This window comes from Oncorhynchus masou, chromosome 23 (assembly GCF_036934945.1).
Source record: "Oncorhynchus masou masou isolate Uvic2021 chromosome 23, UVic_Omas_1.1, whole genome shotgun sequence".
Classification (NCBI taxonomy): domain Eukaryota; kingdom Metazoa; phylum Chordata; class Actinopteri; order Salmoniformes; family Salmonidae; genus Oncorhynchus; species Oncorhynchus masou.
This window is the reverse complement of record NC_088234.1, coordinates 20,821,623-20,928,513: the sequence shown is the minus strand read 5'-3', so window position 1 is coordinate 20,928,513 and position 106,891 is coordinate 20,821,623. Positions and strand designations below refer to the sequence as shown.

Here is a 106,891-nt window from a genome sequence, read left to right as displayed (position 1 = left end):
GCGCATGTGACTAATAAAATTTGATTTAATTTAGTGGAGACCACTGTGCTCTTGGAAACTTTCAACACTAGAAATAGTTTTATACCCTTCCTCAGAAATATATTGTAGATCTAAGGACAATTCTTTGGGTAAATGTTGCAAAATCCAGGTGTGGAAAGTTCTTTAGACTTACCCAGAAAGGTTCACAGCAGTTATCACTGCCAAATGTGATTTTAACATGTATAGATAAATATTAAACCCTCTGAGACTAATCAAGAGATTAGGGTTTTCTTTTTCAAATGTTAAAATATTCTGTCCAAGTGGAAGAAAATTCTAAGTAGAATGACAAAAAATGTAATTCATTTCAATCCCAAATTGTTACATCAAAAAGAGGAAAAAGTACAAGGGTGTGAATACTTTCTGAAGGCACTGGATGCCAAGACTTCTTTGATCATCTGCAAACTTCCCAGCATAGGGAAGTTGGCTTCCACAAAAGGAACAGCCACACCCAAATGACCTCAATCACCAGTCATATGATGGCTTATAGAGTTAATCTACCCCCCCCAAACAGAATTTATACGTGATCTGTAGTCTCACTTGCACGGCCGGCACCAAGCATAATCAGTCACTTTGGGGCCCCAGCAACTGTCTCAATTTACTGATGAGCGTTAGTATACACAAGGTGTAAATTCAAAAAAAATTATGCATCAGTCACTCAATTAGATAGCCATGTCTGCTAACTATCTAGTGATCTTCACTTGTAATCATGGCCAAAATACTGGATGGGGCACTGACCTCCAGGGGACCCCTCATTGATTATTAGTTGCCCTCACTCTGATATCAACATTGCAAAATGTGTAGTACTGCAGAAAACTTTCTTTAAAAGTAACATTTTCTCTACGCCCCATGCCAAAATGTGTAGTTTAATGCTATGCTTTATCTTGGCCAGGTAGCAGTTGTAAATGAGAACTTCTCAACTGGCCTACCTGGTTAAATAAAGGTGAAATAAAATATAAAATTAACTTTATGTTTTTAAATCACCACCCCAAAGAAAGAGGGCCACCAGGTGCTCCCCCCCAACCAAATCTGTTACAACGCTCAAAAGCTAGAGCCAGCCTTCCAACATTACATGTACAAATACCTTGTTTGGAGAGGACACTATCAACCCAGAGTGAACAAACAAGATCAGTTTAAATATTTTATTAGGAAATGACAAAGACATTCAGGGGACTCTTATAAAACCATGTAATTCAGTAGTACAGCTATACAAACCAATACAACCATTTACAGTATAGGTTACAATACATATGAATGTTTAATGAATTCTACTTTTCTAACTTACCAGGGGCCTAGAACTTCAAACATAGGGGTGCATTCAATAGGAACCAAAAGGGCCAAAACAGAGGGGGACTCAGTAGCATTAACGTGTCCATTAAGAAATGCTTGTTTTCACAGCAAAATGTTTTGCTTGTGCACACTAAATGAATAAGCCCCACAACAATATGTATCTGCTGACCTTAAGACTGTCCCGACTTGCTTATGGACGGAATTATCTATAAAATAAATCTGCACCCGACAATGATACCTAACATTTCCACAACCAAGATCATGGTTATATTTAAAAGGGCAATCTGGTATTCAAACAAAGACCCAGCCACGTGTTTGGTTAAGAGCTGAGGCTGGAGAACTATAGATGACTAACCACTCTGAAATTCATAGACTGAGCCTTTGATAGATGGACTGACCATCTATGAGCTCAAAATGATCATTGACCATGTTTTAAAGCTATAGTGTTTTCACAATTAGATTACTTAAACAATGGAGTAATAGGTTTATATTTGGAGCTCTGATGAACTTGTGTTTTTAGGTGGGAGTTAAAGGTCATCAGGCATTTAAGTTATATTCTTCGAGATTCAGTGGTTTAGCCTACATCTCAATTTTAAAATCCTAAAATGTTGCAGAATTCGAGACTGCCCCTTTAAAAAGACATTAGGCTGCATTTATACAGGCAGCACAATTTTCTTTTACACTGTCATTCAACTTTGAAAAATACCTAAAAAATGGTTTGTTTTTTTAAATTGTCAAATGACCAATTAGTGGAGGGGAAAAAATAAGAATTGGGCTGCCTCTCTAAACACAGACACACAGATTTTTAGTATGGAAAGGATTAGCATTTATATTACCTGTCCATGCCAAGCAGACGTCGTGTCATTTTCCTGATTCCTGTGCACCTAAAATCTTTAACCCCAAGTTTCACACAACTGTTCCCAGCTCCCATCTTACCTGGTTAGGTTCCTGCAGGCGGTGCCAAGAACATCTCTCCAGAGATGCTCCCAGAGTGAGTGTATTATGGTGAGAACTGGGGATATGGCAATAAAGCTCTATCAAACCCATGACACCGAAATAAATTGATGGGCAGTGAAGGGGCAGATCGGCATAGTTCAATTGTGATTGAGCGCTTGAAGCCGAGGGGACACAGAACGTTATTTAACATTTGATCATTGTCAAGCATTTATCCCCCTTCAAAATGGTTAAAGTATATTGAGAAGCAACTGATCATTCACCATTGAATCATAAGATTAAGAATCTGCGATATGATTTAAAAATTTCTACACAATTCAGTTTTATTAAAATCATGTCCTGATTACAAATAAGAACGTTATCCACCTTAGTGTAACTCGCAACCATCAGCAAATATTTGTCCAACTAACAAATTTAAAAAACTAGTCCATCGTAGTGGTTTATTATGCTGTTGTACATTGTCGCAGAGCGCTACCTTTCCATAATCCATAACTTGGCATAATTTCAGACGATAGATTTAAATTTAAACTAGCATGGTTGTTCAAAGGAAACACGTGTTCATATTCAATCACGATTATTAACATCCTTTTCGTAATAACGTGTTGCAGCTTTCAATCATTAAATTTCAGAAATTAGATTTTAGAGCAAAAAGTTTGTATCATGACACGTTACAGTATATCAAGAGGACAAAATCATGTTAACGTAAAATAAAAACGCACAACTAAATGGCTCGTGGGAGCTTGAGACTAAAAACATAGCTAAAGCACAATACTAAAACAATGCAAAAAATATAAGGAAACAATACAAGTGTAATAAAAGGGTTTTAAATGACGAGGTCATGCATTACAATTCCTCCTGAGAACGAAACGCGCTCAGCCACAGACGAGGGGGGTAAATTGCTGTGTGCATCAGGAGACGACGACGCAGATCTTGTTGAAATATTTAAACCTGGAAAGAGAGCAAACCACACACACGTCAACCGCCCGTTACACCCGCAGCGAACACGTGTTTCATTTATAAACAATCTACATTCGTCTTTCTATTCTCATCAGCAACTTCAATCTGAATGGTCAAATTAATACTCTATATCAGTTCCTCACTTTTACCAATGCATGATTTATGTTTAGCTCAATCATTGCCTACAAACCAGCAGTGCCAACGAGAGGATTAAGAATTACGATTTTTCGCAGAGCTCTCTTACACATGCTTTTTCTCCCAGTTCAAGCATTTCACAGTTACTCTGAAGGTTTAGCGAAGAGCGACTGTCAGACCATTCCTCTCAGAACTGAGGCATGAAGCCCGTCTAAAGAGCGCATCAAGTGACCTTGGACCCTCCATATAGAGGATAGGTACTACTTCACCTCCCATTAGAATGTTTGTAGCGCAGGCCTATTCTCACCTTGAGTCAAACGCCGGTGTACGCTGCTTAGTAATAGCGAGCCGCAGGCGGTGGCGGCAACCTGTCGGCGTAGGGGTCTCTGGTACGGGGTAGGTTGTACATCGCGGGCCGAGAGATGGGAGAGAGTCGGGAACGCTCATAGGAGTAACCGTTACCGGCGGGGGGCATAGGGGGAGGAGGGGCCCTCCGAATGGGACTGCGGTCCCTGGCGTAGTACGCAGAGGGGGGAGGAGGGAGGGGGCGACGCTCATATGGATCGAGGCCAGAGGTCATGAAACGCTCCCTGACCATGGAAGAGGGGGGCGGGGGAGGAGGGGGTAAGGAGCCTACACGCCTCTCATCATAGGACATTATGCCGTAAGAGGCAGGACGAGCCCTGTATTTCTCATAGTAATCCACCACGGCATAGCTCTGCCTCTCGCGCTCATAAGCACGCTCTGGGTAAGGGGCTCGTCGAGGGGGAGGGGGTGGTGGAGGGGGGGCAGGGTACCCGTGATGAGGGGGTGGCTGTCGACCTCTTAGATAGCTAGGGGGTGGAGGATCATGCCTCTCCCCGGGGTAGCCACGGGGGGGCCAGTATCCCCCCCTCTCAGGTGGGGGAGGGGGGTAGTCGTCTTCCTCCTCGTACCTGGGACGGCTCTTTGATATCTGAACATGGATACGTTTCCCTATTAGGGAAAGAAATGCCAAAGAACATGATTAGGTGTAAGACCAGCAGTTAACACATTTCTAAAATGTGTAACTTTCTCAAAGAGCATAACACTTAAAAAAATCTTACCCTGGAATTCAATGTTGTCTAATCCCTTGATGGCATCCATAGCCTCGTCGGAGTTGTCCATGTGTACAAACGCAAAGTTTTTGACAATAGCACATTCAGAGACTGTGCCATACTCCTCGAACAAAGTGCGGAGCTCATCATCGTTGCCTTTCTCCACGTTTGTCACGTGGAGTTTGACGGCTCCCTGGTTCTTCCCGCGACTAGCCTCGACATTTATCGCCGTGCCATGCAGCTTGTAGAGGTGCAGGCTGCGGATGGCTTTGGTGGCAGATTTACGGTCATCCATGTGGACGAAAGCAAAATTCTTGACGATGGCGCATTCTGTGACGGCACCGTACTGGGAGAACAACACCTGAATTTCATCCTTGTCTGCCTCCCTAGGGAGGTTCCCAATGAAGATCTTGACCATACTTGAAGCAGTGTTGTAGAAAGCCTGATGTGAGGGGGGGAAAGCTTAATGAGACTGCGAACCAGCGAGATTGTCATTTAAACTAAGTACAGTGGTGCACTCGTTATCGGCATCAAGCATGGGTGCTAGTAATCTAGTAGAATGTTAGCTAACCACTTTCGACAGAAACCGATCGTTCTAAAATCTCGATAGGTTTATTATTTCAGTAATATTATCATGTCCAAATTTTATAGAAGCAAAAATGAAAATTCATAGAAAACGGCGTCGAATATTGTAAATCTCGTTGTCTTGCTACATTACCTAGCTAAAGTAGCTAATTTAGCTAGCTTGCCACCCCAATACGCACGTACCCGTTCAAGAAACGGTACTCCAAAATATTTTATTGGAAAACAGAATATTCCTCAATGCGGGTAGACAGAGGTCATATCTCGAGTCAATTTCAAATATTTTAGCAGTAGCTATTTATTTTCTATTGACCAAGAAAGATTGAATGGAACGCTTACCTCAAACAGTTAGCTGCTTCACGGTCGTGAAAAAAATGGCTACACCGGCGTGCTAAAGAAGCCCGCCTACAGAGATGCGTCAACACAGCTGATTGGTTAGACAAACGTTGTTCATTGATTAGCCTGGGAATGGACCAATGGAACAACATCTACGTTTATTCGAGTAATTCAGACCACCAATGACACTTCAAGTTGTTACAATGTAGCCAACACACGAGTTGGCCAGCGATACGGACCACCTCTGTCTGTGACATGAATTCGTTAGCTATAAATGTATAATACTAAATAGCTTGTAGGGTTGTTTATTATCCTAGTTAGGTACATATGAATATACTACTATTCGAACCAATTAATTCAAATGGTATTACATATATATTAGCTTGCCTGTTATCCGTATTTTATTTAACAAACGTTTTTCTGTTAAAAAAAAACAACTTTATTACCGCCATTATCTGTCGGGCTATGTGTTGAATGCAACCATCAGTTTCACTGCTTCTGATTTTTTGGGCATTCTGATGATATGGCAGTCAATTGAAGTAAACTCTCCTTTCCCAAAACAGATTATTTGACACGCAACTGAATCAGATTTATTTGGTTGAATTGATACTGCATCTTTTAAGACTGTACTCACACGGTCATAAAATAGATATATGGGCCCGTCTGTTACTGAAAAGCGTAAGGAAGTTGCATGGAGCCTTCAAAAGTGAACGCATAAAACAGACGTTCCCTAAGCATCTCATGCTATTTGGAAATTACATAATTTCCCATCACAGGATCAAGGCAGGCAGCAGTCACTGCCACTTGGGGTGCTGTTTCGGGTGCTGCTGACGTAACGATCGTCCTCTTGCCGTTTTTTGCTGTCCAGTTCCCTCCAATACTCGTTATAGTAGGCACACAACTTGGCGTGTCAGTAGACAATTCGCTGTACCCGTTCAAGTAGACAAAGCAAGTCAATCGTTGGACACAGTTTTACTGGAGCCTGTCCTTTTGAGACGCTTCGGGCAAAACAACTATTCTTACCACCGAGATAAAGACCATTTCAAGTTGGATATTCACGCTTTCAAACCTCAATCCACTTGAGCCACAGACACCAAGTAAGTGTCATGATTTTGGAAAAACTGCGCACAACATTGCACATTTCTTATTTTCACAATTTGGACATTAATTTGTTAATTAACCAACGCGAATAAACATGTGGAAATGTGAGCAGCATTTTCTATTCCTAGTTGAATTAGTTAAGAGTGTAAACGAAAGGACACTTTTTATATTAACATTTCAATTGCTCCTTGGTCATGTGACCTACTGACTTCAAACAAGGTTCAGAATGTCCATTGACTACCCTTATATTGCACACCCTTTAGTTTGTCGATGTTCATCGCACATGATTTTTCTAACTTTTAAATTTCAGAATGTCCATAGTCTGTCAGAGATGAGCAGTAATGTGAATGATCTCGGAGCAGCTGGCGGGAGCCCCGGGGAGAGTTCTCTTTTCTTTGTGAAGGGCAGGGCACCCTGGAATGGGTTCACCTTGAGAGAGGGGCCCTGGAAATCATTGCGGTTTCAGCATCTTCCGGTGAGCGCTCCCTGGCCCTTAAATCCGGGGGAGAGGGTGTAAATCTCATGCCGGGTCATACCCATAGCAGCAGCAGGTATCCCACAATAAACAGCCTCTGGCACATAATGTAGGTAAGGGAAGTTGGCAAATAAGATACTTAACTTCGGGATAAGGATTGGCTCGAATGGCAGGGTCGGTCGGGCCGGAGAATTTGTCTGAGGAGGGAGGCCAACATCTGCTGTGGGTAGTGCCATCCATGCCCATTGATTTGCTGCGGAACCATAAAACGGACAGAAGAAGCCTAGGTTCCCACTGGGCACGGATCACTGAATGTCAACTTGATAAAATTCAAAAAGGAGCGTACCCACCTGTCGCGGTCACACTCAAATCACCCGTGGTGTGACTGTGACCCCCTTATGTCAAAGTGAGGAAAATCAATGAAGCGCTAGTAAAGGTGGTTCCTATGACTCTGTCCCGGAGGGCTGACTGGGAAAGCAAATGATTGAAAGGGGATGATTATTTTGTTGCTTCTTCCGATACCCAGGCAATTGTGCAGATAGATACTGCGAGGGGTATTTGGGTTTAAGCCAATAAGTATTGCACTGGCTTTTGGATTGGGTGTAAAAACCCAGTTAAATTCCGCTGAAGGTTCGTAGCGGCGACTGATGTCCAGTTAGTAAGACAAAAGCCTCTGATACCACCGGGCATGACTCGAATGGATGTCAATTTGATGATATGACTGTAGCATGCTACCCTTCGCGGTCGCACTCAAACCACCTTCGGGGTGGCTGTGACCCCCTCATGTCAAAGTGAGAATTCGATTGAAGCGGGGGTAAACGGCGGGGCATATTTAAGAGTCTCGAGGTAGCCAAATGCCTCGTCATCTAATTAGTGACGCGCATGAATGGATGAACGAGATTCCCACAGTCCCTAGCTACTATCTAGTGAAACCACAGCCAAGGGAACGGGCTTGACAGAATCAGCAGGGGGCACTCAGACTGAGCAGGGGCGGCCAGACTCGGGCTGGAGGTTGGATACTTAGTTTGAGCGGATAAAAGCGGGCGGGTCACCAGGTGCACAGAGCTTGTTTCAGGTGCAGAAGGACGCTTCCGAGGCGGGGGGCACTCCGAGCCCAAGCAGGGGAGGCCGGACTCGGGGGCAGCACTCAGGTTGGAGTGGGGACTTAGTCCGAGAGCAGAAAAAAAGCAGGCGGGTTACCAAGTGCACAGAGCCTGTTTCGAATTAGAAGTCTACAGTCCCGCTGTCAGGAACCACATGCCACTGGTACCCATTACAGGCTCTGTGCACCTGGTTCCTGACAGCGGGACTGTAGACATCTTAGTAATTCCAGGAGCTACACTCTAAGACCAAGTAAGAGGGGTGTTGACCGGGGAGGGAAAGTAGATGTGGAGGCCTGTAGTTCCAGGGAGTAGGCAAGCAGGGAGTGTAGGCCTAGAGGCCAGGAGTCAGAGGTCACCAGGTCAATGGGTGCCTGCCTAGAGGTCAGGAAGGCCAAGGGAGAAGGCCCAAGTTAATGTGTGAGTGACCAAAGAGCTATTGAAATTAGAATGTTTACAAAATTCATAGGAGTAATGGTTAAAGAGCTATTGAAATGAGAAAATGTTGATTTGTCACTGTTGACGGTCCCTAATTGCTGTTGGTGGACGTAAGGAAAACTACAGGTGAATATCCGTCAAATATCCAACCTGAATCTGTCTTTACCTCGATCAGCTTACCCAACTTTACCGGATAGATATAGAAACTTTGGAAGTGAACATTCAGAATGGTTTAGTTATCAGTAAAATCTAATTAAGATAGTCTTGTTAGTGCTTACGACATTTGCAGATTATGATATGTAACATGAACACCTCTATGAAAAAGGTTACATTCAAAGCACAGCGGAATGACTCAACCAATGGACGTTTGAGGAAATGCTGACTGAGGTGGAGTGTGAATATTGAATATTCCTGTTTTTCTCTTAGACCAAGTTAACCAGAAAGTGAAAGACAACATCCCTTCAATTGCATCAGCCATCATAAGATCCATCATGGAGGTGTCACATAACGTGGAAACAGAGGAGCTGATGACATGCCTCCAGATCTACACTGCATATTGCCCCTGGACACAAGTACCAGGCTGAGGACCCAGTGAGGCAATTGTGCATTGAGTTTCTTTCATAGATTACTTTTACTACAATAACAGCCATATTGTATTATTTTCTCTTTAAATAGAAGCAGTTTTCTTAAAATGCTTAACATTCTGAAAGCTTAAATCAATATGTTGACTGTGGCAACAAGCTATCAGTACCTCAAATGTTTTTATATTCTACCTTATAACCCACTCCAAGTATTATTCAGACTTACATTATTTTATAAAATGTGACACTAAAGAATATGAATATTACCCTTTTTCATGATACACAAATAAGAGCAAGTATCAGAATTCAATGAAGGACGATGTTAGGGTGGGGGAAGGATATTGTTACTTCACCGTTTTGGAAATGTTGATTATAACAATTCAACAGTTTGATGATCCAGAGAGTGGGAGCTGTTCTTCTGGAGAAGGTCCAGCTGGGTTAGAGGCAGTGCATCTCATTCCCAGTATACAGGGCTGTGGGCAGGGAGGTCATTAGAAAGAATATAAAAGATATTAGAACCACTGCTGCAATGTAGTAACATTGTTAGACTGGTAGTTGGATCTGAAATATCCCGTTATACTTTGATAACACACATGAATCATCCATTATAAATGCATAAATGTGTCGACTGATTGGTGTGTAGTAGGTGGCTTATTGCAAGCTTAAAGAGCCCCTGAAGTGGAAATGGGCATCAGCTCACCTGTACACAGAGACAGAGGGACACTGTAGCACAGTGTCCAAGGAGGCTGTGATGTCAACAGGCTTCAGGAGTGACCGATGGAGGATCTGCGGAGTGGGAATGTCATCCTAGTCATGCAGACAAGAGGTTGTACAGTCCTGGCAACATGTTTCTATGATGACCTCTTGGCCCAGGACAATGGAGAAACCTTGTATTTTCTCTAGTCGTCTCTGAACCACCCCAGACCGAAGGGCCGCACCCGGGATCTCCTCTCTTGTGCTCACATTGAGGACCTGTGCATAGCACAACCTAAGTAGAACAAAGGAAGTTAGGAAACAGCACTTCTAGTGGCTGTAATGACACCACACCTCTCACTGTTACAGATAGAGAAACTTAAACCTGTAGTAGTCTGCTGTTCTTGCCTCTGAGGCAAATCTACTCACACAGGTCAAACTTTCACTTTGTCATGCATTGATGGCAGGCAATGGGACACAGTGTGAAAATGTTGCTTAAATATAAGTAAGGATATGTCTCCAATGTAACTACACTCACCCAATCCTCTTCCTCTCTCCAAGTTCCCCACAGCAATTTCAACCCTGCCACGCACCCCATACTGTGAACACCTCCCCCAGCCACACTTAAGTTTTCCCTTTGGCAATTGCCCATGGTGGGATGCGTGTGATATCTGCACTTAACTAAACATCCTGCACCTCAAACTGAGCCAGGGTCACATCCCGCACCTGGCAGGTATAGAGTCCAGACCCAGGTGTCAGTGAAGACAAGGTTATGCTCTCCACCTCTGAGGCGTGACTGGAGGTCATTATCAGTCAAACCGTGCCAGATAGTCGCTGGTCTGATGTGGTCAGAGGTTAAGGGTTGCGCATGTGCAGAAAGAGGCAGGAGGTTCACTCGCGAGCATGCTGAGTTTAGATGTGAGGTAAGTCCTGTGTCTCAAAGGAGGAGGCAGGAACCTGAGGGCGAGTCTGGCTGGCCACCATAAGGGATGATTGAAAAACCTGTACACCCCCTGGTTCTATCCTGACCAGAGCTCTGTATTGGATATTGGAGTATAGTCACAGAGCTCTCCATAGATTGATGTTCCTACTTGCCTGCTTGGAGCTCTCTGCAGATCCAAGCCAAACTTTTGCCTGTTGGTTTCGGAGTGCTCCAAGTCCACAGCAGGTAACACTAGGGGAGATTCACTCTTTCACAGTTGGTGATGTCAGCCTTCAGCAGACTGGTGGGGGCTCTACTGGTCTGGATCACTAATGGAGATGAGCTGTAGCCTGTGTCCAAGATTCCCTGGATGGTCCACTTGATCAAAGGGTGTAGGGAGGAACCAGGGCAGACCAGAGTGGCAGGTTTAAGGCTGAGTAGGGCCACAGTACAAGTCTTCCCAGTGCCACACTCAACCAATGTGGCTTCAGAAGGAGAAACACTATGCCACACCCCAGACAGGAGCATGACCAATAAGCTCACAACAGCACAATCCATGGTCTCCCAAGTATTTCTATGATATGTAGTTGAAGTTGAAGTCAGAAGTTTACATACACCTTAGCCAAATACATTTAAACTCAGTTTCACTATTCCTGACATTTAATCCTAGTAAACAAAAATCCCTGTTTTAGGTCAGCTAGGATCACCATTTTACTTTAAGAATGTGAAATGTCAGATTAATAGTTGAGAGAATGATATATTTCAGCTTTTACTTCCTTCATCACATTCCCAGTGGGTCAGAAGTTTACATACACTCAATTAGTATTTGGTAGCATTGCCTTGAAATTGGCCTAGATGGGAAGAGATGTGAGAAATAGGATGGAGACAAGTTTAATTATAAAGGGTCTACTAAGCAGGGGAAAATGTGTCCATACAATTAAAAATAAATCAGACAATTAGTATAAACGACCAGACTTAATCTATTATTTTCATTATCGACACCGACATAATTTCACAATTCCACTTAAAATTATTTCACAATAGCTTTGAGCAGAATTCCACTTCCGTACCAACCTCCTGTGCAAGGAAAGAACACGAGGCCTAGAGGACGGTAGAAACAAGACGGGGATCAGTTGGATTGAAAAGGATACAAAAAAAATATACTAAGCATGGTCAAAGTATGTCAAATGGGATTTAAAGTAGGTGAGGGGGATTGGCAGAATCTTCTTAAAACATGTAATCCACTGTTTCATTTGATAAATGATACTTCTGTATAAATTATCAATTAATGTAACATTACCTCCATATATCCTCATTGGACAGTATAAGACACCCAGGCTTACTTACCTCAGAACAGCAGGTCTCCTACAGTACAGTATGTCCACAACACCTATCCACAGATCATGGTTCTAACAACCTACAAAACGCAGGTGCTAAGAACACCAGGGCTAATATTGTCATAAATGCGAGAGCAAAAGCCAAAACATGAAATATATTTAAGAGTGTAACGGTGAGGAACATGGTAGGGTATATATTGGTTGAGTGATGGGAAGCGTCATTGAGCAATTAAGCGCTTTGAGATCACAAGAGATGACATTTTGAACTTTGCGATGGCAAATGTATAAAGTGGGTAATTTCCCCCATTACTTTGAAAATAACTAAACACTAAAACGTATTTTCAGTAGAATGGACTGAAATGGCATAGATTAAGTTAGTGCTGATGCATATTGGCTTCCCATGACGACCAAGAGTATTGTCATGAAGGGTCTACAATAACGAGGAAAGATGGGGGAAATTCAAAGTGACGATATAGTTCAAATCAGTTTATTAAAATGCTCTGAAATCAAAACTTCATCTGTAAAGAAAAGAAAATCATACATAAACGCAGCTTTGGGGTATATTGGTATAAAAATCGGCATATCATTTAACAAAAAATGTCTAACAAATCAAATATACATTGGTAGTTAAATTACGTCGCAAAACGTCTTGAATACGGGTAAGTACCACCTACAGCCAAGACCAAACCAATTAAAGCGAAGTTATACTTAAAACGTTATTGTGTGGTTTATTTCTCAAACTGTAGCTAGATACATGTCTTAAGTTTCTGAAAGACATCTCCACAATCTTCGCAACATTCAGGTTTACCAAAATTACATAAATTGCTCTTTAACTATTATTAAAATATTCCATTCATAAATGTCACAGTTTAGGTTTTCATCCATTAACATTACTTTTTTTAAAGTATGGAGTGACCCCAAGCAATACAGAGTATTCCAGTAAATCGCAGGTGAACGCAACGCAATCCGCCACAGGCGAAGTGGGGTATAGTGCCACGTGCATCAGGAGACAACGACAATCTTGGCAGATAATTTAAACCTGGAAAGAGAGCAAACCACACAAGTCAAAGCGCATTGTACTCATTGATGAACGCGCCCAGGTTCAGAAAAATGCCCTGCATTCTTTATAAAGGTATATTACGATTTGACATTGTTCAGTTGAAGCAGATGTGGAGAGTTTATAAAGGCTAAGGAGATGGAGAAACAATGTCCTTGGACATTAAGCGTCAACGTGAGGTTATCCCCAATTCGATATGTAAAAAATAAAAAAATTGAGCTAGATAGGGAGTGGACTTGCATAGTATAATACCCTGTCTCTGATATCTCACCTTGATTCAAACACCAGTGTGCGTTCAGTAAGAGTAGCGTGCAGGAGGCAGTGGAGGGACCCTGTCAGCGTAGGAGTCCCTGGAACGTGGTAGGTTGTACATTGCAGGCCTGGAGAGAGCTGGAAGCGCTCATAGGAGTAGCCGTTACACATGCGGGGCATGGAGGGAGGAGAGGGTCTCCTGGTGGGACTGCGGTCACGGGAGTAGTAGGAGGACAGAGGTGGGAGGGGGTGACGCTCATACCAGGCGAGAGAGGAGGCCGCAAGGCGCGCCCTAACCATGGCAGAAGGGGGTGGGAGTATGGAGTCAACTCGCCTCTCATCTCCATAGCCTGAGAATCAACCGTAAAGGGAGGGCGAGCTCTGTACTTCTCATAGTAATCTACCAACGCGTAGCTTTCCCTCTCGCGCTCATAAATACGCTCTGGGGGTATGGGGCTCGTCTAGGGGGAGGGGGTGAAGGGAGGCCAGGGTACCCCCCTGACATGCAACCTCTGTAATGGGGGGATTCCGGCTCCCCCCTGTCCACAGGGTAGCCGTGAGGTGCTGGCCAGTATGCGCCATTATTTGGTGGGGGGCCGTAATCCTCTTCCTCCCGTCTTGGACGTCTTTTTGATATCTGAACATGAAGATATCTGCCTAAAGAGGAAAACCATGATTACCAGTCGGGCAGTGACACACAAAACTAAAGTCCATATTTAACATTTGGGACTTCCCAACAGTTTAATAGTGAATATTAAATGAGCGTCTTTGCTTCTTACCTTGGTAGTCAGAGTTGTCTAATCCCTCTATGTCATCCATGGCCTCATCAGAGTTGAACATGTCGACAAAAGCAAAGTTTTTGACAACAGCACATTCTGTGACTGTGCCATACTCCTCAAACAAGGTGCGGAGTGCTTCTTCTTCGTCTTTCTCCACGTTAGCCACGTGAAGTTTCACCGGACCCTGGTTCTTTCCCCTGCTTGGCTCCACATTGATTGGCGTGCCATGAAGCTTTAAGAGGTGCAGGCTGCGGATGGCTTTGATGGCAGACTTACGGTCATCCATGTGGACGAAGGCATAGTTTTTGGACTTTGCACATTCTGTCACTGCACCATGTTGAGTAAACAGAGCCTCGAGCTCATCCTTCTCGACCTCGTTAGGGAGGTTTCCAATAAAGATCTTCACCATATTTGTGTCAACGCAAAGCCTGTGAGAGGAGAGGCATGTCAATATACCAGTTAGCTGAAAATGAAGTTGTGATGGTGACAGTGGGCAGAAGTGAAAGGAAATGATTAACGTTAGACGTTACCTGAAGTTAGCAATCTAACAGTTTTTATTTATTTATGTATTAACACAAAATACAAAAAAAAAATGAAATAAACAATCAAGAGTACATAAACCTAACAGACTTACATATCAAGATTCATTTTCAATTTGTTAAATACTTTTATGGTGCGCATTGCTTTTACTGATTATTTCAAAATAATATTTCAATTCCATCTTAAATAATGTGAAGAGGGGTTTGTTCTCTGCCCACTTCCTTTTATGGACAAAGAATCTTCCATGAAAAATAAACAAATTAACAATGAAAGTTAAATCAGGGTCCATATAATTTGGTTCAAAATAAAACAATATCAGTCTATCAAATGAATATTGATAGTTGTTTCTTTTCAAATAAAATCTTCTAACTCACACCAAAATCTTCTGACAAGAGCAGTCCCTAAAATAAATGGTGAAGAGTCTCTGGGTCACAATCACAAAACACACATTTGTTATCAATAGCTATTTTAAATCAGTGGTAGATTCTATGAATGAGTTGGTATGATACCTCTTTCACCTTATTAGATATACAATATTTACCAGATAACGAAACTTTTTTCCAGTTCACTTGTCCTAGGGCTGCATTCCAGTACATTTTAGCAGAGGAAATAGTAACATAGTTTCCTTATATACATGTTATTACATTTATAGTTTAAAATGTCAATACCTTTAAATTGTATTGAGGCTACAAAATCCTCAACAGTTGCACTTGGAGTATTGTTATATTCTCCTAAAAGAAGAATAGCACCTTTAGGGACAGCGCTAACAATCATTTGAAACTCCTTGGGAGTGAATGTAGCATTGTGTGTTCTATTAAATTCTGGATGATCATAGAGTTGTCCATCAATACTCAATAAATTGTTTAACCCCAATAATGTTGTCAAACCAGTTCTGGAAAACCAAAGACTTGTTTTTGTATGTCTTTATTATTCCAGATTGTATACCTATGAGGGGAAAAATTGTGTTTGAACATCAGGTTCCAAGTTAGAAGTACTTGTTTATAAAAGTTTGCAAGCTTAATATGGATTTTACCCATATCAAAGTTGCATTCGAGTAAGAATTCTAGACCACAAATCTGTTGGAATATTAAATTAGGGATGATATTCCAGATGCAACCCTTATTTCTTAAATAGTTTTGTATCCATTTAATCTTAAAATATTATATTAGAGGTTTTAAAATCCAGAGCATTCAACCCTCCCTCACCTTGGGTGCTACATATTACCGCTTTTCTTAAATAATAAGGTTCATTCCTCCATATGAAGTTAAATAATTTAGTATCAACCATTTGAGTTACTGACAGAGGAACATCCAAGGCAAGGGAAGTATAAACTAATCTGGACAGACCTTCAGATTGTGATAAAAGTACATGTCCAGATAAAGATCTCTTAACAACCAGGGGTTAAATCTCTTTCAAATTCTCTCTACAATAGAAGAGACATTTAAGCTGGCCCTTTCTTTCGGATCTTTGCTAACTGTAATACCAAGATATGTGATCACATCGTTTACAAGGATATTACATACTGAGTTAAAGTCACATCTTTTCAATGCAAATAATTCACATTTCCTAATATTCGGAGATGATACATGTGTGAAGGCATTAATACACTCAATAGCTTTGACTTCATTATGATCTTTCAAAAAAATGGTGTCGTCAGCCAATTGTGAAAATTTTCTCTTTGTCTTGTATTTTTATTTTATTTCACCTTTATTTAACCAGGTAGGCTAGTTGAGAACAAGTTCTCGTTTGCAACTGTATCTGAATACCGCTAAAACAATCCTTATTTATATGAAGTGCCATAACTTGTGTGACCAATAAAATAAGTGGAAATTGGGCATCCTTGTTTAGTTCCACATCTAATCTTTGTGAAGTTCCATGGGACAATTTAACAGAGCTGTTAATATTATTGTAGTGTCTTAATTACACTTTGAAAATAATGACCAAAACCAACATATCGAAGTCTCAAAAAGAAAATGTTAAACTGTATCAAATGCCTTGTAAATGTCTACACATAAAATAAAGCCATGTTCCATAATGTGCTCATTGTCAAGTCCAATACTAGTAGAATATTATTATATATATGTCTGCCCTTCATAAAACCAGACTGGGTATCGTCAATGATTTGGTCAAGACCTTTTTTAAGTCTTTCTGGATAGATGAATGCAAGTCGCTTTCCATCATTTTTAATTAATGTGATTGGTCTCCAATTTTCTAAAATCATACAATCTTTGTTTGGTTATTACAGAAATTAGGCCTTATGTCATAGAAACAGGCAGGACCCCTAAATAAATTGTCTCCTTAAAAACAAATTCAATAATATCCTCCTGAAAATATTTATAGATTTCACTGATAATGCCATGATTCCCTGGAGATTTGTTCTCTTTTAACTTGCTGATACATTTTTTTTTCATTGATAGCAATCATTTCCTCACAAGACTTTTGGAAATCTTCATCTATGAATTTTGCACAGTCTTTGACAGAGTCTAGAAAGGCAGATATGTCACTAGTAGGAAAGGCATTACTGGTATAAAGGTTATCATAGAATTCTGAAACATATTTTGAAATATTTTTGGGGTTTTCATTTTCTTTGCTATCTAAATTGAGCTTATGAAGACTTACATTCAGAATTTCTTTCTAATTGTAAAAGTATTTTATATTTTTCTTCCACCTTCCACCAACCATCCCCTTCTTGATCTGACAAATGCCCCATTTTCTCTCTCTTCATACAGTCAGTCCATTTCTAGTTGTAAAGAGAATAACTGACTCTTTCCTTCTTCATCAAGGTTTTCCATAGAGATGAGAAAATATTTCTTTAAGTTTATCTTCCCTCAATCTTTTAAGTTCAGCAATTTCTTTACCTCTCTACATGGCTGTTTGTCTTATTTCATACTTCATTAATTCCCAATATTTCCCATAAGACTTAAATAGTTGGGCTTTCATCCAATTGTCTTGTATAATATCTTTGGCATCCATCTTGAAATTATCTTCCTCCAACAGTCTACTGTTGATTTTCCAATAACTTCGATTCGGTTTAACTTCAGATCTATTCATATTTAAAGATAAGAATATAACTTTATGATCAGTAAGAATAGATGGTTCAATTGATACCTTGACTACAGAATTATCTAATGAATTATAAATCAACCAGAAGTCAATTCTTGACTGTCTGGACATGTCCTTGTTACTCCAAGTGAAGTCCTTTTTATCAGGATATTTAGATCTCCAAATATCGACTAATCCTAGACATAGATTAATAAACTCAGGATTAACTATGCTGGATATGTTGGGAGGGGGATATCTGTCAATCATCACATTAGATACAGAATTAAAATTGCCACCTAAGATAATTTTGATATCCTGAAATACTGTTAAAATAACTATTCATTTCTTAATTCTTGAAATAACTTCCTGTTTTGTTTGTTGTTGGATGCATAAATATTCCCTAATAAAAACATTTCACTGTGGAAATGTACTGTTAAAATGAACCAACGTCCAGAGTGGTGAGTCTTACGACTGATGACCTTCCCTTTAAATGCATTTCTTAAAATTGCTACACCGGCAGAGTGGATGTTGCCATATGATAACCAGATATCATTAGTCTATTGATTTTTCCAAAATGATAGATCGGAAGAACAAGCATGATTCTCTTGTAAAAAAGTAAAAGTCTGCATTAAACCGTTTCCAATACAGGAAAATAGCCTTACACTTGAGTAAATTAAAAACACCCCTGACATTAACTGAACAAAGAGATAGACAAACTTCAACCAACTACCTTGTTATGCTAATATAAGCTTTTCCTAAGGATATGTAACTCAAAAGGATTTCCATCCCATTATTAAACTCTCAAAAAAATATATATACAGTGCCTTGCGAAAGTATTCCGCCCCCTTGAACTTTGCAACCTTTTGCCACATTTCAGGCTTCAAACATAAAGATATTAAACTGTATTTTTTTGTGAAGAATCAACAACAAGTGGGACACAATCATGAAGTGGAACGACATTTATTGGATATTTCAAACTTTTTTAACAAATCAAAAACTGAAAAATTGGGCGTGCAAAATTATTCAGCCCCTTTACTTTCAGTGCAGCAAACTCTCTCCAGAAGTTCAGTGAGGATCTCTGAATGATCCAATGTTGACCTAAATGACTAATGATGATAAATACAATCCACCTGTGTGTAATCAAGTCTCCGTATAAATGCACCTGCACTGTGATAGTCTCAGAGGTCCGTTAGAAGCGCAGAGAGCATCATGAAGAACAAGGAACACACCAGGCAGGTCCGAGATACTGTTGTGAAGAAGTTTAAAGCCGGATTTGGATACAAAAAGATTTCCCAAGCTTTAAACATCCCAAGGAGCACTATGCAAGCGATAATATTGAAATGGAAGGAGTATCAGACCACTGCAAATCTACCAAGACCTGGCCGTCCCTCTAAACTTTCAGCTCATACAAGGAGAAGACTGATCAGAGATGCAGCCAAGAGGCCCATGATCACTCTGGATGAACTGCAGAGATCTACAGCTGAGTCCATAGGACAACAATCAGTTGTATATTGCACAAATCTGGCCTTTATGGAAGAGTGGCAAGAAGAAAGCCATTTCTTAAAGATATCCATAAAAAGTGTCGTTTAAAGTTTGCCACAAGCCACCTGGGAGACACACCAAACATGTGGAAGAAGGTGCTCTGGTCAGATGAAACCAAAACTGAACTTTTTGGCAACAATGCAAAACGTTATGTTTGGCGTAAAAGCAACACATCTCATAACCCTGAACACACCATCCCCACTGTCAAACATGGTGGTGGCAGCATCATGGTTTGGGCCTGCTTTTCTTCAGCAGGGACAGGGAAGATGGTTAAAATTGATGGGAAGATGGATGGAGCCAAATACAGGACCATTCTGGAAGAAAACCTGATGGAGTCTGCAAAAGACCTGAGACTGGGACGGAGATTTCTCTTCCAACAAGACAATGATCCAAAACATAAATCAAAATCTACAATGGAATGGTTCAAAAATAAACATATCCAGGTGTTAGAATGGCCAAGTCAAAGTCCAGACCTGAATCCAATCGAGAATCTGCGGAAAGAACTGAAAACTGCTGTTCACAAATGCTCCCCATCCAACCTCACTGAGCTCGAGCTGTTTTGCAAGGAGGAATGGGAAAAAATTTCAGTCTCTCGATGTGCAAAACTGATAGAGACATACCCCAAGCGACTTACAGCTGTAATCACAGCAAAAGGTGGCGCTACAAAGTATTAACTTAAGGGGGCTGAATAATTTTGCACGCCCAATTTTTCATGTTTTTGATTTGTTAAAAAAGTTTGAAATATCCAATAAATGTCGTTCCACTTCATGATTGTGTCCCACTTGTTGTTGATTCTTCACAAAAAAATACAGTTTTATATCTTTATGTTTGAAGCCTAAAATGTGGCAAAAGGTTGCAAAGTTCAAGGGGGCCGAATACTTTCGCAAGGCACTGTATATGGGACATACAACCATCTCAGCTCTGTAGATATTGTTGCGAAGAGACAGAATCAATAGATCACTTATTCTGGTATTTCCCCAATATAGCTTGTTTCTGGTCACAGGTTCAGGAATTTGTGAAAGGCCGTATCTATTCACTGAAGAAATCCTAGGCGGGACAGCACGAAATGAGACTCAGAGACGTGACTTCAACAAAAATAAGGAAGCTGTATTGGGAGTTGTTCTTTCAACTCTCTCAGGAACTGTACAAAAAAAGGCCAGGGTAATGGCTATCCAAAAAAAAAAAAACTAACAGTTTTTACCCAACGCCACTCCAACAACTTGAGCGGAACCTATAACAGGGCAGCCTGTTGTCCTGGAATTAGTCTCCAACTCATAATCACTCTCTCCCTTCTGCCCCTTCAGTCAGGTCCTTTAAAACTTCTTGATGCACCAATCCCTTTAGCGGGATCATTTTCATAAACACCCGCTGAATTGCAGCGAGCCAAATTCAAATTAAATTACTAAATTTTTTTAATTTTCATGAAATCACAAGTGCAATATAGCAAAATACATCTTAGTTGTTAATCCACCTGGTCTGTCAGATTTCAATACAGCTTTTCGGCGAAAGCATAGCAAGCGTTTATATAAGAACATCTCTCTCAGTAGACAAGATATTACAAACACTAGCAGCCAAGTAGATTGGTCACGAAAGTCAGAAAAGCAATAGATTAAAATGCTTACCTTTGATGATCTTCAGATTTTTGCACTCACGAGATTCCCAGTTACATCATCATTCCTTTTGTTCTATAAAGATTATTTTTATATCCTAAATACCTCCATTTGTTTGGCGCGTTATGTTCAGAAATCCACAGGCTCGAGCGGTCACGACATTGCAGACAAAAATTCCAAATAGTATCCGTAATGTCCACAGAAACATGTCAAACATTTTTTATAATTAATACTCAGGTTGTTTTTAAAATATATAATAGATAATATATCAACCAGGACTGTCGCTTTTTCAATAGGAGAGGGAGAGACAATGGCTGCCCCACTCTGTTGCGCAAGCAAAACTCTGCAAACACCCAGCTATCCACTGACGCGATGTTATCTTTCTCGCCCATTTTCTCATAATAAAAGCCTGAATATATGTCTAAAGACTGTTGACACCTTGAGGAAGCCATAGGAAAGGGAATCTGTTTGATATCCCTTTAAATGGAGGTAGGGCATCCAATGGAACAGTGAGCTTTCAGGAAAAACAGCACTTCCTGGTTTGATTTTCCTCAGGTTTTCAGCTGCAATATCAGTGCTGTTATACTCACAGACAATATTTTGACAGTTTTGGAAACTCTAGAGTGTTTGCTATCCTAATCTGACAATTATATGCATATTCTAGTTTCTGGGCCTGAGAAATAGGCAGTTTCAAACGGGTACGTTTTTTTGCCAAAAACAAAAATTCTGCTCCCTACACTCAAGAATTAATAAGAGAACACAACCAATAATCAGTCAATTGACCTCAGGTGAGCTCATCAGTAGTGGCTGTACTGCGGAGCAGCTCCAGGAGAGGGCGCAGTCGGACCACTTGAAAAATCACAACGTGCACTTAAAATTAACCTTACAAATAGCAGTGTTGGGCGATCTGAAAAGCCATAGCCAGTCAATAAATAATATAATAATACTCGTTGGAAAGGTTTTCATCTTTAGCTCACAATCTGTTAATAATATACGATTACAAAGATTCAAGCATTTTGCAAAACATCACAGCACAATTGAAAAACATATGGCACATGGAAACCAAACAAGGGCGGTCTATGGAGACAGGTGGGATGGGCTGAGAGTGGCTGCGTGTTGGGATTAAAGAGTTTGTTTGGCAATGTATTGTTGTTATATATAAAAGTACCATGTATGTCAAATGTATATGTTAAATGTGTATGTAAAATGTACAGGTAAAATGTATGCAAAAAAACGAAGATATTTGTCCTCCGAAGAGAGGGGCTGTTGGTGGGGTTAAAGAAAAAAAAAGAAAAAAAAGAAAAAACAAGTTAACAGATTCAACATCATCACTACTGGCCTTTCAACTTCGGAGGTCACAAAAAATACATCTAATTTCACTACTGCCAGAGGGACTAGGTCAGTAGCTTATACCACAGTGTTAATATGTTGCTATCACAAGTCCCATCTGAAACTCTAGTAGCAGGCTGGTTTTTATATGTCTGCTAGGATCAGAGGGGCTGGTCTGGTCTTTTCACAGTAAATCTCTTCCTCTTTGATTCATCTCTAGGTTACTGGTAGTCTCCCTCGGCAGACATGTTGCCTCCCACATGAGCAATGTGTCAACACACACAAGTGATGTTGCTTATGTGTTGCTTTAAGTCTGGGATTAAAGAGACAAGAGAACTGAGCTCTTAGGGCACGCAAAACACTGAAGTTGTGGTTCAATTGTGTTTTGATTGGTGAACGGGTTTAGGTACTTACAGAATGGGTCAACGATGGTTCATGTTCCGATCTGTTGTAACTGTTGTATGAAATTCATGTCAGTAACATTTTCTGCTACGATAACTTTGGCAGTTACTTAGATGTATTATTATATGAAATGACAGCTTTTATTCTCTTATTAATAACTTATCATCTGCTCTCGAGCTGAATATAAAGCTATTATTTAAAAAGCAAGCACACAATTCATGATTTATTTCACATACAAATTCCAGGATGCACTGTATTGATTGTGATATAAAAGCATTAATGGTAATGAAAGTGCTTTTAACCCACGCAATGTTTAGAACTTGTTGCGCCTTAACTGCTTGAACGGTTCCACATAACCATTTTAATTTTCAGTTTCCGGGTATGACATAAAAATAGCATACAGCATAAAAAAGAATGACTTCTCATCGAAGAACCACAAAAAAACATCTCAAAGTCTTCCTGCTTCTGAAGGTGAAGGTGATGGTCAGGTCTACTCCGTGTCTCGAAGGGGTGGAGATGCAGAAAACAAGACTGGATACACAGAGTCAAATTCACACACGGGTGGATGGGTCGACACAGCTAATGAGAGTGTGTACTGTAGGTTCTCTCTGGCAACCAAATGTGTCTGTGTGGAGGGAAGAACCTGTGTGTGTGTGTGTGTGTGTGCGCGTGCGTGTGTGAGTGCGTGTCACTCATGACATTGTTTACTGCCATAGAGTGACCTGGATCTGAGGCATCTCCCTAAACTCCTGCCTGCAGCCCACTGGGCACCTTGGATATAATATCATTGGTGTGTGTGTGTTTGTGTTTGTGTGTACGCGCTTGTCAATGCATTAATGTATGTGTGTGTGGAAATAATATCATTGGTCACAGCTGTGGTGTGTGTGTGTGTCACTGTCACTCATGACATTGTCATTGTATACTTCATAGAGTGACCTGGATCTCGGTAAACTTCTGCCTGCAGCCCTCTGGGCATCGTGTGTGTATGATGGATGAAATGAGACACTTGAAAATAAGTTGTTCATATCATTGCAGAGTTTTGATGAGCCAGAGGACTATTATATGTTGTATTGTTTGTTGACAGAGAGTTTTATATATACAGTGCATTCGGAAAGTATTCAAACCCCTTGACTTTTTCCACATTTTGTTACATTATTCTAAAATTGATTCAATGTATTGTTTTCTTATCAATCTACACACAATACCCCATAATGACAAATTGAAACCAGATTTTTAGAAATTTTAGCAATTGTATTAAAAATAATATTTACATAAATATTCAGGCCCTTTGCTATGAGACTTGAAATTGAGCTTAGGTGCATCCTGTTTCCATTGATCATCCTTGAGATGTTTCTACAACTTGACTGGAATCCACCTGTGGTAAATTAAATTGATTAGACATGATTTGGAACGGCACACACCTGTCTATATAAGGTCCCACAGTTGACAGTGCATGTCAGAGCAAAAACCAAGCCATGAGGTCGAAGGAATTGTCCGTAGCGCCCTGAGACAGGAGTGTGTCTAGACATATCTGGGGAAGCGTACCGAAACATTTCTGCAACATTGAAGGTCCACAAGAACACAGTGGCCTCCATTCTTAAATGGAAGATGTTTGGAACCACCAAGTCTCTTCCTAGAGCTGGCCGCCTGGCCAAACTGAGCAATCGGGGGAGAAGGGTCTTGGTCAGGGAGGGGACCAAGAACCTGATGGTAACTCTGACATTGCTCTAGAATTCCTCTGTGGAGATGGGAGAACCTTCCAGAAGGACAACCATCTCTGCAGGAACTACACAAATCAGGCCTTTATGGTTGAGTGGCCAGATGGAAGCCATTCCACAGTAAAAGGCACATGACAGTTCGTTTCGAGTTTGCCAAAAGGCACCTAAAGATTCTCAGACCATGAGAAACAAGATTGTCTGGTCTGATGAAACCAAGATTGAACTCTTTGGTCTGAATGCCAAGCGTCACATCTGGAGGAAACCTGGCACCATCCCTACGGTCAAGCATGGTGGTGGCAGCATCATGCTTTTTAGCAGCATCATGCTTTTTAGCAGCATCATGTTTTTTAGCAGCATGGACTGGGAGACTTGTCAGGATTGAGGCAAAGATGAACAGAGCAAAGTCCAGAGAAATCCTTGATGAAAACCTGCTCAAGAGCACCCAGGACATCTGACTGGGGCGAAGGTTCACCTTTCAATAGGACAATGACCCTAAGCACACAGGCAAGACAACGCAGGAGTGGCTTCGGGACAGGTCTCTGAATGTCCTTGAGTAGCCCAGCCAGAGCCTGGACTTGAACCTGATCAAACATCTCTTGAGAGACCTGAAAATAGCTGTGTAGCAATGCTCCCCATCCAATCTGACAGAGCTTGAGAGGATCTGCAGAGAAGAATGGGAGAAACTCCCCAAATCCAAGTGTGCCATCGACAGAGCCGTCACAACTTTCAGCCAGCATGCTAGATGTTAACAAAGAACAAGATCACCCAATGACATTCCCATTTGTCAAGACTCCTACCGAAGGTGGCTCCCCTTCCTGTTTGGGTGGCGCTCGGCGGTCGTCGTCACCGGCCTACTAGCTGCCACTGATCCCCTTTCCCCCTTTGCTGTTTATTAGTTGCATCTGTGTTTAGTTTAGGTTAATTGGTTGGGCTTTATTTACCAGCCGGCCCGCCTGCTGGTTGTGCGGGATTATTTTCAGTGTACATGTGTACACGGCTGTAGGTCACGGTTATCCGTGTGTTTGTATTTTGCTGGACTGTTTAAATTCCCCTTGTTTGGGGATTTTGTTTGGGATGGCGTCATTTCACCGATGTGGTGCATTAAAAGTAGCGCTACCCTGAACTCTCTGCTTCCTGCGCCTGACTTCTTCCTCCACTACACCCCGGGCATTACAGAATCTCGCACCCTTAAAGATTGGAGTCAGCAGGAGCAGCTGCCAACCCCCTCCCATCAATGGAGGAACGTGTCCTCCACCATACCAGCTCTGGATCCCCCTTCTCCTCCCTCCCCCTCCGGCTCCAGTGCTCTCCGTCTTGCGCTCCCGAGGGACTATGAAGGAGGAGCGGCGGGGTGTCAGGGGTTCTTGCTCCAACTGGAACTGTACCTGGCGACCGTGAGGCCCACTCCCTCGGGAGCGGAGAGAGTGAGTGTCCTTGTCTCCTGCCTGACAGGTCATGCTCTGGAGTGGGCAAACGCAGTCTGGAATGGCCCAGACTCTGCGAAGGAGCACTACCCGGAATTCACCCGCCGCTTTCGTGCCGTGTTTGATCACCCTCCAGAGGGCCGAGTGGCGGGTGAGCGACTGTTCCACCTTAGGCATGAGAAGAGGAGCGCACAGGATTACGCGTTGGAGTTCCGGACCTTGGCCGCTAGGGCTGGGTGGAACGACAGGGCCCTGATAGACCACTACCGGTGTAGTCTCCGGGAGGACGTCCGCAGGGAGCTAGCATGTCGGGACACCGCTCTCTCCCTTGATGAACTTATCCACGTGTCTATCTGGCTGGACAATCTGCTGGCTGCCCGCAGGTGTTCAGAGAGGGACCTGTTCGTTCCACCACCCAGCGCCCTTGCTCCCATTTCTATGGAGTTAGGGGGAGCCATGCCGAGGGGTACCGGAGGAAGAGGCTCCCCCTGCACCAGCTGTGGTCGGAGAGGACACACGGCCGATCGGTGCTGGAGGGGACCGTCTGGGAGTCGAGAGGGCAGGCAGAACGCTTCTTGGTCACGCCAGGTGAGTCAGCACCAAACTCACCCAGAACCCCCTGTTGGTCACATGTTTGTCTTGATTTTATTTCTTGATTTTTTTCCCCCTCTTCCCAGCATAAGGTGCTAGTCGATTCAGGTGCAGCTGGGAACTTTATGGATCGCGGACTCGCCATCAAGCTGGATGTTCGCTCATGCCGATAGGTTCCCTCTTCCCGTTCACTTCCTAGATAGCCAGCAATTAGGGTTAGGGAGGCCACGGAATCACTGGACATGGTGACGCAAGGGAATCATAGGGAGCAAATTAGTCTCTTCATTATCGATTCGCCTGCATTTCCAGTGGTGCTCGGGATTCCCTGGCTGGCTAGTCACAATCCTAAGATTTCGTGGAGACAGGGGGTTCTCCAGGGGTGGTCAGAGGAGTGTTCTGGAAGGTTTGAGAGTTTCCATCGGTGCCACGTTGGTGGAGAGTCCAGACCAGGGTTCCACGGTGCGCATCCCCCCCGAATATGCCAATTTGGCAATCGCTTTCAGTAAGAAGAGAGCCACTAAATTACCACCTCATCGACAGGTAAACGCTGCGCTTCCCAAGAGTCACGTGTACCCATTGTCCCAGGAGCAGACGTTGGCTATGGAGACATATGTCACGGAATCTCTGGGGCAGGGGTACATTCGGCCCTCCATCTCACCTGTCTCCTCAAGTTTCTTTTTTTAATTTAAAAAAAAATTATTTTATTTTGCATTTTCCAATGAAGAACATTCAAGACAAAAGTGAAAAGATATTAGACAACGATAGGACAAAGTGACACTAACAGACGAACGTAACAAAAATAAATTATAATTATAATTATATAAACAAACATACAATAATAAAAATAATAAAAATAAATTAAAAATAAATAGATAAAAAAAATAACGAGACATTGGATCACCTGCCGTAGGCTACATATTATACATTACGTGTGAAACATTATGTGAGGATTATATATAGATTCAATCAATGAGATGTGGGGGGAGATTCTCCATATAGTCAATAAAAGGTTGCCAAATTCTGTAAAATGTCTTTAACTTATTCCTCAAGCAGTAAGTGATTTTCTCCAAAGGGATACAACTATTAACTTCCGAAAGCCACATTGCGACTGGCAGGGAGGAATCCAATTTCCATTTCAAGGCAATACATTTCTTGGCAATCGCTAGCAATATTTCTGTTAGCTTTATAGTATGGCTTTGCCTAAGATTGGTGTTAGTAATGTTACCCAGTAGACAGACCTCTGGGTCTAAAGGGAATGCAAATCCGTGAATTGAGGATATGGTATCGCATAACCCCCTGCCAGAAACTGTGTAGTTTTGAACACTGCCAAGTGGAATGGAGGAATGTTCCTTCATCTGAGCCACATCTAAAACATAGGGAGGAGATATCTGGGTTGAACCTGTGCAGTCTAGATGGGGTGATATAGAGCTGATGGAGGAAATTAAACTGGATCAGTCTGTATCTGGAGTTCATTGTGGATGTAACCCCATCCCTGCATAGGTCACTCCATAGATCCTCATCAAGATCAATACCCAGATCTTTCTCCCATCTAAGTCGGGGTTTATCTAGCCCAGGCAGTGTTATTCCTGACATAAGAGCATTGTAAACACGGGAAATGGTCTTGAACAGTGGTTGGTCTGCGTGGCAGAGTTGTTCAATAGGTGACATCTTAGGTAGGTTCCATTGTCCCTTGAGAGTCACCCTAATAAAGTTTCGTAGTTGTAGGCAGCTAATGAAGTCCCTGTTAGGCAAGTGGTATTTCTGTTTCAGCTGATCAAAAGACATAAGAACTCTCTCCTCGTAACAATGTTCCAGAAGAGTGATCCCCTTATCAGACCATGGTCTAAAGTTACTATTCTGGAAAAACATAGGGATCAATCTATTGTTCCATAAAGGGGTTTTAGGGGAAAGGAATCCCCCTCGTCCGAACAGCTCATGCAGTTTGCACCATGCTAGGACAGAATGTATGATTAAAGGGTTGTCTGTGATGGTTTTTATAGATTTTCTGTCCCATTTGTAAAACAAATCTGCCCCAGTGTCATCATTTACCTCAAGCTTTTCAATGTTCAACCATGAGGGAGAGGGACCCTTGTCAAACCTCTGAGCCAGAAACCTAGACTGTGCAGCCCAGTAGTACATTCTAAAATTGGGGAGGTTTAAGCCCCCTTGACTGTAATCAAGGGTCAGTTTATCCAGGCCAACCCTAGGGGTTTTGCCGTGCCAGATAAACCGTCTGGTCAGCTTGTCGAGAGAGGAAAAAAATGCTGTGGGAACAGGGATAGGGAGAGATTGAAACAGATATAGAAACCTGGGCAGGACATTCATTTTAATTAAATTGATTCTACCCAGTAGAGTGAGAGGTAAGTCCATCCATTTACAAAGGTCAACCTCCACCTTTTGCAACAAACTGGCCAGATTGAGTTTATAGACGTTGTTCAGATTACCGTCCACCATTATGCCCAAATATGTGAAGCCCATAGGCGACCATCTGAAAGGAAACTTGTGCTTGATGGTATGATGGTCAAAGACAGACAACGGTAAGATTTCGCTTTTATCAAGATTGACCTTATATCCAGAGTAAGAACTATAACACTGTAGTAGGATCTGCAAGTGAGAGAGGGAGTGTTCTGGGTTTGTTAGAAATAAGACAAGGTCGTCCGCAAAGAGTGATAATTTATGGGTATGGGGCCCACCTCAAAGCCATGTATGTCAGGGCACGTTCTAATAGCCTCAGCCAATGGTTCGATGGCGAGGGCAAAGAGGTGGGGGCTAATTGGGCAACCTTGTTTGTTCCCCCTATAAAGAGGGAAAGAGGAGGAAGTAATCCCATTGGTAGCAATCCTAGCTTTAGGAGATTTGTAGAGTGATTTTATCAAATTTACAAACACGGTACCTAAACTGAACTTTTCCAAGACGCGAAAGAGGTATGGCCATTCAACCCTATCAAAGGCCTTTTCAGCGTCGAGGGAGACTGCGACACTAGGTATTTTGTTTTTGTTAGCAAGGTGAATTATATCAAAGAACCTTCTGAGATTGTTGGAGGACAATCTATTAATTATGAAGCTAGTCTGATCTGGGTTGACCAACAGGGGAAGACATGACTCCAGTCTCTTAGATAGCATCTTGGTGACCAGTTTACAATCTGTGTTAAGGAGAGAGATTGGTCTATAGGAGGCGCACTTCAGCGGGTTTTTCCCTTTCTTGTGGATAAGTTTCTTTTTTTGCGAAGAAAAAGGAGGGAGGTCTGCCTCTGTGCATTGATTATAGAGGTCTAAATGCCACAGTGGGGTTTAGTTACCCACTACCTCTCATCGCTACGGCGGTGGAATCATTTCACGGAGCACAATTTTTTACAAAACTGGATCTCAGGATATAGTCTAGTCTAGTGCGTATTCGGGATGGAAACGAGTGGAAAACTGCGTTTAGTACCACATCGGGCCACTATGAGTACCTTGTCATGCCGTATGGGTTAAAGAATGCTCCAGACGTCTTTCAATCCTTTGTAGATGAGATTCTCAGGGACCTGCACGGGCAGGGCGTGGTTGTCTATATCGATGATATTCTGATCTATTCCGCCACCCGCGCCGTGCATGTGTCTCTGGTACGCAAGGTGCTTGGTAGACTGCTGGAGCATGACCTATACGTCAAGGCTGAGAAGTTTGTGTTCTCCAAATGAGCCGTCTCCTTCCTGGGTTATCGCATTTCCACCTCGGGGGTGGTGATGGAGTGTGACCGCATTAAGGCTGTGCGTAATTGGCCGATTCCTACCACGGTGAAGGAGGTGCAGCGGTTTTTGGGGTTTGCCAATTACTACCGGAGGTTTATCCGGGGTTTTGGCCAGGTAGCGGACCCCATTACCTCACTGCTGAAGGGGGGGCCTGGGTGTTTGCGGTGGTCGGCAGAGGCGGACAGAGCCTTCAATAGGTTGAAGGCGCTGTTCATGGATGCACCTGTGTTGGCGCACCTGGACCCCTCTCTAGCATTCAAAGTGGAGGTGGACGCGTCCGAGGCTGGGGTGGGTGCCGTGCTATCACAGCGCTCGGGTACACCACGAAAACTCTGCCGCTGCAGTTTCTTTTCAAGGAAGCTCAGTCCGGCGGAGCGTAACTATGATGTGGGGGACCGGGAGTTGTTAGCGGTGGTCAAGGCCCTGAGGGTGTGGAGACAGTGGCTTGAGAGGGCTAAGCACCCCTTTCTCATCTGGACTGACCACCAGAATCTGGACTATATTCGGGCAGCTAGGAGACTGAATCCGCTTCAGGCAAGGTAGCCATGTTCTTCACCCGATTCAGGTTCACTCTGTCTTATAGACCAGGCTCCCTGAACATAAAGGCCGACGGGCTGTCCCGTCTCTATGACACAGAGGATCGGTCCACCGAGCCTACTCCGAATCCTTCTAGCCTCGAGGCTGATGGCACCAGTGGTATGGGAGGTGGACTCGGACATCGAGCGAGCGTTACGGGTGGAGCCTGCGCCTCCTCAGTGTCCGGCTGGGCCTAAGTACGTGCCGCTTGGTGTCCGGGACCAACTGATTCGGTGGGCTCACACCCTACCCTCCTCGGGTCATCCTGGGGTGGCGAGGACAGTGCGTGTCCTCAAGGGGAAGTATTGATGGCCCACCTTGGCTAGGGACAGTAGGGTTTATGTCTCTTCCTGTTCGGTGTACGCCCAGAGTAAGGCTCCTAGGAACCTTCCTAGAGGGAAGCTACAACCCCTCCCCGTTCCACAACGGCCATGGTCTCACTTATCAGTGGATTTCCTGACCGATTGCCCCCCGTCTCAGGGGAACACTACAGTTTTGGTGGTAAGTCCTGCCATCTCCTCCCGTTGCCCGGTCTCCCTACAGCCCTACAGACTGCGGAGGTGTTATTTCCCCCCGTCTTCCGGCACTACGGGGTGCCAGAGGACATCGTCTCTGATCGGGGTCCCCAGTTCACGTCCCGGGTATGGAGGGCGTTCATGAAGCGTCTGGGGGTCTCGGGCAGCCTGACCTCCGGTTATCACCCGAGAGTAATGGGCAGGTGGAGAGAGTGAACCAGGAGGTGGGTAGGTTTCTGCGGTCGTATTGCCAGGACCGGCCCAGGGAGTGGTCTAGGTACGTCCCTTGGCCCAAAACTCACTCCGTCACTCCTCGACGAATCTATCACCGTTTGGGCTACCAGTCGGTCCTGGCACCTTGGCATCCGAGTCGGATGAGGCTCCTGCGGTGGAGGAGTGGGTGCAGCGCTCTAAGGAGACCTGGAGGGCCGGCAGGAATCGCGCAAACAAGCCAGTGGTCGGCAGAAGAGGAGTGCTGACCGCCAACGCAGTGGGGCCCCCTGCCTCCTGCGCCTGACTTCTTCCTCCACTACACCCCGGGCGTTACACCATTCTTGCTCTTTTTCAACTAAATGGTTTATGTCACCATAGATCTGTCAGACCCATGTGGCAAAGTCATTATAGCTGTCACTATTCTTGACCTGTGAAACCTAGTTTCTAGTCACCACAGCTGACCCCTCAAGCAGGGACAACATTCCCCCTGGTCCTCCAGATCACACTTAAAGGGGAAACCTGCAGTTCACACAATAACAAAGAGGCCACCAGACCGCTCTTTTTGGTAAAAAGCTGAGGGATAGCACTAGAGAAATGTAACTACTCTCAAATTCATAGAAAAAGCTATGGATGCAAGGACAGAAGTTTTAACCATGTTTTAAAGCTATACAATGTTTTTTTTACAATTGGATTGATTACAAACAATGGAGTAAAGCATGCTTATATTTTGTGTTCTGATGGAGTGTGACAGTTGAACTAAGCTCCTGCTGCGTTAATAAGTGATTTTCTTCAAGATTCAGTTGGTATAATGTTATAGCATTCATTTCAAAGTCCAAAGATGGATGTAGCAATTGCTGATTAACCCCTTTAAATTAATCAGATCAGCACTACCACTTTGAGACACTTTTTGAATAGGTGCCCTGGTCCATAATAGTCATTCATGGTCCCTCAGATGGGGTTTTGTAACTTTGGTTCTTGCATAATGTAACAAATGACTGGGCACTGATTGGTAGAGGGCTCAGTCAGCTGTTACAAGCTCTCCTTTACAGGTTTGGCAGGGGTAAGCCGTCATTGTATAAAAAATACCTCTTAACTAGGACTGGACATTGAGGCCGTTTTTTCTGAAAGTATGTCACTTTACTTGCAAATGTGAATACCTGCATTTTCACATTTCTATATACCCGGTAGCCTACTAATGGATCTAAAAAAAAACGTGCAAAGTGTACATTGTTTTTCTTCCACAAATATTTATTTCATATGAATATGAATGTGGTCTGCACATTTATGAACGTGATTTGATCATTTTCATAGACTACCCCTGGACTCAATTAAATCACAATAAGGATGGGAATGTAGAGGTCCACAAAATTAGCTTGCCATTTGAGCCAGTAATTTGGGTAACATAACTGACAGGCAGTATCTCCAATAGAGATGCCTAAAATAGATATTTGGCTCAATTATTGGATGAAACACAGACCGGCCTCTAACTGTTGAACCAATGAAAAATATCTATATTTGATTTGCGGTCATGTTGACCAATGATAAGTCAGTATGCTATTTTGGGTGTATCTTTCAAGAATGCGGGGTGGGCTTATCGAGATCATTCAGTACCTCACTGATGTACTCTGTCGGCGTGCGTTTGAGGGACGGGTGGTTGGAGTATTAGGAGTTGTCGGGCGATAGTGCACCACAAACGCTTAGTTCGGGAGGATACTTTTTTTGATAAAATATACTTAAAAACAACAAAAGGAATCCCAGCGATGACTTAATACAGTAACATCTCTCCGACTGCTGCATGTATACGCCTGTTTTGGCATCCCGCAAGTGACGGAATCAAGGTGTCGGTGATAGCTAGCTGCTTGCTAACATCTTCCTTTCACATAGCATCATTAGCTTTGAAGCACATTGCAACTAGACCGCCGCGGGCCCCCTCAACGCAGGACAGCACCTTGCTAGTGCCGTTGCACGCTAGCTAACAAAGGTATCGTCGATAGTTTGCTAACGTTAGCTAGGTAGTGAGCTAACGTGAAGTTGACCGCTGGAGACGCTAACGTTAGCTATTCGTTGATCCCATAATCAACACCCAACTCCCCGATCCCTTCACCCCTCTCCCTCCACCTCCCGAAACACTGGAAATCCACAAGCGGCCGGAGAGCGGCGACGGGCCAGCGGCAGAAAAGCTGGGGGTGGTACCGGAACCACACGGAGTCGTAGCGGCTCAATCAGAGAAGCCCAGTCGTGCGGACCTACCGACGACTATGGACGGGCTGGCGGTGGAGGTTCGCGGTTCGAACGGGGCCTTCTACAAGGTAAATGAAATAGTGCAGTGATTAACGTTAGCTAAGGATGCACAACTGGTAAACAATTGCAAATATTGATGTCGACAGAGTTTTGTTCTAACTAGCTAGCAAATACCAACTAGCGTTGGTAACGTTAACTAACTAGCTGGCAGATTTGGTTAGCAGCATCATTCATTGAGAGTAGGCCCAAAAAATGTTAAGATCGCTATTCCTAGATTTTTTTTGTTCATCAGGTCACCGTTGGCCATTGTGGAGCACGCTTGTTGTGGCCTGGTTTTGGTCAATTCAAAATGTCAATTTTACACTTTTCTGTCTTGAGCTAGTCAGCTAACCATCTTCTCGGGACACTCCTTTCTTTGGTAGGAGTTGCTAGCTAATCACTCACATTTGCTAGCGAGAATAAGGGCGGTGGAAGGATGGACAATCTAAAATGTTATGAGATCTCGACCTGTTTGTTTACTGTCCCGGGTGAGACATAGCAAAGTAAGTAGCCTAACTGACGTAATGTATTTGATTCGTCTTTCTAAGCAGGTACCTACCATAAAGCTGTTAAATTATTTCCACTTTCTCACATTGTTCCCGAAGTTTTTCTAACAATTTCTCGTTCAAACGAGGAGGCTGAGTCAGCCTACGTTAGTACAGTGAATCAAATTATTTACATTCATAGTCAGTCATATCATGACTGTTTCCAAACATCACACTACAGTGACAACCAAATTAGGTGACTCAACATAAGGGAGTCAATGCATTCATTTTCATTATGAGGATGTCAGTTATGACTACATTTAACTTCAGTAAGGCAGAAGTCCCTGTGCAAATGCTTGCTGTAGTTTAGTAAAACAGACAGTTTGTGTACTGGCAGACAGTTGAATAGGCCCTAGTGATTTGCTAATGGTTGAATGGCTCAGTTGAGCCTGCCTGACAGTAACTGAAGAACTGAAGCAGGTGTTGGTGGAACAGGTGATCCTAATCTCAGCACTCTTCCAGTCCAAATTTTTATTCACTCTGTCCTGTTTTTTCTCTAGCTCTGCTCTCCCCTTGTGGTTTAACCCCCTCAAACTCAAACTCTGGACCTCAAAGACAGTTCCACTGCATTTTTTTTATTGTTTCCATCTAATTAGGGATGGATTTAGACCTTGGAGACCAGGTGGGTGCAATTAATTATCAGAACAGAACCAACTGGTTCAGGATCTCGTAGGGTAAGAGTTTAATACCCCTGGTTTGGACTATATTCATTCTCCTCCTCCTTCACACCTGTTCTGTTAACTTTGTGACATTTTGTCTCTACGGCCTGAAAGTATACAATCCATTCACCTTTACAGTGCCTTTAGAAAGTATTCACACCGTTTCACATTTTGTTGCCTTACAGCCTTCATTTAAAATGCATTAAATTTGTAGCTGACCTACACACTACCCCGTGACGTCAAAGTGGAATTGTGTTAATGAAAATGTTTACCTATTCATTCAAATGATGAGCTGAAGTGTCAATATGTGTTCAATCCCTTTGTTATGCTAGCCTAAATAAGTTCAGGAGTGAAAATGTGCATAACAAGTCACATAAGTTGCATGGACTCTCTATGTGCATTAAGTGTTTTAACATGCTTTTTGAATTACCCCATCTCTGTACTCCACACATACAATTATCTGTAAGGTCCCTAAGTCGAGTAGTGAATTTCAAACACAGATTCAACCACAAAGACTTGGATGGTTTTCCAATACCTTGCAAAGAAGGGCACCATTGATAGATGGGTACAAAAAACCCACATTGAATATACCTTCGAGCATGGTGAAGTTCATTACGCTTTGGATGGTGTATCAATACATCCAGTCACTACAAATATACAAGCGTCGTTCCTAACTGTTGCTGGAGAGGAATGAGGGTTACGCCGGGATTTCACTGAGGCCAATGGTGACTTTAAAACAGTTACGAAGTTTAATGGCTGTGATATGATTGCACTGAGGATAGATCAACAACATTCTAGTACTCGACAATACTAACCTAATTGACAGAGTGAAAAGGAAGCCTGCATAGAATAAAGTAATGTGGCAAAGCAATTCACTTTTTGGCTTGAATACAAAGTGTTATGTTTGGGGCATATCATTTACATTACATTTACATTTAAGTCATTTAGCAGACGCTCTTATCCAGATATCCAACACATTACTGAGTATCACCACTAATTTCCAGCATAGTGCTGTCTGCATCATGTTGTGGGTATGCGTGTTATAGTTAAGGACTGGGGTTTTTCAGGATAAAAAAATGGAATGGAGCTACGCACAGGGAAAATCCTATTGGGAAATCCTGTTTGTCTGCTTTCCATCAGACACTGGGAGATTAATTCACCTTTCAGCAGGACAATAGCCTAAAACACAAGGCCAAATCAACACTGAAGTTGATTAGCAAGAAGACAGTGAATGTCTGAGTGGCCAAGTTAGATTTGACTTAAATCTACATGAAAACCTATTGCAAGACCTGAAAATGGTTGTCTAGGAATGATTACAAATAAACAACAATGGGCAAATATTTGCTCTTAGACTTAACCAGAGTCTCAACTGTAAACACTGCCAAATGTGCTTCAAAGTATTGACTCGGTTGTAAATAAGATTTCTGTGTTATTTAAAAAAATTATGTTTACCCCTTTTTCTCTCCAATTTCGTGGTATCCATTTGTTTAGTAGCTACTATCTTGTCTCATCGCTACAACTCCCGTACAGGCTCGGGAGAGACGAAGGTTGAAAGTCATGCGTCCTCCGATACACAACCCAACCAAGCCGCACTGCTTCTTAACACAGCGCCATCCAACCCAGAAGCCAGCCGCACCAATGTGTCGGAGGACACACCGTGCACCTGGCAACCTTGGTTAGCGCGCACTGCGCCCGGCCCACCACAGGAGTCGCTGGTGCACGATGAGACAAGGATTTCCCTACCGGCCAAGCCCTCCCTAACCCGGACGACGCTAGGCCAATTGTGCATCGCCCCACGGACCTCCCGGTTACGACAGAGCCTGGGCGAGAACCCAGAGTCTCTGGTGGCACAGCTGGCGCTGCAGTACAGAGCCCATAACCACTGTGCCACCCGGGAGGCCCTTGTGTTCTATTTGAAACAATTTTGGTGAGGAAAAAAAATCTCACTTTGTCCTTACGCATTATTTTGTGTCAATGAGTGAGAGTCAATTTTTATCCATTTTGAATTCGGGCTGTAACACATGTTGATTTTTAAATCAAGGGGTATGAATACTTTCTGAAGGCACTGTACTAATCTCCTCTCACTCTTGTTCATATCAAGCACACATATCAAGCATTTTCGACATCCCTTAATTTATCTAGGAAACCTGTGAGAGCAGCACCTTTGACTTCTTTATATATACAATATCAGTCAATTTTGGACAGCCCTACTCATTCCATTGTTTTTCTTTGTTTTTACTGTTCTCTACTTTGTAGAATAATAGTGAAGACATCAAAACTATGAAGTAACACATTTGGAGTCATGTATTAACCCAAAAAGTTTTAAACAAATATATTTGACCTTCAAAGTAGCCACCCTTTGCCTTGATGACAGCTTTGTTTACTCTTGGCATTCTCTCGACCAGCTTCATGAGGTAGTCACCTGGAATGCATTCCAATTAACAGGGTGTGCCTCGTTAAGTTTGTGGAATTTCTTTTTTTAATGCATTTGAGCCAATCAGTTGTCTTGTGACAAGTTGAGGGGGTAGTAGTACAGAAGATAACCCTATTTGGTAAAATACCAAGTCCATATTATGGCAAGAACCGCTCAAATAAGCAAAGAGAAATGACAGTCCATGGTCAGCCAATCCGGAAAATGTCAAGAACTTTGAAAGTTTTTATAAAAGTGCAGTCGCAAAAACCAACAAGCGCTATAATGAACCTGGCTCTCACGAGGACTGCCACAGGAATGGAAGACCCAGAGTTACCTCTGCTGCAGAGGATAGTTTGAGAAACAGACACCTTGCAAGTCCTCAACTGGCAGATTCATTAAATAGTACCCGCACAACACTAGTCTCTAACGTCAACAGCGAAGAGGCGACTTCGGGATGTTGGCCTAATCAAATAACTTCTCAATATTATTTAGTCCATTTCGAGAGAACGTGGGAAAGAATATAATAATTAGGGGTGGGAATAGGCTTCCATAGTCTATCCCTGTGTATTCCTAAAGTTAAGGATGCACGATATATCGGTGAACATATCGGTATCGGACGATATTTGCTAAAAATGCCAACATCTGTCGGCCGATGTGCAAAACCGATGTCAAAGCTGACTTGCATACCTAAATAATGTAGGTACATGACGTAATGATGCTACGTTAAAAAAAATGCGCTACACGTGCAACACACCATTCCTAACCTACCCCACAATGTCTGCTGTGTGGATCAAGCAGTCATTTGAAAGAGTAACAATTTCAGCGAGATGACAACTTGAAGGCGAAGTCCATTAAAGCCAAGAAAATTAATTTCATTGCCCTTGACAATCAACCGTTCTGTCGTGGGTGACATTGGCTTTCGCCGACTGGTCAAGCACCGGTTAACACTACCAAGTGCGCTATTTTTCCGCTAATGTCCTACTGGAGTTACACAGTAATAGCATCACAGCTATTAGCTTCATGACATACATACTATGTAATGTTGGTTAGGTCTTAGCGTGTCAAAAAAGAGACGGTAGCACTGTCAAAGCTGTACAAAAAAGTCAGCAAACACTGGCCACGAACGACGATGTGTTTACAATTCCGCTTTGGTAATAAAGCATAATTTGTTCGACTGCAACTTCTGTGTTAGCTAGCTTTAGCTTGGTACCAAGCTAGCACCAATACAACCAGCCTGAAAACAATGACCAGTAAAAACTGCAGTCATTTTCATTATTCTGAGCAATGATTTAGGAATCCTTGTAAGTATTGACTAGGTTGCCACTTGTTGTTCACCTATTGAACTTGAGTTCACAAAAATTAATATCTAGCCAGCTACCTAACCCTGTTGCCCAAAGCTAACGTTATAAGTAGCCAGCAAGCTTCATGTGGCTAGTGAGGGCTTGACCGGGTTGTGTGTTGTGAAGCTAGCCAAATTAAGGCATAGGCATAATAGTGGAATTTGCAGTTTGTCAATGACTGATGCAAATTAATACAAATAGTAGAATTATACCATACTTTCATTTTGAACGCTAACCGCAAAGTCCATTATTGTGGCTAATCCTTGTTGTGGCTAGCTTCACTTAGATGGGTCCAGCCCTCATTAATCAAATAAGAATTGTCTTATAAATTAGGGTTATTTTAGATTACAGCTATATAGTTAGCTAGATTGTTCTTCCCCAAAAACATATCAAAATGACATTGTTTGCACAAGTTCCACAGACGTGTGACTAACAGAAATGGAATAATGTGTCCCTGAACAAAAGGGGTCAAAATCAAAAGTCAGTATCTGGTGTGGCCACCAGCTGCATTAAGTACTGCAGTGCATCTCCTCCTCATGGACTGCACCAGATTTGCCATTTCTTGCTGTGAGATCTTACCCCGCTCTTCCACCAAGGCACCTGCAAGTTCCTGGACATTTCTGGGGGGAATGGCCCTAGCCCTCACCCTCCGATCCAACAGGTCAAAGACGTGCTCAATTGCATTCGGGTCCGGGCTCTTTGCTGGCCATGGCAGAACACTGACATACCTGTGTTGCAGCACATCACGCACAGAACGAGCAGTATGGCTGGTAGCATTGTCATGCTGGAGGGTCATGTCAGGATGAGCCTGCAGGAAGGGTACCACAAAAGGGAGGAGGGTGTCTTCCCTGTAACGCACAGCGTTGAGATTGCCTGCAATGACGTCAAGCTCAGTCTGATGCTGTTACACACCACCCCAGACCATGGGGGACCCTCCACCTCCAAATCGATCCCACTCCAGAGTACAGGCAAGAGGTCGACTGATTAATCGGAATGGCCGATTTAATTAGGGCCGATTTCAAGTTTTCATAAGAATCGGAAATCTGTACTTTTTTTAAATGTATTTTTTAAGACCTTTATTTAACTAGGCAAGTCAGTTAAGAACACATTCTTATTTTCAATGACGGCCTAGGAACGGTGGGTTAACTGCCTTGTTCAGTGGCAGACAGATTTTCACCTTGTCAGTTCGGGGGATCCAATCCTGCAACCTTACAGTTAACTCGTCCAACACAATAACGACCTGCCTCTCTCTCGTTGCACTCCACAAGGAGACTGCCTGTTACGCGAATGCAGTAAGCCAAGGTAAGTTGCTAGCTAGCATTAAACTTATCTTGTAAAAAAACAATCATAATCACTAGTTAACTACACATGGTTGATTTTACTAGATATTATCTAGCGTGTCCTGGTTTGCATATAATCTGACTGAGCATACAAGTATCTAAGTATCTGACTGAGCGGTGGTAGGCAAAAGCAGGCGTGTAAACATTCATTCAAACAGCACTTTCGTGCATTTTGCCAGCAGCTCTTCGTTGTGCGTCAAGCATGACGCTGTTTATGACTTCAAGCCTATCAACTCCCGAGATGAGGCTGGTGTAACCGAAGTGAAATGGCTAGCTAATAGCGTTTCAAACGTCACTCGCTCTGAGCCTTCTAGTAGTTGTTCCCCTTGCTCTGCATGGGTAACGCTGCTTCGATGGTGTTGTGTTGCTGGTTCGAGCCCAGGGAGGAGCGAGGAGAGGGACGGAAGCTATACTGTTACACTGGCAGTACTAAAGTGTCTATAAGAACATCCAATAGTCAAAGGTTAATGAAATACAAATTGTATAGAGGGAAATAGTCCTATAATTCCTATAACTACCACCTAAAACTTCTTACCTGGGAATATTGAAGACACATGTTAAAAGGAACCACCAGCTTTCATATGTTCTCATGTTCTGAGCCAGGAACTGAAACGTTAGTTTTCTTACATAGCACATATTGCACTTTCACCCCTCCAACACTTTGTTTTTGCATTATTTAAACCAAATTGAGCATGTTTCATTATTTACTTGAGACTAAATTGATTTTATTGATGTATTATATTAAGTTAAAATAAGTGTTCAAGCAGTATTGTTGTATTTGTCATTATTACAAATAAATGAATAAAAAATCGGCCGGTTTAATCGGTATCAGCTTTTTTGGTCCTCCAATATTCGGCATCGGGGTTGAAGAAGCATTATCGGTCATTTGTGTCTTAAGTTTTCATAACTGTGACCTTATTTGCCTACCATCTGTAAGCTGTTAGTGTCTTAACTCACCCATCCCGTTAGCGGGATTATTTTCGTTAACATCCGCTGAATTGCCAAATTCAAATTAAATTACTAAAAATATAACATTTTTATGAAATCACAAGTGCAATATAGCAAAACACAGTTTAGCTTGTTGTTAATCCACCTGGCGTGTCAGATTTCAGTAAAGCTTTTCAGCGAAACATCAACGCTTGGTATGCTAAGGACATCTCTCTCATGAGACAGAACATTACAAACAGCTAGCAGCCAAGTAGATTGGTCACGAAAGTCAGAAAAGCAGTAAAATTAATCGCTTACCTTTGATCTTCGGATGTTTGCACTCACGAGACTCCCAGGTACACAGTAAATGTTCCTTTTGTTCCATAAAGATTATTTTTATATCCAAAATTACCTCCGTTTGTCAGTTGTGTGAACTGTAGGTTTCCGCTTTAAGTGTGATCTGGAGGACCATGGGGAATGTTGTCCCTGCTTGAGGGGTCAGCTGTGGTGACTAGACACTTGGTTTCACAGGTCAAGAATAATGACAGCTATAATGACTTTGCCACATGGAGATCTATGGTGACATAAACCATTGAGTTGAGAAAGAGCAAGAATGGGAATGTCATTGGTTGATCTTGCTCTTTGTTAACATCTATCATGCTGGCTGAATGTTGTGACGGCTCTGTCGATGGCACACTTGGATTTGGGGAGTTTGTCCCATTCTCTCAAGCTCTGTCAGATTGGATGGGGAGCATTGCTGCACAGCTTTATCAGTTCTGTTATACTCACAGACAATATTTTGACAGTTTTGGAAACGTTAGAGTTTTCTATCCTAATCTGATAATTATATGCATATTCTGGGCCTGAGAAATGGGCAGTTTCATTTCGGTACGTTTTCCATCAAAATACTGCCCCCTACACTCAAGTTAACGACCGTTCCACAGGTGCATGTTCATTAATTGTTTATGGTTCATTAAACAAGCATGGGGAACAGTGTTTAACACTTTACAATGAAGATCTGTGAATTTATTTGGATTTTTACAAATGTTCTTTGAAAGACAGGGTACTGAAAAAGGGATGTTTAAAAAAAAAAGTAGTTTATGTATAGATCTGTTTTTCTTGAGCGGATGGTCATGGGGCCAAATAAATTGTGGACAGGAACTTAACCACAAGAAGCCCAAATGGATATATTTCACTAAAACACCATTTCAAACCTTGCTTAAATTTTGTATACGATCACATGTACACTATATATACAAATGAATGGATTTGGCTATTTCAGCCACACTTGTTGCTGACAGGTGCATAAAATTGAGCACACAGCCATGCAATTGCCATAAACAAACTGAAGAGCTCAGTGACTTTCAACACGTTTCCAACAAGTCTTTCAAAATTCTGCCCTGCTAGTGCTGCTCTGGTAAGTGCTGTTATTGTGAAGTGTAAGCATCTAGAATCAACAACGGCTCAGCCGCCAAGTGGTAGGACACAAGCTCACAGAACGGGACCGCGGAGTGCTGAAGCGCTTAGCGTGTAAAAATCATCTGTCTTCGGTTGCAACACACTCTACCGAGCTCTCAAACTGCCTCCGGAAACAATGTCGGGAGCTTCATGAAATGGGTTTCCATGGCCGAGCAGCAACACACAAGCCAAAGATCACCATATGCAATGCCAAGTGTCGGCTGGAGTGATAAAGCTCGCTGCCATTGGACTCTGGATCATTGGAAGCGCATTCTCCTGGAGTGATGAATTACTCTTCACCATATGGCAGTCCGATGGACAGATCTGGGTTTGGCTGATGCCAGGATAATGCTACCTGCCTCAATGCACAGTGCTAACTGTAAAGTTTGAAGGAAGAATGTCTCGGGCTGTTTTTCATGGTTCGGCCTTAGTCCCTTTAGTTTCAGTGAAGGGTGATCTAAACGATACAGCATACAATGACATTGTACAAAGAGAGTAGACATTGTACTCCAACTTTGTGGCAACAGTTTGGGGAAGGCCCTTTACGGTTTCAGCATGACACTGCCCCCTTGCACAAAGCGAGTTCAGTGCAGAAATGGTTTGTCGAGATCGGTGTGGAAGAACTTGTCTGGCCTACACAGCACTGACCTCAATCCCATCGAACACCTTGGGGATGATTTGGAATGCCAGCTGCGAACCAGCCCTAATCGCCTGACATCGGTGCTCGACCTCAATAATAATCTTGTGGCTGAATGGAAGCAAGTCCTCGCAGCAGTGTTCCAACTTCTAGTGGAAAGCCTTCCCAGAAGACTGTAGGCTCTTATAGCATTATGCGTGGGAATACTTAGGAACAGATTTTCAATATTCAATAGACCTGGAGATTTGCTGGTATTTGTGGTCTTGTGTCCAATATTAAAACAGAAGAAAAAATACCTTCCTTACACAGGTGCTTACAGACGTCGTCCTATACCAGGGTTGTGTAGAGTAGACCTGGCACGCCAGAGTGGTCCGTCTTTGGGCATGTGGGAAGTTATCCTAGTGCAGCACATGGCCGGAGAAGGAGTGACCTCACTGTACCACCAGGAATGACACTCTAACCTCTGTGCACTCATGCCAAAAGGCATGCCTGACCTTTGACCTGGTAGTAAAATGAACACCATTCATTAGAACTACTTCAGTTAGCCATGTATTGGAATATACTATGCCTGTCTCCTTTCATCAAACAAGGCAGCTATCCAAAGTGTTTTATTTTCTTCCCCCCCCCTCTGGTAACTACTAGCTAGCTCGTCTATGTAGCACTAGCCTGCAGTTTGAGTGACAGCAACACAGACAGTGGCAGTTTGAATTGCACTGTCACAACACAATCTGGCGTCCCTCTGGCTCATTGGCCGTCTCTCTCTGGGGCCGTCTCTCTCTGCCTAAAAGTGGCAGCAGTAGAGCTGAAGTTATTGTTAGATTGTGTAGTATAAGGGAATCTGATGCTATCACTTGTAAGGCCTTTCAGTATGCATAACGCCTGCGCTGCCTCTTGAAACCTTAGGTTTCCTTTCCAGCAGGTGAAGCTCTGACAATCACTCTCCCTCTCAGGCCCTAGTGCCACTGCCAGCGACCTCTTGGCCCCATATAAGGCAGTGTAACACTGAGCACCATGGCAACCTCCCTCCACTACTCCCAACTGTCACCCTTACGGGGAGTTAATGGCACAGTGTGACAGATCTGTGGAGGGCTGACTGATGGATGTGGGACAGATTTGGAGGAGGAGTCTCTTGCAATGGCTGTTGATCCAGTATCACTTAACTTTCTCCTGTGGGGAGGGTCGTGTTGTGCACTTTTGATCTGCGTGCACGCTTGTGCAGTCGGATCTAGGGTTGTGACGGTCATGGAATTGTGGATAGCTGCCAGCCAAATTACTGCAGTTTCCTCACATTGAGTCATGTTACTGTAGAAAAGGACTTGACTGCACGAATGCTCCGCCGCCCCCTCTTCAGTCAGCCGTTTGTTCCACTAGTTTTATTTTCAGGACTCTTCATCCATAACCGTGCCAGCCCGAAAGACCTGTTTTTACCCTCTGACATGCATACGCATCAACCTTTTCTCCTCTTTTTCAGGGGTTCATCAAAGATGTCCATGAAGACTCACTCACAATAGTATTTGAAAACAAGTAAGTTATTTACACTCGTGACATGTAGTAGCCCCTCTATTTGCGAGTTACTGAGTCACAGGTTTATTCTAGTTAGACAGACACACCAGTCTACCCACGCTGCTCGAGTCATCGCTCTCCTTGCTTGTTTTACTTTCTTCCTGAAATCCCCACTTCAGCACCACCTGTGCTCGGGACACGGCTGTCCACAAAACCCTTTATAGTAGCTCCTACCCCCCCCCGTTCCTCTTCCTCTAGTTGACTCTGTCTGTCTGTGGTGTCCCTAAATATAGTCCTCTGAGGTATACAGGCAGGCGTACTGGACAGTGGCCCCTGACATTCTTGGGATGGTTCTGCTGTCCCCCCCCCCCGCCTTGTGGAGGAGTAGCTGTTTGTGTGCGATACTACATGACTGATTGAAACCTGTGCTTTCTATGAGTGCCTGCTTTGGCACTTGATACTTTATTAAAAGAATGTCTTGTTCATATTTTCACCAGTGCAGTTCAACCTTATTTTATGTGAAGGCTAGCCTTTATTAAAATAATCATGAACCCCCTCACTTAGTGAGCATAAGTATCTTTCTGTGAATTTGTTAACGTTTTTAGTGTTTTAGATAAATGCACACGCACTACCTCCCCGATATACTAGTTCTGTAATCCACTGACGTCTATGATGATGATTCTAATAGTCTCTCTCACGTTGCCTTTACACACACACACACACACACACACACACACACACACACACACACACACACACACACACAGTCTATATGTAGATAATTTATCTACTGTAGATAATAGGTGTCATCTTAGGATCATTACCAAATGTAATTGAGTTACACTCAGTGAGTTTATGGCTTTTCCCATTGCAAAAATACAGTTGAAGTCAGAAGTTTACATACACTTAGATTGGAATCATTAAAACTAGTTTTTTAACCTCTCCACAAATTTCTTGTTAACAAAATATAGGTTTGGAAAGTTGGTTAGGACATCTACTTTGTGCACAGCACAAGTCATTTTTCCAACAATTGTTTACAGACAGATTTCACTTATAATTCACTGTATCACAATTCAAGTGGGTCAGAAGTTTACATACACTAAATTGACTGTGCCTTTAAACAGCTTGGAAATATCCAGAAAATGATGTCATGGCTTTAGAAGCTTCTGATAGGCTAATTGACATCATTTGAGTCAATTGGAGGTGTACCTGTGGATGTATTTCAAGGCCTACCTTCAAACTGAATGCCCCTTTGCTTGACATCATTGGAAAATCAAAAGAAATCAGCCAAGGCCTCAAATTCTAGACCTCCACAGGTCTGGTTCATCCTTGGGAGCAATTTCCAAATGCCTGATGGTACCATGTTAACATGTACAAACAATAGTACGCAAGTATAAACACCATGTGACCACGCAGCCGTCATACTGCTCAGGAAGGAGAAGCGTTCAGTCTTTTAGAGATGAACATACTTTGGTGTGAAAAGTGCAAATCAATCCCAGAAAAACAGCAAAGGACCTTCTGAAGATGCTGGAGGAAGACTAATTTGCGACCAAAAGTATCTATATCCACAGAAAAACGAGTCCTATATCGACATAACCTGAAAGGCTGCTCAGCAAGGAAGAAGCCACTGCCCCAAAACCGCCATAAAAATGCCAGACTACGGTTTGCAACTGAACATGGGGACAAATATTACTTTTTTGGAGAAATGTCCTCTGGTCTGATGAACTGTTTGGCCATAATGACCATCGTTATGTTTGGAGGAGAAAGGGGGAGGCTTGCAAGCACCAGCCCAACTGTGAAGCACGGGGGTGGCAGCATCATGTTTTGGGGGTGCTTTGCTGCAGTAGGGACTAGTGCACTTCACAAAATAGATTGCATCATGAGGTAGGAAAATGTGGATATATTGAAGCAACGTCTCAAGACAAATAGGTATTCCAAATGGACACCCCAAGCATCCTTCCAAAGTTGGAAAATTTGTGGGCAGAACTGAAAAAGCGCTTGGGAGCGAGGAGGCCTACAAATCTGACTCAGTTACACCAGCTCTGTCAGGAGGAATACGTCAAAATTCACCCAACTTATGTTGGGTTGCTTGTGGAAGGCTACCTGAAAGTTGACCCAAGTTGAACAATTTAAAGGCAATGCTACCAAATACTAATTGTGTATGTAAACTTCTGACCCACTTGGAATGTGATGAAAGAAATACAAGCTGAAATAAATCATTCTAAACAATTATTCTGACATTTCACATTCTTAAAATAAAGTGGTTATCCTAACTGACCTGAGACGGATTTTTTTTACTAGGATTAAATGTCAGGAATTGCGAAACTGAGTTTAAATGTATTTGACTAAGGTATATGTAAACTTCCGTCTTCAACTGTACAATAGTCCTTTTCACGGACTGTCACCATGAGATTTGTCTGTCAGCTAGGGAACACCGCCTCAGGCAGCAGGACTATTAAGCCTTAAGTTCGGGGTTGAGACCCAAAAGAGTGTGTCTCTTGTGTTTTGCTGTGTTTGTTAGTAATTTCATTAGGGACTATGTTCTGGAAGTACACACACACACAAGTGCTCTACACACTGACCTTTTTTTTACAAGGAGCACGTGTGTGCCTAAGTTAAAATGTAGGTGCACACAGACAATTAGGAGCACAATGAAAAATGACATTCCAGGTCTCACAGCAAAATATTTCTGTGCATATGCGAGTAAAATGGTCGCACTGTAGACCCCTGCATGCACGTGCATTGAGGCCAGAGAAAGTGCTACGGGTAGTGGACTGTTATAAATCACATGACCGGAAGAGGGAGTTAGCTGATGTTGTAGTCTTTCAGGTGTCTCCTGTTTGTGAAATGGCTGACCCGGTGTGTGTTTGATTGTTTGGCCTCTCTCCCTGTCCCCCTAAAAAGCTGGCAACCAGAGAGACAGCTGCCCTTCAGTGACGTGCGGCTGCCGCCTCCAGCCGACTACCACAAGGACATCGGCGAGGGAGAGGAGGTTGAGGTACGCCAGGCTGTTCATGTCACAGAGCCCACTATCTCCCTCTAGGGTTGCAAAACTGCTTCTAGAAAAGTTCCAGGAATCTTCCAACTGGGATTTCTGGGGGGGGGGGGGTCGCGGTTTTCCCCCAGTGTTACTGTGATGTCATACAGAGTCCCGTACCATACATTAATCCATATCACTATCAACGGTCTAGTTTGCTTCCTCCACTATGATACCAGTCATTGCTGGAGATTACTACCCTTGTGGCAGTTCGCTGCTAGTCCAGAGATTACCCGGAGTCCTGTTCACCACGGCAGCGTGATATGGAGAGAGATTAACCACGGTCCAATTTAGTCACGTGATTAGCCAGCTAGGATTCCATTCATCACAGCAGCACTCATTATCGCCATTGAGACAAACACATCTCATTGTCCATATCAATCATTTATATCTCATACATTCACAATTATCACTTTCCTATAAGTGTTTCACACCTGAAAGTGGTTTATGCTACATTGATTTCCGAAGAGATTCCCTCTTTTTCTAATTGTCCAGTTATATTCCTCTTATTGCTCTGGTACCATCCTTGCTATATGCGTCCCTAAGCAGGTATTAGGGTTGCAAAATTATGGGAACTCCCAGGTTTCCTAGAAATCTTGTTTGGAAGATTCCTATATACAGGAGGAAATGGGCCTAAACAGGAAATCCAGAATTTTTAAACCAGGGACATAGTGGAAGTTTGCATCCCTTGCAGGTATAAACTCTGTCCAGTTTTAATCATCTCTCCTCTACCCCTCCCCAGGTGTACTCCAGGGCCAACGAGCAGGAGCCATGTGGCTGGTGGCTGGCCCGGGTGAGAATGATGAAGGGAGAGGTGAGTCAGGGACTGGTGAGTTAGGGGTTGGGTGCACGCTGGGGCCGGCATGGGGTCGGTGGGGGGGGGCACGGTGTGTGTTCGTAAGGAGTCGAGTTTCACTCTTTTGTGAACAGAGGCATGAAGAATATCTCATTCTCAACCAATACTTTAGCTATTTAGTCCTCTTTTCAACATCAAGATCAGTCCATGTCGTCATTTGGTGCACTCTCATGTCATGTGCATGTTGTGTGATGAATCAGCGTTTTACACACCTTCCTCATCCACTATGGGATATCCCTCAGTCATTCCTTGGCTAGACCGACCGACAGCAGTCTAGTGTAGGTTAATAAGGTCAGCTGAGGCAGCAGGAAACGCATTGTGTGTTTAATGCAGGCTGGCCCATACTGTAGGGCCACCCAGACTATACACAGATTCTAGATTCCATATTGACCCCTACACCTGACACACTTCTGAAGATCAGAAAGCATTCTCTAGGTGGAATTATGGGGGAAGTTTCACCTAGTCTGTGAGAAGGAACTCTAATGCAACTACCATTGTTTTATACCTATTCAATCCTCTCAGATCTTCAGGAGTGGCGAGGCGTTTTCTTCCTGAGTCGGCCCCCTATTCTCTATATAGTGCACTACTTTTGACCAGAGCTCTGGGAATCAAACAGGCAGACTGACTATGGGTCAGTAGGGTGAGACTGAGGCAACTGCATTTGGATCCATGATAAAGCCTTGTTGGAATGTCTGCTCTGTTTAGTGATGGTTTTAATACTGGACTAAGAGCATGGCGTGTGGTGTGTTCCGTCTCTCTCTCCTCCCTCTTTCTCGCTCTCATTCTGAGCCAGAGGGGGCTAGAAAAAGGGCTTGGTTCATCAATCAAATGAATAAAGGCTAAGCTGGATGAAATATTAAAGAGAAGTGCCATTTTTGATTTACTTTCCTTAAAAACCCTATTAATCCTCAATGTGATGGAGAAATAAGTTGTCTGTGGTAAGAATGCAGTCTTGGTCTTTTTTTAGATTTGTTGCGGTGTTTGCTGACTAGGTAGTTGGGTAGTATTAACCTGTCTAGCCTGACTGAATATGGCCCCTCATTATTTGGCCCATATGTTCATATGGGTCGGTCTCTATTGATGAAATACTCTTCAGCACTACTTTTATTTCTCTTGCCATTTCTCTCTGAGAACCCTTGTCTCTATTTGAACCCTTCAGTTCTACGTCATCGAGTACGCAGCCTGTGACGCCACATACAACGAGATCGTCACGCACGAACGCATCCGGCCCGTCAACCCCAACAGCCCCTCCTCCCGAAACTCCTTCCACAAGGTCCCCATCGCTGTCCCAGAAGACCTCCAGGACATGTGAGTGTCTGACCCTGGCACTGCACTACACCAGCCTCACCACTGGTGGCGCTGTAGCACTGCACTCAGACTGACCGTCTACCGGTGTTACTCCAATAGTCACTGGAGTATATTGCTTTGACATGAAATGGAAAACCTATTTCCTTTTTAGCAGACTACTTTTGACTGTTCCGTCTCGTAGTGAACTATGTAGGTTTTAGGGTGCTATTTGTGAGGGGGTTCTTGTTACAGTTAAATACATTGAAATGTCACCTGAGCTTTGTCGTGTTTGGCCAGGCCAATGGCGCCTCTCTCAGTAGCTACATAGTGCGTTGTTATTGTTGTGAGTAACTGTGGATTCACCCAGAGTTTATTGTTGGACCAACAGCTGTGCAAACGACAACATCCACAAAGACTTCAGGAAAGCCATCGGAGCCAACTGTATCTTCTACAGTGCAGCCTCACACGAGCTCACCGTGCTGGTCAGTATCACAACTACTGCTTCCAGGGCCTGTATTCACTAAGCTTCTCAGAGTAGGAGTGCTGATCTAGGATCAATTTAGTATTTTTAGGTCATTCATAAGGTTATATGGACTGGGGGCTTGATCCTATATCAACACAACTGCGACATGTTTTTAATACGGACCATATTTTTGTCCTTTTTTTCTCTGTAAAAGTAGCTTTCTCACTAATTCTCTTTTTCTCTAGTCAACGAACGAGACGTCAGTAAAGCGTGCTGCTCTCCTGAGCGACATGCACTTCCGCAGCATCCGTACCAAGCTCATGCTCATGTCCCGCAACGAAGAAGCCACTAAACACCTTGAGGTACAAATGCACATCATGTTCATTCAATTAAAATGTAATGTGGAGACCGGCCATCAAAATGTTGAGACATACACCCTTTTCTCCTTGCCCCTCAGACCAGTAAGCAGCTGGCGTCAGCATACCAGGAGGAGGTGAAGGTAAGGGAAGACCTGATGGGTTTGGCCATTGGCTCCCACGGTGCCAACATCCAGCAGGCCAGGAAGGTGCCTGGCGTCACCGCCATCGAACTGGAGGAGGAGAGCTGCACCTTCAGGATCTACGGAGAGGTATGTGGGCGTGTCGTGTTTGTGCGTGTGTTTAGGTGAGAGAGAGGGGTCTTGGTGTGTGTGTCAGTCTTTGTCTTTGTGTATAATGGCTTGTTTACATTGCAGACTCCAGAAGCAGTGAAACTGGCCAGGGTTTTCCTGGAGTTCAAAGAAGACTACTTCCAGGTGCCCAGGAACCTCGTAGGTGAGTTAACTTCTTGACGCACCCCATCCCGTTAGCGAGATCATTTTCATCAACACCCGCTGAATTGCAGTGCGCGAAATTCAAATAAAATTACTAAACACATTTAATTTTCATGAAATCACAAGTGCAATATAGCAAAACACAGCTTAGCTTGTTGTTAGTCTACCTGTCGTGTCAGATTTTGGAAATATGCTTTACAGCAAAAGCAAGCCAAGCGTTTGTGTGAGTTTATCGATCACTAGAAAAAACATTATGAACACCTAGTATCAAAGTAGCTTGGTCACGAAAATCAGAAAAGCAATAATGTTTTCACTCACGAGACTCCCAGTTACACAAATTTTCCTTTTGTTCCATAAAGATTATTTTTATATCCAAAATACTTCCATTTCTTTGTAGAGGTCTGTTCAGAAATCCACAGGCTCGAGTTGTCACGACATCGCAGATGAAAAGTTCAAATAGTATCCGTAATGTCCACAAACATGTCAAATGTTTTTTATAATCCATCCCCAGGTTGTTTTTAAAATAAATAATCGATAATATATCAACCGGGACAATCACTTTTTCAATAGGAGAGGGAGAGACAATGGCTGCCCCACTCTGTTGCGCAAGCAAAACTCTGCGAACACCCAGCTATCCACTGACGCGATATCTTTCTCGCTCATTTTTCAAAATAAAAGCCTGAAACTATGTCTAAAGACTGACACCTTGAGGAAGCGATAGGAAAAGGGATCTGGTTGGTATCCCTTTAAATGGAGCGAAGGCATGCTATGGAACATGGAGCTTTCAAAATAGAAGCCACTTCCTGTTTTGATTTTCCTCCTGTTTTCGCCTTCCATATCAGTTCTGTTATACTCTCAGACAATATTTTGACACTTTTGGAAACTTCAGAGTGTTTTCTATCCTAATCTTGACAATTATATGCATATTGTAGTTTCTGGGCCTGAGAAATAGGCCGTTTCAAATGGGTATGTTTTTGTCCCAAAAAAATCTAAATACTGCCCCTACACTTAACAAGTTAAGGCACATACCCGTGATTTAGTCAATCACAAAATGTCCTGTATATACACATGTATTGAGAAACAATGATACCATCTCAATTGTGCCATCGTTTTTAATTTTAATATAAACCTGACTCGTCCAACTATTCCTGACTCGTCCAACTATTCCTGACCCGGTCCACCTGTAAACCTGACCCGTCCACCTTTTCTCCCCCCTCTCCCAGGCAAAGTGATCGGCAAGAACGGAAAAGTCATTCAGGAGATAGTAGACAAGTCGGGTGTGGTTCGGGTCCGGATCGAGGGAGACAACGACAAAAAGCTTCCCCGGGAGGAGGTAGGCAGGCAAGGGGCTGGCAGAGAAGACACTGCCCCTAAACAAGAGGTGAATGGAGCGCTGCGGCCGCTCTAACAATAACCGTACCACGGTGTTAATTACCGCTTCTATGTTTTCACCGCCATCGTCTTTGTCAAAATTCTGATTGCTTTCCCAACATTTCCAGAGATTCTGGTTGGAAGATTTCTGGAGTTAGGAGAGAATAAGCAGGAAATCCAGCAGTCCTTCAACTGTGATTTCTGTAAAACCATAAGCTTTGTCTATAGGCTGCCAGTTATCCCATTTCAGTTTTCACAGCATGTCTGTACTGTACGGCACCTGTTCTAGGGGGGTTGGCTGGGGTCTCATCGGTTGGTGTTTGTTGTTCACTGTGCTTTCTTGTGATTGTGAGCGTACACGCATGTTTTCTAAAATGTTTCCTTCAAAGAGAACCCTCATTCAGCCTATTTCTACATCAACGTAAATACATCGGGTCTTTGGCCCTTGCGAAAATGTACAAATGTCCATGACTAAACAGCAGGACTCGCCCTCCTCAAATCCATGACGCGCTCTCCACTAGTAAGTCTGCTCTACCAGTCTACTGTCTTAAATCCTCCTCTCCACCTCTCCAGGGCATGGTCCCCTTCGTCTTTGTGGGAACTAAGGAGAACATCAGCAATGCCCAGGCCCTGCTGGAGTACCATGTGGCCTACCTACAGGTGAGACACACAAGCAGAAACCCGTACACAGACCACCAGACAAGTAATAGACACTCAACCCTCTAAGTATTCACTCCTCTTTTTTCACATTTTGTTACAGGCTGAATTGTATTAATTTGAGATTTAATGATGTCAAAGTGGAATTGTTTGTGGAAATGTTTAGAAATGAATGGAAAGCTGAGATGTCAATATGTGTTAAACCCCTTTTGTTATGGCTTAATACGTTAAATGGACTCTTTGCAATAGTATAACATTTTTACTACCTCATCTCTGTACCGCGCACACAATAATCTGTAAGGTCCCTCAGTCAAGCAGTGTATTTGAAACAGATTCGACCACAAAGACCAGGGAGGTTGTCAAATGTTTCGCAAAGGGCACCTTTTGATGGGTAAAAATTTTAAAAGCAGATAATGTCGCTTTGAGCATGGTGAAGTTACTAATTACATTTTGGATGGTGTATCAATACATCCAGTCACTACAAAGATACAGGCATCCTTTCTAACTCAGTTGCCGGAAAGGAAGGAAACCGCTCAGGGATTTCACCACGAGGCCAATGTTGACTTTAAAACAGTGAGTTAACTGGCTGTAATGTGGGAGAACTGAGGTTTGGTCCATGTTATAGTCACAATACTAACCTAAATGACAGAGTGAAAAGGAAGCCCTTACAGAATAAAATGTTCCAAAACATGCATCCTTTTCCAAAATTGCACTAAGTTAAAACGCAATGTCCTGGATACAAAGCTTTATATTTGGGGCAAACGCAACACATCACTGAGTACCACTCTTGATATTGTCAAGCATGTTGGTGGCTGCAATGTTATGGGTATGCTTGTCATCGGCAAGGGGGGGGGGATAAAAAAGAAACTGAATAATGCTAAGCAACAGACACTGGGAAACAAATGAACCTTTCAGAAGGACAATAACCTAAAACACAGGGCCAGTGTACACTGGGGTTGCTTACCAAGGTGACATTATGTTCCTGAGTGGCATAGTTTTGACTTAAATCACTTAAACCCAAGACTTCAAAATGGCTGTCAATCAATGTTCTATAACCAACTTCACAGAGTTTGAATAATTTAAAAGAATAATGTGCAAATATTGTACAATCCAGGAGTGCAAAGCTCTTAGACTTTCCCAGAAAGACTGTCAGCTGTAATCGCTGCCAAAGTTGATTCTAATCTGTATTGATTTAGAGGTTTGAATACTTATGTATATTTGATTTCTCTATTTCATTTTCAATACATTTGCAGGAATGTCTCAACATGTATTCACTTTGTTATTATGGGGTATTGTGTGTAGCTCGAATTCAGGCTGTAACAGAACGATGTGGAGTAAGTCGAGGGGTATGAATTCTTTCTCAAGGCACGGTAAATGTTCACCCTATATGCCTCTGAATATCTAGAGTAAGCCTAGGCACTGTGACTGGGCCAATGGCCTGAATATACACGCATGGTAGGCGTTCCCCTTACCCACAGTTCTAGGATCAAATTACCCTCCCCCATAACCTTAACCATAGAAGGCAATTAATATCTGACCCTGAATCAGGAGCAAGTTTCTAATCTACCTACTTATGAATATGGGAAACTAGTGTCTTTCAATAGATGTACTGTACACTGTGGAGACTTGTGGGGTGGGTGGGGGTTCCAGATCATTTCAGTGGTCACCTGTCCCCCCTCCATCCACCCTTTACCTCCATGTGAAAGCTGCTGAGAGTAGCTCCGTTTTACCCTTACCCTGCGTGCTTTTATAAATAGTCCCCTGCTTAGGGTTGGGAAGAGGGGGTAGCGGTGTAGATTACAGGTTGTTATCTGGACCCTAGCCTCCCAAAATAACGCCTCTACCCATCCTTGCACCCCCTTGCTCCTGGTCAGCCACCTCCCTCAAGGGTCAGCTGTTCAGCAGCTGTTGCATTCTGAAGTGACACCCTCAGCCACCTCACCTAACCAAAAGGCCCCAGTGAAATGCTGTCAGTGTACTTGATCCCCAGCCCTTACACTCCTAAACTGATCCGGCTACCCACAGTCTTGCCCACACTGCAGAACTGAAAAAGAGATGTCAGTCTTGAAAAGGCTTTTTTCCTTCTCCTCAGATACTGAAATTTCACGTCAAACTGTTGCAGTATGGCCCATAAAGCTCCCGCCAAAAGTAGTGCACAATATAGGGAATGTGATGCCATTTTGGGATGGGTCCTGTATGTTTCAAAATAAATGTTTGCCAGCCCACAGAGGTCCAGGCTCTTTGCCCACACAAGATAATCTTTCTGTCAATGTTGTAATGAAAGAAGACGAGTCGGCGGCCAGTACTTTCCAATAAACTTCAGTGGACTATTAACAGAATATATTTGCTTAAGAATACATATGGGAGCAGTTAGCATAGTGCATCAGGACCCCCAACGGCAACGCGTTTCAACTAGTCTTCCTCAGGCAGCGTATGTTCTAACATGCTCTGCCCTATAGGAATGTGTCTAGGATGTACACTCCCGTTCAAATGTTTGAGGTCACTTAGAAATGTCTTTTAAAAAATTTAAAAAAAATTAATACATTAAAATAACATCGAGTTGATCAGACATTAATGTTGTAAATGACTATTGTAGCTGGAAATGGCAGTTTCTTTTTTTAAATGGAATTTCTACATTGGTGTACACAGGCCCATTATCAGCAACCATCACTCCTGTGTTCCAGTGGCTCGTTGTCTTAGCTAATCCAAGTTTATCATTATAAAAGGCTAATTGATCATTTGAAAACGCTTTTGCAATTATGTTAGCACAGCTGAAAACTGTTCAGATAAAAGAAGCAATAAAACTGTCCTTTAGACTAGTTGAGTATCTGGCGCATCAGCATTTGTGGTTTCGATTACAGGTTCAAAATGGACAGAAACAAAGAACCAACTTCTGAAACTCATCAGTCTATTGTTGTGAGAAATGAAGGCTATTCCATGCGGGAAATGTATCACCAGTCTCAACGTCAACAGTGAAGAGGCGACTCCGGGATTCTGGCCTTTTTAGGCAGAGTTGCAAAGAAATATCCATATCTCAGACTGGCCAATGAAAATGAAAGATTAAGATGGGCAAAAGAACAGACACTGGACAGACGAACTCTGCCTAGAAGGCCAGCATCCCAGAGTCGCCTTTTCACAGTTGACTTTGAGACTGGTGTTGAGGCCTTGAGGCGTCTGTTTCTCAAACAAGACACTTCTGTACTTGTTCTCTTGCTCAATTGTGCTCTGGGGCGTCCCACTCTCTATTCTGCTTAGAGCCAGTTTGAGCTGTTCTGTGAAGGGTGTAGTACACGGCGTTGGCCAAGAAACTGACATCCATTTCTTATTTCAAGATCTTCAGTTTCTTGGCAATTTCATTTCCCAGAACAAGAATAGACTGAGTTTCAGAAGGAAGTTATTTTTCTAGCCATTTTGAGCCTGTAATCGATCCAACCAATGCTGATGCTCCAGATACTCATCTAGTCTAAATGCCAGTTTTATTGCTTCTCTAATCAGAAAATAATTGCAAAAGTGTTTTCTAATGATCAATTTTCCTTTTTAAAATGGTCAACTTGAATTAGCTAACACAATGTGCCATTGGAACACAGGAGTGATGGTTGCTGATAATGGGCCCGTGTAGAAATTCCATTTAAAAAAAATCTACTATTTCCAGTTACAATAGTAATTTATAACATTAACAATGTCTAACACTGTATTTCTGATCAATTAGATGTAATGGACCAAAAAAAGTGCTTTTCTTTCAAACACAAGGTAATTTCTAAGTAATATATCCCATTTAGCAGACGCTTTTGTCCAAAGCGACTTACAAGTCGGCTGGGGCCACTACTTTTACATATGGGTGGCCCTAGTGGGAATCGAACCCACGACTAAGTGACCCCAAACTTTTGAACGGTAGTGTATGTTCATATATGTGTGTGTGTGTGTGTGTATGTATGTGTGTATATATATGTATGTGTGTATATATATGTATGTGTGTATGTGTGTGTGTGTATATATGTATGTATGTGTGTATATATATGTATGTATGTGTATATATATGTATGTATGTGTGTATATATGTATATGTATGTGTGTATATATGTATATATACATACGTATACATACGTATACATACATACATATACATACATGTATTTATATACATACATACATGTATTTATATACATACATACATGTATTTATATACATACATACATGTATGTATATACATACATACATGTATATACATACATACATGTATGTATATACATACATACATGTATGTATATACATACATACATGTGTGTATGTGTATATATATATGTGTATATATATATATATACTGCCCAATAGGAATGAGTCTAGGATGTAAGTTCCAACATGTACTTCTCTCTCTAACAGGAAGTGGAGCAGCTGCGTCTGGAGCGGCTGCAGATTGACGAGCAGCTTCGTCAGATCGGGGTGGGTTATCGTGCTCCCCCAAGTCGGGTCGGGGGCACTGGCCCTGGGGACAGGGAGAAGGGCTACCTGACGGACGAGAGCAGCAACTCCACCAACCTCCACACCTCCCGCATCTACGGAGGCCGCGGCCGAGGGCGCAGGCCCTCCAACAGCCAGTACTCTGGATATGGTGACTAGACAACTCCTTTGATCCCTCCCTGTTTATGACAGATTCTGACTTAAGAAGCATGCCAGGTTTGTTATCTGAATAATTACATTTCCTTTCTGGGTTGTTAGTGGTTGGTTCTTTGTGATATTAGTTGTTTGCAGGCTACACTCTGTCAATAGTCTTCAGGGACAATGATCTGGTTCAAATTTGAGCTTTGCGGCAGTGAACACCAACTAGTCTGACTCTACTAGGAGAACACCCTCTCTCATGGGTTTGCTGATGAGTTGACTGGTACATACTTACACTACCGGTAGAACATCCCACGTATGGTGGGAGGTAACTTAGCGTTCAGAGCGTTGGACTCGTAATCCCCGAGCCGACTAGGATGAAAAATTGGTCCATCTGCTCTTGAGCAAGGATCGTAAACCTAATTGCTCCAGGGTCGCTGTTAGTAATGACTGATCCCTGGCCGTGAGTGGGATATTTAAAAAAAGTCCTCCATTTTACACCACACACGGTACAGGTTACACACATGTACATGTGTGAAACAGGACAAATATAAGCACCCTCTTTGACATAGACCCCACCCTGCATCTTCCTCTTTCCTCATGCACACCCTCTCTTTATCCCCTGTTTTTGCTCATCCCTTGTTCTATACCATTGTTTTTATGCTGTATGTTTCTGTCTGTTACAGGTACCAACTCTGAGCAGTCCAACGCCTCTGAGCCTGAGGACCTCAATGAGCGTGACCAGCGTCCACGGGGCGTGGGTGGAGACGAGCGAGGATCCCGCCGGGGTGGCAGGGGCCGTGGATCAAACACCGGACGGGGCCGCGGAGGACCCGCCTCACGACCTTCTAACTCAATCAGCTCCGGTACAACACGGGGGGATAATAGTCCAATCTAGGGTACTGAGTTGTATTCATTAAGCACCAAATGGAAGATAACGGACGGAATTAGGGAAGTACTGCCTGAACTTGTCCAATGAGAAACGCTCGTTTGTGTATTTCACAGCAAATCGTTTTTCTACAGTTAGCCCTAATGAATCGGACCCAGGTGATATTGGCATCTTCCAGGTCAAACCCCATAGTCTAGATGTTTCTCATAACTGGAAGGTGGTGCAGTTTGATGTTGTAGGCTGCATCTTCCCATGTCTCTCACGATCCCTCTTTTTCTCTCCCCTGTCCAGTGCTGAAGGACCCTGACAGCAACCCGTTCTCCCTGCTGGAGGGTGAGAGTGAGCAGGGTGACACAGATGCCAGTGAGGGGGTGGGAGAGGTAGACCTCAGGAGACGCTCTCGCCGTCGCCGCAATGACCAGGAGCCCAGTGTGATGGATGCCGCTGCCACAGAGTCAGACAGCCAGGCCGGACCCAACGAAAATGGACTGGGTAGGAGGGCTTGAGGCTTAATTTTGTAGAAAGCCAAATGGTTATGCTGTGAGACTAGGGTGAAGTATAACGTTTATTTTGTCAGACTTCCTATCCATTATAATAATATTGTTTTACCAGATGAGCAGGGCAGACCCCAGCGCCGCAACAGGAGCCGCCGTCGCCGTAACCGTGGCAATCACCCAGAGGGAGGATCCGCCAGCTGTGACAGACTGCCAGTTGAAGGTGAGTAGTGTGTCAGACCGTCCCTCCATGTTGTCAGTCTGGACCTTGGATAGATTTCTATTCTCTACCCTACCCTTCCTTAGTCTGATCCCCTCACTGTGTAGCGCTGGGGTTGTCATTATACTGGATCTCGTGGTTACATCACTGTTCTCTGGGTTGTTTGGTTCTGCAGTGACCGTGGCAGACTACATCTCCCGCGCCGAGTCCCAGAGCCGACAGACCCTTCCCCAGGAAACACTTGCTGCTCCCGAGCTCAAGGTATGCGCGCGCACACACGAAGATATCAGCTTTTAGTGTTACTGTTAAACTGACCATTTCCCTCCCCTGCTCTCCTTCCTCAGGAGAACGGGAGCAGTGCCAAGAGGGACGAGCACATGGCCCCCTCCAAGCGTTCCCCTAGCAACGGCATGGCCACACCCAGCGAGACCCTTGTCAACGGCGTCTCGTAGAGGACTAGGCCTCGCCCCCTAAAAACCCACGTCTAGAGCAAGACTTCATGGCAAACTCTGTCCCTGCTTGCATTTACTTAAACCTTAAAACAGATGAGTGAAAAACGACAAAATACCAGATTCATACTACTATGAGAGAGAGGGGGGAGAGAAAGTACATTAAAAACGACAAACGCATCTTAAAAACACACGTAATGGTGTATGTTATCCTATCTATCAGTACTTAGTGCTTATTTAAATAAAAAAACACCTAGCTTGCCAGAAAATAGCTGGTGGATACGACTTGATTTTTAAAGAAATAAACACAGGATGGGACTTTATTTTTTATTTTTTTTGCAAGTTTTTGTTTTATTTTGATGTTATCACTGGTTTGGACTTTTGGCCGCTCTCCCATTCAAACAGACATGTCTTTTACCAGTCTTAAGGTCCGGAGGATAGATGATGCTAGCTGGAGGATAGGAGGGATGGGCGGACGAGTCCAAGAGGTGAAGAACAAGCGTCAGGCGTGTTACATTACGTACCCTGGCCTAAACGTCAGTTGGTGATGATGGACAGAAAGTCAAACAGATGTGATTATTGATAGACATTGTGCCTTGAATTTGAAAAAAAAAAAAAAAAACTAGTTTGTTTTTGTTTCACAGGAAAGAGGTTTTTCTTTGAGAAGAGAACAGACCAGTAGCGAGGGAAGGGGGAGTTAAATGATTGCAGAGGTATTAACTGTGGTAATACAGAAAAGAACGAGGGAATGAATGACTGGCCAGAGTCTGGTGCCAAACAAGAAACTCAAGGCGCTTGTCCTCCCTAAGAGTGGACTGGACAGCGTTTGGGGTGTGTATGTATGTATGTATGTACGTGTGCACAGTTGAGAGCTGGCAACCCTGGGTCAGTGGTGAGTTCACAATGGCAGGTGAGGCCACTATTGGCTGGGAGGATAGGAAGGGGTGTTGTGTCACTTCCCCTCTCCCTTGCTTGATGCTCGTGTCCGGGGCTGGTCCTACACACAGCCTTTCAGACTGACAGACAAGGAAATAGATTGAGTACTTGATTAGTCGATGGATTTAGACTGTAAACAACTTCACAGTGCCTCTTTCTCCGGGCCTACTGGCTGTGTGGAATAGGGAGGTAGGGTAACATGGCGCTGTAGCTCCCAGCCACACTAACAAACGCCTGGGTGAACCGCAGCATGGGAGACCCAACGCACACGCCATGGAGACCACGAGATGGAGGGAGGTAGACTAGAAGGCTGGCCACGTTGTTTCACCCTTCTAGAGGGTCTGTGTGGCGTGCGGGGGGTGACGAGCGCAGCTTCAAAAGAGATTAGGAGAGCTATACACACGCACTGTTACACACAGATGCACAAACTGCAACCGCAACACGACACTGTTGCAATTCAGTCACGGGCGGTGGGGTGCAGTCAGTGTGGTCGCCCCACGTTATGTTCGGAGGAGACGTGAGTGTTTTTGAGATTAACTAACTATAAGCAAGGTGGTTGTCCTGTTCTTAAAAGGTGGCGGGCGAGGGGCGTGAGGGAGGAGACTCAAACTCTTATTGGCTTGTGGGCTCATGTTGTTACTGTCGTCTTGGTTACCTCTCAACTACTTTTGTTCTTTCCACATCATAGAAAATGTGAAATAAAATGGAAGTGAAATCAACTGTCTGAGATGAACTGATTGATTTCTTCTGTCTGAGTTTGCGCTCTATTTTTCTAAATCGATAAACAAGCTAATTTGCATGATCATTTAACAGTAGCTTTGCATGAGGGAGAGGGTCACGTTTCAGCTTCACCATTACGTCATCCACTACTAGAACTGCTGCTAATGTCCACATCGAATGTGTTTAAGAATCCATACCTTGGAGCAGGGCTCCAACGTTGTTCCTGGAGAACTACCAACCTGTAGGCAGGCTTTTGCTCCTTCCAGACGGTAGCTCTCCAGAACCAGGGTTGGAGAGCCCTGCCTTAGACACTTTAGTACTGTAGTGGCTTCTCTGACTACCTTTCCACCACTCATTGACCCACAAGATGGCTGCCTTTTTACTGGTATGACTAAGAATAGAATTAGCCCCATTTCTTACTCTTTAAGTATTACAATACGTTTTTAACACAAACCTGGCACATCAGTGTTCTCACAGCCACAAGTATTGAGTGGGATGAGGTGTGTTTACTGGATTAAAATCAACTGGATTGTGTTGCCCCCTTTTGGTTAAACTGTCTTTCTGTGTCATGGTATGAGAGCAGAGCACTGATTATTTCAAATAAGGAATTCAGTTGTGCATGCCTGCATGTGGGATGAAGAGACCGATTGAACACTTAATGTATTGTTTGTGTGAAACGTATACCTCACTTGTCTATACTGTATCTCCCTCTTTTGGCTCCCTGTATCCCTATGTCTTTCTGGTTGGGGAGAATGTTGATGTTTGTGTATGTTAGTAGTACTGTTTAGGTACTGTCAACTCTTCACTCTGTCAGGTTGTCTCTGGTCTTCTCACTCATGTTCTGATGGCAATAAAGGACTTTTCATTGTTTGATACATTTTTACGTATTTGTCCCTTGGGCTAAATCAGGAGTCGCTGAAATACAAAAACAGTAACATAGATTGAATAGTCTAGATTTAATTCCAACCTTTTGAAATTATTCATTTGTCTATTACAGCAGCCTATGCTGATAATGTTTCTACAAACACAGCGCTAAACCCTCATTTCAGTCCTAATATCGTTACAGAGCATTTAGCTCTGGTTCAGTGCTCTCCAACCTTGTTCCTGAAGGGCTACTGTCCTGTAGATTAGGCTGAAACCCTAATCTAGCGCACCTGATTCTAATAATTAGCTGGTTGATAAACGGAACCAGGTTAGTTCCAACTGAGTTTGGATTGAAAACCTACAGAAGTATCGTGCTCCAGGAACAGGGTTGGAGAGCCCTGTTCTAGAATGACTCATGACTGATCCAGAGGCAGCAGGGCATCCTGGGTCTCAAATTGCACCTTATTTTCCCTATATGCCTCAAACTTCGCTCTGGACCTTGAAGCCAGGTTCCACTGCATATTTTTGTTCCCCTCTTATCAGGGACTGATTTTCACCTGGTCCAGGTGTGTACAGTTAATTGTCAGGTATAATTATTAATGAAACTTTGTCTATCCCGAAGGTTAAAAACGTCTGACGTCCCAGATTTGAGTAAAGTAGGTTGTGTGTTACATACGACCTCCTATACGTTTTGTTTTAAAGCAGTTAGGTGGCAGACCGCAATTAGTCCACCAGGGGGCAAGTGTACATTTCAAGGGTAAACCTGTTCATAATAGAATGAGTTTCGACAGTTTATCAGGCTCTCAGAGGAAGGAAGAGGTACACCACTGTCTCAACATATTTTGCAATCAGTCCGTACACCCGTTTGAAAAACATCGGCTGCTAGGCGTTGACATTTTAACGTAGTTGTCGTTAATATGTGTAAATTGGGATTCAAAACTGATAGGATAAACATTGATACAAATGGATGGCTCAGGATCTGATGAACATGACTGAAAAGTGCGCCGTTGTAACCCGCAGATCAGTGTGGACTGTAGCTCTACATTCCAAATGTCACCCTATTTGTCTGGTCAAAACTAGTGCATTTTGTAGTGAATAGGATGCCATTTGGGACAGATCCTCTCAACCCAACTTTACCACTTCTCTGTTCAGTTTAGCATGAAACCAGTTCTCAGCCAGGTCTCATAGACTACACGTACCATAGTAAATGTAAATCCTTGACACTCAAATTAGTATGGTTTCTTTTACATTTGGTACGTTTGGTATAAGATCTATGGTTACTTCAGGAAAAAAATGGAAGTTGGGTGGTTGGCTGGGCATATAACATGAATGTCTAGCAACCCAAAGGTTGTGAGTTCGAATGTTGTCACGGACAACTTTCGCATTTCAGCAAATGTTCAAGTATTTATTACTTGTTTAGCTACTTTGCAACTACTCAGTGTGTTCGCTAATCCTTCCCCTAACCTTAACCCTGTAACATATCATACTAAATAGAGTGTTTTGGATTTACATAGAGAATAATACGAATTGCTCTTTGACCAGGTTGGTGTTCTGCAATAGCCAGGTATGGATTGGGATCCCCAGAGAAATAGCCTCAGACATTACTAACACACCAGCCCATTTTTTTCCTTGAGGTTTCCATACTGGCCCATTATTAGCACTCTGGTCAGTCTGTTTCTCGAAACACCCAAATAGTATTCTAACTAGGCCCTTATCAATCTATAAGAACAGAATATATTGTCCACAGTCGCTAAATTAGATTTCTTTTGAGATATCATTTGAAATGTTTTATGTTGCTGTGCCTTAGTACCAAAAGCCTATGTTGAGTGGAATCATTTGCGTTCCCTATGCAAAGATAGGCTACCCCTTTTTTTTTTGCAAATTAGATTTCTTTTGAGATATCATTTGAAATGTTTTATGTTGCTGTGCCTTAGTACCAAAAGCCTATGTTGAGTGGAATCATTTGCGTTCCCTATGCAAAGATAGGCTACCCCTTTTTTTTTGAACTGCAGGCAATCAACCGCAGATGGACAATGGCACATCACATATCTTGCCAGAGAGAACTTTGAATTTCCTGTTCTACAGAACCTGTCACTGTGACGCAAGTCTAATTAGTGATGCAATTGTTGTGCTTGGATTATTGTTTTACTGTCAATTATGCTTTGCGATACACACCATGCACGTGGGAACGGGTTGAGAAAAGAGTAGTTATTTTGTGTGAATGTTGTTTGAATGGATGCTTTCTCACTCGTTGATGACGCAAACAATGGGTGACTCACGTCTGAAGTTTCCCCCTCGACACATCACAACTGAGTGTGGTATTCGAGCATATTTTTGTGGTCGTCAGCAATCTCTTAATCAGCACGGCAAAGAAACAGCTTGTGTGTGTGAGAGAGAAATATAATGCATCGAAAGAGTCGCAGAGCGTATCAAAACCATAAGATTGCATTGAGGAATGAGGATATGAACTGCTTTTATTCCCCAGGTCCACTTAAAAAAAATAATAATACTGTTTTTACACATTTTGGGTTGGGTTGAGGTCCTTTTAATTGGTTTCTTCTGAAACTTCTTCTTCAGCTGTAGCACCAATAATCAGTAGTCAGTGTATTAACAAGGCCAGATAAACTTATCTTTAATCTGTCAAATGCTTTTCATCCCCAATTCAACTGACTAGTGGGTGTAACTGCAGGCGTGTCAGTGTGCTTGAATACTCACCAATCATAACTACACTGTTCACAACCAGGCCAGCAAGTCTCCCAACGTGGACTCAGCAGTGGAGAGAGAATTCTCAGTTAAGGTGGGTTTTTTATTTGTAATCCATTCAAAAACTATTTTGGAATTTAGAAACATTTTGTATGTGGACTAGAAATAGATGAGATCCAGAGTAAATTACTCTTAAGTTTTGGCTCTGTATTTTTCACTTTAACTGAGAAATGTAGTCTTACAAAAAAGGTGTCATGTAATTTTAGATGGAGAGGAGGGAAAGTTGAGCCACCCTTGTTTCTCGGAAACCAAGATGTGTCGTTTCACCAAATATTTAGAAAGAGGTTATCATTTCACGGAGTCTGTGAAGGAAGAAACCACATGGAAAAAGCAGTAAGCTAGTTAGGTCCAAAAAAACAGATTTTCATCAAGTCAAATGAGTTTATTAGAAGTTATGTGTAATTTTATGATTGTTCTATAGATCCGTTGGGGCCTCTATAAGCTTCAATATGAAGTCCTAAACCTAGCATCCTTGTAGCTGTGTGGGCTAAGACAGTGACTTTGAAAGGTATCAGACCCCTTGACGTGTTCCACATTTTGTTAGGTTACAGCCTTACTATATAATTGAAAACATTTTTTTTTTGTAGTAAATTATAAAATAAAACTGAAATATCACATTTACATAAATATTCAGACTCTTTACTCAGTACTTTGTTGAAGCACCTTTGGCAGTTATTACAGCATCAAGTCTTCTTGGGTATGATGCTACAAGCTTGTCACACCTGGCTGTAACGTAACAAAATGTGGAACACGTCAAGGGATCTGAATACTTTCCGAAGGCACTGTAAAGTCCAAATGTTTGCCTCGGGGTAAGTTGAGCCAATGGTTGAGCAATTATTTTCTTCCCAGAGGTAATGCAATGAATTATCACTTGGATATGAGGTAACAACACCCTGGGAAATGAGGTAACAACAGGGCCTAGTCTGTTTAGAAGTGTTAAAAAAAATGAAGTACAAAGTGTTTGTTAGGTGTTCAGCCTGTGTTTACATTAAACAAATATATGTTGTATGTTGAAGGCATACTGCATACTGGACATGGAGACATGAGAATGGTATCCATTAGTTAAATGACCTCATTGCCAAAATGTTAAAGTATCCCTTTAAAAGACAAAGTGATTGTGTTGAATTGTGTTTGGGAAATAAAGGTAGACAGGGTTTTAAAGGAATTTGTAGGTGGCTCAACTTACCCTGTCCCGCTGCTCAATTTACCCCATAATATGTGCTTTTTTTTACAAAAGCTATGTTTTCAAAACTGTTATGTTTACATGAATTCTGATTATTTCCATGGATACACAACACCCTGAAATATATGTAGATATCTTTATTTCCCCTGACAGAGTGATGCTGAATGTAAAAAATGGCTCAATTTACCCCACTCTCCCCTACTATAGGGTACATTTTCATCAACACAAACACACCGTTCTGTATTAGGAAACTAGCAAATATCTAGAACAGAAGTTGTCTATTTGTGCAATGGCTTTCACATATATAGATAGACAAGGCAAACTTGCACAGAGGATGTGGAGAGAGTGAGACAGAGAGATAAGCCATCTCTCGCTCTCTTAAAAATTTGAGATGGTAGTGGCGGTTAAACTTTTTCAGGCAAACTTGACAGTTCAGTCGTGTTTGACAGAAACCACCATGGCTAATAATCGAAAACAGTTGCCAGTTTGGAGATGGCTTTTACGATTTATTAAAGCATCAGGAAGCGAGGCAGAGAAGTAGAGGTATGCTAAGAATGTTCTCTGAAGGTTTTTGCTAACGTATATACAGTAGAATGTTCCCCAGACTCGGTCCTGGGGTCCTCCCTGGGTGCACATTTTGTTTTTTGCCCTACACAGGTAATTCAACAATCAAAGCTTGACGATCAGGCGATCTCCTGACAACTGATACAAAGGAATGTTCTTGCAACATTCTCATGAAACATGTCTAGAACATTGATATTTTATGTTCTGTGAACACGGCAACGATGTTCTTTGTATGTTTGGTGTAACATTGATGGAATATTCTCCTAAATTTCAATCATGCTGTAACTCTGAATTTCCAAGATACGGAATGAGGAGAGTCCTAATTCGTAATGCCTCTTTGCCTTGTTTCTTTGCAGTGTTGTACACAGGAATTCAGAGTCAAAGTGGACAAAGTGTCAGAAGCAGAATCCGAACTGTCAAGATGACCAATTCTAGCAGCAGCCCCAGCTACTGCCCTCTCATCCAGGCCATGGTGAACGCCAGCGTACCCTCCAACTCCTCGGCTGACGTGGGGGCTCTGAGCCTGGCCACGGTGTGTCTCCACGGCCTGGTCTCCTCCTTCGGCATCCTGGAGAACATCCTCATCCTGGGGATTGTGGGTTTCCGTGTCCGCCGTACCATCATCAGCGTGTGGATCCTCAACCTGGCTGCCTCGGACCTCTTGGCCACGGCGTCACTCCCCTTCTTCACCATCTTCCTGGCCCGCGGAGGCACCTGGACCCTGGGCACCACCTTCTGCAAACTCCACTCCTCCATCTTCTTCCTCAACATGTTCGTCAGCGCCTTCCTGCTTGCGGCCATCTCTCTGGACCGCTGTCTGGTGGTTCACAAGCCCGTCTGGGTCCACAACCGGAGGAACGTGCAGCTGGTCGGCAGGGTATGTGGAATCATCTGGGCCCTGGCTGTGCTCTGTACGGTACCGTACTACCTGTTCCGGGATACTATTCGCCGACATGACGGGAGGGTCATGTGTTACTATAACTACGCCCAGTACCTCCCAGTTAGGGAGTTTGACCTAAAAGAGCTGTGTGAGGCTCGCCAGGATGCCCTGGCCTTCTCTAAGCTCCTCCTGGCCTTCATTCTTCCCCTGGTGGTCATTGTGTGGAGCTATGTATCAGTGAGCATTGGTATCGCGCGGCGTGGCCGCAACCGGCACCCTTTCCGCTTTGTTAGACTAGTGGTAGCGGTGTTGATGAGCTTTGTGTTCTGCTGGGCTCCATACCATGTTTTCAGCGTCCTGGAGGCTGTAGCTCAGTATCAACCCTCCCTCCAGGGCCTCGTGGCCAGCGGCCTGCCCCCCACCGCCAGCCTAGCCTTCCTCAACAGTGTGCTAAACCCCATCCTCTATGTGTTCAGCTGTCCGGACCTGTGCCATAAGATCAGACAGTCCCTTGCGGCAGTAATGGAGAGCGTGCTGGCGGAGGACCTAGGGGAGTGGTCACGGCGACAAAGCACGCAGAGATCTTCCAGCAGTACCTCAGAGCTGCTGCTGAGGGGGAGGAGGTCCCTCAACAATGCCCCCAGCCTGAGAGGAAGAGACTTCAGGGCGGAGGAGGAGGCGGCACAGAAGACGAAGGAACCACACCCTGCTAACTGAGAAGGTGTTGTGTCAATGACAGTTCCGATGCCAAAGCCAGGTTCGCGTCTAGGTTCTGCAACAGTGGGATACATAATAATCCGTTTATAAATCATTGCATTTTGAATCTGTGTTATGTACAACATAGACACCAGAAGGATTGAGGAATATATCTTGTGTGTTTTGCAATGGTTTCAGTAGTGGTAAACCAAAGGCTCAGCAATGTGCTAGTATGCTTTTATATTTGCTTTTTGCTTTTGTACGGTACCCATTCCAAGTAGGCTCTGATGCACCCCTTTTCAATTGCAGACTTGCCTGCTAATGTAAATGGTGACCCACTGGTCTCGCTTTGGCAAGTCACTACTAGGGAATTTCTGGACGCTCTTAGTTATTGATGGTAAAAGTCCACTGGGGCAGACATGCTTGACCCAAGTATTCTACGACTTGCTGTACACATGATTGTGGAACCCTTGACAAAAGTCTTTTTAATCTATCCATTCTCTTGGGTATTATTCCTAAGGTGTGGAAGGTGGCCCTTGATTTCCCGCTCCACAAAGGTGGTGATCCCTGCTATCTTTGTAATTATCACACAATCTCAGAACTTTCATGTCTAGCGAAGATATTAGAAGTCTCTGTAAATTCTCAGCTGCTCTCCTTTTTTAGATGGAAAATCTATTCCCGAATGCTCACCAGTCAGGCTTTAGGCCAGGACAGAGCACCATCTTGGCTGCTTTATATGGTTTAACGCGCTAGGAAACAGGAAACAGCACCACACTGCCCTTTATATTGATCTGTTGAAAGCATTCGATATGGTTGATCATGCACTCCTGCTACGGAGGCAGGAAATTTGTGTCGACCAACTGGCCTGTAGCTGGTTCAAAAATGATCTACACGACAGACGAAAATGTACACTGAGTGTACAAAACATTAGGAACACCTTCCTAATATTGATTTGCACGCACTTTTGTCCTCAGAACAGCCTCATTTCGTTGGGGGATGGATTCTACAAGGTGTCAAAAGCATTCCACAGGGATGCTGGTCCATGTTGACTCCAATGCTTCTCACAGTTGTGTCAAGTTAGCTGGATGTTCTTTGGGTGGTGGACTATTCTTGATACACACGGGAAACTGTTGAGCATGGAAAAACCCATCAGTGTTGCAGTTCCTGACACAAACCAGTGTGCCTGGCACCTACTACGATACTCCGTTCAAAGGCACTTAAATCTTTTGTTTTGCCCATTCACCCTTTGATTGGCACATACACACTCCATGCTTCAATTGTGTCAAGGCTTAAAAATCTTTCTTTAACCTGTCTCCTCTTCATCTACACTGATTGAATTGGATTTAACAAGTGACAGCAAACAGGGATCATAGCATTCACCTATTCAGTCTATGTCATGGAAAGAGCCGGTGCTTGTAATGTCTTATACACTCAGTGTCTGTCTGCTGATGGAGTTCAGTCTATTATTTTACATAACCAAGAGTGCCACAAGGCTCAATACTATGCCTTTTACTGTTCACTATTTGCATTAATAATGTTTGTCCCTGAATAATAAAAATGGGCTTACATCTCTATGTGGATTCGTTATTTATTCATGTGCCCCATCAGTGCAGCATGCCGTTCGCGACCCTTGGCTTTGATTCAATTCAAGAATCGCTCACAGATCTTAAATTAGTGCTAAATGTTGATAAAACCAAGTAGGTTTTTTTCAGTTCTTGTGAAATTGATCCTAAAGACCTGCTTATCTGTATCTTGAGAGGAGTCCAAATTGAGCGAGTTCCCCATTGTAAGTCTCTATGGTGCCTTCGGAAAGTATTCAGACCCCTTGACTTTTTCCACATTTTGTTACTTTACAGCCTTATTCTAAAATGGATTAAATAAAACAAATCCTCAGCAATCTACACACAATACCCCCTAATGACAAGGCAAGTACAGGTTTTTAGAATTTTGGGCAAATGTATTGAAAATAAAAAACAGAACTTGTTTACATAAGTATTTAGACCCTTAAATTGAGCTCAGTTGCATCCTGTTTCCATTGATCATCCTTGAGATGATTCTACCACTTGATTGGAGTCCATTGTGGTAAATTCAATTGATTGGACATGATTTTGAAAGGCACACGCCTGTCTATATAAGGTCCCACAATTGACAGTGCATGTCAGAGCAAAAACCAAGCCATGAGGTTGAAGGAATTCCCTATGGTGGTGCTGAGACAGGATTGTGTCAAGGCACAGATCTGGGGAAGCGTACCAGAAAATGTGTGCAGCATTAAAGGTCCCAAGAACACAGCCTGGCCACATTGAGCAATCGGGGGAAAAGAGCCTTGGTCAGGGAGGTGACCAAGAACCCAATGGTCACTCTGACAGAGCTCCAGAGTTCCTCTGTGGAGATGGGTCAACCTTTCAGGAGGTCAGCCAGCTTTGCAGCACTCAACCAATCAGGCCTTTATGGTAGAGTGGGCGACGGAAGCCACTCCTCAGTAAAAGACACATAAAGACTCTGACTCTCAGACTGTCTGTTTTAGTCTCTGGAGTATGTGTTTGTTAATATGTTTTAGTGTCTGGTGTATGTTTAGTATGACTGGGTATGATGATAAGAGTTTCTCATACAAAGGAATAAATAAGGTATTTAAAATGACTTTATTTACTGCAATAAGCAAGTAATCAAGACATATTTGACATTATTGTTGATATCCACGGATAGTCATTCATATGGCTCGATAAACTGAGGCAGCTATTGCAGTGCATTATAAGTTAGAGATGACTGAGATGAAAGGTGAAGCAGATGGAATACCCTTTCCAATTTCAGCCAACAGCATACATGCTCTCCCCACTAGGTGGCACAATCGCTGCTTTTTTACATCACCAATTCTCAGCAGCTAAACCAGTGGAGTCAGTTCCTTGAGCAAAAGTCTATGAAAACACTGCATTGTAGTGTATGGCTTGTGTCACCACAAAATGTGTCCTCTCCTCTCGACTTCAAGACCATCAAAGAACAAGAAACGGGTAACATAATACAGTTTATCCAGATTCTCCTTCCTCAGAATCAAAGGAACAGGAAACTCAAAACGTGTCCAATCCAGTCTCTCTACACACTGTCACTCTGATCAGGATGCCCTCTGAGACTGAGTCTGACCTGTTTGGGGGCTGTGTGCCCCTGTCCCAGACAGGGCGTCAGTGACCTGCGGAGCTCCAGACGGGCGTCATGACACAGGAAGATGTAGAACAGAGGGTCCAGCAGGGTGTTGAGGCTCGTCAGGCCATAGCACAGCCGGTAACACAGGAAAATGGACCGCTCCAACTCACAGGGGTCATCTGTGAGGAGCAAGGAGACGAAACGGTACCCCCCGACGAGGTGGTAGGGTCCGAAGACGACGATGAAGATGACGGTGATGACGATGAGGATGCCTGTGATTTTGTGACGGCCCTGGTCAGAGACGGATGGTGAGTGATGGAGAGTCACGCCTATGCGGGCGGAAGTGTAGCTGTAAGGGGAGGGTGCGGGAGAGAGATACAGAGGCCAAGGTCAAAGGTCATGTCAGATAAATATGTTAGATGTGACTTAACAAGACTCCTCTCATTGACACATCCTTTTGCATGTAATGTGACATGTTAATATAATGTTGTTTATAGTGTTCACTTCATATTTATCAAAGCATTATCGATGGACACATGTAGATGCAGAGTGCAGGCCACACTCCTCCATTTCTTCATGCAATCACACATAACATGTCAGCCAAGCATAATTCATACTCCGTTTCCCACTCACCCCAGTATACCACAAGGCAGCAGGAACCCCATGACAACCGTAGCAATCTTAAAGTGAGCATATCTGAGGCTGACAGGGTACTGCTCCAGACACAACAGCCTTTCCGCATCAAACACTGACGGAAGAAGCCCGCCCAAACAGAACAGAAAGGTCAGTGTCCAGACCGCCACCCCCAATACCGCTGCCACCCGCACGGTCCGAACGCCACGACTAATCAACGGGTGTACTATCGCCAGGCAACGGTCCAGTGCGATGATACAGAGGAACACCACGCTAGCGTAGACGTTGACGTAGAAGACATAGCCCACGAACTCGCAGGCGGGGCGGCCGTAGGGCCAGCGGTGCGCCCCCTGGAGATAGAGGATCCAGAGAGGGAGGGTGAGGAGCTGGAGGAGGTCAGAGAGTAGCAGGTTGAGGATGTAGACCAGCTGACAGCCACCCCCGCCGGACCGGCCCAGTTGGTACAGTCCCCAGAGGGACAGCAGGTTGCAAGGGAGACCCAGTGAGAAGGCCAGACTGTAGATGTAGGTGAGACCAAGTGTGTCGGTGTTCAGGGGGAGGTTGCAGCTGTCATTGCTGTTGGACATGGTCTCTGACAGTCTCTGGGTGAGGGGGGATACCCTCAAAGTCCCTTGACAAGAAACCAGGTACTACAGTACACAGGTGCTTATTTCACCCTCTGGTGCAAATCTATATTCCCAGAGAGAGACAGTGGTGTGACAGTCTCTGGATTTATATCCATTCAATTCATTCATAAATGCAATACTTCTGATAGAAAAGGTGGAAATAGATGCACTCGACAGACAAGTTTTCTAATCCAAATCATTCATAAAATCTATAAATTCAATTGTTCAAATTGTTTCTATTGGCTCCTAGAGTCAGGTATCCATCACGCAAATTTCATTCTGCTTAGGATCCAGTGATCTCAAATCCTCGTGGAAAACCTGAGGAGGAGAAGGATGAAGATGATAGGAGGATCATGACAAGATTAGTACAGCATTTCTACAACATTAAATCAGAACATTACACAAGCATGTACAGTATTGTACTATGTACAACAGTTGCATTGGAGCATGAGATTAACAGTGAAACACATACAATTTAAGCATAAAAAAGAGAAGAAAAAAAATGGCCAAGAAAACAACTTATTTTGAGAATCTTTTCATTCACCTCACCCATACAGCTCTAAAAATCCATGCAGTAGAAATCGTTCCACAAAACTCTTCTTCCCTCCAGCTGCTTAGTGTACAACACAAAGTGACTGTGTCTGCTGCTGAAGGAACACAGCGTCATAATCCTCAGGGCCTTGTCTATTCTCTGATTGTTACCCTGGACAGGAAGCCCACTTTTCCAGGCTTAAAGGGCAACATCCTGAGAACCGCAGGAGAACCCCTTTCTTTCCCTGAACAAAAACACTCACTCCTCTCCGCCCTCATTCTCCTTTTTCCCTCGTTCTCTCGCCGTTAGAGGAGGAAAAAAAGTGAGTGAGAAGGAGACAGGTTTTATGAGTGTAGGGAAGGAAGGGAAACATTCTAAGTGCTTTATGGTTGGTATTCTTGTAACAATCTATGAATTTGTGACCATTTCTCATGGTTGGGGAAACTAAGGCAAAGCATTTAAGAAACAAATATTCTGTAACATAACATATTTCCCCTTTGTCTTCTCTTAAACAATGGATGCCTCTCACTGCATGTGTGTGTTTCTGTGTTTCTGTGTCAGAAAGCAGAGATAACAGGCCACAGAGGCCATGTGATGAGAGGATCAGCCTCTGTACCGGAGAAGGAGGAGGAAGCAACTGACAGGCTGAGATTACAGTCTAACAAAGAGACAGTGTAAATGCAACACAACGCGCACCACTCAACAGAAAAAAGAGAGTGTGTAATGTCAATTGATTGTACTTGGATGACAGTAATTACATCTTTATTGAGACTTCTTACTGGGGCTTTAAGGTGGAAAAGTATGAGTATGACATATATTTTTCCTTTGAACAAACATATTTGTTGACTGTGTACGACTGTGGTATACAGTATAGTCATAATTTACACCAAGATTACTTTGTAGCTCAGGCACAGGGAAAAGCTACGACTACACAATTCAAATTGTTTGAGGAGAATGGGAGTGTGAGACAATGTTGGCTAGGCTGTATTTTTAACACATGATATCATAGAGAGGAGATTGTTATCTTTGTCATCTTGTACTTTCCTTCACCAGACTGAAATCCGATATGTAATGTGACAGTTCCATGGCACCACATTCCCTAAGGCCAGTCTAAATATAAATAACTTTTCATCAGTTTTTATTGAGTCATGTACTTCCCTTTAATGTTATTATGTATTTATGGTAGGCTTTGGAGTTATTTTTGAATTTGTAAAATTTTTCTCAAGATTCTTTTGAGCAATTTTTTAAATCGTTGACAGAAAAGCGCCAATTGATGGTCAAATACGTACAACATCTAAAATATCCATCTTGGCCCATCTTAAGATTCATATCTCATTCCAGCTTGGTCTTCCTCCTGGAGCTCCTGCAGCACAGCCTGCTGCAGACATAGACTGAGGCCCAGAGAGAGGCCCCGCTGAGGGCCAGGAGTAGCGCCGCCACGTCCAGGCTGTGGTAGGAGTACCAGGGCAGGCTGTAGGCTTCAGTGCGCAGGTGGGACGCTCCACCGTTCCTCATCACGTACTCAATCCAGAAGGTGGCACTGGCGAGCGGGGACAGGGGCGTGTCGCGGTGCAGGCCAGAGAGCTTCTGCATGTTGTGGCGGTAGGACTTATTCTCCAGCACATCCCTTAGGGCCTCCAGGAAGTCCTCTGTGGTGAGAGTGGCGGCCTCCAGCACCCGTGCCACCCCGCGCACCCGCAGCCGCAGGACATTGTCAAACTGGTCGAAGAGGAGCGGCAGGCCCAGCACAGGAACCCCGTGGTAGATGGCCTCATACAGGCCGTTGGTGCCTCCATGAGCCACGAAGGCGCGGGTTTTGGGGTGGCCCAGGAGGTCGTTCTGGGGGAGCCAGTCCAGTAGCAGGGTGTTGTTCCCCAGGGAAATAGGTCTTTCTCCCAGGAACCTCCACACCACCTTGTGGGGCAGCTTGGCAAAGGCTTGGGCCACTGCTTCGGTCACCTCCTTAGGCAGTGCAGACACCAGCGTTCCCAGAGACATGACCACCACCCCGTGCTTTCCAGAGCTCTGCATGAAGGCCTCCAGGTCAGCAGGAAGTGGCTCAGCTGGACGGCACTGGAAGCCCCCCACATAGACCACATTGGGCATGGTAGGCCGCGGGAACTCAAAGACAAAATCCACCCGCATCAGCCACACGTCTGCTGAGCGCTGCATGGAGAGCAGGTCAGCACCAGGGGGGAAGTGACGTTGGAGCAGGTTGGCGTAGAGTGGCAGGATGACCAGGTGCTCCTGGAGGAGGATGACCAGGTAACGCAAGAAGTTCTCTGTCCTCTGCAGGAGGTCCATATTATCGCTGAACAGGGAGTTGTACATCGGAACATAGGAAGGCAGCGTGGGGGCGACAGTCATGTGGGCCTCGCCTGCGTTGAGCCATCGGACATTATAAACCATGGGCATGCCTAGGTATTGGGCCAGGAGCACTCCAGCAGGGAAGGCAGGGTCGGTGAGCATCAGGTCGAATCTGGACACCCTCAGTTTGGCGACGAGGATGGAGTCATCCAAGATGGTGGAGATCATGCAGAGTGCCTCGCTGTGAAACATCATCAACATGGCCGCCGTGTCCTTCTGCTGCTCCAGGAAACGGAGGACCGGTAACATCCTGCGGAGTTTCAGTGAACGCTGCATCAGGATGGTGTAGAAGTCAGGACCCAGGTCCTCGCCCGCCGGAGGAGGAGCAGGGTTCACGGTGATAGAGGTGTAGACAGGGGAATTCTGGGGAATGTACCAGCTCTTGGCAGAGCGCAGCACGGTGAGGTTGTGACCTCTGGAGTGGAGCTCTCGGAGGATAACCTCCATGTTGAGCCAGTGGCTGCCATCCTCTGGGAAGACCAGGATTCTACCTCCCCCACTGCCGTTACTGCGGCAACCCCGAATTAAGATGAGGAGGCAGAGTATTCGTCGAAGGACCACCGCTGTTCCACCGCATATGCCCATTACGTCATTGGAGCTGGGAACAAACAACAAGAAAAAAACATAGTTTGTTTACGATCTCAGGAAAATGTTCTCTCTTCTCTTCTCCACGATAGTATATGTTATATTTAGAAAAAGTATACAATAGAAATGGTTTGATTTTCATGAGCAGTTTTAGCATACAGAATGCAAGGACTGAGAAAGAGATTACATGGTCTGACTATAAAGTAGCTTTATCGAGGTATTGTCTTTTCTGTACAAAATAAATTCCATAGTCGACATGTCAGCCTCTGCAATTGGCAGATGTCCAAATGTCCACTGGGTTATTTTCTAAAGCTGTACATGCTGAAACACTAGATAAAACTGTTATGAAGGAAGGGAGGGGGACATTTTCTTACATTGTGTAGAAACAGTATTCCCATGTTATGCTACTGTGAGAATGAAGCATCAAGCCACACAGTAGATGCACGATATGATGTATTCTCAACAGAGTTGTTACCACCTCGTACCACTATGGGCAGATTGGTTCCCTAAATTACCACACAATATAACTGTATGGTTTTTCAATCTGGATGAAATACAGAGATGAACACAGTACAGTGGACCTTATCAGTCAATTTCCTCCACTCCCACGTTATAGACCCTCTCCATTCACTGATGCATCAGTACCGAATCAGTACAGGCAATACAAATACTACATGCTCAGTAGACACAGATACTACACAGTCCACACCACAGGAGGTTGGTGGCACCTTAATTGGGGAGGGTGGGCTTGTGGTAATGGCTGGAGCGGAATAGGTGGAATGGTATCCAATACATCATATGCCATTCCATTCGCTCCGTTCCAGCCATTATTATGATTATTATGAGCCGTCCTCCCCTCAACAGCCTCCACTGGTCCACACACCCTTTAGCTTTGGCCATTTAGCTAGATCTGGGTTGCATTAATTAGGGCACACACTGCAACAAAATTGTTTTGCAAAGGAAAATGAAAACAAGCGTTTCTAAGTCCAGATGGTACCTCCTTGTTTGAGGCTGTTTTGTTGCATTTGGTGCCTAATGAAAAGGACATTGGTGCAATGACATCACATCTCAGGGGCTGAAACCCTAGACAGAACCTGACTCTACACTGTGCTCCTATTAGGATCTGCAGAACCCGTCCTGTCTGTATTCATGCCTTTCTTTCCATCCATTCAAATCCTTGACACACATCCATTGCTGACTCCAGTCACTGCCTTGCATGCTTTTGCTTAAACATGTTGTGTGGGTATTGTCTGGGGTAAGCTGTGCATATTTGGACGTGTCTACATATTTTGGCGCTCGCATCCCTTGAATTGAACAAAGTTAGCTACAGTTGAAGTCGGACATTTAAATACACTTAAGTTGGAGTCAGACTAGGAGGCAGTATTTTCATTTTTGGAAAAATAACGTTCCCAAAGTAAATGGGATATTTTTTCAGGACAAGATGCTAGAATATGCATATAATTGACAGCTTAGGATAGAAAACACTTTAAAGTTTCCAAAACTGTAAAAATATTGTCTGTGAGTAATAACAGAACTGATATTGCAGGCGAAAGCCTGAGAAAAATCCAATCCGGAAGTGCCTCGTGTTTTGAAAGCTCTGCGTTCCAATGCGTCCCTATTGAGCAGTGAATGGGCTGTCAACCAAATTACTTTGTCTACGTATTCCCCAAGGTGTCTACAGCATTGTGAAGTAGTTTTACGCATTTATGTTTTAAAGAATACCCGTAAGCGGCTACATTGTGCAAGTGGTCACCTGATGGCTCTCAGAGTGATTCTCGCGTAAAATACAGAGGTAGCCATTTTTCCAATCTGTCCTACTGAAAAATCAATTGTCCCGGTGGATATATTATTGAATAGATATTTGAAAAACACCTTGAGGATTGATTATACACAACGTTTGCCATGTTTCTGTTGATATTATAGAGCTAATTTGGAATATTTTTCAGAGTTTTCGTGACCGGTCGATTTCTCAGCCAAACGTGAAGAACAAACGGAGCTATTTCGCCTACAAAAATAATATTTTTTGAAAAAAGGAACATTGGCTATCTAACTGGGAGTCTCATAAGTGAAAACATCTGAAGCTCATCAAAGGTAAACGATTTAATTTGATTGCTTTTCTGATTTTCGTGACCAAGTTACCTGCTGCTAGCTGGACATAATGCTATGCAAGGCTATCAATAAACTTACACAAATGCTTGTCTTGCTTTGGCTGTAAAGCATATTTTGAAAATCTGAGATGACAGGGTGATTAACAAAAGGCTAAAATGTGTCTCAATATATTTCACTTGTGATTTTCATGAATAGGAATATTTTCTAGTAATATTTATGTACTTTGCATTATGCTAATTAGTGTCAGTCGATGATTACGCTCCCGGACCCGCGATAGGGGTATCACGAGAGGTTAAAACACATTTTTAAACCACTCCACAAATGTCTTGTTAACAAACTATAGTTTTGGCAAGACAGATAAGACATCTACTTTTTGCATGACACAAGTAATTTTCACAAAAATTGTTTACAGACAGATTATTTCACTTATAATTCACTGTATTACAATTCCAGTGGGTGAGAAGTTTAAATACACTAATTTGACTGGGCCTTTAAACAGCTTGGACAATTCCAGAAAATGATGTCATGGCTTTAGAAGCTTCTGATGGGCTAATTGACATCCTTTGAGTCAATTGGAGGTGTACCTGTGGATGTACACTGCTCAAAAAAATAAAGGGAACCCTTAAACAACACAATGTAACTCCAAGTCAATCACACTTCTGTGAAATCAAACTGTCCACTTAGGAAGCAACACTGATTGACAATAGATTTCACATGCTGTTGTGCAAATGGAATGGACAACAGGTGGAAATTATAGGCAATTAGCAAGACACCCCCAATAAAGGAGTGGTTCTGCAGGTGGTGAGCACAGACCACTTCTCAGTTCCCGTGCTTCCTGGCTGATGTTTTGGTCACTTTTGAATGCTGGCGGTGCTTTCACTCTAGTGGTAGCATGAGACGGAGTCTACAACCCACACAAGTGGCTCAGGTAGTGCAGCTCATCCAGGATGGCACATCAATGCGAGCTGTGGCAAAAAGGTCATTGTGAAGATGCTGGAGGAATAGGTACAAAAGTATCTATATCCACAGTAAAAATCGACATAACCTGAAAGGCCGCTCAGCAAGGAAGAAGCCACTGCTCAAAAACCGCCCCAAAACAGCCAGACTACGGTTTGCAATTGCACATGGGGACAAAGATCGTACTCTTTGGAGAAATTACCTCTGGTCTGATGAAACAAAAATATAACGTTTTTTAGGTAGAATGCCCATTGTTAAGTTTGGAGGAAAAAGTGAGAGGATTGCAAGCTGAAGAACACCATCCCAACCGTGAAGCACGGGGGTGGCAGCATCATTTTTTGGGAGTGCTTTGCTGCAGAAGGGACTGGTGCACTTCACAAAATAGATGGCATCATGAGGGAGGGAAAATTATGTGGATATATTGAAGCAACATCTCAAGACATCAGTCAGGAAGTTAAAGCTTGGTCGCAAATGGGTCTTCCAAATGGACAATGACCCCAAGCATATGGTCAAAACTTGCAGACTTGTTTACGTGCTGCTGTGCGTTTTGTTGTCAACTTTACTTTGCTACCTGACAACTTTACAGTTTTTACTTTTTAATTCGTTTATATTTTTAGTTTTTCCCTCAACTTTTTTTCATTCAACTTTTCACTCCGGACGTTTTATCTGAACATGGTTCGTCAGGACTTCCAACAGCCAAAGATAAGTAGTAACATTACATGATGCCTTCTAATTGCAGTCGCTGTACTCATAATATACAGGAGAAAGATCGCCTTATGGCGAGGATAGCTGCGCTGACAGCCCAGCTTCAGATGCAATCGTTAGGCAAGGGTAATATCAGTGTAGGAAAGGATGAAACAGCGTCTGTGCCACCAGTAAGTACAGATAGTAGTATATATAAATCCCCTTGCACGGTCCCTGCAGCCTGGCAACTTTCTCATGGCTTCTGGAGGGAAATGCTGTAGGAATGCTCAACCGGTGTCGCTCATTCAGCCAACAAACTGTCAACCGGTTCTCCCCATTTAAGCAGAGAGTCAGAGGCCGAGCCCCCCCTGGTCTCTACTCATCCCATTGCGGGATGAGACGCCGAATGCTTCCACCATTAGCTCTGACAAATTGAAAACTCTAGTCATTGGCGACTCCATTATCCGCAGTATTAGACTTAAAATGAATCATCCAGAGATCATACACTGTTTACAAGGGGGCAGGGCTACTGACGTTAAGGCTAATCTGAAGATGGTGCTAAAGCTAAAACTGGCGAGTATAGAGATTGTTATCCACGTCGGCACCAACGATGTTAGGATGAAACAGTCAGAGGTCACCAAGCGCAACATAGCTTCAATGTTTAAATCAGCTAGAAAGATGTGTCGGCATCGAGTAATTGTCTCTGCCCCCTCCCAGTTAGGGGGAGTGATGAGCTCTTCAGCAGAGTCTCTCAACTCAATCGCTGGTTGAAAACTGTTTCCTGCCCCTCCCAAAAGATAGAATTTGTAGATAATTGGCCCTCTTTCTGGGACTCGCCCACAAACAGGACCAAGCCTGGCCTGTTGAGGAGTGACGGACTCCATCCTAGCTGGAGGGGTGCTCTCATCTTATCTACCAACATAGACAGGGCTCTAACGCCACAATGAAATAGGGTGCAGGCCAGGCAGCAGGCTGTTAGCCAGCCTGTCAGCTTAGTGGAGTCTTCCATCTCAGCTATCCCCATTGAGACCGTGTCTGTGCCTCGACCTAGGTTGGGCAAAACTAAATATGGTGGTGTTCGCCTTAGCAATCTCACAAGAATAAAGACCTCCTCCATTCCTGCCATTATTGAAAGAGATCATGATACCTCATAACTCAAAATAGGGATACTTGATGATAGATCCCTCACTTCCAAGGCAGTTATCATTAATGAATTAATCACTGATCATAATCTTGATTTGATTGGCCTGACTGAAACATGGCTTAAGCCTGATGAATTTGTGTTAAATGAGGCCTCACCTCCTGGTTACACTAGTGACCATATCCCCCGTGCATCCCCCAAAGGCGGAGGTGTTGTAACAATTTACGATAGCAAATTTCAATTTACAAAACCCCCCGCTGTTTTCGTCTTTTGAGCTTCTTGTCATGAAATCTATGCAGCCTACCCAATCACTTTTTATAGCCACTGTTTACAGGCCTCCTGGGCCATATACAGCGTTCCTTACTGAGACCCCTGAATTCCTATCGGACCCTCTAGTCATAGCAGATAATATTCTAATCTTTGGTGATTTAGATATTCACATGGAAAAGTTCACAGACCCACTCCAAAAGGCTTTCGGAGCCATCATCGACTCAGTGGGTTTTGTCCGACATGTCTCTGGACCTACTCAATGCCACAGTCATACTCTGGACCTAGTTTTGTCCCATGGAATAATTTTGTTTTTAATGTCAATGATCTTAATGTTTTTCCTCATAACCCTGGACTATCGGACCACCATTTTTATTACGTTTGCAATCGCAACAAATAATCTGCTCAGACCCCAAAACCAAGGCGCATCAACAGTTGTGCTATACATTCTCAGACAACCCAAAGATTCCTTGATGCCCTTCCAGACTCCCTCTCCCTACCCAAGGACGCCAGAGGACAAAAATCAGTGAACCACCTAACTGAGGAACTCAATTTAACCGTGCGCAATACCCTAGATGCAGTTGCACCACTAAATTAAAAACATTTGTCATAAGAAACTAGCTCCCTGGTATACAGAAAATACCCGAGCTCTGAAGCAAGCTTCCAGAAAAATGGAACGGAAATGGCGCCACACCAAACTGGAAGTCTTCTGACTAGCTTGGAAAGACAATACCGTGCAGTATTGAAGAGCCTTCATTGCTGCTCAATCATCCTATTTTTCCAACTTAATTGAAGAAAATAAGATCAATACGAAATTTATTTTTGATACTGTCTCAAAGCTAACTAAAAAGCAACATTCCCCAAGAGAGAATGGCTTTCACTTCAGCAGTAATAAATTCATGAACTTCGAGGAAAAGATCATGATCATTAGAAAGCAAATTACGGACTCCTCTTTAAATCTGCTTATTCCTCCAAAGCTCAGTTGTCCTGAGCACAACTCTGCCAGGACCTAGGATCAAGGGAGACACATGTGTTTTAGTACTATCTCTTGACACAATGACGAAAATAATCATTCTGGCCTCTAAACCTTCAAGCTGCATACTGGATGCTATTCCAACTAAACTACTGAAAGAGCTGCTTCCTTTGCTTGGCCCTCCTATGTTGAACATAATAAACGTAACTCTATCCACCCGATGTGTACCAAACTCACTAAAAGTGGCAGTAATAAAGCCTCTCTTGAAGAAGCCAAACCTTGACCCAGAAAATATAACAAACTGTCGGCCTATATCGAATCTTCAATTCCTCTCAAAAATGTTTGAAAAAGCTGTTGCGCGGCAACTCGCTGCCTTCCTGAAGACAAACAATGTATACAAAATGCTTCAGGCTGGTTTTAACCCCCATCATAGCACTGAGCCTGCACTTGTGAAGGTGGTAAATTACCCTTTAATGGCGTCAGACCGAGGCTCTGCATCTGTCCTCGTGCTCCAAGACCTTAGTGCTGCTTTTGATACCATCGATCACCACATTGTTTTGGAGAGATTGGAAACCAAAATTGGTATACACGGACAAGTTCTGGCCTGGTTTAGATCTTATCTGTCAGAAAGATATCAATTTGTCTCTGTGAATAGTTTGTCCTCTGGCAAATCAACTGTAAATTTCGGGGTTCCTCAATGTTCCGTTTTGGGACCACTATTGTTTTCACGATATATTTTACCTTTTGGGGATGTCATTCGAAAACATAATGTTAACTTTCATTGCTAATGCAGATGACACACAGCTATACATTTCAATGAAACATGGTGAAGCCCCAGAATTTCCCTCGCAAGAAGCCTGTGTTTCGACATGAAGAAGTGGATGGCTGCAAACTTTCTACTTTCAAACTCGGACAAAACAGAGATGCTTGTTCTAGGTCCCAAGAAACAAAGAGATCTTCTGTTGAATCTGACAAGTAATCTTGATGGTTGTACAGTCTCAAATAAAACTGAAGGACCTCGGTGTTACTCTGCACCCTGATCTCTCTTTTGACGAACATATCAAGACTGTTAGAAGGACAGTTTTTTTGCTGTCTCTGCCTGGCCGGTTCCCCTCTCTCCACTGGGATTCTCTGCCTCTAACCCTATTACAGGGGCTGAGGCACTGGCTTACTGGTGCTCTTTAATGCCGTCCCTAGGATGGGGTGCGTCACTTGAGTGGGTTGAGTCGCTGACGTGGTCTTCCTGTCTGGGTTGCCCCCCCCCATTGGGTTGTGCCGTGGCGGAGATCTTTGTGATCTATTCCCGGCCTTGTCTCAGGATGGTAATTTGGTGGTTGAAGATATCCCTCTAGTGGTGTGGGGGCTGTGCTTTGGCAAAGTGGGTGGGGTTATCCTGCCTGTTTGGCCCTGTCCGGGGGTATCATCGGATGGGGCCACAGTGTCTCCTGACCCCTCCTGTCTCAGCCTCCAGTATTTATGCTGCAGTAGTTTGTGTCGGGGGGCTAGGGTCAGTCTGTTATATCTGGAGTATTTCTCCTGTCTTATCCGGTGTCCTGTGTGAATGTAAGTATGCTCTCTCTAATTCTCTCTTTCTCTCTTTCTTTCATTCTCTCTCTCAGAGGACGTGAGCCCTAGGACCATGCCTCAGGACTACCTGGCATGATGACTCCTTGTTGTCCCCAGTCCACCTGGCCGTGCTGCTGCTCATTTCAACTGTTCTGCCTGCGGCTATGGAACCCTGACCTGTTCACCGGATGTGCTACCTGTCCCAGACCTGCTGTTTTCAACTCTCTTGAGACAGCAGGAGCGGTAGAGATACTCTTAATGATCGGCTATGAAAAGACAACTGACATTTACTCCTGAGGTGCTGACTTGTTGCACCCTCAACAACTACTGTGATTATTATTGTTTGACCATGCTGGTCATTTAAGAACGTTTGAACATCTTGGCCATGCTCTGTTATAATCTCCACCCGGCACAGCCAGGAGAGGACAGGCCACCCATCATAACCTAGAGAGGAACCAGGCTTGGACCTTTCTAGGGAGTTTTTCCTAGACACTGTGCTTCTACACCTGCATTGCTCAATGTTTGGGGTTTTAGGCTGGGTTTCTGTACAGCACTGATATATCAGCTGATGTAAGAAGGGCTATATAAATAAATTTGATTTCCAAAGTTGTGGCGAAATGGCATAGGGACAACAAAGTAAAGGTATTGGAGTGGCCATCACAAAGCCCTGACCTCAGTCCTGTAGAAAAGTTGTGGCCAGAACTGAAAAAGCGTGTGCGAGCAAGGAGGCCTACAAACCCGACTCAGTTACAGCAGCTTTGTCAGGAGGAATGGGCCAAAATTCACCCAAAGTATTGTGGGAAGCTTGTGGAAGGCGTCCCGAAATGTTTGACTCAAGTTAAACAATATAAAGGCAATACACTCAATTAGCATTTGGTAGCATGTAAACTTCTGACACACTGGGAATGTGATGAAATAAATAAAAGCTGTAATAAATAGTTTTCTACTATTTTTCTGACATTTCACATTCTTAAAACAAAGTGGTGATCCTAAATGACTTAAGACAGGGAATCTTACTTGGATTAAATGTCAGGATTTGTGAAAACTGAGGTTAAATGTATTTGGCTAGCGTGTATGTGGACCTCAACTGTAGCTAGCAAAAATAACCTGACAAATGGATGCCTCAAATCATTTTCAAAGTTGGAATCATCATGTAATGTGCCTTTTGCAGGGTTCGAAGAGTGGAACGTCAAATATAATGAAAATTAAGACCAGACAGAGGCAGCACACAGCACGTGGCTTTATTCATGACAGTCAAGGCAACCACCATCTCCCTCATTGCTAGCTGTCGGGCAGACGAACATTTAGTACTGCACTGTATACTTGTTTGAAATATCATAACAAATTCATAGTTTTTACCCTGACTTTTAGACCTCTTGGACATGTACTTTTGCTTTGTATATACAGTGGGAATGGGACTTCTCCAGCCACTTTATGGGTGCCTGACCTTTGGCTTCTACAAAATGGATGTGACTAACTGCATTACACCCATTCTACATGTGTGTACATGCTGTGTACATGCAGAATAAAATAATGGACATGGGCTTCTGTTGTCACTGAGAGGGAAGGACTGACTGATGGACTTAATTTAAAGGTAAAGGTAGACCTAAATGCATGTTCTTTTGCAATTTGTGGGTTATGCTTCTGTTGAATCATGAGAATAGACAACATCCCTGTGAATGCATTTGATTTATCAAGCTAGAATTTCATTTTAATGGGACAGTTTGACGCTTTGACCTGCATTTTTTAAATTATTTACACATTTTGATATGGAATATTTGTTCAAAACTTATTTATAATATAAAGTCCACATGGAAAGTTTTCATTTAGGTCTACCCTTTACTTTTTCCACATTTTGTTACGTTATAGCCTTGTTCTAAAATTGATTAAATAGATAAAAAGAATCCTCAATCTACACACAATATCACATGACAAAGCAAAAATAAGTTTTTAGAAATGTTTTAAAAAATGTTTTTTTTATACATAAGTTGAATACATGTGTAAATAATGTATTTTTTTAAATACATTTTTACTTTATTTTGTTTTCATTGTTGTAGAATGAGCCTTTGCTATGAGACTCGTAATTGAGCTGAGGTGCATCCTGTTTCCATTTATCATCCTTGAGATATTTTTACAACTTGATTGGATTCCACCTGTGGTAAATTCCATTGATTGGACATGATTTGAAAGGCACACACCTGTCTATATAAGGTCCCAAAGTTGACAGTGCATGTCAGAGCAAAAACCAAGCCATGAGGTCAAAGGAATTGTCTGGGTATCAAAAAATGTCTGCAGCATTGAATGTCCGCAAGAACACAGTGGCCTCCATCATTCATAAATGGAAGAAGTTTGGAACCACCAAGACTCTTCCTAGAGTTTGCCGGCCGGCCAAACGGAGCAATCGAGGTGAAGGGCCTTGGTCAGGGAGGTGACAAAGAACCCGATTGTCACTCTCTGACGGCGCTCTAGAGTTTCTTTGTGGAGATGGGAGAACCTTCCAGGAAGACAACCATCTCTGCAGCACTCCACCAATCAGGTCTTTAAGGTAGAGTGGCCAGACGGAAGCCACTCCTCAGTGAAATGAACATGGCAGCCCGCTTAGAGATTGCAAAAAGGCACCTAAAGGACTCTCAGTCCATGAGAAACAAGATTCTTTGGTCTGATGAAAACAAGATTGAACTCTTTGGCCTGAATTCTAAGCATCACATCTGGAGGAAACCTGGCACCATCCCTACGGTTAAGCATGTGGTGGCAGCATCGTGCTGTGGGGATGTTTTTCAGTGGCAGGGGGAGACTAGTCAGGATCGAGGGAAAGATGAATGGAGCAAAGTACAGAGAGATCATTGATGAAAACTTGCTCCAGAGAGCTCAGGACCTCAGGCTGGGGCAAAGGTTCACTTTCCAACAGGACAACGACCCTAAACAGACAGCCAAGACAATGCAGGAGTGGCTTTGGGACAAGTCTCTGAATGTCCTTGAGTGGTCCAGTCAGAGCCAGGACTTGAACCCGATCAAACATCTCTGGAGAGACCTGAAAATAGCTGTGCAGTGACGTTCCCAATCCAACCTGACAGAGCTTGAGAGGTTCTACAGAGAAGAATGGGAGAAACTCCCCAAATAAAGGTGTGCCAAGTGTGTAGTGTCATACCTAAGAAGACTCGAGGCTGTAATCGCTGCCAAATGTGCTTCAATAAAGTACTGAGGAAAGGGTCTGAATACTTCTGTAAACGTAATATTTAAGTTTTTAATTTTAAATACACTTGAAAATATGTCCAAATTAGTTTTTGATTTGTCATTATGTGATATTGTGTGTAGGTTGAGGTGCAAAAAAATATATTTGAAAAATGATTCTAAAAAAATCTATTTTAGGATAAGGCTGTAACATAACAAAATGTGGAAAAAGTGAAGGGGTCTGAATACTTTCCGAATGCACTGTAAGAGTTTAAGCATATTTCACATAGTACAATTATTGTGTGTGTTTGCTTGCGCCGCACATTGGAATAATTGTAAATCAGTTGTGAAATGCTATGGAGTTTGCATTGCGAATTCTTCAGATTAAATGTGTCTATATATTGGTCTTTTAGTGCCACCTATCAGTTGTAACTGTGGATGATACATTGGTCTACGACTGAGCTGAGTTGAGCAGTGTATCAGAGGCTATTGCTTGTGTATCTTGGCTACATTTGTATTTACATTTTGGTAAAAATTGTTTGTCAATATCAGTTAATAATAGCCTATGTCACTCTGGTTGTTGAAGTTATGTTGTATGGTGAAATTTGTTTATTTGTGAGTAAATCTGGCTTTGATAATAGCCAGTGCTTACCCAGCTCCTGACCTCACCACAGGTCATTGGTTTATCATGTTTATCTGCCCTTCCCTGCTGCAAGACATCACAGTTAGACTATAGAACACCATGTACTCAACCCAGACACAAATTGCTTATTGGAAATTTGTGACAGGCACATGAAAAAGTATATGTTTTCATGTGTAGTAAACAATTTTGTGTACATTGCACAGATAAAGACATTAGGTTACTTAAGACAGGAAAGATTGCTGTATAATGTGAATGTTTAGCAACCCAACGGTTGTGTGTTTGAATCTCATCACAGAAAACTTTGGCATTTTAGCTAATTATCAACTTTGCATTTACTTAGCATGTTAGCTAACCCTTCCCATAACCCTAACCTTAACCCTTTAACCTAACTCCTAACCCTAACACTAACACTAACCTTAACCCTTTAACTACTTAGTCAGCAGGTTACCTAACCTTAGCCCCTAAACCTAACCCTAACATTAACCCCTAGCCTAGCTAACGTTAGCCCCTTAGCTAACATTAGACACCTAGCTAGTCTAGCTAACGTTAGCCACAACAAATTGAAATTTGTGTAATGTACACAAATGCATTATGAAGAAAGAAAATAGTGTAATGTTGGCATGACAATTGTCTAATACACACAGTGTACTTTTTCATGTGCCTGTCACGAATTTCAAATAAGTAATTTGTCTATTTCACAATAAGCTGTTGATAGTCTGTACTGGAGGTTTACACAGGGTTCTGAACTAGAATCCATCAGCATCAACTGGCTCCACTCTCTCACAGTATGCTGTGCATAATTTAGAAATGATTCAATTCAGTATATTACTTTGGATGATTATTATGGTTATTTCATTATCTCTAAAAGTCATGGAGCGTCCAGCCTTTTATCATATTTTATGCTAATATCCAGTTTAAAAATGATCAGTTTAAAAATGTACATCTTTCCGTAAAGCAAAATGCATGCATATTGGTTTCTTTTTAAAAGATTCTTATACAAATATTTTCTACTACAACAATATATGGTAACTATGTGATGTTTTTGCGTAACAAGGCAATAGAAATTATGGTAATCCAAACTTACAAAACATATAGTGAAATACAACACAGAGCGATGCAATATATCTATCGCCTACTTCTTCAAGTGCACTCATCATATCACGGTAGCAGCAGTGTGCACGGATTGCCAGTCTCAGTTTCACTGAGAAGCACAGATAGTGTTTAGTGAAAGACATGATAAACTCACTGTGACCTGTAACACAAAGACTGTCCCTTGTCCTCTTCCTCGTCGCTAGTTAATACACGAGATCCCAGATGGACTGGTTTTTATAGTCGAGCATCACACCAACAAACAACCAACTAACTCCTCCTCTGAGTTAGATAAGGAAGATGAGGGAGGAATGCCATGTTCGGACATCCTGGGGGACAGTTTGTATTCTAAGCAGCCGGGTAAAGAACATTGAGCTCCTCACCCCCCATGGTGGAAGGGATTTGTAGGGTTGCCCATTTAATAAGAATCAACTTTGAGTGTTGTTTATTTCACATGGAAGCCATTAGAAAGCTTTTTATGGTTTTAACTGTTTGTAGAAGTTTTAGACCATAAAGATGTTAAATTTATGCAGTTACTATATCTGTAGGCCTACTGGTACCTCATATGTGTTCGCTGATTGAGGAAATGCAGTATGAAAGAAATTCAATTCCCAATTAATATTTTGTTACATTTTTACTAGATCCATTCATTTTAGCATACTATATCACAATTTAGCAATTCATAATTGAAGATCAAATTGTATGGAGGGTTATTTACTGAAGCCATTGAACTATCACTGCTAATGTCTGAGTAAGCCATCACGGTTATCCATTTCATGTTCAATAAAGTGCAAAGTTGTAAAAATGTGGTCAAGTCAAATGTGTCTTATGACTCACAGCTCTATTTCATCATCTATACACGGCAATTACTTAAATATCTAAGGAACAATGCCTTTTCAAAGTTAAATGTCTGACTGGCCAGATGTCTAAGATATTGCATACACATACCATTTTCACTCTACTGAGCCAAGCCAAGCTGCACTGTAGGCCTACTTGCCAGGTTACGTGTCCACCATACTATAGTTACTGGAAAGGACAATGTGAAAAGAAAACATCCGAGCCAGCACAGTAGGGTTCAGTTTAGCATTATAGCGAAGGTTAACACAGAGCAAATAACAGCATGGTTAAATGTGACACAGGGTGTTGTTCTAAATGGACCTTGACCAACTATGCGCACAGCAACAAGAACACTCCAGCCATGGACAGAAGAGCGAAACAGTACCTACGTGATGCCAAAATCTATGTGGAATCTCTATATTACTTGTTCAACCCAACATCACTTAAGTGAGACATTCAGGTCAATTATCTATACGAAAGAAATGTCAAAATGTACAAAACATGACATAGACTCACCAGGTGAATCCAGGTGAAAGCTTTGATCCCGTATTGATGTCACCTGTTAAATCCACTTCAATCATTGTTGATGAAGGGGAGGAGACAGGTTAAAGGAGGAGCTTTAAGCCCTGAGACTATTTATACATGGAGTGTGTAATCTGTGTGCCATTAAAGAGTGAATTGCCAAGGTAAAAAATATTTAATTGCCTTTGAACCAGTGGGGGCTCCTCAGAGGAGGAAGGGGACGACCATCCTCAGTGAATTTTATAAAAACAAAATAAAAAAATACAAAATATATTCACGTCACCAAATAATTGATTAAAACAGCCAGAGGACAGTTAGCTTCCGTCCTCCTCTGGGTACATTGACTTCAATACAAAACCTAGGAGGCTCATGGTTCTCACCCCCCTCCATATGACAACTTCTGGAGACATCCTCCAACCTAACAGAGCTCTTGCAGCATGAACTGACATGAACTGAGTAATTGACTCAAAGAGAGAGAAAGACAATGGTTTAACAGTTTTGAAAAAAATTTATTTATAAAAAAATGTATTCACTTTCACTTAACACGTACTTAGCTAGCAAATGCAGCTAGCTAGCTAGTTTAGGCTACTTAAACACCCTGCTCAAACAGAGGGATGCTTTGTTAGCTAGCTGACTATGACTATCCAACACAGGTAAGTAAGCTTTTGGTTTGACAAATTTATTGCCCCCAGGGCCTGCTGGTGTAACTGCTAAACTGCTTCCTGAGTAGATTACTGACAGTACACTAATGTTACTAGGTGATTGTAGTGGGTTTACTAATGTGTAAGTTCTATAGATATGTTGACTATGAATGTTGACTATGATGTCACTTCAGCTAATATGGTGACATTGATGTAGGATGTGTGTAGCAATTATGATATGGTTTGGCTTGGAAAGGTTTTTCCTCTTGGTCACATACAGCTGGTGTGTTGTGCATTGAAATCCACAAGTGAAGAGAAAAGGTGAGAGGAGGAGAGCGCATTGATGCGAGAAGGAATACAACATGGCTGCTATGAAAGTGAACTGTGTTTACTTGTGATCAGGGGTGTATTCATTCCGCCGATCCTGTTGAAAAACGTTTCTTAAACGGAAGAAAGCGGAACGAAATGGGGATAAACATACCAGAATTTGTCCAATAGATACACTTGTTTGCAACTGTTGGACGAATGATTTCACCCTAGATCAGCTAGATACAGGCAAGAGTGTGCAAGGCGGTATTGAATGTGTCACTGTCTGTCCATGTTTCACTGTCTGTGTTGTTCTCTGGCCCTACAGTGCATTCGGAAAGTATTCAGACCCCTTGACTTTTTCCACATTTTGTTTCATTACAGCATTATGGATAAAACAATATATATATCCTCATCAATCTACACACAATACCCCATAATGACAAAGCAAAAACAAATTTATATAAAAAATAAATAAATATTACATTTACCTAAGTATTTAGACCCTTTACACAGTACTTTGTTGAAGCACCTTTGGCAGCGATTACAGCCTTGAGTCTTCTTGGGTGTGACACTACAAGCTTGGCACACCTACTGTATATTTGCAGACTTTCTCACATTCTTCTCTGCAGATTCTCTCAAGCTCTGTCAAGTTGGATGGGGAGCGTCGCGTCACAACGTTTTTCAGGTCTTTACAAAGATGTTAGATTGCGTTCAAATCCGGGCTCTGGCTGGGCCACCCAAGGACATTCAGCCACTCCCGAAGCCACTCCTGCGTTGTCTTGGCTTTGTGCTTAAGGTCGTTGTCCTGTTGGAAGGTGAGTAGTAGCTGCCAGGCGCACCGGTGTCAAGAACTGCAACACTGCTGGGTTTTTCACCCTCAACAGTTTCCCGTGTGTATCAAGAATGGTCCACCACCCAAAGGACATCCAACCAACTTGACACAACTGTGGGAAGCATTGGAGTCAACATGGGCCAGCATCCCTGTGGAACGCTGTAGACACCTTGTAGAGTCCATGCCCCAACGAATTGAGGCTGTTCTGAGGGCAAAATGGGGTGCAATCTAATATTAGGAAGGTGTTCCTAATGTTTTGTACACTCAGTGTATCAAACCATCTGTACCTCTGTCAATGCAAATAGAGTGCTGCAACACTACCCTTGCACTCTGCAAAGAACAGAGCGTGTGTATGTGTGGAGATTGGGAACTCAGATTGATATATATATATTCATTGTTCTACATGTAAACTTTGCAAGTCTATATTTATATTCCATGTCATGGATCAGGATCCATAAAGCCTTTCACTACTTAATATTCCAGTCCCCTGCCTCCGGCTCCAGCAGACCAAGCAGACCGATATGATACAAAGCCCCCTCTGTAGAGCATATTGCCTTAACTGTGTTGTTACCAGGGCAGTGTTATTAAGGTTCATTAAACTGAAGTTCACTATGGACTTTAGTGAAGTTGGGCTATAATGGTATTTCAGTAGCCTGCTTTCTGAGTTGTATTAAATAATGCAACACTTTGTTTGTTGATGCATTACCACACTTTAATAAGTATTGTAGAGTCTCGTCTAAAGTACTAGCTCGCATTAGCTCACATGGAGCAGGTAGCCTAGTGGTTAGAGCAAAAGGTTGCTGGATCGAATCCCCGAGCTGACAAGGTAAAAATCTGTCGTTCTGCCCCTGAACAAGGCAGTTAACCCACTGTTCACCTTTAGGCCTTCATTGTAAATAACTGACTTGCCTAGTTAAATAAGGGTTAAATAAAATAAAAAACACAAAACATGAGTCACACCAGAGCTGGCTCTGTTTTACACACGTTCCTTATTTGTTGTGTTGGATTTCACCTCCGTAATCAATTCCATATCTGTTGTATGAATTCTCCACAGACAGCTATGATGATATGAAGAGTGACATCTCCTTTCTTGGCTGCCCTCTACTTCCTGCTTCTATCGACCGGCAATGGTTGCCATTGTAGCGCCTGCAGTAGGAAGATCCTGGTGGTCCCGGTGGATGGCAGCCACTGGGTCAACGCTTCCCCCCCGAGATCACGACCTCACCGTACTGCGCTCTGCCAAGAGCTGGCACATCTCCCAGAAGTTCCCTCTCTACAGCTCCATCACCTCATGCTGGAGATCGAGGTGGACAAGAACTTCCACGACAAGATGCTGCAAACGATTCTGGGAATCCAGACCCTGCCTCCCTTCCTGCGGTCCTTCCTCCATCTGTACGAGATCACATCCATGCAGCCGACAGGCCACAAGATCTGCGTCAGAGCGGACGTTCTGGCGCAGATGATCCAGCATTCATGGTGATCCAGCGTTCATGGCTCGGCTCTGGGATGCTCAGATTGACCTGGTGCTGACCCCCTGCTCTGCCCACAGGGATCCTCCTGGCCAACTACCTCCGTCTGCTTCTGGTCTTCAACCTGCCCTGGATCAACACGGGAGAGGATCACTTCGCCTTTGCCCCCTCGCCACTGTCCTACGTCCCAGTGTCGGGCAAAGAGCTCTCTGACCACATGGACTTCCTCTAGAGAACCAGAAATGTGTTGCATTATGTCTATAGTGTGGTGGCGCAATATTTCTTTATTAACCATCGGTATGCCAACCTGCTCAAATGTCACTTCCCCTCTGCTGCTGACTTGCTCTCCATGCAGCGTTCAGCAGCCGTGTGGCTGATGTGGGTGGGCTTTGTCTTTGAGTTCCTGTGGCCCACCATGCCTAACGTGGTCTATATGGGGGGCTTCTAGTGTCGTACGGCCAGGCCGCTCCCTGCTGACATGGAGGCCATCATGCAGAGCACGGGGTGGTGGTCATGTCTCTGGAAATGCTGGTGTCCGCTCTGCCTAAGGAGGTGGTGGCCCAAGCCTTTGCCCTGCTGCCTTACACGGTGTTGTGGAGGTTCCAGGGAGAAAGACCCTCTTCCCTGGGGAACAACACCCTGCTGCTACACTGGCTCCCCCAGAGCAACATCCTGGGCCAACCCAAAACTTGCGTCGTGGCTCACGGAGGCACCAATGACCTGGAAAAGGCCATCTACAACGGCGTCCCTGTGCTGGGCCTGCCGCTCCTCTTTGACAAGTTTGGCAATGTCTGGAGGCTGCCACTCTCACCACAGTGGACTTTCTGGAGGTCCTAAGGGATGTCCTGGAGAATCCCTCCTACTGCCACAGAATGCAGAAGATCTTTGGCCTGTACCGCAACATGCCCTTGTCCCCTCTCGCCAGGGCCACCTTCTGGTTTGATTACGTGATGAGGAACGTCGTCCCACCTGCACACCGAAGCCACCAGCATGTCCTGGTACTCCAACCACAGCTTGGATGTGGCGACGCTGCTCCTGGCCCTCAGCGGGGCCTCTCTCTGGGCCTCAGTTTCTGTCTACAGCAGACTGTGCTGCAAGAGCTCCAGGAGAAAGACCAAGCTGGAGTGAGCTTGTTAACTGACAGTTTCTTGATGCGTAATATATTGCCAAATTGTTTATATTGTAACATTTTCATAAGCAGACTGGAAAATCCTTGTTTTCAATAAATGTTTATTGAGTTTAACTGAGAATATACACGTTTCAGGCAAGCAACATTACACATTAACATTATCTTTGTATAGATGATGTTTTCATTTTTAAATGCAGTAGGACCATACTGTAACATATACAACATTACATCCATGACATTAGAGATGGACTCCACTCTTCCCTAAAGTACAGTAATGTCCTTTACTGTTTTGGAAAGTCAGAGGGAGCGAGGGAGGGAGGTCACAGCAGTATAAAAATAAACATTTAATGATGAACATGAGTCACTGTGACTGTTAGCACAGTCCTATCAGAGAGGGCTACAGCCTTCCCCTCTCTCTTTCTCTTACTCTCCCTCTCCCTCCCTCTCTCACTCCCTCTCTCTCTCACTCCCTCCCTCTCTCTCCCTCTGATACTGGCCTTATCCACAGACATTAATAACTGTCTGGCTCTCAAGGTAACAGAAGGCTTACTTACGTCACATTGTGTGAATCGATGTGCCCTTGAGCAAGGCACTTAATCCTAAATGCTCCAGGGTCGCCGTTGATAATGGCAGACCCTGGCCGTGACCCCACTCTCAAAGGGTGTCTCAGGGGGAGTTGGGATATGCAAAAAAGACATTTCCAATTCACACATGCATACAATACACACTTGCACATATGAAATAGGACAAATATAGGCACCCACCAAATGTTCATTATTATATAACAATCTGCAGTGGGTGATTGACATAGTTAAAAGAGTAGATACTTACATTTCACAGCTATCCTTATTTACAGTAAATGCTGGAATTGTGCAAGATTTTACATGAATTCCAATGCCTCAAGTCTTATACATTGTGCATCACCTCCATTACATCACCTCTATGAAATCACCACCAGAGGGCGTGGCTAACCCAGTGTGGTTTCTGTGTCTTGGGTCAAAGGTTACATTAATCTAGTGCTCAAGATGGCCTGAGGGGCAGAGGTGATCATAGGCTGAGATGTGATGACCCCAGGCTGGGAGGCCATCAACATGGGCTGACCGGGCAGCATGGTGGGCTGGGCGTTGATGACGGTGAAGGTCTGTCTGCGTCTCTTGATCTCTCTGGCCATCTGGCACCAGGAGCAGATGTTGCAGAAGGTGGAGTTCACACAGTCTGCCTTCATGTCACCCTGAACACACATATAGACAGGGTTATGATCCCAAAATTCCCTGTTTTTCTAGAAATCCCAGTTTGGATGATTCTTGGATTTCTTGCTTATTCCTGCCTGATTCTGGCAATGTTCCACCCAGGATTTTGTTTTTACTTGCAATGAGGTATCAGCAGAGGTTTCAAACCTGGGATACTGTATGATTACACTGACTACCGGGCTGTTGCATTAACTGGACAGAAGCTCTCAGGAGGCTGAAGAAATTTGGCTTGGCACTTAAAACCCTCACAAACTTTTACAGATGCACAATTGAGAGCATCCTGTCAGGCTATATCACTGCCTGGTACGGAAACTGCACCACCCGCAACCGCAGGGCTCTCCAGAGGGTGGTGCGGTCTGTCCAACGCATCACCGGGGGAAAACTACCTGCCCTCCAGGACACCTACAGTACCCGATGTCACAGGAAGGCCAAAAAGATCATCAACGACAACAACCACCCGAGCCACTGCCTGTTCACCCCGCTATCATTCAGAAGACACGGTCAGAACAGCTGCATCAAAGCGGGGACCGAGAGACTGAAAAACAGCTTCTATCTCAAGGTCAGATTGTTAAAAAGCCATGACTAGCACATTATAGGTGACTGCCCTATATAAATAGACCTGAAATCACTGGCCACTTTAATAATGTTTATATATCTAGCGTTACTCATCTCATATGTATATACTGTATTCTATCCTATTCGTCTGTATCTTACTCTATGCCGCTCCAACATTGCTAGCCCAAATATTTATATATTGTTAGTTCCATTCCTTTACTTTAGATCTGTGTGTATTGTTCGATTTTACTTGTTAGATATTACTGCACTTTTGGAGCCAGAAACACAAGCATTTCGCTACACCCGCAATAACATCTGCTAAACATGTGTATGTGACCAATAACATGTTTTTTGATTTGCTGTGTTGTGTGTACTGCCTCACGTTTACACAGTCTGTAGGCCTACCCTAACAATCTTCCTTGTCTAGTTTCTTTATTCAGGCATTCAGATTGACATTCATTTACCCACCTGAATGCCATAGCGGGTACGTACAGCCACCCTCATGGACATGGACACAGGAGGAATGCAGGTTGGCACCCCTACCAGCTGGGTGGAGGACCATAAGCCGTCCAGCATGGGGAGACAGAAACACTCTCCGAACTCTGAGGTGGTGGTGCAGGCGAAACAGGGGAAGCACCAGAAGGCAAAACAGCCTGATTATAGGGTCACAAAGCGCAGGTCAGGGAAGAGATCTGTTAACACTGATTACGACACTTATCTCACTCACTTTGATTAGTGGCTAGTAACGCTGTCAGTCAGGTCCATATGTATTTGGACAGTGACACAATTTGCATAATTCTGGCACTGCACGCCACCACAATGGATTTGAAAGGAAACAATCAATATCTGTTTTAAGTGTAGACTTTCATCTTTAATTGAATGGTTTTGTCAAAAAAAAATTATGAACCGTGTAGGAATTATAACAATTTTTATACATAGCCCCACAATTTTAGGGGCTCAAAAGTAATTGGACAAACTAACATAATCATAAATTAAATTGTGTGTTTTAAGACTTGGTTGGAAATCCTTTGCAGTCAATGACTGCCTGAAGTCTGTAAGCGACAGACATCACTTGATGCTGTTTCTTCCCTGGCGATGCTCTGCCAGGCCTTCACTGCCGCTGTCTGTTCCTGCTTGTTACATTGTTATTGGGGCATTTTGCCTTCAGCAAATGAAATGCATGCTTAATTGGATTCAGGTCAGGTGATTGACTTGGTCATCTCAGAACATTCCACTTCTTTGCCTTAAAAAAGTATTGCGTTACTTTCACATTATGCTTTGGGTCATTGTCCATCTGTACAGTGAATTGTCGTCCAATGAGTTTTGAAGCATTTGGCTGAATCTGAGCAGATAATATAACCCTAACCACTTCAGAATTCATCCTGATGCTTTTGTCAGCAGTCACATCATCAATAAATAAAAGGGAACCATTGGCAGCCATACATGGCAACGCCATAACACCACCTCCTCCATGCTTCACAGATGAGGTGGTATGCTTTGGATCATGAGCAGTTCCTTCACTTCTCCATAACTCTTCTCTCTTCCCATCATTCTGGCACAAGTTGATCTTTGTCTCATCTGTCCATAGGATGTTGTTCCAGAACTATACAGGCTTTTTTAGATGTTTGTTGACAAACTCTAATCTGGCCTTCCTGTTTTTGATGCTTACCAATTGTTTACATCTTGTAGTAAACTCTCTATTTACTAGCTTTCTCTTAATTGTTGACTTTGACACAGATACGCCTACCTACTGAAGGGTGTTCTGGATCTGGCCAACTGAAGGGGTTTCTCTTCACCAGGGAAAGAATTATTCTGTCATCCACCACAGTTGTTTCCCGTTGTCTTCCGGGTCTTTTTGGTGTTTCTGAGCTCACCAGTGTGTTCTTTCTTTTTAAGAATGTACCAAATGGTTGATTTGGCCACACCTAATGTTTTTGCTATCTCTATGATGGGTTTGTTTTGCTTTTCAGCCTAATGATGGCTTGCATCACTGGCAGTGACAGCTCTTTGGACTTCATATTGAGGGTTAACAGCAACAGATTCCAAATGCAAATGCCACACAACTCTATACCTTTTATCTGCTTACGTGTAAATGAACTAATGAGGGAATAACACACACCTGGCCATGGAACAGCTAAGCAGCCAATTGTGCAATTACTTTTGGTCCATTAATAAAAAAGGGGGAGGCACAAATAAAAAGTGCTGTAATTACAAAATCACCTGATTTGGATGTAAATGCATACCTCAAATTAAAGCTGAAAATATGCACTTTCAGCTCATATTCATTATTTAATTTGAACTCCAATATGCTGTGGTAGACAGCTAAAGTAATAATAACTTGGACTATGTCCAAATATTTATGGACCTGACTGTATGGGCTATAATACACCATTGATGTCTCAAACTATTCCAAGCACAGCGTAAGTCAAAACGGAACAATATAATGTATCACATATGTGCTTTTTATAAAACAATGTTTTAATAAGTTATTCCGAAATACAATGTAAATGTGAATGAATAGTGAACAATGTAAATTAATAGTGAACTCTGAATTCAACATTTTTGCAGAGAAATGTGAATGATTCGCTGAACACTGGATAAATGGACAAACAAATAGACAGACAGACTCACAGACTTGAAAGTCGTCAAAGCAGTCACAAATGCCAGTGCTCCACTGGTTAGAGTGGACAGCTATGAAAGTTGGTGTCTGGGGCTGAGGAGGCTGAGAATGTTGGTTGTTGATTATCACACTCGTTGCCATGGTGACTGGCTGGCTGGCCACTCGACTAAAGACAAAGAACCTGAACAAAAAGCAACAACAAACATCAATGCATTGTTACTTTTTCCTGCCCCCCCCAACGCCAACTTGCTGAAATCAAATATGAAATACCCCCCCCCCCCCCACACACACATCTTTCACCTGGCTTCGAAATGCGCTTTAATAGCTTTGCACTTCCTTCTATTCTAAGTGGCTAATTCACGTCTTACAAGTGGAGCCCCTTCAGTCATCACTTAACAACCAATAGGCTACTGTGTGCACTCTGGTACTGTTTATTTTCAAACTGTAGTCTATAGAGTTTTCACCATTAATCTGATGTTAGAACGTATAAGTCTATGTAGTCGATGTATAAGTCTCCCCATCAAATACAAATCATTGCAGCCTATAATTCTAGTAGTGGGGTATGTTCAATCTAAGTCCTGTTTTATTGAATTATGACTCTTAATAAAATATACTCACCTGAAATGGACAGCTCTGCTTGGCTGTATCCAGGTTTGTGATAGGTATCTCCGGACCAGAGGTGGCATTAAAAGTCATATCATTCAGGAACTAAATTATAGAACAGTCACTATTTGCATGTGTGTGGTTTGCATAAGATTCAACACCTTCACTAAAGATCAGTGACATACAATATCCTCTGTATTAACGTCACAGAGACAGGACAGGCACTCATCTTTTAATAATTTATTCACCATTAATTAAGATACATTTATACTGCAAACATGAAAAATATATCTGAATGTATGTTTTGTTGTTTGGAAATGTGTCACACCTATTTCTCTCATATGTTTCTACAATACATTTGGACATGTTTTGTACATTTCGTATAGTGGTAGATAAAAAGGTCCAGTTTTCAAAAGGGTTTTGGAAATGTATTTATACACACATATTCATTCATCTTTCACACACCCCAAAAAATCAAAAGGGCCTTTACAGATACAGAGTAAACTATTTCAGCTGTCAGCAGGGTGGAAGTGAACGTGAACAACCTAAGAACAGGACACTATTGCAGACCTGCTTGAAACTGAATGGAGAACAGTTTTGGGTGGCTCACAGTACAGGTGTACACGTGTGTGACGTTCAATGGTGATGAGTTTGGTGACAGTGATCGGTGATAGAAGAGTCAACAGAGGATAGAAAGCACAGGAGATTGGTGGCCCTTTAATTGTGGAGGACGGGCCCGTAGTAATGCCTGGAGCGTAATTAATGGGATGGTATTAAATACACCATTTGCTCCATTCCGGACTTTATTATGAGCCGTCCTCGAATCAGCAGCTTCCTGTAGTAGAAAGTGAAGGCTTGGTATTGTTACTATTCCATTAACACGAGTCTAATGATGATGATGTTGATTATTATTAGTCTAATGACTATGATGAAGGTGGAGGAGGAAGAGGATGAAGCGGAGGGATATATGATGATGATGGTGCATGATGACGAAGAAGAGGATGAGGAAGAACGAGGTCTGTCCTTATCTTACATGTGGGTTGATGAGAGTGACTGGTTGGAGGCGGGTCTTCATCTCTCTTGACATTTGACACCAGGTGCAGGGCCCGCAGAAGAAGGAATAGACACAGTCATTACACATGGTGCCCTTTTAGGGGGGAGACAGAGATACATCACATTACACCGGATCTAGGATTAGTTAACATTGACTATGTTAATCAATTAATCAATTAGCGGAGATAGACTGTCTGATCGGAGTTCAGCACTGTGCCATCTTCAGAACATTATGCATTAATCCCTGAGTAGCCTGGTCCCCGATCACTTTGTTCTATCATTACAACTCATTGATTGGCATGACTAGGATTGGCAAGGAGAGGAATGTTAACACAGACAGACTGGTACACAGGCAACTCCCTCAGTATGCAGGTATTGAAACAGAGTTTGAGTACTCAAAAAAAAATGTGGCAATGGTCTGGGCCACAGGTACTCCTGAAACTTAGGTCATTAGAACTGGTTAGGAGAGTTCTGAGATCAGATTAGAAGGTGAGGTGAACATTGTTACTTATATTTCTTCTTTATTTTAAGGTATTTTTCTTAAAACTGCATTGTTAGTTAAGGGCTTGTAAGTAAGCGTTTCAATGTAAGGTCTACACCTTTTGTATTCGCCGCATGTGACAAATAGAATTTGATTTGATTTGATCATGAATTACTGGAGAGATGGAGGGACTGATAGTTGTACACTATTTTGAGATATAACACATTCACATGTACAGTTAAAGAAACTGGACGATACACATCATTTGTATGGACATTGTATTCATATGCATTATATTCACAAAATGTTTAAATAACACAACATCTTCAACAATAATTATGGCCTAGAACTATAAAGCCCAGAGTTTTTCCTGGTCAGATCATGCCAAGCCTTATGACTCGTGTTCTTCTATACATCCCATGTACATACTACCTCAATTGGCCCGACCAACCAGTGCTCCGGCACATTGGCTAACCGGGCTATCTGCATTGTGTCCCACCACCCACCACCCGCCAACCCCTCTTTTAAACTACCGCTACTCTCAGTTCATCATATATGCATAGTCACTTTAACCATATCTACATGTACATACTACTTCAATCAGCCCGATTAACCGGTGCCTGTATGCCTCACTACTGTTATAGCCTCGTTACCTGAGGCGTGGACTCGAGTCACATGACTTGGACTTGAGTCAGACTCGAGTCACAAATATGATGACTTGCAACTCGACTTTGACTTTAACACCAATGGACTTGAGCCTTATGACTCGACCTGACTTGATACCCTCTCCAAGCCCAAATATTAAAAATGATGCTAATTTGAAAAAGTGTGCAGCGCATCAACTCTTCATTTAACGGATTACAGTTTGAATCGGACAGCAGCCAATCAAGTTGTGCCAGCTGAGAAAAAGTTGTGCGTGGCATCGCAGAGGAACGTCGGCGGGTGAATTCAGATGGAGCCCTTGGAAAGATGATACCCAAAATTATTATTTTCAGATAGAAAGAGGAAGCTGTATCAACAAAAAACAGTATGCAACTTGCAAAACATGCAGGAAGAAAATTACAGACGGAGGCGCAACAATTTCCAACTTTGTTCGACATTTGAAGCTGCACAAAGAACGGTAAGTCGTGGCTAATATAGCCGACAGCTATATATTTTATTACTTTACTAGTGTATCATGTAGGCTAACCTAACGTTAAATCAATGAGCTTCCACACAGTCAGTTAGTGCGGGAACGTGATCATTGCATCCAAGATTGAGCTACAACTGGCTAGGCAGTTGGTAGCCTAGATCCTGCCTGATGTTACTGCTGTTCCTAAAACCACTGACATATGTTAGCCTACTGTAACCACACAGAGAGAGAGAGGGAGCGAGAGGGAGAGAGTGAAAGTGTATGTGTGTGTGTGTTAAGGTTGGGCGATTGTGTACAAGTCTACTGCGCCCCATAGCGATCCTTGATAGTCGATAACTATTGTTGGGGGGGGGGGGTCTTTCTCGTGTCTACCCAAGTATTTCCATGGAAATATAACGTTTATTGCGAAAGGTAATAAATATATACATATTTTTAAAAGCATTTATGATTTGCGTATTGGTATTACATTTGGTGAAGAGCACATTATGACTTGTTTAAGACTCGAAACTTCAGGTTTAGGACTTGAGACTTGACTTGAGACTTTATTCGGACTTCCCTGTCGTGACTTGAGACTTGACTTGAGACTTGAGTGCTAAGACTTAAGACTTACTTGTGACTTGTAAAACAATGACTTGGTCCCACCTCTGCTCACTACTGTTATTTTTCACTCTCTTTTTACTGTTGTTTTTATTACTTTACTTACCTATTGTTCACCTAATACCTTTTTTGCACGGTTGGTTAGAGCCTGTAATTAAGCATTTCACTGTAAGGTCTACACCTGTTGTATTCGGCGCACGTGAGAAATGATGCTTTGATTTGATTTGTGCTAACAGTAAACAATGAGAAAACCAAACGTCATGACTCTAGACAAGGTCATGGCGTTCTGTGTGTCCTTACCTCAATGCCGTAGCGCTGGCGGATCCCCACCCTCAGGGACATGGTGGCGGGGGGGATAAGGCCGAAGCCGTCTAGCAGGGGCAGACATAGGCACTCCCCAGCCTCCCTCGCCGTTATACAGGCAAAGCAGGGGAAGCACCAGAAAGCTAAGCAACCTATAAAGGGAGATATAGTACAAGAAATGACAGTGATTTACCCATGAGATATTTTGTTATTGACATTTATTTATTCAGGCAAGTCAGTTAATTAAGGACAAATTCTTATTTACAATGACTACCCCGGCCAACACTGGGCCAATTGTGCACCACCTTATGGGACTCCCAATCACAGCCGGATGTGATGCAGCCTGGATTCAAACCAGGTACTGCAGTGACACCTCTTGCATTGAGATGCAGTATCTTAGACCGCAGTGTCTTAGACCTGCGGTGTCTTAGACCGCTGCGCCACCCAGGAGCTCAAACTCTAAACGAATGTGTTATGTTGTTGATTGAAACAAGTTTGCCCCCCCATTGAATGGAGTTGAGCGGTAACAGAGGCCTTGTTTAAAGACGATCAATATATGTACACACACAAACATGCTCGTACGCACACACAAACACACACACTTACACGAAGACATATCCTTGGTGCAGTCACAGATTTCGGAGCTCCATTGGTTTGAGGTAATGGCCTGAACAAAGGGCTTGGGCTGCTGGATGACCATCGTGTTTGCCATGGTGGCGTCTTCTGTGAGGATTTAAAAAAAGAAGAAGAATTATATATGTATATATATATTTTTACAGAAGTCACACCACCAGCAAATTAATATAGGGCGATGTTTCATGCTTCATAATAATGGCACCAGAACTAGTTCTCAAGATAGTTTGTGAAATTCTTCAAAATGAGTTGAAGTTATTCAAAATGCTGTATGCTGTACAGAGAAGCCTAGTGTTTAGAGCTTCGTTGTCCCCAGGCTTTACAACTGCTCATTTGAACATGAGCTAGAAGGAGTCATAGTCCAACTCAAACTGTAAATTCAACCTGGACTCAGGGGTAGACGTAATAGAGTAAAACTGTAAATCCATAACACTCCAATTAGTATGACATGTTACATTTCGTATGGTATGGTATGTATTCATTTGTGGATGTCCGTCACCCATTTCATATTATATACTCATAGAAAAAAGGTTCCAAAGGGGTTCTTCAGCTGTCCCCATAGAAGACCTCTTTTTGGTTCCTGGTAGAACTATTTTTGGTTCCAGGTAAAACCCTTTTTGAGTTCCATGTAGAACCCTCTGTGGAAAGCGTTCTACATTGAACCTAAAAGGGTTCTACATTGAACCTAAAAGGGTTCTACATTGAACCTAAAAGTGTTCTACATAGAACATACAAGGGTTCTACCTGTAACCTAAAAGGGTTCTTCAAAGGGTTCTCCTATGGGGACAACCAGAGAACCCTTTTAGGTTCTAGATTTGTTTTAAGAGTGTATGTTACGAATTCCAATTTGTACAGTATGTTACGAATTTGCAAAACATATGATATGTTACGAATTCCAATTTGTTGTGGCTAACATTAGCTAGGTGGCTAGGGGGCTTACACTAATGTTAGCTAGGTGGCTAATGTTAGCTAGGCTTTGTGTTAAGGGTTAAGTTTAGTTAGGGTTAAGATTAGTGTTAAATTAAAGAGTTATGAGATAGGTTAAAGGGTTAATGTTAGGATTAGGGTTAGCTAACATGCTAAGTAGTTGCAAAGTAGCTAAAAAGTAGTAAGTAGTTACTTATCCGCTAAAGCTCTGAAGTTGTGATGAGATTTGAACCCGCACCCTTTGGGGTTCCTAGATGTTTGGATTATAGTAACCCTCTGTCTTATGTAACCATACTATAAGTAACATATTCTAATTTGAGAGTCCATGATTTATGTTTACTGTGTTACATCGAGTGAGACCAGGCTTGTAAATGATCATTACATTCAGCAGTATGTGATTCCCCTTTCCCTTTCCCTTTCATTCCTTATGACATACAGAAGATAAATACATCTTTTAATATATGTGTAAATATTCAATATACATTTGGACAATTTTTTGAATTTCAAAATAAATTTGAAATATAAAATATAGCCAAAAGATATTTCATATTTTCACAAATATTGATTTTCCGTATAGAGGGACTAAGCTCCCTTGTCTTTGCTCATAGACATAGTCTTATCTGAGTTAGCTTCAGAGAAGAGGATGGTGAAGAGGAATGCTGAGTGACTGAAACCAAGCAAGAAGCGTGGCATGCTATATGTAGGAAAGGCTCAACGCACACGCGCACACACACACTTGGCGATGGCTTACCGTTTCACCCATTAACTAGTCCATCCAGTTTGAATAAATAGTTGAGACTGTCAGACACAGACTTTCTTCATAAGCCCCACACCTCAAAAGACTGACCCGACCACGACAAACTCGAAATTCTGGGGCACTGTAATTTACTGTTATATGCATAGTTTCTCCTGGTCAGGTCATATGGCCAGGAAAACGTCAGGGCCCTAATCATTATCATCAAGCCTTTTTTTGTGTCCAAACAAGTTAAGCTTGACAAACCATGCAAACCATGCAAGTTATTTTAAATCATGATATCTGGTAGCATTGAAGATATGAAGGTATGTTAGCATTGTAGTCTAACAAGATTCTTCCAAAAAGCTTGCAGTGCTACTGTTTCTCTAGAACAGGGCTCTTCAACCCTGTTCCTGGAGAGGTACAGTCCTGTAGGTTTTCACTCCAACCCTAGTCTACCACACCTGATTCTAATAATTAGCTGGTTGATCAGCTGCATGAGGTTAGTAACAACTGCGGGTTGGAGCGAAAACCTACAGAGGGTAGTTCTCCAGGAACAACCCTGCTCTAGAATCACCTAAAATAATGTGCTATACTGTACGCAAACAGACCAGTACTAAGCTTGGCTGTCCCACTTCTTGCAAAAGTCTGGGGCCAAAAAATGTTTAACAATTAAAATATTGAATAAATGTGTCTGGTAGCGCTTTATAATAACACCAATAAGAACCATTAATCATAATTATTAAGTATTTATAATAGGTTAGTAAATAGTTGATTCATAATCTACATTCATCTTTACTCCTACATTTGTAAATGTTTGTAAGCTAGTTATTAACACATGTATAAACCATTTTTAAAGTTTGCACTAATGATTAATAAGATAATTCATAACATGTTTAATATAGGTCATTATAAACCTTTTAGTAATCATTAGTTAATTATTTTTGTGTGGGATAATCTAAAGTGAGGTCTATTTTAACTTAATACATTTTTTGAATGACCAGTGTAATTTTTCACAAAAAGATAGACAATGACTCAATTCCTTTGATGTTTCCTGGAATCTGGGTTTGTTGGTTGAAGGAGGTCATCTCAACCTCTAAAACATAAACCTGAGAGATACTAGAACATCGACTGACTGCATTCCGTCTCCACCACATCAAACCCAAAGTGACGTTAAAAGAGTCACTGAGAGACAATTGTTGTTGTAGCAATAATTTAGGTAATTCCATTGTGTGCATGTTGTGCAGAATGAATACAAAGAGAAGCAGCAGAGGAAATGACCCTCTCTGTTGATTTTCCCAGACTGAAAAGACCAGTTGTCAGCATCAACATGATTGATTCTAGCTACTTTAATACAGCAGTGTGCTAAATCAGGGTGACAGAGTGTTCCTTGGTCATCTTAAACAAATCTACTTTGAAGCAAAGGTATACATCTAACACACATGTTTAGGGGCTTTACAAAGAAGCAGACACCTGTATCATGTCAGATATAGAGTTGAAATGTATTACATTATGAGTTTGCATCCCAATATTACACTTGTTATACATCACAGAAGACTGAAATGTAACAAAACCGTTTGACATAGAAACATTTTCAAACTCGTATTTTCGGCGGGTTT

General features: G+C 43.0%; 7 protein-coding genes, 1 long non-coding RNA gene and 2 pseudogenes across 15 annotated transcripts; 4 read left to right on the top strand and 6 right to left on the bottom strand.

Moving 5' to 3' along the window:
* Positions 1–1,164: 1,164 nt before the first annotated feature.
* LOC135510536 (RNA-binding protein 4B-like) lies at positions 1,165–5,441 on the bottom strand. 3 transcript variants are annotated; one of them, XM_064931543.1, is made up of 4 exons: positions 5,370–5,441; positions 4,458–4,890; positions 3,680–4,347; positions 1,165–3,228 (listed from the first exon to the last, which is right to left on the bottom strand). In XM_064931543.1, exons 2-3 carry the CDS (start codon positions 4,864–4,866, stop codon positions 3,707–3,709), a joined length of 1,050 nt encoding a protein of 349 aa, XP_064787615.1. In that variant the 5' UTR covers positions 4,867–4,890; positions 5,370–5,441; the 3' UTR covers positions 1,165–3,228; positions 3,680–3,706. The 3 variants fall into 3 exon arrangements, with proteins under 3 accessions (XP_064787615.1, XP_064787616.1, XP_064787617.1); XM_064931544.1 differs by having other exon boundaries at positions 4,170–4,347; XM_064931545.1 differs by having other exon boundaries at positions 4,308–4,347.
* A 771-nt stretch (positions 5,442–6,212) lies between these two features.
* LOC135510534 (uncharacterized) lies at positions 6,213–9,693 on the top strand. Its single transcript, XR_010451132.1, has 3 exons — positions 6,213–6,463; positions 6,778–6,942; positions 8,907–9,693. It is a non-coding gene; the product is annotated as an uncharacterized LOC135510534 (long non-coding RNA).
* A 3,653-nt stretch (positions 9,694–13,346) lies between these two features.
* LOC135510533 (RNA-binding protein 4B-like) lies at positions 13,347–14,510 on the bottom strand (annotated as a pseudogene).
* An 18,432-nt stretch (positions 14,511–32,942) lies between these two features.
* Positions 32,943–62,093, top strand: LOC135510532 (RNA-binding protein FXR1-like). 4 transcript variants are annotated; one of them, XM_064931542.1, is made up of 17 exons: positions 32,943–33,639; positions 44,401–44,453; positions 47,337–47,430; positions 48,212–48,283; positions 49,485–49,633; positions 50,001–50,094; positions 50,321–50,437; positions 50,533–50,703; positions 50,809–50,887; positions 52,110–52,219; positions 52,831–52,917; positions 57,295–57,523; positions 58,197–58,376; positions 58,691–58,891; positions 59,012–59,116; positions 59,289–59,374; positions 59,458–62,093. In XM_064931542.1, the coding sequence occupies exons 1-17, from the start codon at positions 33,589–33,591 to the stop codon at positions 59,563–59,565; spliced, it is 1,986 nt and encodes a 661-aa protein (XP_064787614.1). In that variant the 5' UTR covers positions 32,943–33,588; the 3' UTR covers positions 59,566–62,093. The 4 variants fall into 4 exon arrangements, with proteins under 4 accessions (XP_064787614.1, XP_064787612.1, XP_064787613.1 ...); XM_064931540.1 differs by having other exon boundaries at positions 52,110–52,267; XM_064931541.1 differs by having other exon boundaries at positions 48,212–48,298.
* A 2,590-nt stretch (positions 62,094–64,683) lies between these two features.
* On the top strand, positions 64,684–69,740 carry LOC135510530 (prostaglandin D2 receptor 2-like). The gene is made up of 2 exons (XM_064931537.1): positions 64,684–64,879; positions 66,949–69,740. Exon 2 carries the CDS (start codon positions 67,014–67,016, stop codon positions 68,187–68,189), a length of 1,176 nt encoding a protein of 391 aa, XP_064787609.1. The 5' UTR covers positions 64,684–64,879; positions 66,949–67,013; the 3' UTR covers positions 68,190–69,740.
* A 1,048-nt stretch (positions 69,741–70,788) lies between these two features.
* On the bottom strand, positions 70,789–73,725 carry LOC135510531 (probable G-protein coupled receptor 132). The gene is made up of 2 exons (XM_064931538.1): positions 71,937–73,725; positions 70,789–71,652 (listed from the first exon to the last, which is right to left on the bottom strand). The coding sequence occupies exons 1-2, from the start codon at positions 72,521–72,523 to the stop codon at positions 71,256–71,258; spliced, it is 984 nt and encodes a 327-aa protein (XP_064787610.1). The 5' UTR covers positions 72,524–73,725; the 3' UTR covers positions 70,789–71,255.
* A 114-nt stretch (positions 73,726–73,839) lies between these two features.
* Positions 73,840–90,060, bottom strand: LOC135510528 (UDP-glucuronosyltransferase 2C1-like). 3 transcript variants are annotated; one of them, XM_064931536.1, is made up of 2 exons: positions 90,000–90,060; positions 73,840–76,059 (listed from the first exon to the last, which is right to left on the bottom strand). In XM_064931536.1, exon 2 carries the CDS (start codon positions 76,044–76,046, stop codon positions 74,427–74,429), a length of 1,620 nt encoding a protein of 539 aa, XP_064787608.1. In that variant the 5' UTR covers positions 76,047–76,059; positions 90,000–90,060; the 3' UTR covers positions 73,840–74,426. The 3 variants fall into 3 exon arrangements, with proteins under 3 accessions (XP_064787608.1, XP_064787606.1, XP_064787607.1); XM_064931534.1 differs by lacking the exon at positions 90,000–90,060 and adding an exon at positions 88,804–88,865; XM_064931535.1 differs by lacking the exon at positions 90,000–90,060 and adding an exon at positions 88,810–88,856.
* Positions 90,061–92,914: 2,854 nt separating this feature from the next.
* LOC135510079 (UDP-glucuronosyltransferase 2B31-like) lies at positions 92,915–94,384 on the top strand (annotated as a pseudogene).
* A 132-nt stretch (positions 94,385–94,516) lies between these two features.
* Positions 94,517–99,474, bottom strand: LOC135509940 (placenta-specific gene 8 protein-like). Its single transcript, XM_064930762.1, has 4 exons — positions 99,429–99,474; positions 98,822–98,991; positions 96,659–96,843; positions 94,517–95,616 (listed from the first exon to the last, which is right to left on the bottom strand). Exons 2-4 carry the CDS (start codon positions 98,949–98,951, stop codon positions 95,389–95,391), a joined length of 543 nt encoding a protein of 180 aa, XP_064786834.1. The 5' UTR covers positions 98,952–98,991; positions 99,429–99,474; the 3' UTR covers positions 94,517–95,388.
* A 426-nt stretch (positions 99,475–99,900) lies between these two features.
* LOC135509941 (cornifelin homolog B-like) lies at positions 99,901–103,691 on the bottom strand. Its single transcript, XM_064930763.1, has 3 exons — positions 103,586–103,691; positions 102,977–103,131; positions 99,901–100,560 (listed from the first exon to the last, which is right to left on the bottom strand). Exons 1-3 carry the CDS (start codon positions 103,689–103,691, stop codon positions 100,438–100,440), a joined length of 384 nt encoding a protein of 127 aa, XP_064786835.1. The 3' UTR covers positions 99,901–100,437.
* Between the last annotated feature and the right edge of the window lie 3,200 nt (positions 103,692–106,891).

Excerpts from the sequence above, each read along its gene's own strand:
- LOC135510536 (XM_064931543.1), bottom strand. The coding sequence starts at position 4,866 with ATGGTCAAGATCTTCATTGGGAACCTCCCTAGGGAGGCAGACAAGGAT. Across the intron at positions 4,348-4,457 it reads AGACAACATTGAATTCCAGG|GGAAACGTATCCATGTTCAG; the intron begins GTAAGATTTTTT and ends TTTCCCTAATAG.
- LOC135510532 (XM_064931539.1), top strand. The coding sequence starts at position 33,589 with ATGGACGGGCTGGCGGTGGAGGTTCGCGGTTCGAACGGGGCCTTCTAC. Across the intron at positions 33,640-44,400 it reads CGAACGGGGCCTTCTACAAG|GGGTTCATCAAAGATGTCCA; the intron begins GTAAATGAAATA and ends CCTCTTTTTCAG. Across the intron at positions 58,892-59,011 it reads ACCCAACGAAAATGGACTGG|ATGAGCAGGGCAGACCCCAG; the intron begins GTAGGAGGGCTT and ends TTGTTTTACCAG.
- LOC135510530 (XM_064931537.1), top strand. The coding sequence starts at position 67,014 with ATGACCAATTCTAGCAGCAGCCCCAGCTACTGCCCTCTCATCCAGGCC.
- LOC135510531 (XM_064931538.1), bottom strand. The coding sequence starts at position 72,523 with ATGTCCAACAGCAATGACAGCTGCAACCTCCCCCTGAACACCGACACA. Across the intron at positions 71,653-71,936 it reads CTGCCTTGTGGTATACTGGG|CTACACTTCCGCCCGCATAG; the intron begins GTGAGTGGGAAA and ends CTCCCCTTACAG.
- LOC135510528 (XM_064931536.1), bottom strand. The coding sequence starts at position 76,046 with ATGGGCATATGCGGTGGAACAGCGGTGGTCCTTCGACGAATACTCTGC.
- LOC135509940 (XM_064930762.1), bottom strand. The coding sequence starts at position 98,951 with ATGGCAACGAGTGTGATAATCAACAACCAACATTCTCAGCCTCCTCAG. Across the intron at positions 96,844-98,821 it reads CTTTGACGACTTTCAAGTCT|GCTGTTTTGCCTTCTGGTGC; the intron begins GTGAGTCTGTCT and ends CCCTATAATCAG. Across the intron at positions 95,617-96,658 it reads GTACCCGCTATGGCATTCAG|GGTGACATGAAGGCAGACTG; the intron begins GTGGGTAAATGA and ends ATGTGTGTTCAG.
- LOC135509941 (XM_064930763.1), bottom strand. The coding sequence starts at position 103,691 with ATGGCAAACACGATGGTCATCCAGCAGCCCAAGCCCTTTGTTCAGGCC. Across the intron at positions 103,132-103,585 it reads CACCAAGGATATGTCTTCGT|GTTGCTTAGCTTTCTGGTGC; the intron begins GTAAGTGTGTGT and ends CTCCCTTTATAG. Across the intron at positions 100,561-102,976 it reads GCCAGCGCTACGGCATTGAG|GGCACCATGTGTAATGACTG; the intron begins GTAAGGACACAC and ends CCCCCCTAAAAG.